This window comes from Medicago sativa, chromosome 7 (genome assembly GCF_051527215.1).
Source record: "Medicago sativa cultivar Bolivia chromosome 7, Bolivia_mono, whole genome shotgun sequence".
NCBI lineage: Eukaryota > Viridiplantae > Streptophyta > Magnoliopsida > Fabales > Fabaceae > Medicago > Medicago sativa.
This window is the reverse complement of record NC_140755.1, coordinates 86159275-86279228: the sequence shown is the minus strand read 5'-3', so window position 1 is coordinate 86279228 and position 119954 is coordinate 86159275. Positions and strand designations below refer to the sequence as shown.

At 31.7% G+C, this 119954-nt stretch overlaps 7 protein-coding genes, 3 long non-coding RNA genes and 1 pseudogene across 24 annotated transcripts; 5 read left to right on the top strand and 6 right to left on the bottom strand.

The window, feature by feature from the left end:
* Positions 1-17521: 17521 nt before the first annotated feature.
* LOC146909647 (transcription elongation factor SPT6 homolog) lies at positions 17522-23241 on the bottom strand. Of its 5 annotated transcripts, XM_085725210.1 has the most exons (8): positions 22407-23239; positions 21528-21706; positions 20518-21460; positions 20051-20441; positions 19867-19947; positions 19054-19263; positions 18436-18977; positions 17522-18189 (listed from the first exon to the last, which is right to left on the bottom strand). In XM_085725210.1, the coding sequence occupies exons 7-8, from the start codon at positions 18671-18673 to the stop codon at positions 17780-17782; spliced, it is 648 nt and encodes a 215-aa protein (XP_085581336.1). In that variant the 5' UTR covers positions 18674-18977; positions 19054-19263; positions 19867-19947; positions 20051-20441; positions 20518-21460; positions 21528-21706; positions 22407-23239; the 3' UTR covers positions 17522-17779. The 5 variants fall into 5 exon arrangements, with proteins under 5 accessions (XP_085581336.1, XP_085581335.1, XP_085581337.1 ...); XM_085725209.1 differs by having other exon boundaries at positions 19867-20441; positions 20518-20662; positions 21094-21706; XM_085725211.1 differs by lacking the exon at positions 20051-20441 and having other exon boundaries at positions 21094-21706; positions 22407-23241.
* Positions 23242-33542: 10301 nt separating this feature from the next.
* LOC146909644 (very-long-chain aldehyde decarbonylase CER1-like) lies at positions 33543-49023 on the bottom strand. 3 transcript variants are annotated; one of them, XM_085725201.1, is made up of 11 exons: positions 48921-49023; positions 47602-47770; positions 38738-38952; positions 37631-37863; positions 35964-36183; positions 35496-35871; positions 35275-35382; positions 34590-34790; positions 34378-34470; positions 34080-34253; positions 33543-33973 (listed from the first exon to the last, which is right to left on the bottom strand). In XM_085725201.1, exons 2-11 carry the CDS (start codon positions 47659-47661, stop codon positions 33800-33802), a joined length of 1854 nt encoding a protein of 617 aa, XP_085581327.1. In that variant the 5' UTR covers positions 47662-47770; positions 48921-49023; the 3' UTR covers positions 33543-33799. The 3 variants fall into 3 exon arrangements, with proteins under 3 accessions (XP_085581327.1, XP_085581325.1, XP_085581326.1); XM_085725199.1 differs by lacking the exon at positions 48921-49023 and adding an exon at positions 46636-46784 and having other exon boundaries at positions 47602-47736; XM_085725200.1 differs by lacking the exons at positions 47602-47770; positions 48921-49023 and adding an exon at positions 46636-46715.
* LOC146909646 (uncharacterized) lies at positions 39224-43083 on the top strand. Of its 7 annotated transcripts, none has more exons than XR_015018424.1 (10): positions 39224-39364; positions 39776-39807; positions 39960-39994; positions 40129-40181; positions 40634-40703; positions 41566-41627; positions 41849-41946; positions 42298-42364; positions 42679-42776; positions 42944-43083. It is a non-coding gene; the product is annotated as an uncharacterized LOC146909646 (long non-coding RNA). The 7 variants fall into 7 exon arrangements; XR_015018426.1 differs by having other exon boundaries at positions 41522-41627; XR_015018425.1 differs by having other exon boundaries at positions 40631-40703.
* LOC146909645 (uncharacterized) lies at positions 43742-44535 on the top strand. Its single transcript, XR_015018429.1, has 2 exons — positions 43742-43881; positions 44018-44535. It is a non-coding gene; the product is annotated as an uncharacterized LOC146909645 (long non-coding RNA).
* Positions 49024-51839: 2816 nt separating the features above from the next.
* On the bottom strand, positions 51840-56167 carry LOC146909643 (very-long-chain aldehyde decarbonylase CER1-like). The gene is made up of 10 exons (XM_085725203.1): positions 56092-56167; positions 55661-55875; positions 55216-55448; positions 54659-54878; positions 54193-54568; positions 53952-54059; positions 52867-53067; positions 52606-52689; positions 52287-52460; positions 51840-52180 (listed from the first exon to the last, which is right to left on the bottom strand). Exons 1-10 carry the CDS (start codon positions 56149-56151, stop codon positions 52010-52012), a joined length of 1842 nt encoding a protein of 613 aa, XP_085581329.1. The 5' UTR covers positions 56152-56167; the 3' UTR covers positions 51840-52009.
* A 4815-nt stretch (positions 56168-60982) lies between these two features.
* On the bottom strand, positions 60983-66970 carry LOC146909642 (very-long-chain aldehyde decarbonylase CER1-like). Its single transcript, XM_085725202.1, has 10 exons — positions 66843-66970; positions 66407-66621; positions 66055-66287; positions 65067-65286; positions 64468-64843; positions 64154-64261; positions 63104-63304; positions 61908-62003; positions 61502-61675; positions 60983-61394 (listed from the first exon to the last, which is right to left on the bottom strand). Exons 1-10 carry the CDS (start codon positions 66900-66902, stop codon positions 61224-61226), a joined length of 1854 nt encoding a protein of 617 aa, XP_085581328.1. The 5' UTR covers positions 66903-66970; the 3' UTR covers positions 60983-61223.
* A 4621-nt stretch (positions 66971-71591) lies between these two features.
* LOC146909641 (protein EFFECTOR OF TRANSCRIPTION 2-like) lies at positions 71592-75405 on the bottom strand. 2 transcript variants are annotated; one of them, XM_085725204.1, is made up of 4 exons: positions 75243-75405; positions 74645-74907; positions 73575-73931; positions 71592-72842 (listed from the first exon to the last, which is right to left on the bottom strand). In XM_085725204.1, exons 2-4 carry the CDS (start codon positions 74714-74716, stop codon positions 72123-72125), a joined length of 1149 nt encoding a protein of 382 aa, XP_085581330.1. In that variant the 5' UTR covers positions 74717-74907; positions 75243-75405; the 3' UTR covers positions 71592-72122. The 2 variants fall into 2 exon arrangements, with proteins under 2 accessions (XP_085581330.1, XP_085581331.1); XM_085725205.1 differs by having other exon boundaries at positions 74645-74823; positions 75243-75376.
* A 4312-nt stretch (positions 75406-79717) lies between these two features.
* On the top strand, positions 79718-81518 carry LOC146909640 (SEC14 cytosolic factor family protein / phosphoglyceride transfer family protein). The gene is made up of 3 exons (XM_085725197.1): positions 79718-79997; positions 80577-80841; positions 81065-81518. The coding sequence occupies exons 1-3, from the start codon at positions 79766-79768 to the stop codon at positions 81312-81314; spliced, it is 747 nt and encodes a 248-aa protein (XP_085581323.1). The 5' UTR covers positions 79718-79765; the 3' UTR covers positions 81315-81518.
* Positions 81519-81992: 474 nt separating this feature from the next.
* LOC146909639 (uncharacterized) lies at positions 81993-83728 on the top strand (annotated as a pseudogene).
* Positions 83729-100807: 17079 nt separating this feature from the next.
* LOC146909638 (BTB/POZ domain and ankyrin repeat-containing protein NOOT1) lies at positions 100808-104386 on the bottom strand. Of its 2 annotated transcripts, none has more exons than XR_015018420.1 (3): positions 103769-104386; positions 101168-102393; positions 100808-101052 (listed from the first exon to the last, which is right to left on the bottom strand). XR_015018420.1 is itself a non-coding variant. In XM_085725196.1 (3 exons), exons 1-2 carry the CDS (start codon positions 104225-104227, stop codon positions 101404-101406), a joined length of 1449 nt encoding a protein of 482 aa, XP_085581322.1. In that variant the 5' UTR covers positions 104228-104386; the 3' UTR covers positions 100808-101052; positions 101387-101403. The 2 variants fall into 2 exon arrangements, 1 of the variants encoding a protein (XP_085581322.1); XM_085725196.1 differs by having other exon boundaries at positions 101387-102393.
* Positions 104387-105600: 1214 nt separating this feature from the next.
* On the top strand, positions 105601-107037 carry LOC146909637 (uncharacterized). Its single transcript, XR_015018421.1, has 3 exons — positions 105601-106591; positions 106680-106795; positions 106955-107037. It is a non-coding gene; the product is annotated as an uncharacterized LOC146909637 (long non-coding RNA).
* Positions 107038-119954: the final 12917 nt, after the last annotated feature.

The following is a 119954-nucleotide window of genomic DNA, read 5'->3' as shown; positions in this document are numbered from 1 at the left end:
TTTTTGTTTATAAAATCTAATGAAAATTATATTTTTGTTGGTGGACCTAATACTATGATTTTAGTAGTCTTATTCTTGGACTGATCTTGATGTTTGATAGTGTGACATCCTAACATATTTGAGATGATCATGATAACAATGTTCGATGGACAACTTCTAGTTGAAATAGAGGTGGGGGGAGCTACAAAAGACAAGTCAATATGTGAGCAAAATAGTGCTAATGTATTGGGGTTGAAAGATCACATCTTAAAGGAATGAGAAAGCTCTCTTTTATAGGTGAGGAGTGGGAATCCTCAGATTGATGATTGGTAGATGATGATTGACGATTACAGACGATGTGTTCTATAACTGTCGATCGTTACACATTGATGTGTGAAGGTGCTGTTTCAAAGTTTTTGGAGATCCGAGGCTTCTGACTATTACAAACACTCCTCCCTAGGGCATGAGGGTGTGAATATCGTAGTTGGGGCCTAAGTTGACTAGGCCTAGTTTTTGGGTCTTGGATTGGCGAGTAAGTCCCTTTAGGCAATTCATAGTAGTTTCCCTTAAGTCATCGTTCTGATAGTGAAGAATTACGACTTCAAGCAGCTTATGTTTGTGAGGGACTAATGTTTCATAAATACATGATAATTTTCTCGGGGAAGATCCCGAGCTTGCGGGGAGAGCTTAGGTTTCCTGAGGAAGAATGTTAAGCTCACGAAGAGCGTTATAAAGTATGTGATAATAGTTTTATGTTCACATGTGTGAAGGGAAAATCTAGTTCAATGAGAACTTATGTTTTGGAGAGGAAACATTCCAACTTTGATGCGTCGAGGACACAAATGAATTTCATCATTTTTGTGATCTTCGTGAGAAAGACTCCATTAAAGCAATGTTTGGTCATATTGATTTGAGAAATGAGACTTTTCTCATCTATCACATCACACATTAAATGTGGACTTGATCCTTATCTCAAGGAAGAGATAGAAGGTACATGACTTTTGGTTTCCTTCTGCCACATGTTGGGGCTACTTCATTCACTTGATGACATAGGCATTTGGGTGCTTTCTAGTTTTAGTTTTCGAGGAGGATTTATGATTGTTAGATTGGTCACAACATTTGAGTTTTCATCAAATCTTTTGATGAACATTTGAATTGAATTGAAACCATTAAATTTTGCTTGTTTGATTGTTACACTGCTTGTGGAACGTTGGATTAAACTTGAGACTCTTCATTGCCTACCATTGGGATCATGGAATCGTTTTGTGAACGCTTGGACCAGATAAAAGACCCCCTTGGCCATCTAAACATTTGTTTATGAAGGCTATAAAAGTTTTTGGAGGGTGATTCTCCAAGCCTCTCCATTTTTTGGTTTTTTCAAGGACAAAGCTGCAAGTTTTCCAAAAATCCTCAAACAGGTTGGTTTGTTTTCCATTTCCTTTTATGTACAATGCTTTGCTTGGGTTATGCCATATTTCCCTTAGTTTAGAATTGTTAGGCCATTTATAAATGTCTAAAGGTGGCAAAATAGTTTTCACCACCGTTGGTGATAGGAATATGTTGTAAATTTTGAGTATATATTAAAAATTTCAAATATTTTGTGTCCCATATTTTTTAATTGAGAAGTATAGAAAAATAGTTTAATAAAAAATTATTATCATCTTTATCTTTATATAATACAAAAGCATACATCTTTGAGCAAAAATACACGTGGCATCTTCATACTCCCCATTTCATTTAATGTTTTTCCATTAACCAATCAAAATAGATCTTGACTCATTCATTTTCTATTGGCCAATCAAAATTGAATAATGACTCACTTATTTTTACCAACCAATCAAAATTGATCATGATATGATTTTTTTCCCTATATATAGACAATTTGATTTTTTATTATTTTCATCTACCTCTTCCTCCCATAAAAAATCACTGCTTTCAACCTCATTATCTTTTTGTTTTATTTTTTTATTTTTTATTGTTTTATTGTTTATTTAACATTTCTTATTGTTATGTTCCTTTTTATGTGATTTCTTAGATTGATGTTTCTTATTCATATTCTCTTTTCAATTTCTTTTCGTGTTTATATGTTCTTTGTTTTTGTTCGGATCTTTATGTTGGACATGGAAGCCAATCAAGAGAAAAGAAGAAATGCATCACATATAAATTAGAATATATACGAAGGATTTCTATTACCACGTTCAAATATAATCACTTTCATCCCCCTTTTGTTTTATTTTAATCCCTCAATACTCACAACTTTTTCTATCTATCTATTCTTTTTTGTTTAATTTTTCTTATGTTTCTTATGTTGTTATTTTACTTTTAATATCTTGCTCTTTTACATGTTATTTTTTTTTTTTGATTTTTTTTTTGCTACTTTATGCTTGAGATGGAAACCAGTCAATAGACAAGAAGAAATGCATCCTATTTTCAAAAAATTGATTGAATAGATAACTTTGGAGTGAAAAAGATAAGAAATACATAATAGAAAATCGATTTTATGGCACCTTTGATTTTTGTTTTTTGAGTCAAAAAGTACCTTTTTCTTTAACTAAAAGGGAGCAAGGTGCTACCCTAAAATTTTAAGTGCATTTTCAAAAAAATAGTAAACCATACAATCATTTATATTTTATTTCCTTCATCCTAATTCAATATTTAAATGAGTTTATACTATTTTTAAAATTAATATCCTAATTAAATATTATTAAATTATTATGTTTTTTAAGTGAAAAAATATTATGTTTTATTCAACATCATATTTTTGTATCCATCATTCATTCTATTATTAAAATTAATAATCACATATGCTTTAAAACTGCATTAATATTTTTATTAATTACCTAATTTATAAGTGGAAAGTTGTAAAAGTCTTATAATGACAAAACTAAATGAATTTTTGATTTCTTATTAATATCTTTCAATGGCACTTTGCCCCCTCAAAAAAAAACATGTTTCAATGACAACCATCAAATTATTACCATTGTTTGATTTCTCAACCAATCAAATGGATTCATCCACCCTTTGTCTTAATTTTTGACCAATTAGATTTAACAAAATCATGAAAGGTTTCAATCATACACGTATTTTTTAACAATAAGCTAAATATATTTTTTTTCCAACAAATATAATTCTTATAACAAGCAAATTGTATGTTTTTCCACTCAACTTTCAACCATAACATAGCATGTTGACATGACATTTTTTTCTTTTATTTTTCTACAAAAGATGCAAAACCATGCAAGAATTTAATGTTATATCAATTGTATAATTCAATGTATTTATTGGTTTGGTTTGAATGTGTTTTTCCATGATGTTATAGGTTTTTGGTACAAAACTGGATGAAGAAGAAAACAATTAATTTTGTTTCGGGAAAGAAAAAAAGTATAACAACTAATTACTAACATTTGACATTAAAAAAGCATTTGTTTTATAGGATATCTTTTTTCTTAATTAAATATATAACTTTTAAACTATGATAATCAATAAAATCTTATGTCTTTCATTTTAAATAGTATTCAAGACATTTTACTAATTCCCTAAAAAAAAAAATACATTTTGCAAATTAAAAATAGAAAATAATTGACATTTTAAGGATCTACACTAACAAGTTTTTTTAAGATAAAAATAAAATTTATGGAGAAAAAAAAAGTAGGGGACGTAAATCTAACCCGCTAAAAAATTAGGGACATAAATCGAATCCAAAAAAAGAGCCAACACGGTCTTTTCTATTCATTTCAGTGGTAGTCTTTGTCCCAATTATTGTTTTTATCATCTTGAATTTAATTCATTTGAAAATATTATGACATTTAATCAAATGAACTTTGTTCATTGATATGACCACATATGCTAAAATTAATTTGTGATAAAATATTTCTAAGTATACAACAATGCCTTAAACTTTTGTAAAAAAATGTCTTAATTTTTTTACTAAAGCCTTAAATATTATACTATATACATTAAATTTTTTCAGCTTATTATAGAAGTTTCTTATTCATAGCACCATCATCACTAATTATAATTTACAATTTTTTGTCTTGGACCATGAGAATTGCTAAAAAAAAAAAATTAAGCAAATTTGTTGTTAATTTTTAAAAAGTTACTTTGAAATTAAACCAAGATTGTATTCCCATTTTTTATTAATTTGGAATTTATATTTATATTGTTAATATATTTCATGAAGTGACCTTTAACCACATAAATATGATTAATACCGGTATTCAATTGAAATTAAATTTAAATTATAAACATTTGTGAAGTAATTAATTTTTTACCTCTCAAAATAGGAATTTTTTTCTTTGTGAAAAAAAATATTTTTGTTGTAAAGGACTCTTTGTATACCGTAGTTTGATCGAATGATTGTTTTACTGAAAAATCAAACTCGGGTTTCCTGATTAATTTGGAACTCACTAATCACTTGAGTTCAATCACATTACAATCAATGCTTTTTTAGTAAAAATATTTCAAATAATTCTAATTTCATAATTCATATTAATGCTCAAATAAATTTTACAGTCCAGTCCTATAATTGCAACTCGGTTGGAAGCTCCATTGATATTGATATGCATGTGTCAATGTTCAAACTTATACCCCTCATTGTGTGAATTTAACCGCTAGAGTACTTGAGAGAAAAAATACAAAATATCTCATGAGTATATTTTTCTAATTGCTCTAATTTATATAAATGGAAAGGATATTCTCTCAAAAAAAAAAATGGAAACGATATATTATAAAAACCATTTTTAAATATGAATGTCATGAGTGTTGTATGTTTTAGGAATTTATGAAAATAGAAAGAAAATGCTAATACCAATATTGAATAAATAAATGTTAATTTTTTTAGAGGATAAATAAATGTTGATTAGTAATTGTTGTAGAATCAAACAAAATCACCACGATGTTAAATTAAAAAATTAAATAAATAAAACAAGAAATTTTGTTCATGTGGTCAATTAGCTCCATCAACGACGAATTATTATGGGGAACATGAGTTTGATTCTAGGTGGAACAGTTAATGGTCAAACTTTACTAACCTCCCGACCTAACTTAAGATTACTAGGACCCCTTTAGCTTTAAACCCATAAGGCTAACACCATAATAAACAGTGGTGGGCCTAATAGAGAATAATGTTTATGAAACGACTCTCTTCACTTTTATACAGATCTAATTAAATAAATTATTTTAAAATAAATAAGTGTTGTTGGAATATAACAATAGTAGTTATTTGTGGAACTCATTTGTTTAAGAAACTACATTCTTATTAAGTATTATTATTAAAAGATAAATGAGTAATGTGTATAAGCGACTCATTCAAAATCTCAAATTGGCGAGAGGTTTTCATACAAATTTAATTCATGTTTCATTTAAAATTAATGTTTGAAAGAATGAATTAAGAATTATTTGAAAGAAATACATGACATCTCAAAACTTTAAAAAAAATAATAGTTCATAATTTTCTTACTACCGGGGATCATAAATTTAGTTTAATCATCACTTTAGACTAAAAGAAACCACATAAGTGATATTGACACCACATCTTCACCCTAAATCTTAAGACATTAGATATATTATGTTGCTCAATATCTACTCTTGAATTCAATGTTGAACTTTTACTCACATTTGACACAATAACAACTCTCCCACTCGCGCTCCCGCTACAAAGTCGAACCGAGTTTTGTTACGACTGTTGGAATTTATGGGGGAACTCACTGTGGTGTGGATCGATCCATTGGAGCTAGAGCAATCATCCAAGTGAGAATGATATTACATTTTCACTGAATATTTAAGGTATTAAGTATATGAGTCTTCCAACTTATATGTTGTCCAACCTCCACTCTTTTATTCAATGTTAAAATGTAACTTACACTTGATATATACAACATTTTTTCACTTAAGTATGGTTGAATTCTAGCCCGTGCTTGGCACGGGTATCCATACTAGTATAATACAAAAGCATACATCTATAAGTAATAGTACACGTGGCATCTTCTTACTCTTCATCTCATTTAATGCTTTTCTATCAACCAATCAAAATGGATATTGAATCATTTATTTTTTATTAGCCAATCAAAATGGATCATGACTCATTTATTTTTAATGAGCCAATCAAAATTGATTATGACATGATTTGTTTTCCTATATATAGAGACAATTTGTTTTTCATTGTTTTCATCTACATCTTCCTCCCATTAAAAATCATTGTTTTCAATCTCATTCCCTTTTCTTTTATTTGTTTATTTCTTATTTTTTATTGTTTGTTTAAGATTTATTATTCTTATGTTACTTTTTATTGTGATTTCTTATGTTGTTATTTTCTATTCATATTCTCTTTTAAATTTTTCTTTTGGTGTTTGTTTCTATATTCTTTGTTTTTGATCGAATCTCTATTCATGTTTCTATTTTCTTTTGTATATACCAAAAGAAAAAATTATTGTTATGGCTCCTTTGATTTATTTAAAACAGACAACAACAAAACTAATATTTATAAATTAAAAAAAAATATATTTGAGTGGACAAAGTTAATTAATTGATGTGTGCATAAATAAAAAATAAAAACAAGACCTTGCGTTAGTATATAGTGTTTTTGATTCTTTTTAGTTTTATTTCCTTCATCCTTATGAAATATTTAAATGAATTCATACTATTATTAAAAACAATATTCTAATTAAAGATTATTAAATTATTATATTTTTTTAGAGAAAATATATTACACGCCATATAAAACTTATAAATCATTCTTTTTTTTAAGGAGCATTCATTCTATTATTAAAACTTATAATCACAAATGCTTTTCACAATATTCATTCCATCCTTACTTCTACGTAAAAACAATTCTTTCGAAACACTTCTACAAACTTGAAAAATTAAAATTGATTGATTTTGATATTGTAATCATAGTAATTTAAAAAAAATATATGAAAACCAGGTATTTTAGCTCAAGTTGTTTATGAACTCCATCAAATAATTTTTTTAGGCGAACCCGAATTTTAGTTACTTCGTGGTTGAAATCTTCTCATAAGAACCATAGGGTTAACAAAAAAAAAAATATAAAGATACATAAATACCCATTATTATTATTTTAGGGAATAAATGCTCATTATCATTTTTCCTAAAAATAATCATACAATATACAATATAATTTCCACTAAACGGCCTTTATTAATTTTCAAAGAATAATAAGATTGAATATGTCATCATATTTTTACACATATTCCTTTTTAAAAAATGATATTGCATAGGTTTGTACTACATACAAATTTGATTCTATTTAATGGTGTTTTTTTTTTGTTCATGCTACTAACAAAGTTCGATTTTGTTATACGATAAAGGATCAAGTTGCACTAACTTAGACAAGTTAAGAGATCAATTTGACTTATATTAAAATTATGGGATGAAATTGAGATTTTAAAATAAGTTTATGGACCAAATTGACCAATTTTAAAGTTTTGGGACTAAATTGAACTTTATAATTAGTTACAGTGGCAAAGTGACATTTAAGCCAAACAAAAAAAATTAACAATATGAAAAAATCATATAATTACAGAAATAGTAATAACAACAACATTTAAAAGCACAATTGAATGATATTATTGGTATTAATATTTGCTATCATGTTTTATTTTTAAATATGGTAACATGTCTTTGATTTTTTTATAATTTAATACTAGATTACTAATAGTAGCATTACCAATGAAGGTAGACTCAATTGGTAATGAATTGACTTAACTGTAAGGTAATTGATTCAACTTATGGTGCATGCGTGAGGACTTTTTAGTGAATGATTTACAAATTTAAACCATGAGGTTTAATCTGACCCTCATGAGCTTCCGAAGCCTAACTCATTTAAACATTTTATCATAATTTTTTTAAATTGTAATTAAAATTGTAAAGTCTCAACTTTTTGATTCAAAATGAAAGCATAAATTATAGCATATTCTAAAAAAAAAAGGATTATTCGAAAACATTTTTTAGGAAAGATTATTCAATAAAATGGAAAAATCATATAATTATAGAAATAATAATAACTAAGTTTTGAAGAAGAATCGAATGTTCCCAAAATTAAATTTGAGCAATAACCGATGATTTTTTGAATTTCAATTTTACTAATTTTCTGCAAAGTTTGTATTGCAATTTTTTTTTAAAGTATGTCGTATCCTTTTAATTGCATAATGCATGTAAATGTCTTTTAATTACAATTTTTTAATGCATTTATGTCTAATTTTATAAATAATAATGTATATGGGATAACTCTTTAATGATCATTGCACTATAACGATTTTTAAGGTATAATATTTAACGAAGTTCATAAAATAAAAAACAAAAATCAAAATGAATTTATTTTTAATAAAAAAAATATGTCGACGAATGTTGATTTTGTGAAAGGTGTGGAATTTGATTTCATCTATCTCCAGTGATACTAGCAGTGCTCAAAATTCAGAACCTCTAAATCTAAAGTTTGTCTTTTTACTACTAGACTTAACCCTAAGAGTTGGAAATTCATAATTAACTAGACTTAATCCTGAGAGTTTAGCATAACGTCGGGACTTCCAGCGGAGCCTACATTGGATTGGATAATCATGTTAAGCCAATAGCAATCACGTAAGTTAATTTGACACTACATCTTCACATAGAACCTTAAATCCCTAGACATATGGGTCATCTCATTTATATGTTGATCAAATTATACTCTTTCTTCCAATATGTAGAACGTTAACTCACACTTCATATATTAACGTATTTTAATCAAGTGTGTGATTTTATGCGTTCATAATTATGTGACGTAGTCATAAAAAGTAAAATAGAGACACAAACATGTTAAAAAATGTGGGTTGGTGGCGATTTTATGGATGTAGGTCTACGTTCCTTTCTTTCAGGAGAAGGGATAAATGAAATTAGAAGCAAAATGAATACGAAAAAGGACATTGAATATGAGAGAAATGATAAGAGAAAAAGATATGTAATGTGTTTTCTGTCATGAGAGGAGACTTGGAAACCTCTAAATCCAAATTTTGTCTTTTTACCACCAGATTAAACCCTTAGAGTCGGAAAATCACAATGAACTAGAAAATGCATTTTTAATTCAAATTAATCATGATAAATAGCATATTCATTATACATGAATCATCTCTCATGTTGGTTTTTTACTAAAAAATTGTATTGGTTTAATTGTTCTTGATTATTGGAATGACACGATCAAACACATTTTCCAAAAGTTGTTGGTAATTTTATGAGTTTGTTTAAAGGGTTGAGAATTTCTCGATAATTAATTTACCAAAACATTAGACTCAATTAAAAACACACCACATCATTTAAAAACGTATAATAAACATGTATGTTGTCAACTTAGCATTACATAAAACTGCTTTTCCAAGGTTAAATCCTACCAAAGATCAAAAATAAAAGAATTTTAAATGATACAAGTTGAATGAAATAAATGGTATGAAAGAGAAATTTAATATTTTCCAGAAGAACATGGAAAAACATGTATGTTGTCACATCATTTTAATTTTTTTAATATGCATGTATTTTATCAACTTAGCATAATACATCTGCATTTGTCAATTGTAAAATCCCATCAAATGCCAAAAGTAAATGAATTTGAAAAAGATTAAAGTTGAATAAAAAATATAGCATTAAAGCGAATGACATCTAATAACTAGAATTTAAGATAAAAAAAAATCAAACAAATGACATTCAAAAACAAACATATCAGTTTATCATAATGTTAGGCCTTCCAATAGAACCTACATTAGGTTGGATAATCATGCTATGCAAGTAGCAACCAAACAAGTTAAATTGACACTATATCTTCACAAAAAACCTTAAGGCACTATGTAGATGGGTCATCTCATTTCTATCTTGATCAAAATATACTCTTTCATCCAATATGTAGAATGTTAACTCTATGATTACATGTGTTCTTAATTATGTGACACGGTTATGGAAAATAAAATAGAGACACAACATGTTCAAAAATTTGAGTTAATTATGATTTCATGGATGTATGTTTATGTTCCTTTATTTCACGAGAAGAGATAAAAAAAAAATTAGAAGAAACAAAATGAATACGAAAAAGAACGTTGGATATGATAGAAATGATAAGAGAAAAAAAATATGTAGTGTGTTATGTCCATAAGAGAATAGTGAATAATACGAGTTGTCATTAATTTCATAGATTTGTTGAAGAAGTTGAGGAATCTTGAGTAATTATTTTACCAACAAATTAAACTTAATTAAAAAAAACTCAATATCATTTTAAAATGTTTAATAAGCATGTATTTTGTAAACTCAGCATAACACATCTACAATTTTTCATTGTTGCATCCCACCAAATACCAAAATTAAAGAAATTTAAAATAATAGAGGTTGAATAAAAATATAGCATGAAAATGAATTTTAACATAAGAGAAATGATAAGGCAAAAAATAAGGTGTGCTCTGTCTGTGAGAGCATACGGAATATACTGAGTTGTTAGGGGACTATCGGGGATCCAAAAACTAACAAAAAAGTTCATCATAATTTTGGGACTACTGGGGAACAATACACTGGGTATGATTCCCACAGTAGACTAAAAACCACATGAGTGAGATTGATACGACATCCTTACAAAAAATCTTATAGCATCAGGTATATGGGTCTTTTTACTGATACGTTCTTCGAAATCTACTATTCCATCCAATATAGAACTTTAACTCACGTTTGACACATTAACATCTCTTATTCAAGTGTGTGACTCTCTGCTTTCATAATTATGTGACATAGTAAAAAAAGATCAAATATAAGCACATGTTAAAAGAGGTAGGTTGGTGGTGGTTTCATGGAGGGAGATTTATGTTCCTTTCTTTTTTGAGCAGGGAGACAAAAATTTAGAAGAAAAAAAAACGAATATGGATAAGGAATTTGAACATAGTAGGAGATAAAGAAAAAAGTAAATATTGTGCGTTTTGTTCGTGAGTGTATAAAAAACTATGTAAATTGTCGGTAATTTTATGAGTTTGTTGAAGAAGTTGAATATTTTCGATTAATTGTTTTACCAAAAATTTAGACTCGGTTAAAAAAACATCACATAATTTTAAATACGTAATAACCATGTATTTCGTCAACTCAACATAATACTTCTGCAACTGTTAATTGTCACATGACACTAAACACCAAAAATGAAGGAATATGAGATAATAAAGGATGAAGGAAATTTTTTAAATGAAAGAGACAAAAATAAATTTTTAGAAAAAAAACTTAAACAAATGACATCCAAAAACTAAAAAAAATAGTTCATCATAATGTTGTGGCTTTCGGGGGATGCTACGTTGAGTTTAATCATCTCATTAGACTAACAAAATCCATACAAATGGGATTGACATTACATCTTCACCCTATACCTTAAGGAATTAGGTATATGGGTATATCATTTAAATGTTCTTTAAAATTTACTCGTGCGTTCATGCGAAACTTTATCTCATACTTGACACATTAACATCTCTTCCTCAAGTATTAGAGTCTTTGCATCTGTGATCTATCACCTTGAACCACTCCCGCTTTCCCCACAAAGTTGAATCGGATAGAGAGGAACCACACAAATGAGAACGATACCACATTTTCACCCAATATTTTAAGGCACTAAGTGTATGAATTTTTTCACTTATATGTTGTTCAACCTTCAATCTTCTACTCAATGTTAGACTATACCTACACTTGATACATCACAATATTATCTCCCCTCAAATATGAAGAAATTCTTGCCCGTGCTTGACACGGGTATCCATACTAGTATTATTAATTATAATGTTTGATTTGGTTTTGTAGACATGTTTTTAATTTCAAAATTTGTTACCGTCATTCTTTTATATCTATTGAATGCGGCTATAAACAGTTGCTTAGTCAAATCCTATTTTTCTCAACTATCATTTGTGAGTCTGATTTTTTATGTGTCCAAGTCATGACACACGTTCCTTCCTTAAAAAATTTGTTGATAAAAATGGTTATTTTATTTAGCTATAAAAGGCAACTCTCTTTTGGGTGGAAGTGATCAATAACACATCAAAAATCAAATCCCCTCTTTTATGCTTCAAGTCATATATTAATCGATTTTTCATGTGTCTATACACAACTCTGAGTTCTAAACTACCTACAAATATTTCTTCTTGCGAGTTTTGCATCCTTGGTTTTAAACTAAGAAGGGTCTGTTAAATCTGGGGGTTTAATGTATAATTACGCGGAAAATCCTTAAGGACGACGCGATTAGCGCGTCTCAGACTATTTATGATTTGTTCATTTTGCAGGTGTTGATTATATTTGATTTGGCTGTCAAAGATATTGGTAGAATTTTGGTCGATGATCTAATTCAACAACAATCTCAAAAGAGATAAGCTTATTGGTCTCTATTCGCTTATATTTAATTAATTCAACAATATCTATAAATTAATATTTATAGATATAATCTTATGCCTAATTTAACAACAGAACGTCCTTTCCATCATAGTTTTTACATTTAAATGTTGTTACATTATCGTTGTGGGAGTGTAGGTGAGTGCGCCCCCACTCCCTACACACAAAAAACTTTGCCGTGTACCACCATAGCGTTGGTGGTTTTGGCAAATCCTTAGCTTATATTTTACGCCAAGTTTGTAGGATGCTCACCATTGCAGTAATGATGGTTCTAGTTAATTTGTGCTGTTTCATTTTGAGCATGGTGGTTATCTTGAGAAAGATATCACTGCTTGGTTGTTCACGGAGAACATCACCGGACTCTTCGTCGACACCGTGAATTTGATCGAATGTTGAATTCATGTTTCATCCACTTTTCAGGTGAAATGACAAAGAAGAAGTAGAATCATATTTTTAATACAATGACTAAATTAAGTGCCAGTTATGTTTAAAAATGACGAAAAATTATTGATAAATCAAATTGATTAAGTAATGTTGATATATTAAGAGCTTCAATATAAAATAAAATTACAATCATGCATTTCAGCAGTAATTATTTCAATACATTTTGAAATCTTAAATAGCATAAATGTAAATTTTAAAGATGAAAAACTATGGTGAACCATTGCCAAAAACTATGGTGAACCATTGCCTTGTGTTGATGTAGAACAAACTTTCACAACTAAAACTTGAAGGAAAACCCCATTGATTAGTCACGCTTGGCTTGTGAGAATCTTTAGAGGTTGGAAACCATGACGAATACTTGCTTCCCATACTTTATTAGTGCTAAGTATAGTGTCTCCACACTCATGGTCATTCCATCCTTCTAAAGCATGAATTATTCCAGCAATACGCCATGCACTCATAACTCTTCTTGGAAGCCAATTCTGTTACATACAAATACAACTAATCATCCATGAATTTTTATTGGGTCATGTTAACCAGTGCCCCCGGGGCACTAGTTAAGCAGCTATAAGTGGAAAGAAAAAACAAAGTCAATATTAAAGACAACACTTTTTCAAGTTTCAAAAAGTAAAATACACAATTTTCGAGAAAATATTTCCATTTATAATTCCTTAACCAGTGCCCCGGGGGCATTGGTTAACATTTCCCATTTTTATATATACCAAAATTTTTGTAAAAGGACCGAAACACATTTTTCTTTCCGCTAAAAACAAAACATGTGTCAGCAATATATTGGGTCAGACTGTCACACCAAAAAGGCGAATCGGACTGGAGAATTTCCCTCCCTTTTAAAATAAAGTTTAGATGTAGACATTAATGTGATAACAAAGAGTAATAAGATGATATAGTTGAAATCATTTTACCAAACTTATAATATGAAAAAGTGTTTGATAAATTTATGCCTCGCAAGAGTGTGAGTTCATGAATGTAGTAGGAGTGATCATTGCCGGGGTAAAATGGTAGAAGCAACATTTTTTCATTTTCTTTGGATGGGAGTGTGAAAATGGTATGAACAACGATCCTTTTGGTGCTTTCATTTGCTCATATTCATCCCATTCATCTCCAACTAACCATACCTGTTGTTACAAAATGAAGCACTTATTATTAATAGGGAATTACTTTTCCCACCCTATGGCCTTCTCCCGCGCCCTGTGTTTTTTTTTTCAAAAATGCCCTTGAGGTTTCCGAATTTTAAAATCCGGATTCATGTTTACTATTTCGAATTTTATAATCCGGACAGTTCTGATGTAAAATCAGCCATAAGACTCTCTCACATTTCAGCAGTTTTGAGTTTTGTTTTTAAAAACAACAAAAAAACTAAGTAAAAATGCTAAAAACCTGTCAAATAAAATAATAAAAATAGCACCAAAAAATTCTAAAAATCAAATAAAACTAATGCAAATATTTTCGGATTTTTCTGAGAATATGAAAAATTAAAAAAAATGAAAAATGGGTCTAAACGATGGAATTTTGGATTTTGAGGGGCGGAGTCCCGTAAGAAGTCCCTTCTAAGGGAGTCATGGTCCTTGAATTTTTTCTGATTTTCTGGGGAAGTTTCGGAGCAATCCGATCAAGTTGCCCGAAAACTTGATTTTTGACTAAGAACAGGTAACAATGACCCAAAAACAAAAGGATGAGAGTTTGAAAGATTAATATTGTCCCTAAAATGACTATCCATGTTACAAACATGTTTAGAATTCGTGCTGATACATTTCGGATTATATAATCCGAACTGTTTTACCTTGAAAAAGGGTGTTTAGGGGGTTTCGGGATTATGTAATCCGGAAACATCATGTAACGCGCCCTATTTTTTGAAGTTTCCGGATTACAAAATCCGGAAAATTCCGTTACTCATTTTTTTCACCCTTTAACAAAAGAAAACACCATTCCGGATTATAAAATCCGGAAACTCAAGGGCTTTTTTGGAAAAAAATAGGGCGCGCGAGGAAACCCATATGGTGGGAAAAGTAAATCCCTTATTAATATTGATTCATCATTTAAAGGTTTGTTTTTTTTTTTTGGTACAAAAAGGGCCTAAGGCCCAAAAGAAAGAGAAAAAAAAACTAAATTACACGCAGATTTCTAGGCATGCAAGCCCCAGAAATATCATCATAAATGAGTCTTTGAAGTTCACTAGGTGAATACTCCAAAACAACCAAATTCCAAAAATCTAAGGATAGGCTAAAATTTGCCGGCCAGTCAGCACATCTGTTGCCTTCCCGCCAAGTGTGAATAACATGATTATGCCAATCTCGCTGAAGGATCTCCTGAATACGTCGAACCAGAGAAGGGATGGTTCCATTGATCTTGCAATTGTTAGTAACCATATCAATAAGCACTTTTGAATCACTCTCAACAATCACGTGAGATAAACCCTCACTCCAAGCCATATCAAGCCCTAGATAAAGACCCCACATCTCAGCATGCAGAGCATCACAAGCTCCAATTTTGTGACTAAATCCCTTGATCCATCTTCCATTAGATTGACGTAAAATACCGCCACACCCAGCAAGCTCCCCTTTACCTTTGCACGCTCCATCACAATTGAGTTTCACCCAACCATTTGAAGGTCTCTTCCATCCAATATACACAGTTTCCCTTTGAGGAGGATTGTTTTTCAAATGATCTTGAGAGACTTCTTCAATGGACATGATGAACTTTAAAGGTTTGTTAATTAGTTATTAGATAAATTTCACAACATTATGTTTTGTATATTAAAAATAAATATTGGATCAACCTTTGGAATATTAACCGTTGAAAGAGCTAAATTTCCTTTTGTGATGACCCTTGGTTCAAGCTCTTTAAGCTCATCCTTATACAATACAACCACCTGTTTGCAATTTATCAATATGTTAGATTAACTTTTAACACATGTAATACTTTTTAACAAAATTAAATTCCTTTGTATATATATGCTTAAGCTAGACTAAAATATAGCGCACATACCTGTACATTTTTCTTGCATAAAGCATTAGCGATGACAAACGCAACCTTATTAATCTTGCCTCGAAGAAGCACTTGATTTGTCCCTTTAGGAATGTTGTTCAACACAATTGCAGCAGCTAGGCTACTTCCATCTACAACTTTTATCTTCAATCTTGGGAACCTTCGAATATAAAGTTCACAGTGTGTACTAAGTTGTTGTTTCTGCATGCATCAAAGGTTATCCGAATCAAAAACATCATTTTACTTCGAATTCGAAAATACTATGTATTATTTTGATTTTTAGCAAACTAGTATATACATGCCTAAAAAAATAAAACTTTTTTTTTTTTTTTTTATGTTGCAAAGTTTAGATGAGTTGGGTTCCAAGAGTTCATCAAGGTCAGGACATACTTCAAGATTCACCGAACGTTAATAAATGTACTTACGGTCATCAACTAATTAGAGGTTAATACACTTGCTAAAAAAAGCAAACTTGTGTATACACTCCTTTTGAAAACTATATAAATTGTTTAAGAAATAACTAAATAAAAGAATTTTTACAATTAGATAAAGTATTTTGACCTGAAATACATATATCTAAGGCACTTACATAGAGCCTGTCAACTTGATTGAAGAGACAATTATAGAGGCTGAGTTAAATGGAGCAAGGTGATAAGTCTAGGACTTTTAAATCAGGTAACTTCACAGACACCTCTTCTATTACTTTGATCATTAGAAATTAATCATTTTCTCCTATGTAAGTATTTTTTAAGGCTCTATGTAAATGTTACTACTAGCTAGTATATATAATGATGATGAAGTGCTCTATGTTTTAGGTCATACAAGTGATAGGCTCAGTGACAATTGAAGAATGGTGATGAGAATGATAACGAGAGTATAGATAATGATGATGAAGTGCTCTATGTAGCCAATAGTATAAAAACTCCACTGGTCCAGCATGCAATATTGCTGTAAGAATCACACCATCTGTTCTCCACCATGGTAAGTTAGAAGCCATAGGAAATATAAAGTATGCTATACAATACTCCTACGAGTACAGTGAACAACATTTGATCGTCCCTGCAAATATTACAAAATATCAATAATTAGGTCAAATATTTAAAATAGATGATTTTTATTTGATTTAATTTTTTTTATGCACTTTCAGATATATATGTCGCGTAATATGTTGTTCGGTTTGTTTCAATGAATATTTTTTAAAATATCAAATTTTTATGAATTACAAGGAAAAAAATAATGAGTAATAATTATAAAATGTGTAATACATATTATTCAGACAACACTACTATTTTAAAATAAAATAAGTAATTATAAAGCCTAAATTTATTTCCATTCGCTGGAAGATCAATTTAAATGAAAAAATTTATATCAACAACAATAAAAGCTTAATCAATTTGATTTGATTCAGTTTAGACAAAAACATGAGAAAAATACAAAACAATTTAATTAATTTGAATGAAAATTTTGATTCATCAAATTATTAATTTGGCTAATACATCCACCAACAAAACATTGATTGTACCTCTAAAGCAAAAAGAATCCACCTTATGGGTACAAGTTCTCAAGATAATTATCAAGGCTAAACAACGGTTGATACTTTGTACCAATATATAACGTGGTGAAGAGGAAGAAGCTTACGAAGGTATAATTGTAATTTTCAATTCACTCTAATTATAAAATGTGAGTAAAAATAACAAGTAATGACCTCTCATTAAGAAAAGTCATATCATATATGAACCATCGTTGTATAGCCACATCAGCCTCTTTTTGGGCAGAGAACCAACATTAGGGGACCGAAAGAGAGAATTCCTGATTTGCGTAAATAAAAGAAACAATGGATTAAAACCATAATTGAGAATATTGGCAAGGACCAATAGAATAACTAAACCATTTTTTTTTTTTATAATATACTCTTCTCTATTCGGTAGTCAAATCTATGTGGACGGTTCACCATCCAGAGCCACCACGGTCAGTTTCCAGACCATCCAATGTCGGCAGCTTTCTTTGATCCACTTCCCCAGCCAGAATTTCCATGTTCAGCACCAGTACTAGCTCCACCAGCCCACCCATTACCTCCACCCCAGCCACTTTTGTCACCTGTATTAGCTCCACCTCCCCAGCCACTTTTGTCACCAGTACTAGCTCCACCTCCCCAACCACTGCTTCCACCCCAACCACCAGGAAATGCTTCCTTTCCAGGGGAATTTTGAACCTTAGCCCCTGGAAAGTTGCTTAAACTATCATCTCTGTCTTTTGTAGCAGCAGATCCCCATCCGGACGCACCATCCTGCCTTTCATTGTTGTGTCCTCTATTGTTACAAGAACCACGACCACGCCCTCTTCCACCACCATACGGACGAGGCACTCCACTAGGTCGTCCTATAAAAAGAGTAAAAGTTTTGATTAAAATAAAAAAGAACCGAAAAAATGACAAGTGGAAGCAATAAGCTGGATGACAGGTGAACTGCAGACAAGGAGAATAGGTAGAAATAGAACAAACAAAATGCACGGAAGAGGAAGCATTCACTTCACGCAGCAAAGTTGCAAAAGCACATATGTTCAGTGGTTATTCACCAATAATGCACTAAAACATAAAAATAGAACTGAATTTAAAATTTCTTATACCTGTTCTAGAACCGGGAGTAGAAGATCGATCTCTATCATTCAAGTGACCCCTCCAACCACCATCACCATTTGAACCACCCCAACCACTAGCCACAGAAGCTGCTGTTGAGCCACCAGTTGCAGGACTTCGCATTGGTACCATTGCAGCTACAGATCTAATGGAAGGCGCAGAATCATTTTGAGGATCATCTATGTGTCTTTGAAAATATGACACAAGCCGGTCGATATCCTCAAACATCTTTTTCTGGAACCTGAATCCTTTAGGATAAAGACCAATGTACTCATGGTGTGGATTTGTACTTCTTATATAAGTCAGGATAAATGTACCAGGATGTTCATGAGATACCAAAGCTATAAACGATACGCATTGGATACTCAGCCTTTTCAATCTTCAGAAGTTCATCAACTTCTATTTTTGTACCCGTCCCAAACTTGCGATAATTTAACATTGTTTTTAAGTGAGTCACCAACGGATCAACATAACGGTCCATAATAATTGTTTTTAAGCGAGTCACCAACGGATCAACATAACGGTCCATAACCTACTCAATATGAATAGAAAAGAGTAAATCATAGTGTCACAATAAAGGTATCCCGAAAGGTAGGGGAGAACCTTACCTCATCTAAATCCTCAAAAGTGTCCTCTCCAATTTTTAGTGTCTTTCCAATTCGAAGTAAGCTTGTAATGTCCTTGTGTTCCTTCCCACCTTCAACTAAATCCTTGTGGGCATATACTCCATCATGAATTTTAAGAGTCAAAGTAAGGTATGAAGGACCACGGGAACTAGGACGGAAAATACTTTCACCAGGATCCTTGTCCGACAAGAACTGCATTAAGACAGAGATATAGTTAAGCATGCGCATGATCAGTCATTAAACAATAAATCCAACTTATCCATTTTCCTTTTAACTAGTACATGTTTGCTTAGAAGATAGTGTTTTAGAGATCAATCCTAGTATTTATAAACATTTTTCCTAAATTTTGTTAGTTTTATTTATCACCTACATTCATTTATATATTAATAATAGCTCTCACACCAAGAACATACACCTGCTTTAGGACTAGAACTACAAATGATGTATTCAAATCTATGACATGTATGTTCGGGTTCACAGTTTGGCAAACCACCGTGATTTTGTCATGCCCCACCGTGATTTCAAACAAGCACGGCATCTAATTACCAATATTCAAGAGAAGAAAAATCATTATTTCAGTAAATATTGCATCGTATTCTTCAATACAGACAAAAAATAAGTGAGAATAATAGAAAGAAAAGCAATGATAGCAAAAACTCTTTTCAACACACTTCATATTATTGGGTAAAATCAATGTAGGTTTCTAACCAAATATGAACCAAGTCTGACCAAATAGGGAGCAGGATCCCTTTTATTAAATGTGACGCATATGAGGGGGTAAAGAAAAAAAAATACCAGCACAATAAGATAGCATCAAATAAACCCCATGCAGAGGTAATCCTATGCCCAAGACTAGCTCCACAGTCACATCATCATCTGGAATACAAAAATTCACATAACAGCAAAAACAACATGAAATATATTAAGCACCAGAAACAGGTAAACAAAAAACAAAGGCAAAAGAATGCAAACTCTATACCAACAATCACACTGCAGAGCAATAGGGACCAAACAGTAAAACTCCACCATCATTTAAACTAGCTAACTAAAACCAAAATCGAAAATAAGCCCCATTATTTCCGCATGGAACCACCAAACCGGAACCTTCAGACTCTCAACCTCAGTTCATTTGAGTATTTCCCCCAGTTTAGACACAACTCCGAACTTTGATTACAGTGAGAGAAGCCCAAAAGTAATTGCTATTATTACATCACATCTTATACAACAGAAATGTAGCAGATAAGGATCTATAGTTTTCCAGCATAAACATAGACACAGGCTATCTATATATATAAATTCACATAATGTCGCGACCATTGCCAATGGGTTCTGGAGATATCGACCAAGAGCAACAGCCCGCCTCACTATACCTGTCCAAGCAACAAAAATAGGATTAGTTACAGGATTCATTGAAGAGGGGCAGCATACACCCAACACAATAATTACCTAGCTGCTGCGAAGGAAGTTGTTCAGAGGAAATTCGAGAATTTTCATAAAGACGAGGCAGAGCTTCATCTCCATACACAATGCTGAGCCCATCCATTTCATGGCCAACATCTCTAGGGTTTTCCTCAACCATCTTATAAATAACCTAATAGAAGAAGAGCAAACCAAACCCACAATACACAAACAGCAGAAATCCATCTCAAGTTACCCAGCAAAAGGTAAAACATGTACTGATTTCATTCATCAGATAAATTTATACCAACTCCTACTGACCCAAAAAATCATTTTAAAACTGGGTATATCTGGTCGTGTATGATGTTTCACCATTTTGGATGCAGAAAGAGAGTGGTTGGGAATATGTAGGTTAGTTAAGTGTGGTAATTAAGACTGAGTGAAACATAGATTGAAGGGAACAGAACGTAATGAATATGAAAATGGGAATACGACTGACAACTTATCAATATCATTTCCGTGTTTGGTAACGTGATTGAAATTGGAACACAAATAAACGGAAATAAGCATTCCTAACAAAAAATTCTCCAAAATATAGATGTGAACGTAAAACCAAGATCTAACCTCATATATATCTTCCTTCAAACGAGTGCAAGACAAGTTAGCTGCTCCTAAAACAATAACATGCGGTTGGTGATCTGTCATAAACTTCAGCACATGTTCCTGGTCATTCATCTTCCTTTGTTGGTCATTGGCATTCTGCGACCTCAGAGTAAGTGACCCAGTGTATAGCACATCTTGTACTTCTCCTGATGAATCTAACATAACAAAAGTTGTTTGTGGATTTTCGGGACCCAAAGAGCAGGCCATAACCCTAGGTGCAGCCTCATCATCCGAGCTAAGATCATTTTCCTTCTGTTGATGGTAAAAGAATAATTTTTCCATGATGTGGTAGTTGCTCGGTTAGAATTGATCAAGGCCCGGAAAGACACTGCTAAGAAGGCTAAATTGGTAAGAATAATTTTTATTTACAAATTGTAAAAAAAAATTATTCTTACCAATCTAGGCTTCCTAACAGTGACTTTCGGAACCTTAATCAATCTTAACCGAGCAACTACCACTTCATGCTCGAAAACTTCAATAGCTTCAATTCCTGAATCCCTTGCTACCATTACAGTATCCTGGAACATTTTTGTCTCCACGAAGCTTGACCAATTTGGGTTTTCAGATAAGCACCCTACGAAAATAATTGAAAAATATTAGAACCTGCAAGAAATTTTCCAACAACAAAACAATTAACAATCAAACAGTTTGTATCAATATCAGTTTCAAACCATAACACAAACTAACAATTCACACCCACGTCACAACAACTCCAACCCAGCCAACACGAAACAAATTACAATCAACAGATACACATACAGTCAACAACAGCAAATTAAAAAATGCAGCAAAAAAATTCTTCAGCCACTACACTTATAAGATTACAATCAATACTATACTTGGTAATCATAAGAACAAATTTAACTGTAAAAATCAGCAAAACTATTTGCTAAATAAATAACCAATTACAATTTACTACAAGAACGGTGATTCAATTCCTCTGCAGATAACAAATACATGTGTTCATTTGTTTCAAAGAATCAAGTTCTCCCAATTTTCTATTTGTAACATTTAATTGCAAATAAACAACCTTATGACATGGTCATTCAAATCCAAAAACCCTGATTTTAAAAACATGTAAATAAATAAAAAATAAATTAATATCTAAAACCCTAAAACATTTCATAGACAGATACATAAAGATATATCCCAAAAACATTAAAAACTAAACAAATTACTATGAAATCAAACTATAATCAACCAAAAACTGAACTAAAAAAAAAAATAAATAAATAAATAAAAAATTGGAGGATGAAAAAGAGAATAAGAATTACATGAATCTTTTGTTGTTCGAGATGAGCAGCAAGAAGCTCTTCTTGGTTTTGGGCAGTCATGGTGATCCTGAGAGAAGTTGATTTTTGGGAGAAAATTGCTGTTGACACATATACAAAGGCTGAGACACACATGTAAAAGACGAAAATACCCCTCGGTAGTTAACTACCGAGGAACTAAACCGGCTGCAGTTAACTACCGAGGAAAACCTCAGTAGTTAACTACCGAGAAATACATGTGTGGCTGAAACTCAAAAACCCTCGGCAAGTAGTATAATTGTATCAGACTATTCTCTTTCTTCTTCTTCCACTTCAATCCTTTTTTTGTTTTTTTTCTTTCACACCCACAAAACTCAAAAACAAATATGGTTCGTAAGTGGCATGGGAGCTATAATACCAAGCAACCACAAGTCCTACTAGTCAAACAATCATGAACTTGACAAATCAAATGATAAGTTTGTACAAAAGCAAGCTTATAAACCCAGGTTGTATTGATTAAATCTTATTTAAAGTCAGAGAATTACCAATAAATCATCTTAGCCTTTAGAAAAAAAGTTAATTAGCATCAATTTATACAAGGTGAACTGTAATAGCAAGCTTACATGGGAGCTAAGATGAGTTTAATCATGGGAGCAATATTGGTAATTAAATGGATGAGTTTAATCAAAGAGTTAGTCTCTAATTTGTATAAGATAATTTGATTTAAAAATATTGGTAATTAAAAAGAGTTTAATCAATACTTGACGAAGGCTAAGATGAGTTAGTCTCCCACAAAAGCAAGCTTATAAACCAGTTTTTGTGGTTGTGAAAGAAAAAAAACAAAAAAAGGGATTGAAGTGGAAGAAGAAGAAGAAGAAGAAAGAGAAGGGTCTCATATCCTCCACAGTTAACTACCGAGGTTTCCCTCGGTAGTTAACTGCAGCCGGTTTAGTTCATCGGTAGTTAACTACCGAGGGGTATTTTCGTCTTTTACATGTGTGTCTCAGCCTTTGTATATGTGTCAACAGCAATTTTCTTTTTGGGAGCGGTGATTAGATCCAAACACAACACACAAACAACAAACTCAAAAACCCTAGATGTTTTTATACTATGTTTTTGGGTTGCCCCAGTTTTTAACCCTCTTCTTTCTTCTCCCCCGGTCCTTTTTTCAATGCGATTCTTATGGAAAAGTTCGTTCAAAAAAAAAAAAATAATAATTTACTCAATCATGTTTTTTACACTGTCATATTTATAAAGTGTATTTCCAATAAAAGAGTGAGAGTTAAAATAACCAAACAATTTGACTTAAGTGATTAACAAGTTCCACTAAAAATAAATTGTTTGAGAGCACAAAATTTGATTCCTAGTGAAACAATCCTTCCAACGAAACTTCAAATTATCACGGCATTTTTCAATTAAGAATCGGAGTATTAACACTCAAAAAGAGCGCACAAAAAAGTGAGTGTTACGACTTACTTTTTACATGAATTTTTATATTTCCAGTGCTAAAAAATTCATATTAAATTCATGTTTTGTTAAAAAAAATCTATTTTTTTTTGAAAAATATTGTCATAATTTTCTATCATCCATTTCTGAAAAATTTCATTAAAAATATGAAGGTTATACATGAGTTGGCTAAAAAGTAGGGACTAATTTCATGGATGGGAAATTTTGGAGGGGTCAAAAGCCTAAGGAATATTTTATTGGGACTAAAATCAAATGTTTGTGTATTTAGGGGGACTATTTACTTATTTAACCCATTAAATAATGTAATTCAAGAGTGTAAAACAACATAATAAAACACACACAAAAGATCATGGATCGTCAAAACTTAATATTTATCTGGTTTATCCATGTATGCTTTGATTTATCACGTCGTCGTTCATGAACTTCGTTTGGATGAGTTGGACACTTCCATTTGAGTCGGTCGTTGGACAACGATACTAAACATTGTTCACCCTCCTTGTGTTTCTATGGTTGAGACGAGGGTAGATTTGGTCCAGCTGATTCGTCAACCCAGACAGGGTGACATCAATATGGACCTTGAAAAGATTGGATTTTCGGAGTGAAATATGGCTAAATTGGTGTTCAGATTTACTGCATAAGTGTTCACGGTTCTTTGTGGTGTCTTACAACAAATGAACCAAACACATCAATTTATAAAAGTATATGTGTGACGTGGACCCAAAAAAAAAGTCTATTTAAGAGGTTCAGATTAAACAATCTGAAATGTTCCAAACCATACAAGGTATGGGTTTTAACAGTTTTGGTCCATTTTAGATTATATAATATGAACAATTATGGAGATGTTTCAGATTATATCATGTGAACCAGTTCTGAATGTGGACGGTGACTTGGTCAGTAAGACTGATTCATTGAACATGTGTTTTTTGGGTTGGTTAGCAAGACTCAACCCCATTTTTTTTACCTTCCCTTGACTAACCGTTAAATTCTATGGCGTATTTTTCTTCTATAAATACTTATCAATTCTTTACAAATTCTCATTCTATCTCACATTATCTCCTTTTTTATAGTTGTGCAATAGTGTTCATGATGCTTGTAACGCCCGTCTTAATTATTTAATTAATTCGATGAAGTTTAGAATATATTTATAAATATATGCTTATATGATTTATGATTTAAGTAATTTATATAACTAAGATGTGTGAATTATATGATTCGTGAGGTTGAGTAGTTTATATGATTTATGAATAAATTATGTGGAGTATATGATGTTGTGAAGTTGTTATGTTGGTGTGATTTATTTTATTATTAAATAAAATAAGATATGAGAAATAAAATAAAAATATTAGAAGTTGGGCTGTGAGGTGGAAATAGTAAGTTTATAGGTGAGATGAGCAATAAGGGTAAATAAATAAGACAAACATAAGTGGGAGACGTTTTTACGTGAAACGCTTTTGGAAAAGGGAGAAAAAGTCAGAAGAGGAGATCAAGAGGGAGAGAGAGCTGCGATTCTGCTATAATCAGGTAAGGGTGAGACTAATTTTCAATATTATTAAGGTTATAATTCTGTAGAATGATTTAGCATGATTAGGTTGAGTTTTGTGAGAATTGATGAATTAGGGTTTGAGGGAGTTTGAGGATTAATTGATGAAAAGTTGTTAGATTGATGAAGAGACTGTAATTAGACCTTAGATAATCCCCATAATGATTATCAGAAGTAATTTTGAAGCTAAAACTATGTGATTAGATGAGATGTCGGTGAGTTAAGAATTAGGGTTGTGAGGTCTTGGAAAACGAGTTTTGAGTGGTTTAAACTTGAATTTTTCTGTATAATATGATAGAGCTTAGTGTCAGGAGCGCGTAGGCGAAAACGACATCGAAAACGGATTAACGGTTTGAGTTTTACGGCCGAAAACGTGAAAGGTAGAAAATCTGAAGTTGTCTGTCGAACTATGAACGTGCCACGATGGAAGCCCAACGTGCCACGATTTTTCCAGAATCGAAACCATTTTTAGGCTGTCCAAACGTGCCACGATGGTACCTCAACGTGCCACGATGCAGTGTTGACTTAAAGTATATTTGACCCATTTTTATGCCTCTAAAGGGTTCCTAAGATGTACAGTAAGACCCCAAATCAATAAGCTTAATGAGAGGGATTTAATTAAGGGTTATAGGAGTAGTTCCTTGCCATAGTGTAACCCAACTTGCGAGCAAAGTTACTCGCTACTGCGAGTTAGGCTGTTAGTTGCCCAAAATTGTCCCGATGCGATCCTTTCGCACGTATAGACTTGAGTTGACCTTAGAAGTAAGTAAGAGAGCGGTTTAGCATGCTTTCATAAGCTCCAGAAGTATGTTCAGGTGACTGAGATTAGAATTGTTGTTGCATGAATGTTATAATGATGCTTTATGATAATTATGATGATGTAATTCATTCATTAGATGATGTTAACGCATTCAAGCGTTATTAAATGATGTATCTTGCTGCTGTTCCCGGCTATTGACTGTTAGTGTCTTGAGGTTGCATGAGTCGGTCTATGTTGTTGGAATTTAAGAAGTTGTCCATGATTATGAGTCGTATGAGTTGTTCACGTTGTTGTTTAAGTTGTTGGAAGTTGAGTTCTTTGCATGCTCATTAAAGTTGGGGGCTTTAGGCCCGGCAGCCTTTGTGCTCATTAAAGTTGGGGGCTTTAGGCCCGACAGCCTTTGTGCTCATTAAAGTTGGGGGCTTTAGGCCCGGCAGCCTTTGTGCTCACACGGTGAAGAGCCTATTATGCTCATTTTGTTGTTGATTGGTACCACATGCATTTGCATATCAAGAAGTTTCATGATGGTCTAAGTTGTTAAGTTGTTGTTGAGTTGATAGAGTTGCATTGTTAAGATGAGTTGTGTTGTTAAGTCGTTGTTGAGTTGGTAAAGTTGCATTGTCAAGATGAGTTGTGTTGTCGAGCTAAGTGTTAAGTTGATTATGATTTGTGATGATATTTAGTAATGGTATTTGATGATTGTATTTGTTATGAAATGAAAAATATGTTGAGTGTTAATTGTGGATATGTTATTAATGTTTAAGTTGTTAAATGGATTTTATTGGATTTATGCTTAATGTATTGATTATGAAATCTCACCCCTTCTGCGTATATGTTGCCTCGACCGTGGGTAATGTGCAGGTAATAAAGACTAGAGGCGTTCGTGAGTGGACTCCTCACATTGTGTCTAGGTGCTCTGATACGTAACAGGATGGGGACTTGCTTTACTACTATTCCTTACGTGTCCTTATGAACTTTTTATGAATAAATGTTGAACTGAAACTATGAGATTTTGATGAGGCCTGCGTGCCAAGACTTTTAATATGTTGAACTATTTTCCACTGCAAGATTGTAGATTTTCTTTGATGTTGAATTTTGAGAGATAATTATTATTATCTATTTTTAAGATTTTTAAGTAGTATGTGACATTCCGTTATGAATTAAATACTCTGATTTAAATGAAATTTTCAAGTTGGGAAAACGGGGTGTTACAATTGGTATCAGAGCAGGTCGGTCCATCCGGCCAAGTAGTAGATTCATGTTGTGTCGTATTACAGTTTTGTACTGTATTTGAGTTGTCATGTTTGATGTTGTTTGTTGTGTAACCCTTTGTATGGACTGGTTGGAGTACAACCATGTCCATATTAATTGTTTTAGTAAGTCAGCGTATTTTTTTCTGCTGTCGAGGAAGAAAGTGGAGCAGAGTTTTTGACTACTAATTAGCTGAAGCAGTTAGAACGTGACGAAATCTTGATGTTTCATTGATGGCGTCTTTGTCCATGGAGAATCAAGCAGTAATTGATAGGTTGTAAGTGGGTGCACGTGCGTTTAGCAAGATTGACTTGAGATCGGGTTACCACCAGATTAAAGAGAAAGATGAAGATATGCAGAAGACGGCGTAGAGAACGCGATATGGACATTATGAATATAAGACGGAAGAAGAACATGCTGAGCATTTGAAGATTGTCTTGCAAGTGCTGAAAGAGAAGAAGTTGTATGCCAAATTGTCTAAGTGTGAATCCTGGTTGAATGAAGTAAGTTCTCTTGGCCATGTTATTTCTGGTAGTGGTATTGCAGTTGATCCGTATAAAGTTGATGCAGTATCACAATAGGAGACTCCTAAGTCAGTCACAGAGATTAGAAGCTTTTTGGGTTTAGCAGGTTACTACCGAAGATTTATTGAAGGATTTTCTAAGTTGGCACTTCCGTTAACGCAATTGACTTGTAAAGGTAAGACCTTTGTGTGGGATGTTCATTGTGAGAACAGTTTTAACGAATTGAAGAAGCGTTTGACGACGGCTCCAATCTTGATTTTGCCGAAGTCCGATGAACCTTTTGTGGTGTATTGTGATGCGTCCAAGTTGGGTTTAGGCGGTGTGCTTATGCAAGATGGTAAGGTGGTTGCTTATGCATCAAGACAGTTGAGATTACATGAACGAAATTATCCTACTCATGATCTGGAATTAGCTGCAGTTGTATTCGTGCTTAAGATTTGGAGACATTACTTGTATGATTTGAGATTTGAGGTGTTTAGTGATCACAAGAGTTTGAAGTACTTGTTTGATCCGAAAGAATTGAATATGCGACAACGAAGGTGGCTCGAATTGTTGAAAGATTATGATTTTAGTTTGAATTACCATTCGGGTAAAGCTAATGTGGTTGCAGATGCCCTAAGTAGGAAGAGTTTACATATGTCTGCTATGATGGTGAAGGAATTTGAATTGCTTGAACAGTTTAGAGATATGAGCTTAGTTTGTGAAATGTCGCCTCGGAGTGTTAAGTTAGGAATGCTGAAAATTGATAATGATTTCTTAAAAGATATTAAAGATGCGCAGAAAGCTGATGTTAAGTTTGTGGACTTGTTGGCTTCTAGTAATCAAACTGAAGATGGTGACTTTAAGGTCGATGGTCAGGGTGTGTTGAGGTTTCGAGGTAGGATTTGTATTCCAGACAATGATGAGATAAAGAAGATGATTCTTGAAGAGAGTCATAGGAGTAGCTTGAGTATCCATCCGGAAGCTACAAAGATGTATCATGATTTAAAGAAGTTGTTTTGGTGGTCTGGATTGAAACGTGATGTAGCACAATTTGTGTATTCTTTTTTAATTTGTCAGAAATCGAAGGTGGAGCATCAGAAGCCTGCTGGATTGATGACACCGTTAGATGTACCAGAATGGAAATGGGATAGTATATCCATGGATTTTGTGACGAGTTTGCCGAATACTCCTAAGGGAAATGATGCTATTTGGGTGATTGTGGATAGATTGACGAAGTCGGCACACTTCCTCCCGATTAATATTAGTTTTCCTTTTCCTGTGGCTCAGTTGGCAGATATATATATTCGAGACATAGTGAAATTGCATGGTGTTCCTTCAAGCATCGTGTCAGATAGAGATCCAAGATTTACTTCTAGATTTTGGAAGAGTTTGCAAGAGGCTTTAGGCTCTAAGTTGAGATTGAGTTCGGCTTATCATCCTCAAACAGATGGTCAGTCGGAAAAAACAATTCAGTCACTCGAAGACTTGTTGAGAGTTTGTGTACTTGGGCAAGGTGGAACTTGGGATAGTCATCTCCTGTTGATAGAGTTCACATATAATAACAGTCATCATTCAAGTATTGGGATGGCACCTTTCGAGGCCTTGTATGGTCGGAAGTGTAGGACTCCGTTGTGTTCGTTTGAAACAGGTGAAAGTGTGGTTTTAGGACCAGAAATTGTTCAGCAGACTACTGAGAAAGTGAAAATGATTCAAGAAAAGATGAAAGCGTCGCAGAGTCGACAAAAGAGTTACCATGATAAGCGTAGGAAAGACCTTGAGTTTCAAGAAGGAGAGCACGTGTTCTTGAGAGTTACTCCGATGACCGGTGTTGGTCGTGCATTGAAGTCCAAGAAGTTGACTCCGAAGTTTATTGGTCCTTATCAGATATCTGAGAGAATTGGCACGGTGGCTTATAGAGTTGGCTTACCACCGCATCTATCAAATTTGCATGATGTGTTTCATGTGTCGCAGTTGAGGGAGTATGTCCCAGACCCGTCCCATGTGATTCAGAATGATGATGTGCAAGTTAGAGACAACCTTACGGTGGAGACCTTACCTTTGAGAATTGGTGACCGCAAGGTGAAGACGTTGAGGGGCAAGGAGATACCTCTAGTGAGAGTTGTTTGGAGTGGAGCAACTGGTGAAAGCTTGACATGGGAGCTAGATAGTAAGATGGTAGAGTCTTATCCAAGTTGTTTGCTTGAGGTAAATTTTCGAGGACGAAAATTCTATAAGTTGGGGAGAGTTGTAACGCCCGTCTTAATTATTTAATTAATTCGATGAAGTTTAGAATATATTTATAAATATATGCTTATATGATTTATGATTTAAGTAATTTATATGACTAAGATGTGTGAATTATATGATTCGTGAGGTTGAGTAGTTTATATGATTTATGAATAAATTATGTGGAGTATATGATGTTGTGAAGTTGTTATGTTGGTGTGATTTATTTTATTATTAAATAAAATAAGATATGAGAAATAAAATAAAAATATTAGAAGTTGGGCTGTGAGGTGGAAATAGTAAGTTTATAGGTGAGATGAGCAATAAGGGTAAATAAATAAGACAAACATAAGTGGGAGACGTTTTTACGTGAAACGCTTTTGGAAAAGGGAGAAAAAGTCAGAAGAGGAGATCAAGAGGGAGAGAGAGCTGCGATTCTGCTATAATCAGGTAAGGGTGAGACTAATTTTCAATATTATTAAGGTTATAATTCTGTAGAATGATTTAGCATGATTAGGTTGAGTTTTGTGAGAATTGATGAATTAGGGTTTGAGGGAGTTTGAGGATTAATTGGTGAAAAGTTGTTAGATTGATGAAGAGACTGTAATTAGACCTTAGATAATCCCCATAATGATTATCAGAAGTAATTTTGAAGCTAAAACTATGTGATTAGATGAGATGTCGGTGAGTTAAGAATTAGGATTGTGAGGTCTTGGAAAACGAGTTTTGAGTGGTTTAAACTTGAATTTTTCTATAGAATATGATAGAGCTTAGTGTCAGGAGCGCGTAGGCGAAAACGGCATCTAAAACGGATTAACGGTTTGAGTTTTACGGCCGAAAACGTGAAAGGTAGAAAATCTGAAGTTGTCTGTCGAACTATGAATGTGCCACGATGGAAGCCCAACGTGCCACGATTTTTCCAGAATCGAAACCATTTTTAGGCTGTCCAAACGTGCCACGATGGTACCTCAACGTGCCACGATGCAGTGTTGACTTAAACTATATTTGACCCATTTTTATGCCTCTAAAGGGTTCCTAAGATGTACAGTAAGACCCCAAATCAATAAGCTTAATGAGAGGGATTTAATTAAGGGTTATAGGAGTAGTTCCTTGCCATAGTGTAACCCAACTTGCGAGCAAAGTTACTCGCCACTGCGAGTTAGGCTGTTAGTTGCCCAAAATTGTCCCGATGCGATCCTTTCGCACGTATAGACTTGAGTTGACCTTAGAAGTAAGTAAGAGAGCTGTTTAGGATGCTTTCATAAGCTCCAGAAGTCTGTTCAGGTGACTGAGATTAGAATTGTTGTTGCATGAATGTTATAATGATGCTTTATGATACTTATGATGATGTAATTCATTCATTAGATGATGTTAACGCATTCAAGCGTTATTAAATGATGTATCTTGCTGCTGTTCCCTGCTATTGACTGTTAGTGTCTTGAGGTTGCATGAGTCGGTCTATGTTGTTGGAATTGAAGAAGTTGTCCATGATTATGAGTCGTATGAGTTGTTCACGTTGTTGTCTAAGTTGTTGGAAGTTGAGTTCATTGCATGCTCATTAAAGTTGGGGGCTTTAGGCCCGGCAGCCTTTGCGCTCATTAAAGTTGGGGGCTTTAGGCCCGGCAGCCTTTGCGCTCATTAAAGTTGGGGGCTTTAGGCCCGGCAACCTTTGTGCTCACTAAAGTTGGGGGCTTTAGGCCCGGCAGCCTTTGTGCTCACACGTTGAAGAGCCTATTATGCTCATTTTGTTGTTGATTGGTACCACATGCATTTGCATATCAAGAAGTTTCATGATGGTCTAAGTTGTTAAGTTGTTGTTGAGTTGATAGAGTTGCATTGTCAAGATGAGTTGTGTTGTTAAGTCGTTGTTGAGTTGGTAAAGTTGCATTGTCAAGATGAGTTGTGTTGTCGAGCTAAGTGTTAAGTTGATTATGATTTGTGATGATATTTAGTAATGATATTTGATGATTGTATTTGTTATGAAATGAAAAATATGTTGAGTGTTAATTGTGGATATGTTATTAATGTTTAAGTTGTTAAATGCATTTTATTGGATTATATGCTTAATGTATTGATTATGAAATCTCACCCCTTCTGCGTATATGTTGCCTCGACCGTGGGTAATGTGCAGGTAATAAAGACTAGAGGCGTTCGTGAGTGGACTCCTCACATTGTGTCTAGGTGCTCTGATACGTAACGGGATGGGGACTTGCTTTACTACTATTCCTTACGTGTCCTTATGAACTTTTTATGAATAAATGTTGAACTGAAACTATGAGATTTTGATGAGGCCTGCGTGCCAAGACTTTTAATATGTTGAACTATTTTCCGCTGCAAGATTGTAGATTTTTTTTGATGTTGAATTTTGAGAGATAATTATTATTATCTGTTTTTAAGATTTTTAAGTAGTATGTGACATTCCGTTATGAATTAAATACTCTGATTTAAATGAAATTTTCAAGTTGGGAAAACGGGGTGTTACAATGCTAATGTTCCAGCGTTGGGCTTTCATACAAAAGGTTCCTCTCCCATTTGAAGGATGTGCGGGAGGGTTGGCAAGTTTTTCCCTCATTTCCCCTCCATCCTCTTGTACCACAGATTTTGTTTTACCCCTCCTCTCCCTTACGAGAATGTGTCTGATAATTTAGTGTGATAACCATTATTATAATTTAAAGGGTCTTGCTAACGAGTGCCCCCGGGCACTCTTTAAGCATTCCAAAAGAAGAAATTATTTCATTATAAAAGTCAAAAATTTCAATTTCCAATGAATTGATTACATTAAATTTCAAAAAAGGTTACATTTTAAAGGTTTTAAAAGTGCCCGGGGGCACTCGTTAACATTTCCCTAATATATATATATGTATTATGAAGCTATTGATCAATTAATAAAAGTGTTAAATTACTGAAAATTTACAAGTGAATAAGTGGGATGTACGAGATTCAAACATTGACCCCTGCCTACACTGAGTTAAGCTCCTTCGAAAATCTTTTTTATTTTCAAATTATGTCATCTTAATATTTTTCATTTTGTAAATGTATTATGACTTTATGATTTTTTTTATGTGTCCAAGTCATGACACACGTTCCTTCCTTAAAAACTTTGTTGATAAAAATGGTAATTTTATTTAATTAGCTATAAAAGGCAACTCTCTTTTGGGTGGAAGAGATCAATAGCACTTCAAAAATCAAATTCCCTCTTTTATGCTTCAAGTCATATAGTAATGGTGATCAATAGCACCACCATTGTAGTAATGGTGGTTCTAGTTAATATGTGTTGTTTCATTTTGAGCATGGTGGCTATCTTGAGAAAGGTATCACTGCTTGGTTGTTCACAGAGAACGTTCATCGAACTCTTTGTCACTGTGAATTTGATCGAATGTTCAATTTATGTTTCATCCACTTTTCAGGTGAAATGACAAAGAATTATTGATAAATCAAATTGATCAGTAATGTTGATAAATTAAGAGCTTCAATATAAAATTAAATTACAATCGTGCATTTCAGCAATTATTTCAATACATTTTGAAATCTTAAATAACATAAATGTAAATTTTAGAGATAAAAAACAATGGTGAACCATTGCCAGAAACTATGGTGAATCATTGCCTTGTGTTGATGTAGAACAAACTTTCACAACTAAAACTTGAAGGAAAACCCCATTGATTAGTCACGCTTGGCTTGTGAGAATCTTTAGAGGTTGGAAACCATGACGAATACTTGCTTCCCATACTTTATTAGTGCTAAGTATAGTGTCTCCACACTCATGGTCATTCCATCCTTCTAAAGCATGAATTATTCCAGCAATACGCCATGCACTCATAACTCTTCTTGGAAGCCAATTCTGTTACATATATAAATACATTAATTAGTTACATAAATTTACATTTTTAAATTTATGTTATAATAGTATATATACTGAAGGATATAAAAATATGCTATTTACACACCTCACAAGAGTGTGAATTCATGAATGTAGTAGGAGTGATCATTGCCGGTGTAAAGTGGTAGAAGCAACATTTTCTCATTTTCTTTGGAGGGGAGTGTGAAAATGGTATGAACAACGATCCTTCTGATGCTTTCATTTGCTCATATTCATCCCATTCATCTCCAACTAACCATATCTGTTATTACAAAATGAAGCACTTATTATTAATATTGATTCATCATTTAAAGGTTTGTTAATTAGTTATTAGATAAATTTCACTGCATTATGTTTTGTATATTAAAAATAAATATTGGATCAACCTTTGGAATATTAACCGGTGAAAGAGCTAAGTTTCCTTTTGTGATGACCCTTTGTTCAAGCTCTTTAAGCTCATCCTTATACAATACAACCACCTGCTAGCAATTTATCAATATGTTAGATTAACTTTTTTTAACACATATAATACTTTTTAACAAAATTAAATTCCTTTGCATATATATGCTTAAGCTAGACTAAAATATAGCACACATACCTGTACATTTTTCTTGCATAAAGCATTAGCAATGGCAAACGCAACCTTATTGAACTTGCCTCGAAGAAGCACTTGATTTGTTCCTTTAGGAATGTTGTTCAAGACAATTGCAGCAGCTAGGCTACTTCCATCTACAACTTTTATCTTCAATCTTGGGAACCTTCGAATATAAAGTTCACAGTGTGTACTAAGTTGTTGTTTCTGCATGCATCAAAGGTTATCCGAATCAAAAACATTATTTTACTTCGAATTCAAAAAAACTATATATTATTTTGATTTTTAGCAAACTAGTATATACATGCCTAAAAAAAATAAAACTTTTTTTTATGTTGCAAAGTTTAGGTGAGTTGGGTTCCAAGAGTTCATCAAGGTCAGGACATACCTCAAGATTCACTGAACGTTAATAAATGTACTTACAGTCATCAACTAATCAGAGATTCATACACTGGCTAAAAAAAGCAAACTTGTGTATACACTCCTTTTGAAAACTATATAAATTGTTTAAGAAAAAACTAAATAAATGAATTTTTATAATTAGATAAAGTATTTTGACCTGAAATACATATCTCTAAGGCAATATATACTAGCTAGTAACATTTACATAGAGCCTCTAAAAATCATTTACATAGGAGAAAATGATTAATTCTAATGATCAAAGTAATAGAGGAGGTGTATGTGAAGTTACCTGATTTAAAAGTCCTAGACTTATAACCTTTGCTCCATTTAACTCAGCCTCTATAATTGTCTCTTCAATCAAGTTGTTCAATGTTAGGTTCTTCCCTTTTGAAAAATACTACAAAATAGGAAATCAAGCGTGTATTACGATGGTAATCACTAAATCATTCTCCACGGAGAATACAAAATTTGAAATGATGATAAATGAAATAAAGAAGAAAAAAAACATACTTGTGTTTTGAATCTTGGTAAAAGCCAACACTGTAACTTGAGATCATTGAAGGTTTTGCTTTCTAAGACAAAAGCACGTCTACTAATCCATGTCATAAGCATATAGCACATTGTAAATGGCCACATTAAATATAGGTACCATTTAGATGTTTGAGGATTGGAGGCTAATGAAGCAAAGCCTAAACGTAATTGATAGATGGAACTAAGTGTAGTTAAATTTGTTAAGTGCACCACATCAGGTGACTCCTTTGGTCTCATCAATGAGGTTTCATATGTAACATCTGTGGATTTATCTACGGTGCCATAAATGTAGTCATAGATAGGCATGAAGAGTGAGTAATTAGACCTAAATTTGGTGTGATGCAATGAGTGGAACCTGTGGAAATATATCAAGGAGAAAATAATTAGCATATGGACTTTGATTAGAAATTATGAAGTTCATTAGCAATAGTAACATTGTAAACTTACGATGGTGTGTATGAGAGATACTTCAAAAGTGGAAAGATGGACAAGAGTTTCTTAGGAAAGAACTCAAAGTTGCAATGACCCATGTTGTTCATGAAATCAATGTAAAAGATATAGCCATATAATGCAGCCACAGAAGATTTTTTGATGAACAATGTTGTCAACATTGGTATAGCAAAAAGTGTAAAATATGACAAATGCTCAGCAAATGGGTGTGCGACAGCTGTCAAATAAAAGAGAAATTTTGTGTCATTTTGACAAAGTGAGACCAAATTCCGAAGCAACTTTGATGATAAATAATGCATTTTAAATAAGGATCTTGTTAACTAGTGTCTGGGGCACTTGTTAAGGAATCGAATGCCCTGGGGGCACTGGTTAACATTCTCCTTTAAATAAATGGTTAACTAATGAATATAATAAAGTGTCACATCTCATTAATCATAATTTTGAATGTTATTTGCATGTACTTTCATGTACCTCATATATTTGAACACAAATTACTCCCTCCGTCTCCCTCCGTCCCTATATGTAAAGATCCTTTGCATCTAATAAAAGTGTGCTTAGATTAGGCATGACAACAAAACCCGTGTCCATGGATACCCATCCAAACCAACCCCAATTTGATGAGTTTTACCTGATTTGACTAGGTTTGGGTATGAGTTTGGGTTTTCCCCAATTTCATAATACGGGTACGGGACAGGTAACGGGGATATATGTATCCACTCCGAACCCATACCCAAACCCTACCCGAATGTAGGAAGGTCATGTTTTTGTTTTTGTTGAGGGGGTTGATAATAACATGTCATGTTATTTGGTTTGATAACTATCATGATATAAGAACTTTCATTGATGGCTAGAGGAACAACCAAGTTATTCGGTAAAGAAATGTTAAAATGAGCGCTTGGATAATGCATTATAATATTACCATTGAAGCTTAAAAAAAACACTTTTTTTATTAAAAAAAGTTGATTCATTGCGGGGACGGGATGAGGCGGGAATACCCGAACCCATTGGGGACGGGGATGGGATTCAATTTCTCATCCCCATTGGGTATGAGTAGGGTAACATGTAAGTATATGGGAGTAGGGGAATATGGGAATAGGGAAGACAAAACCCGTCCCCACCCCGCCCCATTGCCATGCCTAACTTAGATATAGGGACGGAGGAAGCATAATAATAACCGGAGTACTTTCACCGGTTATTATTATAATTAAAAATGTATATTTTAAATTCTTTCAATTAATGATTTATATTATCTTTAGGGTTAATTAAGTTTTTAGTCCCTATAAATATTCACAGTTTTGTTTTTAGTCCCTATAAAATAAAATCACATTTTTTAGTCCCTGTGACATTTTCCTTAAGCATTTTAGGGACCAAAAATGTTGATGGAAATTTTTTATAGGGACAAAAAATGCTAATGGAAAAATTTTATAGGGACTAAAAATGCTGATGGAAAATTTTATAAGGACTAAAAAGTGTGATTTTATTTTATAGGGACCAAAAACAAAATTTTGAATATTTACAGGGACCATTTACTTAATTAACCCTTATCTTTATTATAGATCATATACATAATTTAATGAATGAATTTAAATGTTGATTTTTATTTATAATTTTGACCATAATGTGTATTTAATAAATATAGTGTATAATTTAAAAAAAGCTCATACACGTGACAGGCTCAGTGACAATTGAAGAATGATGATGAGAATGATAACGAGAGTATAGATAATGGTGATGAAGTGCTCTATGTAGCCAATAGTATAAAAACTCCACTGGTCCAGCATGCAATATTGCTGTAAGAATCACACCATCTGTTCTCCACCATGGTAAGTTAGAAGCCATAGGAAATATAAAGTATGCTATACAATATACGAGTGCAGTGAACAACATTTGATCGTCCCTGCAAATATTACAAAATATCAATAATCAGGTCAAATATTTAAAATAGATATTTTTTATTTGATTTATTTTTTTTATATATTTAAGATAGTTTTTTTTAAACCCACTTGGGTTGGCCTGGTGGTATTTGCTTGGGACTTAGTAATGTGCTCCTCCTCGAGGTCTCAGGCTCAATTTTCTCTGATGCCAATTTAGATAGGCTCAATTTTAGAAAAAAAAAAAACCATAGTAAAAAATGTTTTTCTTACTAGGAGCTAGTTTGTTACAACTTATTGGTAAAAGAATATATTTTTTAAAATAGCCATTTTTAAAAAAGTTTTCATATGTTGTTTACAATTTTTTTTTTAAAACAATAATTTGAAAAATAATCTGAATTTTAGTATCCCAAGTAAAAATATCTAAAATAGGAAAATAATTTTTATTAACCAACCACCCAACTCCGTGTCATTTTCCATAGTTTATTAGAGTAATATTTATAGTCATAAAATGCATAGTAGTAAATTTCATTTTATTTTTTGTACTAAAAACTTAAAAATTAAGTTTATTTTGATTGTGTTGTCTATTTGTTCACAAAAAGTTGTCCCATACTTAAAAAGATTTTTGTCTACAAATATATATAGACAAAAACACCTGAAAGGTGGCACCAAATATAAGCTTAGGAGGCCAACCCACAAAGCACCAAACAACACCAAAGCACCCACAAAGTACCGTACTTTATCTTGTGTTTAGTACTTATGCAATGTTTGTGTTGACGTTCAAATGAGAAATATTGTTGTAACAAAAGATGCTTACTCTTTTGAAAATGAAACAAATATATATATATAATCTTTAATTAAGGAAGACAAATATTTAAAAGCAGTTTAAAATTTAGTAACCAATGAGTTTCTCTGTCGACTTGTTCGAATTCGAGGCCTTTGTCAACAATTCTGTTTTTGCCTTTAGCAGTTTGGTAGCGTGAGACAGAAGTCCAAATCTGATTGTGTAGCATTCTGACCAATACAAAAGGGAATATGACATGGTACACTGGATCCCTTTCACCCCATATGAAAGAGTATATGCTATGAGCAATCCATGGGCTTAGAATCATGAACTTTAATTAGTGTCCATAACCAAGTCACATAGAAGAAAAAGACAAAGAATAACATATGTTAGTCAACATAACAATATCAAAACATTACACTAAATATGAAGGACATTTTTAAATATGTAAAGATGCATGCAATCTACTAAACTAGATAGAAAAATAATTGTATGTGCGTTTTACCATTTTACCCTTGAGGGGGCATTTTGGTAAATTAGAAATTGAAGCTCCCCTGCCCTATATATATGTGAAAAGCAAAAAAAAAAAAAAAAAGAGAAAGAAACGGGAGAAGAAGGACGAACGGGAACGGGAGGAAAGGGAGGAGAATTCTCCTCCGTCACAACTGCTGCGAAAAACGGCGGCGCCGATTGCTTTCTCTCCGGTATTTCTCGTCTTTCTCTCCGGTTGCTCTATTTCTCAGGTTCGGTTCCTGTTCTGTTCATCATCATCATCATCGCTTTTTTTTTCTTTTTCTGCTTGCATGTCTGTTCTTTGTGTTGTTTTTGTTGTTGTTTTGCCTCTTTTATTTATGTAGCTTGGTTGATTCAGTGTTTGTTTGGTCTGTATGTTGTGTTTGTTTTGATGGATTGAGAGATTTTGGTTTAATTTTCTGGGTTGTTAATTGGTTCAATTATTTTTTTGTACAATCATTATTCTCTCTCTTTTGTTCATCTAAGATCATGCATGTCTCTAAAAATGCTTTATTGAATCAGTTTTTGTTAATTTAGGTTGGAATTTATGTTTTTTCTTTCAATCTGATGTTAAGGGTTTGTGAATGGCATTTTTTTCTTATTTTCTGGGTGAATTTCGGCTTTAATTTTGCTTTATACAGGAGCTGTAAGAGAAGTGAAGGAAGAAACTGGGGTAAGATTGATTTAACTTAAAGATATTCCTAAGTTTTGATGTAAATTAAATTAAAAAAGCCTTATGTTGAACTTATTCATAAGGTTGCATGATAGGTTTCAATTGCTTAAAATGAAGACTTCCTTTTGATGCTAGCTGCTTTGATGTTGCAGATTGATACAGAGTTTGTTGAAGTCATAGCATTCAGGTAACACTATCATGTCATCAAGAAATTTAAATAATTTTTAATGAAATAAATTTGAAATAGTTACCATTGATTCTTTGAATATACATTTATATAATGTAGTTATGAATTCTGATGAACTTCATGATAAATTCTAGGCATGTACACAATGTGGCATTTGAGAAATCAGATTTGTTCTTCATCTGCATTGGTAATTCATATGTATTGGTAATTCATTGGCAGTATTTAGACACTATGTAGTTTGAAGAAACTTTATTTCTGTTAGGCACTAGGTAGTTAGGGAGTTAAAATGTCAGTATATGGTCAAATGTAAATATGGCACTTCTGAAAAAACTAAGTTAATTATTGGTTGAGATTCCTCCCTACTGCAGGTTGCTGGATAATTTTATTTAGGAGGACTATTGAACAAGAAAAAATTGAATAACCTTTTGAATGAATATTAATCATTGAATTTTTTTATGATTGGTTGCTACTATTTGTTATGCTTTGGTAGAAATTTTTTAGATTTTTTGTGTGGAGGGTGGGATTAATGTTTAGCTTTAGCTGCAGTTGTTCTTAGATAATCCCCTCTTCTGTTTTTTCTGTTTTATTTGGTTCCACTAAGCTCGCAAATTTATTGACATTGTTATGTTCTAGAAGCAGTGACAAGCTCGTCTGTATAGCAAGGGTGTGAATTTCTATTTATGATGTTGGAGAGGCAATCAAATTGAAGGTATAATCCTGGTTTTTAATCATGGCTTGAATTTCTATGATGTATGATTTTCTATTTTCATTTTCATGCAGTAAAAGGTGGATAGAAATTAGATTTGTGGAAGTTTGTACAAATGAGTGTTGTGTTTGTAGTTTTGGATTGATTTTGCTTCAGTTTTTTTTTAGATATTTTAAATATTTGGATTCAGTTTTGTATGAAAGCAAGTGTTGTTAAATTCTGATTCATAGGTTGCTATACTACAACTGGCAGGACTGAAAATATAGCATGTTATAACAATTAACCAGAATTTGTTTAGCAGACATGCAACTGCTCCATGAAGCTTATGATTGATATGACTATAAGAGTTATCCATCTAAATTTTTATTACTAATGAAAACTAATCTATCACTCTAATCCCTTTGATATTTCATGGCCTTTTTCTCTATTAAAACCCACAATAGTGGCATAGCCACTTTCAATAGTGGAAGAGGTTCGGGAATGTAATTTTTTTGTACAACTTTGTATTTTAGTTGGAAAGTGACATTTTTTTTTTTGTTGAGTTTGTTGGATTGGATCCAATTTTTGTGGTGGGTTTGGGGTTTGATTCAATCTGTTATGGATAGTGTTTGGTAGATTGGATTTTGAGATTGTGAAAGTGAGATTTTAAATATAAATTTTTTACAAAAAGTTGTGATGAATTTTGCTTCTTTATCAGGTTCTCTTGAATTGGGTCTCTTCAATTTTGCAAAAAAAAATTGATTGATTTTTCAGTTTGTTTTCTGAATTAGGGTATTTCAAACAACATTTGGAAAAATTGCCATTAATATATGTTATTGTAGGCACCATTGTTTAAATTGGTTAGCTTTTGGCTTAAATGGTGCAGAAATTGTTTTCAACCTTGCTGCCACCGTTGGTGAACTCAGCAAACCTATGTGGCCAATAGAGGTCAGTTGTTTTGTATTAATGGAAGACATGTTAGACTCCTTTCTACTAATTATTGTTTCTGATGCTTAGATTGGTTTCTGAGTATTTCTTAATGTTCATGACATATTATTCTATGCTTATACCTACAGGTTGACATTCAGCTGGAAATTAGTTCATAAATGACTAAAAATAATAAGAAAATTGGCATGATTTTATGGCTCATAGGTGTTATTGTTTTTCAGGCACGAAATGCTGCAATAGCAAATAGTTACTTTGTTGCTGCAATCAACCGTGTTGGGACTGAAACATCTTGCTCAATATGTGAAACCAGAATTTGAGGGTATTTAACCAGAATTTGATAATTGTTATACCATGTTAACAATTAGATACTATGTTTAATTGAGGGTTTGATTTTTTGGTTTTGGGTTTTTCCAGAATTTGTTTTTTATTCGATGGTGATTTTCTTTGTTGCTTTGATAATGTACATTTTGAATTGTACTTGAGTGAGGTGGTGAAGAGCATCAATAATGCTTAATTCAATATTTTAAAACTTGGTGCAATTTATTCACAGTGAAGACATAGTCTTAAAATAGAAGATGAAATCCAACAATGTAACTGGCATGATCTTATATCTGTTGTTTTTTATTCATTTATATTACCATTTTCTAACTGTATAATGGTATGAATGTAGGTTTCTTCACTAAATTTACAGTTATGATGGGCTCTCACGCTATCGCACTGACTTTCATGAGATTGAGGTACCATGTTTCAAAAGGAATTTTATTTGTTGAGAACTGTTTTGAATTGGTATTACCGTCATCATATTTAACTTTATGGTTTTGTATAATTCTTACTTCTCTTATCAGCAAATTGGTTGAGGGAACTTTAGCTGTGTTTTTAAAGTATTAAAATGAATAGATGGCTGCTTGTATGTTGTGAGTTATAGCTGGATATTGAAGGCTGGCGAACGAAAATGTTGCTCAATCCGAATAGTTTTGTAGGTAGTGATGATTAAACTGGTTTGGGCTGTTTGGGGACTGTTTTTGGATGAATTTTGACATGTTTCATGCAGGAAAATTGGGTTAAATCTGCAGAATTGTAATTTTCCATGGAAGCTGGCTCGAAATATTTGATCTTAGGTGCATTTTCCTCTGGAATCTAACTGTTTGGGTACGACCAGACAACTACCGATATCTAAAAATATCCTTTCTTAGATGTTTGAATCCTTTAGGCATTTTATTTTGCTGTTAGGTAAGTTGTAACGACCCTTTTAGCTATCTGTCATGAGTAATTGATATTTTTATACTTCTGATTGTTATACTGCCTTCGATTTGCAGCATGGCCAAGGAAAGGTAACAAGGTTCTGCCTCATTTTTTATGTTCTGACTTCTGATGCTTTTATCCATGGCCTTCAATCTAGATGTAGCACAACCAAAAGCTGGATATTTAATATGAAAATAATGTGTAGTCTTGGCTAAAAAAAGGTATATTCTAGATTTGATTTCTGATTAGGGATTGAAGATGCATTCATGGTTTCAAGACAGCATTGATATTATTATTATTGTAGATGAAGTATTTTGGTCTGAATGAGGTTATTATTTTGCAGAAACCCATTGACAGTTATGACATAGGCTTTGAGGTGCTTAGATTTGATTGAAGTTATTATTTTTCAGCTGTAAACTGTGAGTTTTCATATCTCTTCATGACTTTAGTTGCATAATTTTCCTTATGTTGCTTCTTTGTTTTTTATGCAAAACTTATGTGTATAGTATCCCTTTTAATTTTGTTGCCCTTGGGGACATCAATGCAATCAAATAATCTGGTTAGTCCCTGTAAAAGGTTATTCATGAAAAAAATTCTGCTACAAAATCATACGAATAGGGAATTGAAAGCGTGACATACTAACTTCAATTTGTACAACTAAATGGAATGCAAGACAAACTTTCATTTAGTTTGAGCAGCGTGGGGTTTGAGGTTAGTAGCTAAGTTGTCAAACCTGTTTGATGATTTCTTTTTAGAATAATTCCAATCTCAAATAAGAGCTTCACCAAAAGAAACAAAAAATGCCCTGTTTGATTCAATGTTAGATTGGTTTCAAAAACATAAGATTATGTTTGAATGAATGTTTTGTATGTGAAGTATCAATGTAAGTAAAAATTGTTGACGGGTTGTTTTTGCTGTCATATTCTACTTATTAGCCACTGGTATAGTCCCTGTTATCTTTCTGTTGACATGGTTTGGACTTTGGATGCGGGGTTTTCTTCATATTGGGCTGGTGAGGTTCTTTGCGTTGATTTTAATCATTGTTCCCACTTATTGATGGCAATATCTGCTTGTGTTTTTGCAACTTTGTATGCATAAGATCTTTGAAGTAGTTGTATGGTATCCTGGCTGTGTGAATTTGTAAACAGGGTCCTTTTAATAGTTATGGATTGCGATTGCGGTGTTTGGAAGATTGAGTTGGATTTCAGGACACTCACATCAGATGATCTCTAATTTTCATTAGACCTTTTTTTTTTTTTATGAATAATGTTGCTTAATTGATTGAATTTCCAATTTTTATGTTATCATAGCAGGTAAACAAAATGACACATTTGGGTGAAAGGTGAACATGTTCTAGAGTGGTGTTGGACTTGCTTACTGCTCTGCGATTTTTGCAGTGTGTTCGCTATGTTCTGGTCCAGTTATGGTGCTACGAGAGGTTATTTTTTTTGCATTCTCTTTAGGTTACAATTGGATACACGGGTATAGCTTTTAAGGGTATTATGTGCAGCTATTCTCCGTGGTTGTTTTGTGGTAGTTTTTCGATGGTTTTTGTTCTGTTTTTATCAAACCAAACACATATTGTACTAATAATTGATGACAAATTATAATAAAACCCAGAACCAAATATATATGTATATCCTTTCTTAGCTTAGAAGGTTTTATATATTTGTTTTAAATATTGAATCAAAATTGCAAATGTGTGCTTTATACTATTTAAACTTATAATATATTGATTTAGTTCTTTCATATATACATGTGTTTCAATCTTTGTCATCTAACTTTCTCTTTTTGGCTATTCATGATTGTACATTCAACCTAAGATATGAGTTCAAATACTCAAAATGTACTTAAAGGTCTTCTTTGTTGGACGGATTGTGAATTGTGGCCTTCTTTACTCTCTTATTCTGGGTTTGGCAATGTAGATTGTATGTAACATGACTATATTGCTCGAGAGTAGTTTTGCACAGCTGCTACTATGTTGTGAATAGATACCCTTCTTATCTCTACCCTTCTCTTCTATTGGATTTATTAATAACAGTTTGAACCTTAAATGAACTCACCAGAAATTGTAATGTACTCCATAATTTTCATGTGCTTTAGCATTGAATCATAATTGGATTTAAACGCTTTCCACCTCATAAAGGTCGTTTTGTATCTTAGATGGATGTAACATGCGGTTTTTAGCTTAGTTTGTACCTCCCCTGATTTCAGACCAGGAGGTTTTCTTGTGGTGATGTTCTGTTGTCACAAAATGGATCTCTCTACTGTTGTACCTAATATAAGTGGTAGGGGAATATAAGGAAGTTTTTAGATCATTCTAAAACTGAATTTGAAAAATTTTCCTTGTGTCTTTCATATATCATGAATGCCAAAATTTGAGTAAAAATTCTCACTATAAGTTTGCACTCTAATCCTTCAACAAAAAAAAAAGAAGTTTGCACTTTAAGTCATCTAGAGGGTTTTTGCTTTAGTATTTTCCTTCTGGGCAAAGACGATTCAATTTCTCCTATTCCCACACAGTGGTTGGATTTTGAGTTATTCTGTAGTGTGTGGAATAAGTTGCATTCGTTATAAGTATGCCAATGTACATGGTTGCAAGGCTCTCCAAGACAAAATATTGACAGGAGGTGGGTCTTGAAATGTTATCTTTGTCTTATGTCTGGGCTGGACAAACAATTTAAATATATCCATATGGCATAACTTCTATCATATAAGTGTGTATGTATAAAGATATTTCTATAATTATATATAAAATAAAGTCAAACTGTTTTCATATAAGCTTAAATTGTTTTCATAAACTATCTTTTAGAGCTTTTGGAAATGAGATGATAGCAATTTATAGACATGTCATACGCAAACAGTCTCATAAGTGCTTATGCCACTATTTATGCTTATATAAATCAATCCGAACAGACCCAAGATTTTCTTTGTTATTATTTTTATTGTTGTTGTTGTTTAAATTTAGATGTGATTAAAAGTATTTTATATTTCCTATGGATTATGTATGATTTATGAAATTTTGAACGGATTATGTATGAATGTTTAAAAGTTGAGGTTTTTTTGTAATTAAAAAAAGTTTTTATTTGTACCAAAAATAAATAAATTCAAAACTCCATAATGGGTACCCATGGATACCTGAATACCCACGAGTACCCGTATAGTGGGTACCCACGAGGTTAGATTGACTCTGCATAGTGCAGGGGTGGTGGATTAGATCAAGTACATAGTTCACAATTATTCTACTAAATTAACTTTACAATTATTGAGTTGTTGAAAGCCACTACTTTTCCAATGCACGTTTAGCCTTCTCAATTGTTGTCTTCGCTGCAACTTGCTTTGTATCTCTCTCTACAAAAAAAGTCCTTGACGTTTTCATTTGTTACTCGTGATAAGCCGTTTTGAACATTTCATTTTCTAACCCGTGATGCAGGAGTACTCTAAATATTGTGTTATGGTTTATAATTATCTGTCATTTCGCAATCTATCTGTCCGATATAATATTTTGTCAAAAAAGTAGCTAACCCCGTGCGAAGCACGGGTTTGTAACTAGTTATTATATAGAAAAAATAACTGGTAAAAATAAACGACTTGGACAATTAATGTTGGTTTCATTATGGAGAGATATCATTAAGATATAGAAAATTAAGGTGAGGTAACATTGGAGGGTAGAATGAATAAGAAAATACATTATATCATATATTTAGAGAGTGAGAAAGAGAAGGAGAGGTATTTGTTTTTGTGAATAAGGGTAAATTAGAAGAACCTTGAAGCTCCCAAGAGGTTCCCAAGGCCAGTTTGTAAGGATGCCTGGTTTGGAAGCCATATTGTGAATTTGCGAATGATGATGATATCGTAGCATATGGAAAGCTCTTTATATATGCTTGAATTTGAATTTGCAAATGAATTGTTTACCTAAGGTGATATATTGAGAGCGTTATTCATAAATATGGACAGCTAGCTATTATACTTGCATGTTATATTGCATTTGCATGAATATGACCTACCAATAGATTTTTGTTTGTTGTTTTTGGCTGTCTGAAATAGTGTTTACCTTATTTGATAGTTACTGGGTTCAGTATCTTTTTATTTTTATTTAATAGATAAATTAATTTCATTTTTACTTTTAGTCTGAAAAAAGATATTTTTTTATATAACTTTAGGTCTATTTGTTCAGGTGGAGGTAGTTGAATTGCCTATGAAAAATAATCATGTTAAAAGGGATACTTTATTTTTATATTTAAATCTGTGTGGGTTGCTCTAGGGAGGAAACTTCTCAAATATTTATTCTTTAAGTGTCCAATTTTTCTTGCGAGTTTGAATGATTGTTTTGGATTTTTTTAAGAAGCTAAATTAATTTACCAAAATTGATAACGGAGACAATCGAAACTGAGACGTCTCGACGTTGAGAGGGGCACATTCAATGTTTTGGACTGATTCTGTATTATAGCAGTGCTTTTGGGAATGATGTGTTGGCTTATGTCCAATTTTTTTGTGGTTTTATCCCGAATGGTAGGGTGCTCCATTATATGTTTAATTCTATTTGTGTGTTATTGTTCAATTCCTTAGTTGCTTTGAGTTTACGTTGTTTTTGTTTGTAGGAATGTTTTTATTCTTTTTGCAATTTACTATTTTGTATTTAATTTTTATTCTTGAGACATCTTGTTATGATTTGAATAGTTTAAACGATCAAACTTTACCAATTTTACTAAGATAAAAAAATATTACTTACTTCATTGCCGTTGTAATAGTGGTTGACTGAATAAGACGTGCAACTCCAAACCAATTTCATCAACTAAATTTAGTCTGGTTCAAGGTCGAAAAGTTTGGTGCTATTGAGTATTTAAGTTATTATTGTTGAGAAGCCAATAGAATAAATTTTCACACAAGAGGAAATACACCTGCACAAGAAGGAGAAAAAGACATCTAACAACAAAATGTTTTACTATTTAAATAGCTATTAATTTTTATAAAGGTAAAATGGCAAACTTTCTCATGCAATGTTTGCACGGTAAAATTGCAAACTCTCAAAGACACAGAAACGCAACTATTCAAGCCCTTAATACACCTAAAAGATCAGATTTGTTATGGTGAAAAAAAAAAACTCAAACTCTCTTTTTAAAAAAGTAAAGGGGCCTGAAAAATAGGCTGCTATTCTAGGCTCGCTCCCCCCCTTATTGGAAAACTAAAGCGCTAATGCGACTCATTCTTTTGGAAACGTAGGTGAAAGCATCAGGAGAAAGATAACCTGACTTACGTTTAGTCCTATTGAGTAAGGGAAGGGGTCGGTAGGCTCTCTATCTCAATCTGAGGGATTGAACTAAAGCTCAGGAGGAAGCCTTAATTATTTTCCGACGCTCATTCAATATTTTGCCCCTGGTTAATGATATTAGGTTCTATTCAAATAATGAGTTGAAGTTAGCAACATGTCGATTACACACCGGAGGCTCCCGCTTCCTCGCATATGCGCTCGTCAAGCCAACTTTGCTTTTTGGGAGGTTAAACTGCTGTTTGATCCTCTTATTTTGATTTATCAAACCGAGATATCTATGAATAAGGATCCAAATGCATATAAATACAAATGGTCATTTCTCACTTTTTTTCTTTCCTTGCACTACTTGATATAGAACTTAGAAGAGCAGAAAAGTTTGACGCAAAATATTCTCCCTTAATCTAAAATTTCACATTTCTCAATTCATTTTGTTATCAACTTCATCTAACATTATATTTACAAAATGAGCACTCTTCCAAATTTTCTCTATGCTGCGCAAATCCTCCATGCATATTTTGGAAATTTAACTTGTATGTGACTACTCACATAATGACATTTAACAATCATATATCATGATTGAAATCTTCTATCATACACCCTCCGGTCACTATTATAAGCAAAAATCAATATTTTGGATTCATTCATTTAATGATGTATGTGGTCTATAATAAAGACCACATACATCATTAAATGAATGAACCTACAATATTGTTTTTTACTTATAATAGTGACCGGAGGGTGTATTGATCATGATCACCATACTTCTTTACCTTGCTCACCTTTAGTTACTGACATTTGATTGTCTTTGATGAAAGATTTGTCAACCCCATCATTGGTTGACTCCCCTTCAACGAATTATGCTTAACACCTTTTTTTGTTGTACTGTACCCCTTTCTGAATATTTTATCCCACTTGGTTTTTCTTTTCCTAAAGCATAATCAAGCCTTGTTAGCCCAAATTATCTTGGATTATTCATTGCCATAATGAAAAGGAGTGTTACTTTTCCCACCCTACTGCCTTCTCGCACGCCCTGCAAAAATTCCAAAAATACCCCTGGTCCGGATTATGCTTTCCGGACTAGATTGTTAGTAACTTCCGGAATATAAAATCCGGACCAATTGTTGTGCGCTTTTTGTGTCTTTCTTTGATGTCAAGGGTCTCTGTTGACCGTTATATGAACCCCACACAAGCTGAAATGCTATTGCAGGGTTCATAGGAACGGTCAACAATGACCATGCCACCACCGACACCCCTAAAAAACTAAAAACATTTGAAGAAAATTGCAGAAAAGAGGTGAAGAGAGTTCCGAAAAATATAATCCGAACAAAGACGATATGAATATTTTGTGTCTTTCTTTGATGTCAAAGGTCTCTGTTGACCGTTATATGAACCCCACACAAGCTGAAATGCTATTGCAGGGTTCATAGGAACGGTCAACAATGACCATGACATCACCGACACTCCTACAATACTTAAAAAATTTGAAGAAAATGGAAGGAAAGAGGTGAAGTGAAGAATGAATGTATTTGTTGAAGATGGAAGCCTATTTATAGCCTTAAACAAGTCCTAGGTCATTAATACAGTCAATGAAAACGTGTTAGTAGTTGTAACCGTCCAACCACTAATTGATGGCACTCTTTCAAAAGAAGCCAAGCTCTCTTTCAAAAGAATCCAATGCTGAAGCATTCCGGATTATACATTCCGGAATGTCCTTAGCCCTACAAAGAAGTGCAAACGTTCCCCTCGTTCACCATAAGAGCACCATAATCGCACTAATTTGGAAAATATATTCCGGAACTAAAAGGTGCATTCCGGATTGTATATTCCGGAACGCTTCAGTGTCATGGCCGGTGGTCTGCACCACACACATTTGTCGGTGGTCAAGTCAAAAAAACGTGTTTTACCACGTTTTTTGACTGCATTAATGGTTTCCCAACCATTTTTCACCCACCCCTCCCTATAAATACCCTTCCAAACCCCCACCATTTCTCACACCATCCCTCTCCTCCTCTTCTTCCTTCTACAACCATGGTTTTCCATCGTTGGCCTTTCATAGATAAGGGCCTCGTTGAAAACTTTCAGGGTTTGTATGAACGGTCAATGAGGATGGAACCGCGCTGCAACGAAGGGCGATTCATCTGAGGGTCATGTGGGTCAGTGTGGTTATTAGCTTCACCTGTCGGGGCGTAAGTCTGAGCACCCCCCACCTCCCTCAGGGGCATTTGTTTCTTCTTCCCGCCCTCCTCTTCCCTCCTTCTCCTGTTTTCCTCCAATAGCCAAGCTACTGCTATGTCCTATCACATAGCAGTGGTTAGGCTCTTAGGATATTAGAATTAGGCTCTTAGGAGATTAGAAATAGATTTAGGATGTTATGTAATAAGCTTAAAAAGCTTGAAAATTATTGTAATGTATTGTTCATATATTAATAAAATGAGTTGTTTTTATGTTTGTGTCTTTTTATTTATGTTTTTTATTTTATTCGCATTTTATTTTACGAATTGTAGAGCTTAAAATTGCAAAAGTTCTGCTAAAATACTAATCAGGATTTTAAAATCCGGAGACATCTGAAAATTACTAACAATACATTCCGGATTACGAAATCCGGACTAGGGGTAAATTTGGAAAAAAAATAGGGCGCGCGAGGAAAGCCATAGGGTGGGAAAAGTAACACTCAATGAAAAGTTCATTCTCTCATACAAAGAAACATCTAACTTTTAAATGTAGCCACAACACTGTCTTAAAAAAGAACACACAAATACAATGATAACTAGTATTTATTTAAATGAATGGTGCAAGCGCACATCACTGCTTATATTCCTCCATTGATTAAATTTTTTGCTCTAATGTCAATTGTTGGGAAACGAATATGAGAAAATCTCCAAATATGTGGAAGCAAATCAACCATTAAAAAAAAAAGGACACTTTGCTATGTCAATCAGTGTCCTAAGAATCAACAATTATAATAAACGAAACTATAAGATAAACTTCAATCTAAGGAAGGATTTTCGAATATGAGATGAACAAAACTTATCAATCTGTCACAATTGACCATGGTCAATTTCCTACTATATTAGAATTGCTCCCTTGTGTTTAGGAGCAATAATGTTGATCAAAGTTTGAAAGAAATGTGAGAAATTTGGAAGTTTGAGGGAGAGGTTTCTCTTCGAAGTTCAAGTGAAAAAGTTTAAGAATAGGTTAAAATATGTTAAAAACACTAAAATATTGGGGCAAACCAAACGCTCACATGACGGTGTGTCCTACTTCCACAATGTATTTTCTTCACATTGCTCCTTGCATGGTGACCTACATGTGCCGTATGTCGAGGTGAAATCTATGGTTTTGGTTCAAAAATTCCTTTGGCTGGCTCGCATGGCTAGCCTGTTCCATCGCACGACGACATGAAACAAAATGAAATTGTTGGAATCACTAAGCTAACATGCATGGAAAGCAAGAATCTTCACTCGACGAACTTACACACAACAAAATTCACAAACAACAAATTGACACTACAAAATTTCAAACTAAAAATTTCAGGGACATTTTTTATTTTGAACACAAACTAAAAATGCTAGTTGCCATATATAAAAATTTCGAAAAGTTATTGACAAAAATTAATTGATCAAGTAATATTGATAAACCGAGGCCTTAATATATAAAATGAAAGTAACCATTCACTTTTAGTAGTTAATTTCAACACATTTTAAAAATTTAAATAGCATACCTGGACATATATTTTTAGAACATACATGGAAATCTTAGAGTTCAAAAACTCCGATGACCTTTCACGTTTTGATAACCTATAACAAACTTTGATAACTCAAACAAGAAGAACGTATATAGATAATGTGAATCCATTAGTCACACTTGGTTAATTTGTGCGAATATTCTTTAAAGGTTTGAAACCATAACGAATACTTGCTTCCCATACTTTCTCAGTGCTAAGCATAGTGTCACCACATTCATGAACATTCCATCCTTCTAAGGCATGAATTATTCCAGCAATACGCCATGCACTCATAACTCTTCTTGGAAGCCAATTCTGTTACATATATAAATACATTAATTAGTGTAGTAACATTTTAAAATTTTAATTTAGGTTATAATAGTACTATACCGAAGGATATAAAAATATGCTAATTACACACCTCACAAGAGTGTGAATTCATGAATGTAGTAGGAGTAATCATTGCTGGTGTATAGTGGTAGAAGCAATCTTTTCGCATTTTCTTTGGAGGGAAATGAGAAAATGGTATGAATAATGATCCTTTTGGTGCTTTCATTTGCTCAACTTCATCCCATTCATCTCCAACTAACCATATCTGTTAGGCTCATAATTAGTATTATAAAATGAAGTACTCCTTGTTTAATCATTAGTTGTTAAATAAATTTCGAATTATGTGGTGCATAATTACTGTTTAAAATTGTTTGGCGATTTTTAAAATATAATAAAAATGTTGGATCAACCTTTGGTGTATTGAATGGTGAAAGAGCCAAGTTTCCTTTTGACATGTCAAGCTCTTTAAGCTCATCCTTATATAACACAACTACCTGCTTGCAATTCATCCATAAATCATTAGAATAACTTAAACTTCAATTCCAGGTTCCACCGCTCATATATAAAGAGAGAAAAAAATGAAGGGATGTTATAATCATAGAATAAATCCGGTTTGCATATTTAAGCTTAAGCTTAAAATGCAGATATAAACAATACACACTTGCACGTACCTGTACATTTTTCTTGCATAAAGCATTAGCAATGGCAAACGCAATCTTATTAAACTTGCCTCGAAGAAGCACTTGAATTGTTCCTTTGGGAATGTTGTTCAACACAATTGCAGCAGTTAGGCTACTTCCATCTACAACTTTTATCTTCAATTGTGGGAACCTTTGAATATAATGTTCACAGTGTGCATTCAGCTGATGTTTCTGCACCCATCAAAGGTATTTCAAATCAAAAAACATTATCTTACATCGAATTTGCTAGAGCTATATATATATATATATATATATATATATATATATATATATATATATATATATAAGTTATTTTTGATTTTTAGCAAACATTAATATACACTCACCTCTTGAAAACTTTATAAATGAACTTTTATATTTAATATTGAAATATATAGCTAGTTTGAGAGAGCCCTTAATGCCACTCATGAAATTTTATTTTAAATAATCTTCAACTTTTTCAATTTTATACCACGATGCTAAAATAAAATAAAAACTAATAAAAAAAAATCAACATGCTTCCAATAGAGCTACCAACTCTAACATTTTTGCTATAGATTTTCGGTGGTCTTGGCGTACATGTGTGATAAACAAGTGATTTTTTTCTTTCTTTTAAACCGATTTTTTTTCTTCATACCAAGAGTTAGGTATTAAACCTCTTATTCGAGTTGCTTAAGCGGCTCAAATCCCTTACAACTTGAATCAATCAAATGTTGGTGAGATGATGGAGTTATGAAGGAACATTTACATAGCATGTATTTGATTATTAAAGAAACCATGTCAATGTCCCACATTTACTAGACTCTACAAACAATACCACGTCAATTTTGGTGTGATACAGGAGAATACTTGTCCCGCCGCATATTCAATTCAAACAAGCCAATAGAAGAAAAAAAAATGATTAATATTGTCCATATTAAGTGTAGTAAGACTAAGACTTTGTGGTCTCAAAGAAGAATTTCAAATCTTATCATAAAATAATTTTTAGTATCACAAATAATAATTTTTTTTCTTTCCATTTTTTTTAGAAAAATAAGTAATGCTAATAAATTAAAAGTAGGTGTGTGAGTAATTACCTGATTAAAAAGTCCTAGACTTATCACCTTTGCTCCATTTAACTCAGCCTCCACAATTGCCTCTTCAATCAAGTTGTTAAATGTTTTGCTTTGCCTTTTGGAGAAATACTACGTACAAATGAAATCAGAAGTGTATTACATTATAATTAAACAAAAAATTACATTGAACTAAATAATTTTTCCTGTTAGATTACAATGCAAAATCTAAAGTCACAAATAGAAAGAAAAAAAGAAATCATACTTGTGTTTTAAATCTTGGTATAAGCCAACATTGCAACTTGAGATTCTTAAAGGAGTTGCTTTCTAAAACAAAGGCACGCCCACAAATCCAAGTCATAAGCATAGGGAATATTGTAAAGGGCCACATTAAATGTAGATACCATTTAAATGTTTGAGGGTTGGAGGCTAATGAAGCAAAGCCTAAACGTAATTGATAGATGGAATTAAATGTAGTTAAATGTGTTAAGTGCACCACATCTGGTGACTCCTTTGGTCTCATCAATGAGGCTTCATATGTAGCATCTGTGGATTTATCTACCGTACCATAAATGTAGTCATACATTGGCATAAAAAGTGAGTAATTTGTCCTGAATTTAGTGTGATGTAATGAGTGAAACCTATGGAAACCAAGGAGAAAATAAATTAGTATATGGACTGTGATTGTAGAAGTTATGAATTTCATTACAATAGTAACATTGTATACTTACGATGGTGTGTATGAGAGATACTTCAATTGGGGAAAGTATGAGAAGAGCTTCTTAGGAAAGAACTCAAAGTTGCAATGACCCATATTATTCATGAAATCAATGAAAAAGACATAGCCATATAGTGCAACCACAGATGATTTTTTGATGAACAATGTTGTCAACATTGGTATAGCAAAAAGTCCAAAATATGCCAAGTGCTCAGCAAATGGGTGTGCCACAGCTGTAAAAGAAATGTTAACTTTCAAAAAATTTATGTAGCTAAATCCATGAAATTTTGTTATGCTATGGACAAAAATTTACTTCCTGTGAATATTTTTTCTTTTTTTTCATTTCAACTAATAATAACAATATATTTTTTGTTTTATTATACCAAGATCTAGATCTAGCATTTTTTATACCTATTTTTCTTTTCACCTCTCTATATCACAAATATTGACTATGAATATTTCATTTCCTTGTCAACAAAAAGAAACATAAACTTTTAAAAATGAAATGCATTTTTTGTATGTAGAGAGTAAACAGGTGCATGCAGAAATGAAAAGAAAAAGAGTTCATACAAGTGATAGGCTCAGTGACAATTGAAGAATGATGGTGAGAATGATAACGAGAGTATAGATAATGATGATGAAGTGCTCTATGTAGCCAATAGTATAAGAACTCCACTGGTCCAGCATGCAATATTGCTGTAAGAATCACACCATCTGTTCTCCACCATGGTAAATTAGAAGCCATAGGAAATATCATGTATCCTATATAATATAGTAACGCAGTGAACAAAATTTGGTCATCCCTGAAATGTCACACATAGTCAAAACCCTAATAGTTAGATAAAAAAAATTATAATTAATTTTGATCTTTTAAGATAAAATATCATTATATTATCAATAGAGATATATAATATTTTTTTGAATAAATTATCAATGGATCATATTTATATATCCTCTATTTAATTAATTAAGAAAGGCAAATATTTAAAGGCAATATTTAAAATTTGGAATTAACCAATTGGTTTCTCTATCGACTTGTTCAAATTCGAGGCCTTTGTCAACAATTCTACTTTTGCCTTTAGCAGTTTGATAGCGTGAGATAGAAATCCAAATCTGACTGTGTAGCATTCTGACCAATATAAAGGGACATATGAGATATTGTATTGGGGCCCTTTCAACCCATATGAAAGAGTATATGCTATGGCCAATCCATGGGATTAGAATCACGAACTTAGTTAGTGTCCATAACCAAGGGTACATACAACACAAAGATAAATAATAATGTCAGTCAGAAATCAAAACTTGAAACAAAAATATACCGTAAAACTATGACCTATAAACTTTTTTTTTGTATAATAACGATAAAGAAGAAAAGAAAATACAATATATCAATTTTTCAGAGAGTGGAGAGATATATAGTTGTGAATGAGAGTAAATTAAAAGAACCTTGAAACTCCCAAGAGGTTTCCAAGGCCAGTTTGTAAGGATGCCTGGTTTGGAAGCCATATTATGAATTTGGGATGAAGATAATGTAGTATATGGAACTCTTTATATACGGCATGCATGAATTGGCAAATTAAACAGAAAAAAATTACCAACTTTACTAGGGTAAAAACATGATTAACCGTGGTTGTTTTCAAGAGTGATTGAAATGGTGGTTGAGTCTAGTGAATAGTAAGATGTACGGTTTCATCAACTAAATGCAATCTGGTCCAGAGGTGAAACCAGATTTCTGCTATTCTGCTGTATATATCATTCAATGCTATTGAATATTGATGATCTGCGCAGGAAACAACGTTGTATGTATGATCCTCTCAAAAAACGTTGTATATACTAGTAGTATATAGGCTAAATTACCTTTTTGGTCCTCTAACTATTTAATTGGTATCGGTTTGGTCCTCTAACTAAAAATTGATTTATTTCGGTCCTCTAACTTTGTCACGTTCCTGCTTTTCGTCCTTTCCGTCAGATTTATTCAAAAAACGTAAGGGTGTGGTACACGTGTCATTTTAGCATTGGCTCTAGAAATTTTATTGTCTTTTTTCTCATCTTCTTCATCAAATAAGCAAAATTGAACAACAACAATCACCTTCATCTCCTTTATCACATAAATCCAAAAATTAAAAATTAAAATCCTAAATCTAAAAATCACATTCCTTTCCAATTCCAAAGTCAGCCCCTTCAAATCCGACAAACCCAGTAACTGGAACACTAGTTTCTCCATTCTTCTCCTCAAGAAGAGCCTTAATCATCCTCGTCTTTGAACCAATCGGAGTAGTGGTGGTGGTGAAGGTTAACACAAAGCAACAAAACCCTTAGACCTGAGAAGATCTGACCTCTTCTTTGTCATGCTTATGTTGTTTAATTGATGTTTACTTGTTTGATTAAAAGGGAAAAATGGGTTTAAACATTTGGTTCCTCCTGCATTTTTGCTTCTGTTCCTGTTGTGTTTTTGTTGTTGGAAAGTTATATTCCATCTTGGAGTAATTGCTATGAGTTTAATTGGGTCAATTAAATATTTTTCCAACTTAACATGTTCAAGTTCAATTCTGCTCCTTGAGTTTCAATTTATTTATTTTTGAATGGCTCTCCTTGATGCTAAATCTCATGTTGTTCCTATTCATTGTTGTTAGGATCTGATCTTGCTATCTCAGAACCTTATTCTTTTTGTTTATGAATCTGGGTTTGTGTATGAATTTTATGAGTTTCTGGGTTTTTTTCTTGTTGATGTTGATGGTGTTGTTGCTGAGTTATAAACCCTAACGTTTTTTTAATTAAATTTAACGGAAAGGACCAAAATGTGTAACAGAGAGAAAGTTAAGGGACCAAAATAATTCAAAAGAGAAAGTTAAGGGACCAAAATAATTCAAAATTTAGTTAGAGGACCAAACCGATACCAATTAAACAGTTAGATGACCAAAAAGGTAATTTAGCCTAGTATATATGGTGGCATTGTAGTAACTTTTTCATAATGATTTAGATGAGTTTACTGTTTACCCTTGAGTTTATAAAAATGATAATCGAGGGTGTCATTGTTATGAAGCAAAACAAATTATAACATAAGCAAATTGACTCAAGTATACTCAAGTAGTTAATGAATTCCACCAAGGACGAATTATGATAGAAAATCTAGGTCCGATTTTTAGGTGGAACAATTCTTAACCAAAATTTACTTACCTTTTGTCGAACTCCGTATTATTAGAGTCATTTTCCCTAAGAACCTGAGGGTTAAGACACAAAAAATTGTGAATGTCTCTTAAACCTAACACAGTAGATAATGTCGAAATTGTTAGGTAGAACATTTTTCATGATTATCCGAATTTGAGTTTATGAAAATGATAATTAAGGGTGTCATTGTTATGAGTAAAAAGATAATAAACCCAAATAATTAGAATAAAGTGGTTAATGAAAATTGTGAGAACTTTTGTCAAAAAAAAAATGAAAATTGTGAGAACCTGAGTACGATTCTCAATTAGGTAGAATAATTCTCGAGCAGACTTCATTTATCTTTCGGTCAAACTCCAGATTATCAATGTTATTTTTCCTAATAATCAGATGATTAACGCAATTTTTTGTTGTTGTAAATCTCTGTTAAACCCATCACAACTGATAATATCGAAATTGTCAGGTAGAATATTTTTCCTGATTGTCCCAATTTGAATTCCATATCTACTTAATTTATGTGTGGATTTTTAAGTGTTAGTTATCATTCATTTATGGATAAAAAAAAATTATGTGAACAAATCTTTCCAACTCTTTTGGTTAGAACATTAGTACTATAGTAGTATCAATAGTAGGCTCAATTGGTTTTCATAACTATATTCTATCATATGGCTATGCACTTTTTTCTCATGTGATTGAATATGCTCTTTTTCGTTTGTTTTTTGGGTTAAATATGTTTTTGGTCCCTATAAATATACCAACTTTTCTTTTTAATCCCTCTAAAAAATTTCTTCAACTTTTAGTCCCTATCAAATTTTCAATCACTACTTTTGGTCCCTATTTTTAAGTTTATTTTAGTATTTTTTTTAATGAAATTGTGCAGATATGTGTAGAATAATGTAAAAATATTTTCCAAAAAAAATTAGAATTTTTTAACAAAACATATATTTAATATGAATTTTTAACCATAAAATATATGAATATTACAAAAATCAAATTCAATATGAATTGATTTGACGAACACTAAAGCAAAACACCAAAGGCCATAACAAAAAATTATATTTGTAAAAACTAAAACTAATTTATTTTTTTACAAAGACTAAATCCAATGCCCTTCATATTTTTTTTTGTCAAGTAGTCTAGTGGGTAGAATTCACCTTTTTCAAGGTGAATAAATAAGGTGTCCGGGATTCGAACTCTGGCCCTGCATATTATAATACATATCCCTGTCAACTGAGCTATGCTCACGGGGACCCAATGTCTTTCATATTTGCATGGATCATTTACGTACTTAAGCTTTTACTCCTCAATAAAGATGCCAACTACTATTTTCAGCTTTGGTCCCCGTTACATTTATTTTTTATTTTGAGCTTTGATTGTGGTTGACACTGACGACGACCTCTCCTCTCCACCTAATGTCGTTTTTTTAATAAATTTTATGGGGATTTGAATTGGTGAAGTCTTGGTCATGGTCACAACCAGGGGCGGACCTGGCCTCACAAAACTAGTGTGGCACAATTTTTTTTTGCATGTTGTCTTATATATTGTTTCTCACAACAATATTCATAAAACAATTGTATAGATTAATGGTATATATGAATCGATTTTACTTTGGGTGTTGCGGTTCAACACTTGCTTTTTGCATTTTTTATAGTATTAATAGTTAAAATAAAAGTTAAAAAGCTAAAATTAAAATGTGCATTGCAGGAATCGAACCTAGGTTCCCTTGATGAAAGGGGCGCACGTTTGCCACTAGACACCACCATACAGTTGTGATTAACTTACAAAATTTAACTTATATAACATAATATTTAGCTAAAAATTAAAAAAAAAATATATATATAATTGGGCCTGGACTGGTGTGGCACTTGCCACAGTGTGCCCAGTCCAGGTCCGCCCCTGGTCACAACTCCAGTTAAAAAAAGGGTCATGTTAACTTGTGCCCTAAGGGCACAAGTTAAGGATCTAAAAAAAGAAATAAAACATAAGTTTGTATTGAAAAGATAAGTTTTTAAACTTTCAAAGCATTGAATGCACAATTTCCAAAAATTAGTTTCTTCAATTGGCTTCTAAGGGCACAAGTTAACATTTCCCTTAAAAAAAAGTTTTGGTCTCAACAATTTTGTCATATATTTTCTTTTTGAAGGGAACAATTTTGTCATATTATTTACAGGGGTGTAGCTATCCACCTATGGCTTTGTATTGGATAACTTTCGCAATCCTATTTTTTTATGTGAACAAGTATATTTTATTTTAGCTACCCTAAATAACTTTATTTATCCTTAAAAGAAAAGTTTATTTGTCAAAACTTTAGAGAATTATGATACTCAAATAATTGCGTAAAAAAATACTTAAATAATTGTCACTTGTTTGATATATATTTATTTCGTCTTATTTTGACATTCTGATTTCTTATAGCAACTATAAAGAAGGAGATACGTTAACAATAAAAATTGTAAAGGTAAAACTCCAATGAAATGAACAACGACTTTCTTGCAAAGATTCTTAGTTGTGAATTTTCTATTTTATATAAATAAACTACATCTTAAATTTATATTTTATGTAAGTATGTGTTTTTCTTTCTAAATTAAGAGCATGATGACATCAAAGAGAATAGAAGACATCCGAACTAGATTGACGAACCTTTCGGACTTTAATCCCTTGCCAACTTTCACATGAGATTTCAAGACATATTTGCATTTGTGTCCAATGATGTATCCATGACCCTGACCTAGGGATTCAAACTTTTGAGTTCTTAAGCTTCTTGTACTAGCGGTGTAGAAAAAAATTAGGGGGTTCAAAATGCAAAATACATAAGAGTGTTTTACATTTTTTAAGGTTCAGAGGGGGGTCAATTGAAGTTGTAATGATGTTGGCTTGAGATCTTATAGTGTACTCCTCTCAAGATCTTTGGTTCAATTATCTTCAATGTCAATTTCGGTAGACCTGTTTAACCTATTCAAAAAAAATATTGAACCCTCTCAAAACTCAAAAGGCTAGCTTCTCCCTTGATCGTGTCAACAAGACCACATGAATCTTTATTTGCCTCATCATTTTTATTTTTAAATGGTGTGTGTGATAAGTTTGGAGACTAAAAATGAAAGAACGTGAAATTTCAGGCATATAACCTTTCACATGAACTAAAAATGCTTGTTACTTTAAAAAATTGATAAAATTATTGATAAATTAAATTCATCAATTACTGTCGATAAATTGCGTTTGAGACCTTCTTACAAAATAAAATTAACAATGCATTTTCAGTAGTAATTTCAACACATTTTGGAAATTGAAACATGGATACATGGAAATTTTTAGATTAGAAACTAGGGTGAAAATTTGCCGTGTATTAATGCATAACAAACTTTGTCAAAGTAGAGGAAGTATATCGATAATGGGAACCCATTTGTCACACTTGGTTAATTTGTGAGAATATTCTTTAGAGGTTGGAAACCATGAAGAATACTTGCTTCCCATACTTTCTCAGTGCTAAGCATAGTGTCACCACATTCATGAACATTCCATCCTTCTAAGGCATGAATTATTCCAGCAATACGCCATGCACTCATTACTCTTCTTGGAAGCCAATTCTGTTACATATATAAATACATTAATTAGTGTAGTAACATTTTAAAATTTTAATTTATGTTATAATAGGTACTATACTGAAGGATATAAAAATATGCTATTTACACACCTCACAAGAGTGTGAATTCATGAATGTAGTAGGAGTAATCATTGCTGGTGTATAGTGGTGGAAGCAATCTTTTCGCATTTTCTTTGGAGGGAAATGAGAAAATGGTATGAACAATGATCCTTTCGGTGCTTCCATTTGCTCATATTCATCCCATTCATCTCCAACTAACCATATCTTTTAGATGAGATAAAAAAACAAACCTGTTATGTTAGACTCATAATATGACAAAATTAATGAAGTAGACATTAATTCATCATTTAAGGATTCCATAAAATTATCAAGAGGTGGATGGTGTGTTTAATGGTAGGGACTAAAAATGAAGAAAAAGCAAGTGAAAATTAAAACGAAGATGATCCAAATCCATAAAACTTTGACCGTTTTTAAAAATAAAAGAAAATGGATCAACCTTTGGAGTATTGATTGGTGAAACAACCAAGCTTTCTTTCGACATGATGACCCTTTGTCTAAGATCTATAAGCTCATCCTTATATAATACAGCCACCTGCTTGCAATTTATCAAAAAAAAAAAATTATTAAGCAACAATATATTTTTAACAACACTAAAATTTGCTCTCTGAAAAAATTGGTATTGCCTCCAAAAAAATCTCGTGTAATATATTTTGAGTCGATATTTGAATATTGAAAATGCCGACCCCACTTAGTGGGATAAGGCGTTGTTGTTGTTGTATTTGAATATTGAAAATGAAAATAAAATATAATATTACTTTCTATTCCAATCACTCATAATTAATGTGTTTGTCGTTCCTTACAAAAAAAATTTCTATATGTTTCTTCTACTTGAGTTAATCATATTGAAGCATGTCAGACATTAAATATGAATACTTATGGGATACAAGGTTGATTTGACGGCTAGAATGGAGAGTTAAAAAGTTAGTAATAAGAAGGTTGGTTGTTCGATACAACTATACGAGCTGAGATTCAAACTTTGGTTCAATATGTTGACATAGTTTATACTCTTCCATAAAACCCAACCCCAAATGGTTAATTAATTTTGTGTTGTGTTTTAGTCTATACTCCCTCCGTTACTAATTATAACCAAATTTGACTTTTTAGGTTCATTCAATTAATGGTGTATGTGGTCCATATTATGAATCACATACACCCTCCGTTTTAAAATATAAGCAAAACTCACTTTTTAAGTTCATTCATTTAATGATGTATGTGGTCCATATTATGAACCACATACATTATTAAATTAATGAACCTAAAAAATGAATTTTGCTTATATTTTGACACGGAGGGAGTACAACATTAATTAAATGAATCTAAAAAGTAAAATGTGCTTATAATTAAAAACGGATGGAGTACAAGAGTAATAATCACTTTGTCTCATAACAAATGTGGCATTTGCTTATTTCACACAAAAAAATGTCTATATAAGAAACAATTTGAATACTAATTATATTAAAATTACCGTAGTAATAATCTTTATTTAGCATTATCATAAATATAAATATAAAGTGAAATATATAGTGAAGTATTAGTTGTTTTTATGTGTATATAACTTTTTATTTTGTTGACGCAATGCATAGGTTAATTTTAATGCAGCCATAGACACACATACATCATGCTTGCACTTACCTGTACATTTTTTCTGCATAAAGCATTAGCAATGGCAAACGCAACCTTATTGAACTTGCCTCGAAGAAGCACTTGATTTGTCCCTTTTGGAATGTTGTTCAACACAGTTGCAGCAGCTAGGCTACTTCCATCTACAACTTTTATCTTCAATTGTGGGAACCTTTGAATATAATGCTCATAGTGTGCATTCAGCTGATGTTTCTGCACCCATCAATGTTATTCAAATCAAAACCATTATTTTACTTCGAATTCCATAAAGATATATATAAAATTTATTCTGATTTATCCTATTTATCAGAACGTATTTTCCAATGACCCAAATCTATCGAAACATATTTTCCGATTGCCTTTTTTGTGCTAAAATCTATCGGATTCCATCATTCAAATGGCTTTTTTTTCGGGTTGAACAATTTGAGCCCCCTAAGCAAATAAGATCATTACTTTTTCTACCCTATGAATTTCTCGCGTGCCCTATTCTGATTCTAGGATCTGAAATGTTTTAATGTGTGTTGGAGGTTTTTATGAGGTGTTTATGCCGTTCAGATTATATAATCCGAACTGCATAGAGCGCGCGAGAAATCAATATAGGATGGGAAAAAAAAGTAGTCAACAAATAATCATTCAAGTATTAAAAAAAAAAAAACTAATAGGGCCCCAAGGTCCAGCCTAGCCCATAAGATTTTGATGATTGCTCAATAGACACCTTAAAATTGCTCACTTGGTTGGAAATAAAATCATTTGGAAGTTATAATTGATTGGATTTTACACACAAAAACAGTCGATTAGAAGTTACAACCTGATCAGATACAATGTTGACTTGGTGGTTTAGATGGATGAGTTAAGAGTGAAGTTATAAGAAGATAAAAAAAATTGATTTTATCGTCAGAATATATAATTCTAATAATTACCAACAATACTAATATTTTCCCTTTAAAAAAACAATAGAAAAAAAATGATCCAGCCTAGTATGAACTAACACTCATAGAAGAAAATATGAATTCTAATGATCTAAATATTTACTAAATTAATAGAAGGGGGGTGTGAAAATACCTGATTCAGAAGTCCTAAACTTATCACCTTTGCTCCATTTAACTCAGCCTCCATAATTGTTTCTTCAATCATGTTGTTCAATGTTATGCTCTGCCTTTTTGAGAAATACTACAAAATAGGAAACCAAACGAGTATTACATTGGTAATCACTAATCACTAAATCATTTCCACAGAGAATGCAAGTTTTTTATTTATTTTTAACTGAATCAAGAGAAGGACATGCATCCAGGGAAAACATAGACATGCCAACTAGGTCGTCACTTTTGCGAAAGCAAAATCTAAAATCACAAATGAGAAGGAAAAAAAAAAAATACCTGTGTTTTAAATCTTGGTATAATCCAACTTTGTAGCTTAAGATCATTGAAGGTGTTGCTTTCTAAAACAAAGGCACGCCCACAAATCCAAGTCATAAGCATAGAGAACATTGTAAAGGGCCACATTAAATGTAGATACCATTTAGATGTTTGAGGGTTGGAAGCTAATGAAGCAAAGCCTAAACGTAATTGATAAATGGAATCAAGTGTTGTTAAATGTGTTAAGTGCACCACATCTGGTGACTCCTTTGGTCTAATCAATGAGGCTTCATATGTAGCATCTGTGGATTTATGCACTGTACCATAAATGTAGTCATACATTGGCATGAAAAGTGAGTAATTAGCCCTGAATTTGGTGTGATGCAGTGAGTGAAACCTGTGGATGCCAAGGAGCAAATAAATTAGCATATGGACTTTGATTGTAGAAATTATATTTGCAAGAACTAAAAATAAAGATTCTTTTTACAAGAAATAAAAACAAAAAGTGATATAATTGAAGTGTTTAAAAACACATTTGAACTTGTAAATCAAATTATGAATTTCATTACCAATAGTAACATTGTAAACTTAAAAAAAAAAAAAAAAAATTGTAAACTTACGATGGTGTGTATGAGAGATACTTCAAAATGGGAAAGTAAGAGAGGAGTTTCTTAGGAAAGAACTCAAAGTTGCAATGACCCATGTTGTTCATGAAATCAATGTAAAATATATAGCCATATAGTGCAGCCACTGAAGATTTTTTGATGAACAATGTTGTCAACATTGGTATAGCAAAAAGTGTAAAATATGACAAGTGCTCGGCAAATGGATGTGTCACAGCTGTCAAAAAACATGTCAAAAAACATAACAAAGTTATTTTGACACCAAATTAATTGAGACCAAATTTGGACAAGAGTATATGATTAGTATAGTTGAAATACATGCTTAATTATGTTCATGAAATAACTAATGAATATAATAAGATATCATAGTAACTCATTAACCATGCAAATAACACAATTAATCTCAATTTTAAGTGTAATGTATAATGACTTTTATGTATATTTGAACATAAATTGTGGTTAATAACTTAACATATATCTTGTATAATTGAAAATCTTGTATACTTAAACATAATTTGGATGGTTAAAATTGATATCATGTATTTTTTAATGTCTAAAGGTAAATCACATTCAAAATTGTGGTTAGCTATGTTAAGTGAATGATTAATGAATGGAGCAATGCTATATCTCTAGAAAAATAACATCAAGAATTCTTCAAGAATAAAGAGTAGCCAATCACAATGCACTATTTGCCACAATTCAAGGTGGTGTGGCTGGAAAATAGGAAGTGGACAAATAAATCATCCAATTAAAATTTGCCAACTGTGTCTTGAAAAATTCTTGAAGCTATTTTTCTTGAGAAGTAGCATTTTCCTAATGAATTGTGATACCTTATTTAATTTACTAAACCTAGTTAACCACATTTATAAACAACATTTTTTGTTTTGTTTTGAGAAACAACATACTTTTTTCTTCCATTATAGTCTGTCTATATTATATATACACAAATCAAGCATGCAAAAATGAAGAGAAAAAGAGTTCATACAAGTGATAGGCTCAGTGACAATTGATGAATGGTGATGAGAATGATAACGAGAGTATAAATAATGGTGATGAAGTGCTCTATGTAGCCAATAGTATAAAAACTCCACTGGTCCAGCATGCAATATTGCTGTAAGAACCACACCATCTGTTCTCCACCATGTTAAATTAGAAGCCATAGGAAATATCATGTACCCTATATAATATACTAGTGCAGTGAATAATATTTGATCATCCCTGCAAATGTCACACAATCAAAATCTTAATAATTAACTAGCGCAAATATTTAAAATAGATTAATATTTAATTAAGATAAAGAGAAATATTTAAAGGGAAATAAAATATTTGGAACTAACCAATTGGTTTCTCTATCGACTTGTTCGAATTCAAGGCCTTTATCAACAATCTTGCTTTTTCCTTTAGCAGTTTGGTAACGTGAAATAGAAATCCAAATCTGGTTGTGTAGCATTCTGATCAACATAAAAGGAAATATAGCTTGGTACACTAGATCCCTTTCACCCCATATGAAAGAGTATATGCTATGAGCAATCCACGGGCTTAGAATCACGAACTTTAATTAGTGACCATAACCAAGTCACATCAAAGACAAAGACAGAAAATAATATGTTAGTCAATATCAAAACATTAGTAAATGTTTCAAAATTTATGCTAAAACTATGAACTATAAGCGACAAGCATAAACTTCATCAAAAATTTAAAGTAATTAATTTGTTTATCATAAATATTTTTGTAATGACAAATGCAGTATCATTTTTGAGTAAGTAAAAGAACCTTGAAGCTCCCCAGAGGTTTCCAAGGCCAGTCTGTAAGGATGCCTGGTTTGGAAGCCATATTATGAATTTGGGATGAAAATAATGTAGTATATGGAACTCTTTATATAGTGCTTGGATTTGCAAAAGGGTTCACCTAAAAGTGAATGTATTGATAGCGGCATTCATAAATATGGACAGAAAGCTAGTATTTTTTTATATTGTTCTTGAATGATTGAATATGAACAACCATGTTTACATCATTGGATTTTTTTGTTGACTAAAAAATAGTGTTTCGCTGGCTCATTGAGGATGGTTTGGTTCAGTATCAAAATTATTTTTAAATAAGAATTAAATATCAATAAAATTTATAGTGGACATATCAAGATCAAAATTTACCAATTTTATTTTTTACAAAATCACGGTTGAACGTAATTCTAACAAAGCTAATATGATATCAAACATGCATTTAATTGGAGTCTTTATTTTAAAATTAGTTTTGAATGCAAATTTATCGTTCAACTAATTTTACTTAAATGTACATACAAATAAAAATTTATCACTTTTAGTCTTAATCATTTTTTTTAAGGAAGTCTTAATCAATTTTTATTAGCACACAACTAAACATATACTTGATACATCAACTAAATTCAATGTGGTCAGAGGTGGGAAACAATTTGGTGCTATTCAAGTACTCCTTTGTTTCTTTTCAATTTGTTTCTTTTCAATTGAAAGAATAGAGGGAGTACTATGTAAGGGAATATGAGTTGGGATACGGGGCCCCTGCATGAGTCGACGAGTCCTCATTCCTAGTGTTGGGGTACAAATTTACAATACTCCCTTTTAAGAAAATTTATAATTCCTCAACACGCCTGAAAGAAATCCATACACCTAAGATGAGAGGGAGGGAGGCGGGAGGGAGGCATATTGAATGAACGTTACTTTGCCCTAAAACAAGTGTTGCATATGATAATATCATTATAAGGGAATAAAACTAATATTAACATACGGGGATGGACTGCCAATAATTATAAAAAAATAAAAGGTTTTTGAGCCTTCGACCACCACCAAAAAAAAAGTTTGACATGTCCATTCCCGTAAGTTAGTATTAGTTTTACTCCCTTAAGTAAATGCTCTTGAGACATCTGATAGTCCGAAAATTACGCTCCTTCCAAATATACACACCAACTGGATCACTTGAAAGCAGTGACTAATGTCCTTTCGAAATAAATGTGAACTACCAAATTGCAAAGTATGCATACATACATCAGAAAGCAACATACTACAAGTTTTCAACCATTGCAAAACACGAAGCCAAATGCTAACAAAAAAATCACATTTCAATAAAAGATGAATAATAGATTTCTCCCTCCCACACCCTCTTGAACACGCCATTGAGCCTATGAGAGCAATTCCACTACGAATCATGTTGTCTTTGGTTGGAATCTTCTTATTCAACAATCTTCGGTTACTCTGATTGAGTCAATAAGCGATAAACTTATTTTACCGAGTGATAAACTCCTTTTACCAAATAATCATCCTCTAACTCATATTTCCATATTCATTTGTCCGCAACATTATCATGTAAAACAAAGTTATCTAACAAGGCAATACAACAACGATTACGAGTTTTTTTTTTTACTAAAATAACAACGGGTTAAACTTTCATTAAGTAAAAATAGAGTTAAACGGTGGAAAGCCTGAAACAATGCATAAATAATGATATGATTATGTTATGGGTTATCTTGTATCTCAAGTCAATGAATCTAATATTGTAAAAAATAATTCAATGAATTCAATTAATATGGCAGCAATATCTCTCAACTAATTATTCTACGCCTTCACGTGCAAAATGTTTCTAGAAAAATACAGCATATGGGCTGATGCCCCTACAAACATATACCCACGTCTCCCCGCCCCTGATTACTCTGTTTTTATTTCCAACTATGAATTGATCATGTGAAAAAAAAATTAATTGTGGGATTTCACAGCTCACGATTAATTTTGTTAGGAATTGGTCAAACTCATTTTGTGATTTGAAAGTGATCGATGGTTTAACCTTGGTCCAAGATTTTGAAATTGTCTCGTTGTAATTTGCATGCGTATTGGAGAGGTTCACGTCATTTCCTAAATTGGAATTTCTTATGTCAATGTGTTTGCTATTTGTGTTTTTCTTCCTTTGGAATTATCGTAAGGCATGGATACTATTTAGAATATGTTTTCTTTTAAAAAACATAATTTGAATTGTTCTGTGAGTTTAACTCAGTTGGTAAAAAAATGCATAATATATTAAATGTTCAGAGTTCAAACCTAGACACCACAACAAAAAAAAAAAACTATAATTTGAATTTGACTTTATTTTTTTTTTTGAATTTAAATTTGACTTTATTATTAGCAAGTAATTTGAATTATTTAGGGTCCGTTAAATCAAATGAGACTAGGGCTCTATACATCGTAATGAATTATTCATAAAATGGAGGTTGAATATTAGAGTAAAAAGAGAGACTTTATTCTCTTTTGTTTTTGCAAACCGTCTTAGAATTTATAGATTTTTTATAGTGTTCACTTCAACTTATCAACCGAAGCATCTATATTGGTTGTGACGACTTCACGGCTTAACAATAGAATATATATCTCGATTGTGACACATTCATCCCCTACACCATCCCGACTCTCAATTTGGTACTTGCGAGGGCTGTATGAGTTATCTATTTAGGGAAGTTTTTACTCTTATCCTTGTATCCACGGATCACCATAATTCTCACGAGAACATAAAAAAAACATATTATTTTCCATCAAAACGGAAGTTTTTAATTAGATTTAAGCAAAAAAAAACAAATATAAATAAATTCATGAGTGGCATAATTCAAATGCCACGATTGCTACATGACTTGATTGCCAAAACACAAGTCATCAATTAATGATCAATGAATTAAATAAGGAAGTCAAGCAAATCTTCACCAAATCAAAGCTACCGTAATAAAGGCCAAGCCAAATCAATTCCAATTTCCAAACTCTTCCAAAATAAACTCCCAATAAAATACTAGTAGTAAAATGAATTCTCACAATAACGTGATATGTTGGCACCGTTTGTTAATCAATCGGACATCTTTGTCAAATAGAATAAGGATTTTAAGGAAAGAAATTAATAGACTAGAATGAATAAAGTATTGTCCATTCTTTACCGCTTTTCTTCAGCATAATTTATGAACTCGTGCTCACATTAGACGGTGATACAACCCAACTGTATTCAATTCTTCTATTTCTTCTATTATTATGATTGTTGTTGTTTTGCATTTTTTGAATTAGTTTTTTTTTTCCAAATATCTCTCTTGGTCCTTTTAAGTTTAACAAATAACAGGTTAGTCCATTAAGTTTTTTAAGTTTTAAATAGGTCATTTAAGTTATTAACTTAATGCACCATTACTCTTTTAAGGACCTATTTGAAATTTAAGAACTTCAAAAATTTCAGATAGGTACATTATATTAACAACTTAAAGGACCTATTTGAAACTTAAAAAATAACCTGATATTTTTGTCAAACTTAAAGGACCAAAAGATGTATAAGGGGGCTGTTGAGAGTCCCCTTATATAGTGGAGATCGTAACCGTTGAGACGAGTTTTAAAGGCATGTTTAAGGAGCCGTTACAAGGGCATTTGAACCAGTCCTCCGGGTACTACGAGCACCTCGCTCATGGAGAGGGGTGTGTTGCGAGTAATGGCCCAAATGTGAGATTCGACTCTTTTTGGATTGGGCCTATGGAAATTTACCTTTACATGTCTTCGCTCGGTCCATAACATACAGGGAAAGGAATGAGTGTGTGTATGATATAGTTAAGTTAGAGTTTTACTTGAATGAGTTTTTGTTTTGAAATTCAATCCATATGCAAGCTAGTCATATCTTTAACAAAGTTTTATTTTCTTTTGAGAGGGTTCAAAAGTTGATATGATCATATGTATATACGTGTGCGCGTGCGAGCAGGCGTGCGTGTGTGTGGAATTACATGTACTACTGATAGTTTGTTTTTTTTATTATTTTTTTTGTTTGGTTTTTTTAATCATGCTATGTGTTTAAATTTCAATATTTATTTGAATATGTATGCATGTATAAACTTTTTATTTGTGTTTGTCCTTTAAACAATATAGTTCAGATGTTTTGAAAAAAAAGAATCGCACAAACTGATTTTGTTAGTGGGTGTGTTTTAAAGGACCGTCAAGATACCTTCGAACTTCTACCTGTGTATTATTATGAGTATTATCATAATTAATAGGTATCACCCTATACACATGAAACAAAAATATATTGTACTAAAATAATCCACATATTAGGATCACTCTAATAGGTCTCTTATTTTTAAATAAAGTTTCTATTTGGTTTCATACATTTTAAAAGTTTAAATTTGGTCCTTACGTTATTAAGGTTAGGATTAGTTGGTTGGTCCCTTCAATTTAGAACCAAATAGGCTTCAAAATCAAGTGCAACATATCCTACAATAACAAGCATGTTAAGATTTCTTGATAGTCCATACTCAGAATACAAAGGAGCATATAATCCTAGCACATTGAACATCTGGCCTAGAGCTTTCTATGAATCTTAATCAGTCACCAACTAAATCCATGAAGCTAGATACTCTTGAACGGGTTATATAATATTGTTCCAACTTTGTATAATGAATTGGACTAACAATATCTATATAATCAGCACCTATGATGAGGGCAAACAATAATTATAACCTGTACAATACATTTAAATAAAACAACTGCAACAAGATTTAATGGGCTCAACTCAACATACAATTCATGGTGCACTGGAAATAAAAAACAATAGATACACTGTTTTCTGTTTTCTGTTTTTTGTGCCTATATAGAATCGGAAGAGGTTTACCAACCTAACTCCTGCTTCAACAAGTATTCTTGTATACAAACAGATACAATACAACCTTCAAGGAATTAATACAAATACAGTATTTTTGTAATGTCTATGTACTGACAATTGCCAACATTTTTATCTTACTACCTATTAGCTACAACTATTTGACTTTTGCCTAGAGAGCTGTTTGTTATTTCTTCCACAATGTCAATTTATACTTGCATATATCCAGATGCTGGAATTAAGACCTTCAACCGCCTTCTTCTACCCTTTACGTCTTCGCACATTGTTGCCTTGTACAACAAAAACCATCTAAATTCATATATGGTTTGCTTTTAACTAAATTCTGTGTAAGCTATAATAAGTACATTTTGTGGTTTATGCATAGCACTTTAAATCTGTTATGCGAAAATTGTGTACTCCTAAATTCAATTATTTTTTCAAATTTGCACGAATTCTCCTCCCTTTATGTTCCTGGCACCTTTTTCTTCCTTTAACCGGTTGTCTTCTACAAGTGGATCCATCATCCAAGATGATTCCACATATAATGGTTTTGGCGATACTCTCATCAACATGACTCTTAACCATTCTTTGTGGAGGGTCTTCTACATCATGGCTGGCATTTTGGTACCTATAAGCATTACCTACAATGCTTTCTAATTCTGACTTGGGTGATCTGATTGCTTTGGCGGCGGACGCATTTATTCTCATTCCTTTGTGTTCAGGACACCTCACTCTTTTTTCAACCGGTGGCCTTTTACAAATAGAACCATCGGCCAACATCACTCCGCAAATTTTAGCATTCTCATGAGTGGCACTACCACCAGTGGTATCCTGAACTATCCTAGGACGTGACCTGTTTAATTTGAACACACGGGATAGGACGTTGTAGCTGCCACTGTCAGCTTCATCCAGTTTGTCATCTGTCAGAGGCAGCTTGCTTGATTTAATTGGTATCCCCACTTTCCTCTGGGTGAAAGGTAGAAGCAATTTGGCCACATCTGAAAATGTTCTAGTGCCTGAAGCTAATTTGTTGAGCATTTGAAGAATATCATCAGGCCGCCGTGTACCATTGCTGATTGTGTTCCATGCATAATCAAATGTACTAAGCAGCTGAGATTCTGTTCTCAGGGCATCTCCCTCGTTTTGCATCTGTTCAATAAACAACATTGCACAGATAAACCATTATAGTTCCAAAAAATTGCACTTTTATATATCTTTTGTGTAAGATGCAAATGTATTTTGTGCCAAATTTCGTAAAATGCGACACCACATATCAACAGTAGATTTTGAATTCCATCAGAGACATTAGGTATAGACGTAAATATGAATTATCATAATAGACTAGTGGCAAGCAAGAGACGGGTTATAGCTATCCCTAACCTTGTCCTAAATTTTGATTGTGTCGCTTTTGGATCCTAACATATCTCTAGAACTGAACAAACCCAATACACAGCACTAAAGGCCAAAGCAAAACTGGACCCATTTAAAATGGAATTGGGTTAGCTCTAAGAACAATCTAGATACAATAATGAAATGATCATTCAATTATGACTAAGAATTAAATGAAATATGTTTAGTATTTCACTATATACTCAAATTCAAACATAACTCTTAAAATTACAACCTAAATTACATAGATTTCAGGCCTTTAAATGAGCACTGCTAATTCATAGCTTAAGAATGGAGGTCAAATTTTATCTGATTTATCCAAAACCTTTGAGTTATACCCTGTACTATCATATGATAACGTGCATTTCCAATCAATGACTTTTTTGAAATGAACCTAAGATGCTGAAGCTAATAGTCATCTAATACATGTTCAGTTGCAATCATCTTGATATTAAATCTGAAATGCAAATGAAATATCAGATATGTACTTACAGGAGCCCATCTATAAACAATTGGGAAGCCTTGTGAAAATATCTCCTGAAACAATGACCTTCCCGTTCGTAGAGAAGAGTCATCTGACATACAAGTGTTATTCAAATGAGCTCCATTCCTGCCATAACGCTGGAGTCTTGCTCTCACATTGTCAGCTTTTCCAAGGTAAACCACAACTATGCGACGAGGGTCAGTGGCAAGCTTGTAAATTTCACGGCCCAGATTACTACGCGACACAGCTACTCCAAGCTCGTACACCCCCGGACCCAATTTCTGAGGAAGGTTGTGAATCCTGTATCTGGTAGATCCTTCCTTTTCTTTGGAATAGTCTTCCCAATCAGAAGGACCAATAAGAATCTGAAAACAGTTTATAACACGAGCAACCAAATCAAGGTAAGAAGGTAACCAGATTTGTACAGTTGAAAGAACTAGTTTTCGTCATTCTATTATGGCTTTAGTTATTTAGTAATAACAACTTAGCTTAGTTGTTAACTATAATATGGAGTATATAAACTCAGTTTCATGTAAAACTTATTCATTCAATTATTTTTTGTCATCAATTCAATGACTTAGAGATGAATTCTTTTCATCCTTGCTATTACAGTCTAGTGGTTTGGCTTTGAGGACATTTAACCTGGAATCCCAGGTTTGATCCCAGGTCACCACACTTCCCCCTCCCCGTGTATGTGTGTTTATTTGAGCATGTGTTGGCCACCGGGCCAATAACCAAATAAAAAAATATCTTGTTCTTGAGATTTTTTAGTCTGACTGACACACATCACACATCCTCTTTAAGCACTACGCCATCATACAATCAATAGCTTTTTCTTCAAAGTATAAATTGAAAGCTTTAAAAAGTGGCAGCCCAGAAAATTATCTAAATGGAAGGAGAATTAACACTAACAATAATCACTAAAAGAATGAAGTATTAGGCTTTACTTTAGGCATCACTGGCACATATTTTCTAAATACAAGACTCTATTTACCACAGAATCGTAGAAACATTAACATAAGAAACACAACACATTATTATTAACAATAGAAAAGATATATAGAAAATTGATATGAACCTTCCAGTGGGAGAAGCTAGAATCATGTTTTGTTCGGTCACATTGCTCCCGCTTCAATCTGTTGACGACCATTATTCACTTGCGTCGTCTTAGGGAAGTTAGAGATGTGATAACAGTTGTTCACTAGGAGAAGTGCCAAACAAAGTTCCTTAACTTGAATTAGATTCTTCATTCAAAACCTGAAGCAAGTTGTGAAATGCCATCATATTGCATTCCAATGAGAATTTCTTCAAGTTTATGCTTATGTGCTAATACTGTGCAATCTGTGAAAAGAAATCGGATGGTTTAAGAATTTATATATATATGTTGCTGGTTCAGTTTCCTTGACCATGTGAGATGCATTTTCATTTTCATGTGTTTTTGTAGATCCCAGATCCAGTTGAATTGTATTGTATATCATATTACAGAAAGCAGAGTATAATTGTTTGTTCAAATTCCGCTATGCTATAACACTATTCCACAACACGTAATTCTAAATTGTGTATGGCTGAACAACAATAACGGTTTGTTCAATTACTAAGTAAGAACAATATATCAAAATGAAAGTACTATAATCGAATTCCAAAATTTGAAAATAGGAGAATGTGAAGAAACTTACTTCTGAATCTGATGTATAGCGGTTTGAGAAGTCAGAGGGTGCAATTGAAGGAGTGAAGAGTAGCACAAGAATTCATACATGGGGAACAACAGTTTCGATACGGGAAAATAACCGTTAGATAAGATTAGATCTTTGTTTATCTTTTTATATTGGGTCATGTTAACTTGTGCCCTTAGGGTGCAAGTTAAGGAGCTTAAAATGGAAATTAAAAATAAATTTTATATTGAAAGTATAACTTTTGCAACTTTTAAGACATTGAATGCACAAGTTTCAAGAAAAACCTTCTACATTTGTCTTCTTAACTTATGCCTCAAGGGCACAAGTTAACATTTCCCTTTTATATTTTACTCAAGTTATCTTTTGTTAATGTTTCTTGATTGATTAATTAATAAAGCTCACAAACTTCATTCATACTTCCACGTATTCAAAGAGACTTGCACACAAAAAAAAAAAAACATAATCAAAGAAACTACACCCTCCGGTCATTAATATAAACAAAAGTTAACATTTTAAATTCATTCATTAAATGATATATGTGGTCTATAATAAATATTATATGCATCATTAATTGTATGAATGCAAAATGTAAATTTTTGTTTGTATTAGTGACCGGATGGTGTATATTATGATGATGATGACTAATTAATATATAAAATTATTTTCAATAAAAAATGGGGTGTCCTTACATTATAAGCTAGATTTATCGTCAATAAAAAATGGAAGAAATTACTACATTTTATAAGAAAAAAAAAGGAACTGATCTTTATATATATAAATGTTAGACAGTCTGCAAGTAGTCCTGATTAACCCTAATCCCGCCTTTTTTTATTAGCTTAAAAAATCTTAATGAAAAAAACCTCTTCTGAGAATCGAACCCAAGACCAATAGCTTCTCCTCAACATTTTGACCACTAAGCCACTAACAATTTTTTTGATTTAATTTTGTTCCCATTAATTGATATCCAATATCCCACTATCACATTATCCGTAACTGACTAACCACTTATTAATATCTACCCACACGGTTATTATTATCAACATCATAACTTACCACTAAACCCCGTCCACTAACCTTAATGCATGATTGAACTTTTTGACAAATTGTCTACGTTATTAATCATTATTTTAATATAGCCAGTTATAACATTTCTATAAACAATATATATGTCTCATTTCAAATTAGGGAATATATATATATATATATATATATATATATATATATATATATATGTATGTCTGATTTCATTTTTTTTTTTTGAAGGAATGTTTGATTTCATTTTTATTCTTTATTTTTTTTTATGGAGTATATACATCATACAGTCAATTAATGAATCGCTTTAGTTTTTTTAAAACACTATTGTATTCCATTAAATGTTTCTAATAATATAGTCAATTTGATAACTATACATGAAACTCTAAAATACCATTCAAAAAAATATATACCCGTGCATCGCACGGGTTATAGTCTAGTTTACTCCAAAGCCATCAGTAAATTTAAGCCTACGCTTGTGTTTAGTTGTGGAGTGGAAAAATTAATTTTGATAGAATTGATTTTGGTTAATATTAATTATGATTAAAAGTGATTTGTGTTTGAACTTTAACCTTCGATTTTCAAGGAGTTCATTAATTATTTAAGCCTAATTTTTTTTTGAATAATTTTGTTTGACCTTAATTATTTGATAATTATTTTGATATAAATAATGCTTAGTTTACTTAATTAATTATTACTTCCTTCGTCTCATTTAAATACTTCCTCCGGTCATAAGAAGAAACATAAATACAAATATCAAAATCAAGACAATCATTGATTGTTGTAACTTTTTGAATGTTTTTACAAATATATTTCAAAAAAAATTGTGAAGTATTAAATATATCCACTGTAACGCCCACTTTTTATTATCTATTAATTAATTGATTTATTGCATTTTAGTAGAATATTATATGATTTATTATATATGTATTTGATGGGATATATGTTAATAAAATGATATTATAAGTATTAATATCATTATTATGTGGGGGAGGAGTATTATTATTAGAAATAAATATTTACTAGGGAAGAGAGTAGTTTTAGGGAGAAGAGCAATTAGAGAAAGGGTTTAAAGTCAGTTAGAAAGAAAGAAAAATTAGAACGCGTACAATTGGAGAAAAGAGGTGAAAGAGGAGAACTCAGAGAGAACCCTAAGAACGAAGAACGCGGTTGTTGGATTTCAGAAAAACAAATTAAGGTAAGGGTGAGACTAACTCTCATTATTAGCAAGTTTTGATTCATAGAAAGTGGTCAATTGTTGTAGGTTTAAGGATTTGGAATTAGGTATAGAATCATTAAAAATGGAAGATTTTAAGTGAACTTTGTGTAATTGATGTAGAAGGATGTTAATTAGTCATAGAAAACGTTTAGATGTTGATTCCTGATGACTTAGGGGCTTGGGTAGTGAAATTGGATGACTGAGATGTGAGAGCAGAGGCCTGCGACAGGCTGTTCTGTCATCGCTCGCCTCGCGAGCGTCTTAACTCGCCATTGCGAGCAAACTTCCCGCTCGCCACTGCGAGTAACCCTTTAGCCCGCCACTGCGAGCAATATTGTGCGCCTCGCGAGTTTCCCTGATGAGCTCGCCATTGCGAGTAGTGTAGCTCGCCTCGCGAGCTAGTGCAGTACAGACCTGCTGTTTTCGCGAATTCTTGTCCTTTCGCTTGATTCCATGATGGGTTGGGTTCTGATGTAAATATGAAAAATGTTACTGATTAAATTGTTGTTCCAGTAGTGTTGTTTTGACATTATGATATCTTATGATTAATATATTGTGAAATTAACATTAAAGATGAAGTTGTTTCATTAGAGTTGTGTCGTTGCATAGTCAGAGATGGGGGCTTAATGCCCGACAGGTCCTTTATGACCTTAGGGATGAGGGCTTAATGTCCGACAGGTCCAAATATGACCTTAGAGATGGGGGCTTAATACCCTGGTGGTACCACCTGCATATTGCAGATGTCTAAGAAGTTGTCGTTTAAGCTGAGAAGTTGTTGTTGCATTGTAGAGTCGTCATAACATAATATAAAAGATGATTGCTGAGATGTTGTTGCTGTTTGATGATGTTGTTGCTATTCTGAAATTAAAAGATGATGTAATTGATGTTATATAAGATGAATATATATCGGTTGATGATGTTTATTATGTTGTTGGTTGCTCTAACCTTATTAAATGATGTTAAGTGATGATACTAATGTTAATTATATGCTGTTGATTATTCTTTATGAATTATTTACTTGTTATTAATGAATGTGAAATCTCACCCCTTCTGCTTGAAAATGTTGCTCTTTGTATGAGTAACTTGCAGGTAACGGAGAATAGTGCAGTTGTGAGTGATCTCCGTCGTGTCGTCTAGGATGCTCTGATATGTAACATGATGGGGATTGTCTGATGCTTTGTTTTTCCTTGTTACGTGTTTCTTTTTAATAATGTCGAAGTATTGTATGAAGACTATTTAAGATGTTAAGTTGTGGCCTTTTAGTGCCAAGAATTTTATGAGATGATGTAAACTAAATTCCGCTGCATTTGATTATTGAATTTTATAAAGACAGGTTGCTTTAATAAATGGTATTTTCTATTACGATGATTGTCGAAAATGTGGTATTGTTGAATGTGATGCTCCGTTTATGATGATAAACTTTGATAATTTTTATGAAATTTTGAAGTTGGGAAAACGGGTGTTACATCCACTAATATTAAAAGGACAAACATTAAATGAGGGTTAAAAAAGTCTTTTGTGCAATAAACACACCTAAAAATTGTGACTTTTTCTTGTAAATAAAATCAATTTTTTTTTAAAAAGTTTCTTATACAAAGGACCGGCGGGATTCGTCGTTAAACAATTGTGTACTATTTTTTAAAAAATGGTTAAGTGTGTTGATTTCAATCGTATAGTTAGTATCATTTACTAAAATATTAATGGAATAGTTAAGTAGATGAAATTTAATAAATAAGGACATAATAATAAAGAAAAAAATAACTTGTCAAAAAAATATATATAACATTAATATTTTAAAGTGATCATTATTTTAAAACGGACACAAAAATGTTAAAAAACGATTAAAATGAACTGAATTGATCCACGTGAACATAGCTCAGTTGGTAAGGATATTACATATTATATGTAGGGGCCAGGGTTCGAACCCCGGACACCCCACTTCTCCACATTATAATAATGTGTGAGCTCTAACCACTAGGCTACTTGACAAAAAAAAAAGGCTTAATAATGTGAGCTCTAACCACTAGGCTACTTGACAAAAAAAAAAGGCTTAATAAAATTTTTTTCCCCTAACTTTTACGAAGTTGTGATTTTGGCCCTTAAAAAAACTTCAAAACCGCCCCCTAAGTTTTGTACGGGTAGCAGTTTTGGCCCGAAGGCAAAAAAAAAAAAAATGAACAGTAACAACAATCATTCACAAAACACATTGACCCCTATCCACACGGCCACACCCACCCTGCACAGTAAATAACACAGAGAGATAGCAAAGGCGGCGATGAGTTCATCGGAGGAATTCTCAGTGGTGGTCCTAGCATCGGATCTCGCCGTCGATGCCCGACCTTTCCTTCTCCATGAACAGCAAGAAGAAGAGGATTGGCACGATTGTTCTCAGTACCTCTCTCCCGACGAAGACTTCTCCGATCTCGAATTCTTACAATTCTTCACTCTCCAAGGAACTGATAAAAACGGCACTCGCATTCTCCGCATCGTTGGAAAACACTATCCCGGTACTTTCCTCCACTGCAACGTATGCTAGCTAGTGCTATATGATAGATCTCATTCAGAATTTCATATTATAGCGGTTGTTACGATAATTATGGTTAGGTACTGCTTAATTACTTATTTATTTGCATAAACTGTTTTGCATAAGCTCAAAAAATAAGTCAATCCAAACGTCCCCATAATTTATACATAAGCACTTATCATGATAAGTGCTTATGCTATAAGCTGTAAATCAAGTTGTTTATCCAAACAGGGCTTTTAGTTTTATGTCTAATATGTTGTTAGAGTAAAAACATAAAAGCACAAATTAAATTCACTTCAAACTAAAGTTTAACCGAATTTGTTGTACAAAAATCAAGTTCATTTAAGATCATGTTAAACATAATTTAGGCCTCTTGGCTGGCGTTATGTACTTAATACTTATGTTTATAAAGAGCAAACCTTTGTTCAAATAAGAAAATTGACCAGAGAGAAAATTTAAACTTAAACCCCTGGCAATATGATCAACATTATTTTTTTCCTAGAAACTGTTCTTTATTAATTCTATCTCTTATGTTGGATACCTTCTTTAAAATCATATGCAGCAACAGTTGTGAGTGCAGAGCGGCTGAAGAGGTATGTATTTCACAAATTATTCAGTGAGTTACCAGATGGGCCATTTTGCATCGTTTACGTGCACAGCACTGTTACGAATGAGGATAATTCTCCTGGGATGACAATCTTGAGGTGGATTTATGAAGATCTTCCAGATGAATTTAAGGACAGGCTTCAAACTTTGTACTTCATCCACCCTGGGCTTCGTTCCAGGCTTGTCATGGCTACTCTTGGCAGGTTTTTCTTGAGTGGAGGGTAAGTTAGTCATTGTTTTCTTAGCAGAAATGTTTAGAGGTGTGTTTTATTTTACAAACCTATGTTAAGCATCGAATGAAATTATATGGCTACAAAATACAGTTGCGAACAGTAATGGCCTTTTTGCATCTATATTTTCATCAATGTAAGTGCCACCCAATGTATAATTTTTTATGTTTATTATATTTAATAGTTCTGTTTATTTGTTTTGATCTTTGTTTAGATTATATTGGAAGATCAAGTATGTAAGCCGCCTTCAGTACCTTTGGGATGATATAAAGAAAGGAGAGATTGAGATACCAGAATTTGTACAAAAGCATGATGATATTTTGGAGAATAGGCCACTCACTGATTATGGAATTGAACCCGACCCCTTTCACTTGACTGGGATGCCTTCAGTTGCATACTCGTTTGGAAAGTATGAAGAGAGATGGGCAGGAAGGGATCATATCTCTGAGTATAAATATCACTGAAATATATTTTGAGTGCCACTTGTGTACAGCGTACCTAAAATATCATGTGTTTGTATTGCATTCGCTTATCTGCAAGATTCTCTATCTGTTGAACTAAAAACTTCCCTGTACGTGACTACATGTTATGAGAAATTTTTATAAGAATATTAATCTATGAAGTTCAGAATGTAAGTTTTCATTTCAGAATACATCTTTGAATATTCATTGGTCGTGTGCATATACTTGCCCCTTTGGGTATAAAGCTGTGTGCCGTGCATGCTATCTATTGTTGGTGCATATGATTAAGACACTTTAAATGCTTTTTCTGAACGCTTCTATATGTCACCTGGTATATAGTTTGAGGTATTAACTTTCGATTGAATCACAGCCTTATTATTCTTATGTCTGAAAACAGTCTGTTAATATGTTGCCATGCCTAAAATTCAAAGGAAAGGCAAGGAAGGGCCAGTACATGATGAATAGTTCGTGAAGGGTTACTATTATCCTAATTTCGAAGCAATTTTATAGCACAGACCATCTTTTTGGTGATGGCTATTGTCCCAAAATTCAAATGAAAAATAGTTGGTGTCAATTGGAGAATTGGCAAATTGTTGTTAAGGAAGAAATCCTTGGTGAAGGGAAAATCTTTAGCAGGAGAGCTTTTGGAAAGGCATTGAATTGGAATTTCTACAAAAGTTAATGACAATCACCAACTTTCTGATTGCAACCTTGGAGAACAAGGTTGAATATTGGTGTTGGAGGCGGTATTGTGGATAAAGGACAAGGGAAAAATATTTATGGTCAAGTAACAGTTGGTTAATTAGAGAGGATTGGTTTCACATCATGTGGGGTTATGGAAGGTCATTTTTTCATTATATTTGGTTGTGAAAGAAGAAATTATATGCTTAGAGAAAAGCCTTTGAAGAGAAGTTCTTCATTTTCTGTTAAGTTTCCAACAATACACTCGGTCTCTTGATTCTTTCTATCTTTTCATTTCAATATCTGAGTTTTTAAGAGCTAGATTGAACTATTAAAAAGATTTGGTTCATGGTTAACCATGCAGAACATAAAAATATATGTATGGGTTAGGAAATGAGCTATGCAGAATATTTTACTATGCGCTTAATTCACGATTTTTGTGATGTCTGTATCGTCTTAATCACTATGATTTCATTTTTTTCCCCGCTTAATCAAAGGTCCGCAAAAAGCAGCTTGGAAAAACCAAGGAGTCACGGTTTATGACAAATATACCATAGTCGGTAAATAGATGAATTTAGCATTACAAAAACGAAATTACAGGCTAAGATAGTAAGTAATAGTGTAATACATTCGCTCCTGCTCAAAGCCACTAAAATCAAACCATAATAACATAGAAAGAAGCAGTAACAGTAATTGCTTATATGCTAATATGAATTCCTCTCCAGCATGCCAGAGTTATAGTTCAGCAGCATTCTTCACAAAGCCAGCAGCAGCACAGAGCAAAGAGGCTGCATCATCAATAAAAAAAGATTAGTGGTTTGGCAAATAAATTTATTTGAAGGGTTTTCTGGTGTAAATAAAAGCTTAACAGTTTATGATTTATTGAATTTGTGATTAGTTCATGTTTTAGCTAAACACTTAGGGTGCGTTTGATGGTCAGGATAGGGAGACAGGATATGATACATTAATCATATCCTGCTTAAATCTCATGTTTGATGCACCAAAGGGATAGGATAAAATAAACCATTTTCCTATCCTATCCTGACTTTCCTTTGTAATTTCTATCCTGAGTATAGGCTGGGTTAAAAATTATCTTGATGGGATTAGAAGATCTTTCCTTATTTATTATCTTGATATTCTGCCGTTTTTAAAATATTGTTATTTTTAAAATAATGATAACATGTATTTTCTATTATAATTAATAACATGTCATTTTTATAATATTTAATTAATTATGAGAGCAATTTTTTCATTTAATTATAATGATATCCTGTTTGTTATCATGTATGCATCAAACACATGATATGATTAATGTTTATCATGTCCTTATCATATCCTATCTCTATACAGCTTTATATCATATCCTATCTATATCCTATCCTGACCATCAAACGGACACTTATTGTAAATATGATTATATTAATCTCTGTGCCTTTCCCTTCAGATACTTACCATCCCTCAATGAAGCCCCTATCTCCTTTCTTCTTTGAACTAACGAACAGCTTTCTTTTTGTGGGGGGATCCTGGTCAGTTGGGTATCCTGAAATCATGAAACAATGAAAGGTGAGTTCCTTATTATCTCCAAATTTACTAGGTTGTGTTTACCACTATGTGCATGCATGTTTGTTTGAATTTCAAACTTTGAAATAGAGAGAGATGCATATATGTATATATATAAGGGAACCTGGTGGAGGCTGGTTTCTCTGAGTCTCTGGCTTCTGCATTTTGGAGAATGAAAAAGTGAGTTGTGTAAAGGTGGCTGGTTGCACTTGGATCAAGGTATGTGTATGTGCTGAATTATATTGTCATATTAATCTTCTAGCTGTTGGTATATATACATCATCATGGACTGACCCCACATATATAAAATATAATATGGATTTAATAAAAAAAAGTTATATATAACATGGGGTAGAGAGGGTTTTGCATAGTCATAAAATACACTGTTTCACATTTTCTCTTATTTGTGAGTATGCTTTTCCTGAAACTACCTTAATCTTTTAGATGACAGCATAAAGAGTCAGTTTTTTACTAAAAATGAAAAAGAAAACTTTATCTTCTGGAATTCGGTTGGCTATTCCATTCACAAGGCCTTTTGTGAACTTAACTTAGCTGAGTGATTATTCTTTTTATAAGTGTTTTAAAATGCTACTTTCTACTTAAACTCCTTCTGTGGAAGCTTTTCTTGAAGCATCTGAATTTTCTCGTGTTTTGTTTCATACTTGGATTCGTTCATGAAAACAAAAAAGTAGAGAAGCATGTTGATTGTTGATATTAAATTGAAAGGTGACTAGGTTTTTTTATCTAATAGATTAGGAAGCACAATAAAACATCACATTTTATTCTTCTCTTTTTATTGTGAATTTGGATCCTTTGCTTTGCTTAACACAAGGGACAATAAAAAGCAGTCACAAAAGAATAAAGGCATCAACAAGTGTTTAATAGAGATGAAATATTGGTTGGATATTTCAAACCTTTCACACTTATTATTAGAGTATCAAACCCACTTAGATGGGCAATCAACTCTGCTGAAGAATATATTCCTCGCATCTATTGGGTGGGAATAATTTTTACTTTTATAAACAGAATTTTCTTTGGATAGAATAAGATACTCCCTCCGTCCCAGAATATTTGGCCTAATTTGATTTTTCATACAGATTAAGAAAAATGTATAAATAAAGGGGAAAGTGGAATATATTGTATTGGGAATGATGAAAGTAGTACTCCCTCCGTTCCTTTTTAAGTGTCACTTTTGAAGAATTTTTTTTCCTATTTAAGTGTCACTTTACATAGTTCAATGCAACAATAAATGTTATTTTACTAATACTAGTATGTAGACCCGTGCCAAGCACGGGCTAGAATTTTGCCATACTCAAGGTAGAGAATATTGTGATTTATCAAGTGCCACATAAAGCTCAACAATGGATAAAAGAGTGGAAGTCGAACCAAAATCAAGCGAAAAAAACTCATACCTAAGCCTTAAAATTTTGGATAAGACGGTACATCATTCTCACTTGTGTGTTTTCTCTTTCTTCAACGTGTTGATCCACAACAGTGTTGACTCCTCAAGAAGGCCCAACAGTTGTATCATATCCCAGTTCAACATTGTGGGGGAGCAGGAGTGGTTCTTGGTGGTGGACCACACACACGGAGAGTTCAACACTTAGCGGAGAGATGTTAATGTGTCGAGTTAAAATTTTAAATTGGATGCAAGATTAGATGTTGAGCAATATATAAGTGAGATGACCCATATATTTTTTAAGGCTTTGAAAATAGATGATCCATATACCTAATGTTTTAAGACTGTGAATAATGATGTAATGGCTACCTCACTTATGTGGTTACTCTTAACCGAATATGATGATGCAATTCAATGTACGCTCCCACATAAATCTCAATATTATGATGATTTATATGGTTAGTTTTTAGGTATCATTAGTTTAATTTTCTATCTTAAATTTTAGTTTTTGGATATCATTCATTTTAATTCAACTTCTATTATTTTGAATTCTTTTACCGTCGATCTTTGGTAGGATCAGACAATGAAAAAATATATATGTGTTTTGCTAAGTTGACAAAATATATGATTATTATCCTTAAAAAATACATAGTTATTAGACATTTTAAATTGATCTAGCATTTTCTAAATGAGTATGATATTTTGGTAACATAATTACCCAATAATCTCCAATGATCCTTCAACAAATTCATAAAATTAACAGAAACTCATTATTCCATATACTATCATAGGTAAAATACACACCCCTTAAATTCTTCCCTTATCATTGATATCATGTTCAAATTACTTTTTCATTTTTTTTCTTTTTTAATTTATTTTCTATCTTTGCAAGAACAAATGGAACAAAAATATCCCTATATGATGAAACCGTCACCAACCCATAATTTTTATCATGTTGTTTCTTTGATCTTATTTGGCTATCTCATCTGATCACAGACACAAAGAGTCACACAATTAAGATAAAGATGTTAATGTGTCATGTGTGAGTTAAACATCTACATTTGATGCAGTAGTAGAAATTGTGCAACATATAAGTGAGATTTCCAATACACTTAACGTCTTAATGTTTTGGGTGAATATATGATGTTAATTTCACTTGTGGGGTTTCTATTATTTAAGTGTGATGATCCATTTACTTAATATATGGATGTCATTTGCTAAAAAAATAATATTAAATATAAGTTTTTGGATGTTGTTCGCTTTCATGCAATTTTTTTATCCAACCTCCATGTTTTAAATATCTTCACTTTTGATCTTTGGTGGGGTCTAACAATGAAAAAATGTAGATATGTTATGCTGAATTGATAAAGTACATGCTAATTAGACATTTTTAAAATCATTTATGCTATATAGTACGGGGCTTTGCATACGAAAAAAGACGAAACTCATAGGTGTTTCACGCTGGGAGAATTATAATTCCGTATTGGATGGAATAAAGGCAGTATGGGGGTAAAAAATTGGCTGCCACGTAATGCATTTTCTTCCCTTAGCTTTTCGTTCCGTACTAAGAAGCATTTCTCTTTTAAAATAACGTGGCATTTTTTAATTAAGTCTATTTTTTAATAAAATAATTAATCATAAATTTCCAACTCCTTCAACTAACTTACAAAATTACCAGTAACTCATTCTATTTTTGATACTTCCTTTTGCTCTTTTCATGAAGGATAGGAACATAAACCTACCTCTATCAAACCATCATTAACCCACATTTTTTTACCATATTAGGCCTCCGCTTGACCTTATTTGACTATGTCATCAAATCACAAACGTAGATAGTCTCACACTAAGAAAGATATGTTAAAAAATATTACCAATGAAAAAGAAAAAAACAAATTATATAGATTGATTAATTTGTTGATGCAAATTTTTGCAAAAGTAAAATTTTGCTGTAACTTGATAATTTTCCACATTTATAACTTTTTGTTGATCATCGCTCACTCGTTCCTGAAATCAACATCTTATTTGTTGTCTTTTGAGGCGAATTCCTAATTTCAAAAGACCTTTTATTTGTGAAAAAGAATCTAGAAGAAGTCAAATATACATGAAGGGATTATCATATAGGATTGTAAAATTGACACACAACTTAACATTATCCGATAAATACAGCTTCTTTTAGACCAACTTACTCCGAATAAAAAGGAAATCCCAAAAAAAAAAAGGTGGATTCAAAATCAAATCCATTAAGCTACTAATTTAAACTAAAAATATACACTATTAAACAAATTAAAAACAAAATATCTCAAAATCATCATACACATGGAAGTTAATAGTGAACTGAGAAAAAAATTCAACCAATCCTATAATGAAGAACAAAACAGTTGGTTGGAAGTGTCATTTCCTATTAAAAATATATGTTGCTCCTTAACATGTAAAAGAGAACAATTGTTCAAGAAAACAGGAACACTTAGTAATATTCTCCTTCTCATAAGGTGTGATTTTTATTAAATTGATTGTGTAAAAAAAGGTATAGATAACGAAGAATAATCGAAAGAGATAAAAACATATGAGAATGGATCTCTTTTATTTTTTGGTAGAAGAATGAATCTCTTTTTTTTTATATAAAAGAAAGAATAAATCAACATAAAAAAGGTAAATATGACAACAAAATATATTTTAGAAAGAAAAAAAGGTATAGAAAGTAAATATGAATTTTTTTTTTTGAATTTTGACTTGAATACATGTTAATGCTTTTTAATGACATCTATGAGAGAATTATTGTGTGAACATAAAGAATTAGGCACTTCATTTGATATCACATACATAAAAAGAACAAAAATAATAGAAAAATAATAATTAAAGAATCATTAGTTTTTAAATGATTATATCATAAGCATTGTTTGTGTGCGACCAAACGAAGTGTCTAAATCCTTGTGACCATCCAAGAACTTTTTCATCAATGATACATTATAATGCTTTGAAAAAAAAGGAAGTAAAAGAAGTAGAAGAACAAATGCTAGAAAAAACAAATATTTATTCATATCCTTTAACCCATACCTGAGGTAGAAATTTCTAATCGAAATTCATTCCATATTTGTGAATGTAAGACCATCCACAACAGAGCACCCAACGTTGGGTGCTTAAGTGGGTCCCCTATGTCCATATCACCAATTTTACGGTAATACTTAATAAGCACCAATTTTCTCCAACCTAGCACCTCAAAAGGAATTATTAAATAGGCCCTTACAAATAACTCTATATCATTACATTTTTAACAAAATTTATTCATTTTACTAAGATTTATTAAATGGGACCCCCATGAAAAATGAAGAGAGAGAGGGTGCTTCCATAACCACCCTCCTCCATAAGCACCCATATGTTTTTTTTTTTTTAGAAATTAAGCACCCATATGTTATACTCCACAATGAGGGTGCCTATTTAATGTGGTGCTAAATAGGTGAAGCACCCACCATTGTGGATGGTCTAAGAGCCTTCTACATGGATATGCATATTATCAAAAGATAGTAGAATAACCTTAAAAGAATTTATTGATGAAATGAATAATAAATTTACATGAATTTTGTATAGTTGAAAAACAGTGTTAATTTCATCATTACTCGTATCAATCGTTTGTAGTCATTCTTCTTATGAAACAATTGAACATAGGGGAAAAACCAAAATAAATTGATTCAATACACACAAAAAGTTGAACGAAAAAAATAAGACACACACACACACACGGGCTTAAGAATCAAGCACAACATGAATCAAAACAAACATAAGGAGCTAATATGTGGTTGAATCAGTTGCAGAGTGAACGCCGATAAGTGGCTGAATCTATCGTGTAGTGAATGATTCAACACTAAGAGAATTAGAAAAGTTATCAAAACATTTTCCAAGATTAAAAAAATATACTTAATAATGTGCAAGAAAAATAATTATGCATATTTTATTTAATTCTGCATATGTCATGAATATAAAAATTGTTTTTATAAGTGTACTCCTTGTTTTGTACCTATAAAAAAATTGTAAATTAAAAATAAAAATTCGTTGGATGTGTGTGAAGAGAGACTAAGTAAAGAAAAAGTACAGAAATAATTCGAGTAACGTGAGTATATATAGTGAAGACATGACTATAAATTTGAATACAAAATAGGTACCCAAAATCAATGCAAAATTATTGTCAGACGTTTTTATTTGCATTCAATACGTTTAATGTGAAAAGGGAAGACATTAAAAAAAATTGCATTGACTTCGACAACTTCTATAAAATATTAGTACCAAAGATATCATTACCAAAAAAGAAATAGACCACTAAAGCAATAAAGACATGAACAAATGGTAGCAATTAGAAAAAAATAATTGAAAGCAACTAATGATAGAAAGCAAGATTATGTGCAACCTGTACTTTGAAACTCTTGTAAGTTAGATGTATATTATAAAATAGACGGCGTATACATTTAAGATCCACTTAGGTACATAAAATGGGATTTCTATTGTGGATGTAAAATGTTTTCACTCGCCTAAAAAATTGTGTACACCATGAAAGAGACCAAGATCGAATATCAATCATAACATCCGATGAAACAATTTTGACATTTTTATTATTTGAGTTAGAAATTTTTAGGACTAATTTTCTCAAACTATAAAATTGTTTTAAATATATATTATATATGTAAACTTATATATATCTATTCACACTGGTTTTGTTTAAGAAGCAAAAACAGAAATTGAGACAACAACATGTACTTGGGAAACCGCCGTATAGAACCCGCTCAAGGGGTGCTTCATCTCCAAGTGTCCAATGATTGTCCTATATTGGAGTGCTTAAGGTATTGGCAACTCGGACACAGGAGTTGCTTTCCGTCTCATAAACCATTGTTAATTATTATTGCGGAATCTTTGATTTTCGCGGTGTCGAACAGGTTCCGAATGTTTATTGATGATTTTGGTGGATTTGATGAAAATCAAAGCTATGTTGCTGGTGATGTTGACTTTTTGCAATTCCAGAGACTCGTGCTAAAAGTTTAACAGAAATTGTTGCCCTTTTATTTTTCATTCTCTTTTATTTTCAGCTTTTGAGGGTTTTGGCTTAGTCCCCCTCTTGTGTATATATTTTCCCCTTTTTTTAATAATTTTTTGAGTTTGGCGGCATAGGATACGGGATGCGAACCTAGTTGAGATGTCGTTGTTTCCTCTTGATATTTGTCCTTTCTCCCGGCTTACAAAAAAAAAATTGAAAAATGTAAAGTTACTACAATAGGCAATAAACCACCCAACTGGTAGGCACTATTGTTGGATGACAACTTTTTAATGTTCCAAACATACAACAATGTTTATAGTAACTACCATTCATGGAAATTAATCAAGCAAGTATTGACTATTTTTTTTTACCGTGTATCCTTTAAGCATAAATGGAGTTGAGTAAGACCACAATGAATGGGAAAGGTTTCTCTTAGGAGATTTAACATTGATGTATATTTTAGGCTATATTTGAACATATGATTTTTGATGAAGCTTACGAAAATCTCTTACCATCCCATCCAAATACCCTTGAATAACAGGTATAAATTTTTTATAATTGGAAATGAGTCAATCACAAATAAATTGTATAAAATTTTGAAAACTGTAAGGATGATTATAGATGGGTAACCAAACATGTCATTAAAAAATGAGTAAATTGTATAAAATTTTGGAACCTACACATTTACCTATAGTAAAAAATGTCACGATCTATAAGTAATTTTTTTTTGACAAACGATCTATAAGTAATTGTATTTTGTTTTGGCACAATAAGCAAATGTATTTATTAGGGAAAAATATAAGCAAACATTATACTGTTGTCTTTTTTAAATCATACAAAAAAAAGTTATGTTTATACCATATGAATTTACAAATTTAACATCAAATTTTTTTTTTGGAAATAAATATAAGTGAATTGGATTCCTAGAACGCTTACAAAAGTAATTTTCAACCATCTGGATGAGTCAATTACTTACCAATTGAGTCAACTTTCATGGCTAAGAGATTATTTAACTTAGTAATTTCGATTTTTTTGGATTGATGAAAAAGAAATTACCTTAATTTTCCCCTTAATGATTAGGTCCGTATACGTGCATTTTGAATAATTTTGATACACGTTCTGAATTGGTTTTAATTTTGAATGCTTATGATTCATGTTTTATTTTTACTGGAGCTTATGATTCATGTTTCAATTAGCGCATTAATAATTTGCGCTGAACAATTTGATTCAGTTTTGAGTAGAAAAAGTGTATAATATTTCATAAATGTTAAGATTGTCTTTTTTATGCAACATAAAGATTAAGAATTGATGGACATTTAAAATATATAATCTCATTGACAAATTTGAATGTGTGATGAAGAATATGTTTTACTAAAGATAAAAAGAATAGGGGATAAAAAAAAATAAAAAGAATACCATTTGTGTTTAATGTGCGTATTAATGGTCATATTAATTTGTGAATATTTTTTTTTTTACGTAAGCAGTTAATTAGGGAGAAACAATACACATGTACTTTTGCATATTTAGTTTCATTAAATTAAAAAAAAAACATATTAAAAAATAAATGTGAAATTATGAAAAGGTAGCTTATGACCTTATGTTTACAAACATATTAATAAATAAATTTAAAAACATATTTGAACAAAAAAAAATTAAAAACTTATTAATAAATAAATGAGAAACTTCCTTAAAAAAAATAAATGAGAAACTTATGACCTTATGTTTACAAACATTTATTACAGATTTTATTTTGAACAAATACATTAATGATTTTTTATTATGATATTTCTAAATATAAATCAATATAAAAGTGTTAACTTCAATCAAAAACACATATGTGACCAAAAAAAGGCAATATACATAAATTTTTTTGTGTGTAAAAATATAATAAAATTTAGATAATATATATTTTTCAAATTGTTTTGTAATTATATAAGTTCCTCTTTTAAACAATATCATCATTAAATTTGTAAAATAATAATTCGAGTAATATGATAAAACAATATTGAAATCAAATAAACAAATAAACTAAATTGACCACAAAAGTTTATAAGGTAAATATTTTATTTTAAGGTAAGCATTTTTTAAAATAAACAAATATATTGAATTGATTAAATAATAAATAATAATACAAAACATTATGTACAAAAGAGTTTTGATGTTTATAAAGATGACACTCATTTCCCTAACATGATATGAAAAAACAAAGTGTATCTAACACATATTAAAAAAGAACAAAATATAGCTACAAACTACAACATGTAAAGCAAACAAATGAATTGGATCCTTCAAAAAAATGAATTGGTTGAATATGAAAATAGATGACAACTAAAATACAAATGTATAATCTTCCATTACAGTGTCGTTAATCTTCTCATCCTAACTTTGTATCTTATCATACTATGAGAGTTCTCTAACAGTGACATGGATTTTCTCAAAAAAATAAATAAAACACAATAGTTAGAAAAATAGTTATAATCATTAAGACACAAAAAAACACAACAATACGGAAACTACTATAATAACGATTATTACTAAAGATCATATTTTTTCAAAAATAAATAAATTGCATAAACAATCAAATATTGTTTGGCAAACAAAATATTTCTCATTCACACAAAAAAAATTAGCAACCAACGATTGACAAAAAAAAAAGAAGCAAAGAAACTAATAAGAAAAAGAGAATACATGGAAGAAGCAATGTAATTTGCAATGGTCTTTCGAATATCATTTATATAGACAATTTGCAAGGGTATTTTAGTATTTTTGTTTCATACCAAGCACATTCAAAAAGGAGTCTTTATAACGATATCATTAGAAATCTTTTTCTTTTAATTTTGTAACCTCTCTTTGTGCTAATTCCATCAAGCATTTATATTGATTGATATTGTTCATCATCCTTTTTAATAAACTTCTAAAGCAAACTATTTTTTTATTCTCTATTTTGGGTTTTTTTTAAATTACAAAAAAAATATAAGAAAGTAATTTTTTTTTTTTAAAAATGTAAAGATTCATATTTTTTTTATAAGTTTTATACATTAAAACAAATTCAATAATTGTTGTGCATATAGACACTTGATATCTAAATAATGTTATAACGATAAATCATTATTATTATTAATATTATTTCTATTCAAAATTACAAAAATAATATCAAAGTCATACCTTAAAACAATTTAAATGAAATTAATTTTTTTAATGGTCAGATTGTCATTACCTATTTCGCTAAGCCTTGAAATTTGAATTTCAAATGGAATATCAAGTTGAAATTTGAAGTTTTAGGTGTATTAGAGCATTAATGATGATTAACAATTTAGAGTGCCACGTGTACTTTTACAATTTTTCAAGGCAAATATATATAATAGAGATTACCCTTATTTATTATTGTGGAGAGAGAAATATATGTAATGAGACATTAAATAAATAAGGTTATTATAGTAAAAATAGAAATTATTGTATCAAAAGTAACAACATTTATTGATCGTCTTGGTTTGTGTAAAATGTCAAAATGTGACAATTAAAAAGGAACGGAGGTAGTATTAATTAGAGTTATATTGTATTGGAAATGATGAAAGTTGTATTGAAAATTGAAATGGATAAGTTATTTTGGGACACTTTTTTTTAGTAAATAGGTCAGATATTCCGGAACGTTGGGAGTAATAATCAAGCTAAGGTGTTTAGATTAAATTGGTGGAGGGGCCAACTCAGATGGAACGGATTTGAGATTAGCACAATGTAACATCATCTGCAGTTAAGATTTAGTGCACACGTCCACAAATCTAATTCCTACAAATTTCATGCTATGTTTGACTATATACTGCACTTAGTCTAATCATATATAACATCAAATGACATAATTGTGATAACAACAAAAGTGGGAGATATTTTTCACTTTGCAACTAGTCTTATGGGATTTCCACGTCAAATTCTAATATAATTGTAGATATTAATCTTTCGAGGCGAGTTTCTTCTTAATACTAATTTGATTGATTTGTAAGTATTAGCCTTCAATTTGGTCCATAATGGTGCCTGATTTAGAGGTGGGCAACATTCATGCAGTGGCCAAAGTTAGAATAGTGATAAGAAGTTTACATTTCTTCAAATTAATTTATGTCAAACCATCTGATATTTTGCACAGATAATTCAAGAAGTATATATTTTGAACAAATGAATATTAGATATACTGTAGTTTAAATGTCGGGTTAATTAATTAAATGTTCTCTATAAATATCAAGAATTTAGTTTTTAGCCCTTGCAAAAAATGATCATATTTTTTAGTCTCTGTAACATTTTTAGGGATAAAAAATGTTGACGAACATATTTACATGGATTAAAAATTGTGATGGACAATTTTACAGTGACTAAAAATGCTAACAGAAAATTTTACAATAACTGAAAAGTGTAATTTTTTTGTACGGACTAAATATGAAATTCTGAATATTTATAAGAACAATTACTTCCCTCAAAAAAAAAAAAGAACATTTACTTAATAAACCTTAAAAAGTTTGTAATGTGCTAAAATCAGTTCAACAATCTTGAAAATATTAGGGACCAATGGCCCGGATCCTATTATCAAGGGATCAGAGTGAATAAGATGGTTACTGTTTGCACACCTGATTTTTGTAATGCATCTTCTCCCTTCTTTTTTTATATCTCATACAATACCCTTTACGAAAATTTACATTTATCTTTGTGAAAGTCAACTTTCAATGAGAAATTGTATTTTGACACAAAAACTGTGGTTAATAACAATTAAATTTTAAAGTCAAAGGTAATATGAGAAATTGTATTTTGACACAGAAATTATGGTTAATAACATTGAAATTTTAAAGTAAAGTTAATTGTATTGAATTGATGGTTTTTTTATGGTTAATGGGTTACAACACCTTCATGAGTGAGTGAGTGAGTATCATAACGTCACAATATGTGTATTTGAACTGCGTCAAAATAGCACAACTCCATTCAAAACCCCTCATTATCCTTCCATGACACCACTTTCAAAACCTGGTTTAATCTATTGTTTTTTCGTGGAGCAAGTTGTAATTTTAAACTCGCCGCTACTAGCTAGTCTGCCTCGTGTTACCGAGAGATTGTGAAAAGGTGGAACGTGTCCATTCGTTGGTTATCATATGGAGAACTGAGGCATCTCCAACCATGTCTTAGGAGGTGTGAGTGATCATTTGATATGTGAGTAATACCATTTTGTGTAACTATTGAATGAGAGTGCTGTAAGGTGATACATATATTGTTGAGTTGCAAATTTTTGTAATCTTTTCTAAGATGATAAATGAACTATATTGAGTTGTTTTCTGGAATGGTAGGCAACGAGTGTTGAACCATGTTAAACATTTTTTCTTTCTAGTGAGTTCTAGTATGTTCTTTCTAAGATTATTGGACGTGTGGATTAATCTATGGGTGTGTGTTCTTGCCAACAAAGGATAAATACTCAGTCATTAAATAACTACGTTGCTGATTACTTTTATATTGGCTTACATATATATGATTGTCCTAATATTATATATCTTCCTTTTTTAGCTGTCTAGTTGAGCATGTGGAACGATCTTCTAATGTTTCTGCTCCTCATCTAGTTAAATTTGTTTTATCTTCTATAGACACAATTTGAATTAAGGATTGCCCTCTTTGTATTGCTTCTCATGTTGCAACCGATATGGTTGCTTAATGAAATATCTTTCACGTCAAAAAAAAAAAAAAAAGGATATATATTTGCTGATGAGATCAAAAACTGAAAAGAGGTGTATTGGCCTAATTGGAAAAAGTGGGGATGCCATTAGCAGTCTGGCACTGCCCATCAAAGATCAAACCATCCATAGACCATTAAGCCCTTGATTCTTGTTGTGTATATCCGAAATTTGTCTTTCCAGCAGCTCTCGTAGAAAATTGCTGTTTACACTCTGCAGAAGGCTAAGAAACACCATGAAATAGTAAATTTAGCCCCAATTTTCATCGGCAGTTAACTACCGTCGGTTAAAATCCATCGAGGTTATTTTTGTATTTTCGTGGTGTTTCGTAGAATCCTTTGATGTGGGAACAACATTATTCGCTCTTGTATGCTAACCGAAGCATGAAGGGTCGTTTTATTTAAGCTTTGTTTTGGGAGTTTTGGGGGGGGGGGGGGGGGGGGGGGGGTTGGAAAATATAGGGAATTTGAGAAAATTTTCACATTTTTAAAAAAAAAGAATTTTTTAGAGAATGATAAATTAATGCTTATGATTAATATTTTAAAAATTTTAAGAATATGATAACAATATAGACTGAATTTAAAGAATTCATATAAACCCTCATCCAAAACAAATTTTGAATTCCCACAAATTAAAAAGATTTGGTACCATAAAGAAAAATGAACTCCCCAAAATAAACTAGTTATCACTTAGTCAAAGGGTTTAAGGCTCTTTAACACGGCCTTGTTATCAAAAGGGTTAAATATGTTTTTGGTCCCTATAAATATAGCGAATTTTCGTTTTGGTCCCCCTAAAATTTTCCTTTGAATTTTGGTCCCCCTAAAATTTTCCATCCACAATTTTGGTCCCTGCTGTCAAATGGGGATAACGGCGCTGACGTGGCAGATGACGTGGCGATGACAAGTTGTCACTTTTTAATGACTGTACAGTGCCACGTAGGATAATTAACAATTTTAATTAATAAATATTAAAAAATTAATAAAAAATATTAAAAAATTATGGAAAAATGAAAAATTAATAAAAAAAATTTAAAAATTCTGGAAAATTGAAAAATTAAAAAAAATTAAAAAAATCTGGAAAATTGAAAAATTAATAAAAATGAAAAAAATATTAAAAAAATTCTGGAAAATTGAAAAATTAATAAAAATGAAAAAAAATATTAAAAAATTCTGGAAAATATTTAAAAATTCTGGAAAAATTAATAAAAATAAAAAAATCTGAAAAAATACGGATTTTTTAAAAAGAATATTAAAAAAATTTCCGTATTTTTTTTATTTTTATTAATTTTTCTAGAATTTTTTAATTTTTTCCATATTTTTAAAAAAATTTCATTTTTATTAATTTTTCAATTTTCCAGAATTTTTTAATTTTTTGTTTCAATTTATTTTCATTTTTCAATTTTCCAGAATTTTTTAACATTTTTTTAAATTTTTTTTTTTTCATTTGCAAAACCATAGTGCAACATTTTTCATTTGCAAGTTTGCTTATTGCATAGATGGATTGAGTTGTGTAATTGCTTCTCTCATTCCGTTTGGTTTCATTGATTATGGGTATGGCTATACAAAAAAATTGAAAAAAATGTTAAAAATTTCTAGAAAATTGAAAAATTAATAAAAATGAAAAAAAATATTAAAAAATTCTTTAAAATTGAAAAATTAATAAAAATGAAAAATTCTGAAAAAATACGGAATTTTTAAAAAGAAGATTAAAAAAAAATTTCCGTATTTTTTCAGATTTTTTTTTTTATTAATTTTTTCAGATTTTTTAAATATTTTCCATATTTTTTTCATTTTTCCAGAATTTTTTAATATTTTTTTCATTTTTATTAATTTTTCAATTTTCCAGAATTTTTTAATATTTTTTTCATTTTTATTAATTTTTCAATTTTCCAGAATTTTTTAATATTTTTTTTTCATTTTTATTAATTTTTCAATTTTCCAGAATTGTTTAACATTTTTTTCAATTTTTTTGTCATTTTTCATTTTTCCATAATTTTTTAATATTTTTTATTAATTTTTTAATATTTATTAATTAAAATATTTAATTATCCTACGTGGCACTGTACAGTCATTAAAAAGTGACAACTTGTCATCGCCACGTCATCTGCCACGTCAGCGCCGTTATCCAAATTTGACAGCAGGGACCAAAATTGTGGATGGAAAATTTTAGGGGGACCAAAATTCAAAGGAAAATTTTAGGGGGACCAAAACGAAAATTCGCCATATTTATAGGGACCAAAAACATATTGAGGTGAAGGCTCTAAGTGCTTGGGGAGTCTCATTGGAGAAAGGTGATAATGGCAAAGTATGGTTGTGGAGTAGTCAGTAGTCACTAATTAATTTATAGTGAGTTATAATAGGCAAAATGTTGCTTCAATGTGGTGAACGGATATTTGTGAAATCGGAGGCATCCCGAGTAAAGGCGGGGATGGGAGATTGGCTCTCGGAGGTGATAAGAAAGAAAATAGTGAAAGGGAGTGTGACTCTTTTTGGCAAGACCATTGGTGTAGAGACAACGCTCTCAAATTTATTTATCCATGACTATTTACAATATCGGAACAACGATATTGACTAGATTGAAAAATGGTTGGAAGATTAAATGGAGGAGAATGTTCTATTTTGGGAGGGTGAATTGTACAACATGTTCACGAATTTGTTCTTCTTGATTCAATTATCAATTTGTAAAGATGGGTGGAGTCGCATTGTAAACTCTCATGGTCATTTTTTGGTTAGTGCAATCTACCTCCATTTTAGTTGTACAAGTTTTTTTTTAAGAAACAAACCCATCAAAATTAACATATCTTGAGAGTATACTTCAAGGTCTCAAGCTAAAAAGTTTATATTTAAGCTTTATTATTTTCAATTAATTAATTAACCATGTGATATATGTATTAATATGATGAAAGTATATAACTCAACAATATTATTTTCCTTAAAAAAAAAAAAAACTCAACAATATTATTTGTTCATCAAAAGGCTTATAATGGATATCCCAACATACCAAAGCCCATTTTTTTGGTGTAAGTAGTTTCAAACATGGTTCTTAGTAGTATATCTACCAACCTTAAATCTTTAACTCAAATTATCAAAAAAAAAAAAAAAAAAAAAAAAAATTAAGAAGCAGGTATATCAATTATATTAGAAAAGGAGAGTAAAATTACTAATCGTACTAAACCCACATTGAAATGAAGTATAAGTTGTACTCTAATCACAAAAAAACAAAACAAAACAAAAACAAAAACAAAAAAACACTAAAACTCTACTACTTACCTATGCAGTTTAAAGGATTGAAGCAAAATATAAAGGTTTTCTCGTAACACTAACACAACATCAAAGCCACTTGGATATTTCACTCCAAATACTCCATGCAAAGTTGCATTTTGCAAATAAATGCTCCTCAGACTCCCTAACTTTCGGACACCACACACAAGAAGGCTCATGATGTCTCACAAATATGCCTCTTTTGTATAAATTTACTCTAGTACGAAAGCGTCCTAAAAGCATTTGTCTAGAAAAAATGATCACCTTTGACAGTGCCAAACTATCCCATAATTTTGCCAAAAGGTCGCCCTTACCAGCTGCTAGAGAATGTTGAGTAGAAGAGGTGGCGATTTAGATGTCGAAGAAAGGTATCCCCAACCCACATATGGTTCCAAACACTTGTGCTTCCCCTTTCCCTAATCATGCCTTAACTATGTCATAAAACCAATCCCTGGATGAGCCACATCCCTTCCCCACGAGCCACGGAACTCAAGTCCCTCCGTCATAAGGAGTGATTTTTGGACAAAACCCGAGTAACCGAAATCGGGTTAGTTAATGAAAGAGGTTAGGCTACCACAAAGGCGAATCGATGTTCAATCCGATTGAAAGAAGTATACAAATTTGATATATCACACACCTCAAATTGAATAAAATTACCACTTGTTGAGGGAACCTATAAAAAAATGTATTACACATCTTTTTTCTATCCATTATATTTGAAATCCATAATTTCCTGAAGAGTTTGCTTGGGAGGGAATTTCTTGAGGGTTTTGGGGTGGAGGACTTTGGAGGATATATTTTAAAGTATATTAGATATTTAATTTTTTTCAATAAATAACATGATAAATGATCATATAATTAGTTAATCGATTTAAAAAAAAAACATTTTATAATGTATGTAATTCAAACAAACATTAAAAGAGTCAAACTCGTTTATATTTTGTAGTACAAAATTTCCATATCGTAAATGCTTAGCCTTTATTTTTCTAATTTAAGAGGTTTGTGCTAGGTCAATAATTTTAAAGAAACATGCACCTTATTTTATACTAAAAACATACATGCAGCTATGGCTCCGTATCATGTATAATAACATACCTTGAAGCAGAAAATTAATATTATAGAGTATCCCCTAGAATCTTCCCTAACCAACATCCGCTGAACTTAGACAAGATCCATATTAATAATTAAATAAATGATTAATAATATAATAAGTTTTTAGGTGCAAGTTAATATTTTTGTTTTTGTCTAAAGAGGGCTAAAAAAGGCAAGGGGGACAAGTAGAGGATTATATGGAAGGTGATAGTGCCAATTTTTTAACTTGACATGTGTGGTCACACTCATTGTTGCATTCATGCAAGACAACCATTCAAATTGTCCACAGCCACATGATTTTTATTTGAATAATATATGATAAAAGTTTAGAACTAATTGCCAATGAATTGCTCCAAAGGCCTACATAATGTTATGAAGAAAAAAACATAATAATATATTAGGTGGAAAAACAAAAGAAAATGGACAGCTAATCATCTTTGAATAATATTTACATAAACAACCTAGAAAAAAACACTAAAATTGATGATACGTTTTCTTTTTTATTTTTTACAAAACTGATTAAATAATTAGATGCGGTTTAGCTATATTCACTAAAATCATGAAAGTCTTGTGGTTTAAAAAAATCACCAATTGCATTTAAAAAAAAAATCATGAAATCGACATAGAGATTTGAACATACACGGACCCTTATAAAATGAGTCAAATCCTTACTAATAACACCTTTTTTCGTTGGGTGAAATCAACCTTTCCTAATCATATAAAAGATGGTAGTACACAAAATAAATTGAAAATAATTGAGAAAGTGGGGGGTGGGACAAGATGAATTGAAATAATAAAAGGAAGACAATAAATAGGCCGTGGTATTAGCTTCACATCAGTAAATACAAACTAAAGAGTTGACAGATGAATGAAGCTGAAAATAAATTTAATTTTGACCTAAAGTCTCCTCCATGCATCCTTTCATTCCAAAAAATAAAAATAAAATTGAACTGATAATTAGATTCTCCTTGTCTCTTATCCCATTCTCCTATGAAACCGCACTTCAAATGGTGACTAGTATTTGATAGGCCTAAAACCAAAAAAAAAAAAATAAAAAAAAAAAATAAACCCAACTAAACATCAGAGAGCCAAAACAGGAAAAAAAAAAAAAAAAAATCAGTTCAGCAATGACTAACAGTGATTACCACTATATATCATCTCACAAAACAAAGTTATATTTTTTTTTTTTGGTTGTTGTAATCCACCATGATGAAGCACCTTTCATGGACAAAACCTTCCCCTCGTTAAATTTTCCATCATGGTCCATTAATTGTAATTGAAATAACTTTGAAATTAAATATTATATAATATTAGTGATGTGATCTATTTAAAATTATTAATTTTAATTAGGTAACTACTCTTACATGCAAAGGTAGATTAATTAGTAGTCATGACCATGAGAGTGATGATGATACATGGAGTTGTTGATAGCTTCCCTGTGAGTATTATCATCATCACCAGAATCCATTCTTGAAGTACTCATTTGAGTATTAGCACCAAGGTTAAGATACACCAACCTTGAATCCATGTTATTGTTGTTGTGGCTATGGTGGTGATCTTCATTCATATTATGATGAGGATACATATTTGTTGCTGAAGAAGCTGTAGCATTATTATTATTATTACTATTGTTGTTATTTCCTTCTTCCCTTGACATAACAAGAGCTGCAGATTGAACAAGTTCCAAGCACAACCTTAGTTTGTTTGGTTCAATGTGAGTTAATCCAGGGACAGCACCTTTGAATAGAAAATCTGAAGTTAGGGTTCTTAGAATGTCCAAGGGTGTAACACCATCAACTGTTCTCACATTCGGGTCAGCGTGATGGTCGAGCAATACAGCCACCATATCCGGTGAGACCATCTCCGCTGCAATATGTAGCGGAGTTTTACCCGTTGGACCAGCCGGGAAGTTAACATCGGCTGCACCGAGTTCCAACAAGGCTTTCACAACTTCTCTACTGCAATTCTCAACGGCATAAGGTAATGCTAATGCTTCATCAAGGTTTAGGCCTTCTCCCATTACCATGAGTTTCACAAGCTCGACGTCTGAGGAGTCGAGGGCTCGTCTCATCCGACGGATTTTCTGGTCTTCAAGGTCGGCTGCAGCGGTGAGATGGTCGTGATGGTGAGGATGATGGTGGTGAGGCATTAAGGAGCGGCGTGATAAGGAGGTTTTGATGCGAAGCTCTTCGATTTTGGCTATGATATCAATAGGGAGATGTTTTGCAAGTACTTCTGGGGGAAGACCTGATTTTGCTACAAGGTGGGAACATGTGGTCCATAGTTGGTGCATGTCTTGTTTTCTTGATGCTAGGAGCACTTTCATTACATCTTCAATCGAGGCTTTTTCCACCATGCTCGCTAGTTGTTTCTGTTGCAAAAAAACAAAACAATGAGTACTAATCAAAGTTTCTGTGTTCAAACTCTACAAACTTACATAATCTACAAATTTATTGACATACTTCCTATAAAAAAATTCCTATAAAAAATGCATCAATGTTTGATCATCACGATTTCATTCCAAGCAATTAGGTTTTAAATAGCAATCATGCATATATAATAGCATTGATGCGGTCTTAATCATGATTGTGTTTTGGCCACATAAACACATTGAAAATTAGTGGACGCAAGCCTCAATCGCAGTTGTATTAATGTACACACAAATTTAAAATTATTTTACCTATAGTTTAGATTGTTATAGCAGTTTTTTTATAAATAAAAAAAAAAAACTACATTTCATGCAAGGGAAAAAAGTTTGGGATTTGGTTTAATTAAAAAATTAAGAAAACATAAATAAAAGCAAAGAGAAGAAAGTGAGTGGTTTTGTTATCCTCATTTGGTAAATGAAAGAGAGTTAGACATAAATGGACCCTTTTCTTCTTTAAGACCAAATGAGGAAAGTGAATGTATTTGGGAAAGAAAGATTTCGTGCACTAGCTGACTGTGTTGGAAGACAAGACTAGATTGATTTATGATCTAAATTTAGAAACTCATTCTAGTGGGTGAAAGAACACCAAATCGAGAAAACTGTCATGTCTCTTTTCCTCTAATTTCCAGTACATACATAACATGAAATATTTCAAAAGTACATCACAAATTAACAAAAATATGGAAAAAATAAAATCAAAGGAATCAATTAATGTGACGGTGAGATTAATATATGTTTTTTATCTGTCTTTACGGTGAGAATTCAAGCAACAAACTGTGAAGAGGAAGATGAGATTTAGACAGTAGAATTAATTAATGAGGAACAAAATAAAAAATAAAAAAAAAAATAGCATACAGTTATTCAGTACTTATCTGACAAGAGAAGACACAAGATCAAATAATGGAATCAAACCAACCAAGTTATCTATCTATTGTTGATCGATGGGATAGATTAAAAAAATAAAAAATTAATACAAATTTTCTTAGATCAAAATCTCATTCTCATTTCTTACCTATTTCATTAAAAAATTGATGCAAAAATTCTTAGACCAAAATCTCATTCTCATTCCTCACCCATTAATTAACAAAAAATAATAAAAATAAAAATATACCTTCCCAGTTCCCAAAAACCAGTAACTGTGGAAATTCCCAAGACCCAAAAAACATACGACTGGTCACACAAATCACAAAGTCACAGAAGAACTAAAAAAGAGAAGAAAGTGTGATTGATGATGATGCTGATGCTGATAGTTTACTCTTCTCTACTACACTTATTAATGGCAAAAACAATAATAAAGAGAAAAGGAAGGAAAAAAAACCTGAGTGAGCAATGCAAGCTGTTCAACTCCGAAGTATCTAGCGGCTGCAAGAGTATCAAGAGCAAGATCAACGGCTGAGGTACAATGTGTATGCCAACAACCACGGTCACCACAATTAGGCCTAGGTTCATGTTTCTGAGGAACAATAGAAACTTGTCCACTGTACAGAAACTGAAGCATCAACAAGAAAACCTCGTAACCAACTGAGTTAACTGGTATAACACCAGACCTAGCTGAACCGGATGGGTTGACTCGGTTTCCTGATGGGTCTAATCCAGAAGGTGGGTCTGGCCCACAGAAGAATTTTCTGAAGAAGAGACTTCTTGCTGCTAAGATGCATCTGTGTGCGTGGACTAAACGTCCTTCGACGCTGAAAACAACGTCGCTGAACGCTTGTCCGTTGATGAGAAGGTTTAAGTAATCTAAAGAAAGAGATCTTAGTGAGTCTTCAAGGGACATGATTGTTTAGGGTTATGGTTTTTATGGATTGAAAGAGAGAGAGGTTTGGTTCATATGGTTATGATGATGATGATGTTACTGTTGTTGTTTGTTTTTGTTATTGTTGATGTCTTGATGATGATGATGGTGGAAAGAAAGAAAGAAAGGAAAGGTTACTGTGATTGTTGTTTTTTGAGGGATTCTTATATATGGAGGGGTATACCTGTTGGGATGGGAAATGTGATAGGAGATATTTTGGAGAGAGAAAGAGAGAGTTGGAAGCAATTTGGGTGGCTGTTCTGGGCGGCTAGGGGGTTTAAAATACCCTTAAAATAATTGCAATTAAATATTGTTTTTATGTTTTGTTGTCTCTATATGTGTAAAAATACAGGTATTGAGTTAAATTCATGCTTGTAGGCACTACTACAAAATTGGGAAAATATAGCGCCTCATAAATAACGCTTTTAACACTAAAGCGCTATAAATTAAAACACGGAGGTCTTAGCTAGCGCTTTTTTGAAAAAGCGCTATCTATCATTTTAAGTATATATAGCGCTTTGTATTGAAAGCGTCAGTATAGGTTAAATAAAAATAATAGTTATTTAAATAAAAAACATGATTAATCGTATATGGCACTGTTTATGAAAAGCGCTATATATAAATCAACCTTAAATTGCGCTTATAGGTTAAAAAAAGCGCTATTGTATGCTTGAGAAAGATAGCGCTTATAGGTTAAAAAAAGCGTCATTTTATTAACTGATTTAATGTACATTAACTAACAGGTCCCCTGTTCGATCCCCTGCATAGCATATTTCAAATATTTTTTGAATTTTTATGAATAATGGATTGCATCTTTCAAAAAAAAAAATGAAAAATGGATTGCAGTAACAAAGCACACCTTTTTTTTAAAAAAAAATTTGGTACAAACCTTTTTTAATTCTTTTATCATATATATAACAAACCTTTGTTATGTATATTATATATAACAAACTAAATCTAAACTTTTTAAAAAAAAAAAAACAAATCTAAACTTTTTCCCAAAAAACAAATCCAAACTAAAAAAACAAATCAAATGTCCTGGTCCCACTAAATCCTACTTTTCCATAAATCCTTCTTTGCACGTTGCGTTTTTTGTTTTTTTTTATTTATATTTGAAAAAAAAAACGCTTTATACACTAACAACAAAGCGTAACTTCTTTTTGTTATATACTTAAAAGTAACAAAGAATCCCAATTTTAATGGAAATCCCTATTTTAATGCATCTTAAAGATAAAATAAAAACTATAACATAATTTTCATGAAGTTTGCGTTTTTTGTTTTTTATTTATATTTGAAAAAAAAATGCTTTTTTTTTGTTACACAAAAAAAAACGCTTTATACACTAACAACAAAGCGTAACTTCTTTTTGTTATATACTCAAAAGTAACAAAGAATCCCAATTTTAATGGAATTCCCTATTTTAATGCATCCTAAAGATAAAATAAAAACTATAACATAATTTTCATTAAACGTATTTTTTAAAGCAATTAATAACATAACCCAAAACTACTTTACTCAAAACTTTCATTAGATCGTGTGCAGGAAATTCAATTCAGAACCACCACCTCTATTGATTCATTCATCACCAACCACCTATATCTATCAATTCATTCATCACCATCACTCGCTTCCTTCGATCTATTCCAAAACCATAACCGTCTCTTTCGATTCATTCCAGAACAACCACCTCTATCTCACTCTTAATTGCGGTGCATCATATCGTCGCTGCCGTCGACCGGTTACAACTTTTTCAATACTCAATTCTTCATCTCAGGTACCATCTTCATTCTTTCCTTACCTCAATTTAACTCAAATATTCTTTAATTTTTTCATATTTTCATCTGGATATTTTAGGTTTTCAAGGTTCAAACTAAATTTAAGACTTCACTGTTAGTGATTAGGATGAATTTGACAATCGAAAATTCAAAATTTTTGTTTGATGAATAATTGCTGAAATTTGACAATTGTTTATTAAAGATTTTGGGTTTAATTAAACTCTACACAACTAGTAAGATGAATAATTTTTCTTTTGGTTCAATTTTTTTTTATATATATAAACAATAACACTTTTTGTGTGTGACTAGAATTATTTTCTAATAAACTAATTGAATGATGTGATAATATGATATACACTATGCATATGCCTTTTGTATAACCTACTAATCAATTCCATAATCATCCATCGTGACTTCTACATGGCATACCAAATAAACTAACTTATACAATTACTTATTATTTTATTTTTTGTAGTGTCCTTGCCAAGAAAATGGTATAGATTGCGGGTACTTTGTGATGAGGTTTATGAAAGATATTCTCATTTCAAAACTAAATGAGATTCCAAAGTTGGTATGTTTTTTTATATTAAAGTATAATATCTATGTATGATTAAGTTTATTAAGTAACATGGTTATTTTTAATGTTATAATATATACAGTACATTGATGGTTTCAAGTGTGTGACATACTCAAAAGATAAACTAATAGAAAACTAAGAAGAATGGTGTCGGTTCATGATCAGCCTAAAAGTTATATGATTTTTTTTTATAATAAGGTGAGTTTAATGTTTCTAAATATATTTGCTAGAAGTGGTACGTAGTTGTTTTAATTTATAATCTTGCTTTAATTTCTACTCATGATCAGTAGTACTTTGAATTTATCTCTAATATAATATAGCGTTATTGCTTAATGGCGTTTTCTGGTATATATTCAGGTGGAGGAGAGTGAACGAAATTTGGAAATGAATGATGATTTGCGTGCTTGTTTTGGATAAAAATGTTGAGAAGACCAAGAAGATAGATGACGACTACATGATACCATAGAAGATTTTGATCTTTATGTCAACTAATCAGTTGTAACTCTTAGAGATATCCATGTTACCATATTAGAGGCTATACATTTCTGACTTTTATGCTATATATACATACATTTTTTATGATATGGTTATGTTTTATTCGATAAATAATAGTCTCAATTATAATGTGCCTAAATTATATACATTTCCCTTTAAATTTCAGACTATATATATATATATATATATATATATATATATATATATATATATATATATATTATTTTAAATTAATAAAAAAAACGCTATCTGGAAAAGAATTTTTTTTGACAAAAATAAAATAAAATAAATGCTTTTCCTAGCGCTTTTTTTCCTTTATAAAGCGTTATCTAAACCTATTGTTACATAGCGCTTTTAAAACAAAAACGCTGTTTTTAAACTTGTCTTAGATGGCGTTTATTTTTGAAAGCGCTATCTAAGGATAACCTTTGCTAGCACTTTTTGACATAAAGCGCTATATAAACCCTGCTATAGCTAGCGCTTTATACAGGAAAAAAGCGCTATATTACCTTTACCAGCGCCATTTACAATAGCGCTTCAAAAGCGCTACCTAAAGCCAAAAAAAAGCGCTATATAAGCCCATTTTTGTAGTAGTGAGGATTGTATTATGTTGATAAAGAATGATGATTTATACTACTTGTATGCATATTACAAATTTAAGTCTTTCTTGTGTACACACATTAATTTGTAATTTTGCATGATATGATAACAAGACTTTGGGACCTCTTGTGTTGACTCCTACACTTGTGCAGTACGTGGTCTAGGCATTTTGGATGATCACACTTTTGCTTCCTTGTTTACATTTTATTTGTGGAAAATGCTAACAAATGCATATAAAATTATGTATTGTTTAAGGATATAAAACTAATAACTTTTACATTAAAAAAATTATGTATTTATGACTTTTAAATATGTTTGATTTGTATTTTTAAGATAAAAAATTTTAATGTAGATTTCGTAAACAATACCGTTAGATCACTTGTTAGCAAAACTATTTATTTATTTATTATTTTCGATAATAATCGGTAAAACAAATGCTCCATTATTATTGTTTTGCTAGGTAGTATTTCCCCTTATCCCCATTGTTAGTACAAGCTTAATGGGAAATGTGATTTGTGTGTCCACAAATCATTACTTCATTTAAAAAAAGGTGTACTACTTGAGTCAAGATCATTTCTATTTATTACTCTCTATTTTTTTTATTTGGAGAGATAAAACATAAAGAAGTTTGAAAATAATTAATAGTAGTGGAACTCATTTAGTGGTAGGATTCATTACATTCTTTTTTGTATCTATCTCTCAGCAAATGGTATTATCCATTTATTTTTAACAAATTGAGAGGATCTTAACTCGTACTACTTTGTGAAATAAAAAGGTCAAGAAATTTAAACATATTTAAATATTTAATAGATTTAAATAATATGAACTAGAAGTGTAAAATTATTTTACACAACGAGTCAATCACATATGTTGAAACAATGTAAACATTTTCTTCTTGATTATATTTTTCTTCTAAGTCATACAAACTGTGATTTATGATGATTGTTGAGGGTGTAAATCTTACTTACTAAAGCTTAACCCATAAACATAACCCTAACCCTAATATTTTCCCCCCCATTTTTCCCTCCACTTTTCTAAGCCATTGGATCTTGCACATTTAGGCGCCATTCAATATTAGTCATTGATCATATTTCATATTTATCTCTTCTATTTTCCGAAACAACTATTTCATATTTATCTCTTCTATTTTCCGAAACAACTATTTCATATTTATCTCTTCTATTTTTCAAAACAACTATTTCATATTTATCTATTCTATTTTCCGAAACATCTTACTTACTAAAGCTTAACCCCTAAACATAACCCTAACCCTAATATTTTCCCCCCATTTTTCCCTCCACTTTTCTAAGCCATTGGATCATCTTGCACATTTAGGCGCCATTCAATATTAGCCATTGATCATATTTCATATTTATCTCTTCTATTTTCCGAAACAACTATTTCATATTTATCTCTTCGATTTTCCGAAACAACTATTTCATATTTATCTCTTCTATTTTTCAAAACAACTATTTCATATTTATCTATTCTATTTTCCGAAACATCTTACTTACTAAAGCTTAACCCCTAAACATAACCCTAACCCTAATATTTTCCCCCCATTTTTCCCTCCACTTTTCTAAGCCATTGGATCATCTTGCACATTTAGGCGCCATTCAATATTAGCCATTGATCATATTTCATATTTATCTCTTCTATTTTCCGAAACAACTATTTCATATTTATCTCTTCTATTTTCCGAAACAACTATTTCATATTTATCTCTTCTATTTTTCAAAACAACTATTTCATATTTATCTATTCTATTTTCCGAAACATCTTACTTACTAAAGCTTAACCCCTAAACATAACCCTAACCCTAATATTTTCCCCCCATTTTTCCCTCCACTTTTCTAAGCCATTGGATCATCTTGCACATTTAGGCGCCATTCAATATTAGCCATTGATCATATTTCATATTTATCTCTTCTATTTTCCGAAACAACTATTTCATATTTATCTCTTCTATTTTCCGAAACAACTATTTCATATTTATCTCTTCTATTTTTCAAAACAACTATTTCATATTTATCTATTCTATTTTCCGAAACATCTTACTTACTAAAGCTTAACCCATAAACATAACCCTAACCCTAATATTTTCCCCCCATTTTTCCCTCCACTTTTCTAAGCCATTGGATCTTGCACATTTAGGCGCCATTCAATATTAGTCATTGATCATATTTCATATTTATCTCTTCTATTTTCCGAAACAACTATTTCATATTTATCTCTTCTATTTTCCGAAACAACTATTTCATATTTATCTCTACTTCCGAAACAAATTGGCCCTACAACTATTTCATATTTTTCTATAGCTCTATTTTTTCGAAACAACTATTTCATATTTATCTCTTCTTTTTTCCGAAACAACTATTTCATATTTATCTATAGCCCTATTTTTCCGAAACAACTAAATCTAACCCTAACCCTAATATTTTTCCCCCATTTTTCCCTCCATTTTTCTAAGTCATTGGATCTTGCACATTTAGGCGCCATTCAATATTAGTCATTGATCATATTTCATATTTATCTCTTCTATTTTCCGAAACAACTATTTCATATTTATCTCTTCTATTTTCCGAAACATCTTACTTACTAAAGCTTAACACCTAAAGCTAACCCCGTGAGACCCGTGCGATGCACGGGTCGGCGTTCTAGTATATTTTACTATTACACTCAAAATATAAAAATTAATCGCATACTCCGTATTTAATTGTTTGAGTGTAAGTAGTCCATCTCATGGATTAACACGCCTTAAGTATGAAGAATTGGGAAATGTAAGATTCAAACATCAACATTTGCATATCAACGTCCTTGTATCTATAATTTAAAATTTACCTATATAATTTTAAATTTAAGCTTCAATTTCAAATTATTAATAAATTAATAATGTTTAAAGATCAAATAATTAAATTATTAAAGTAATGATATTTTAAGGTCTTATGAATTATATATCACAAAATTAAAATTGAAAGTTGATACATTTAAAAGAACTAAAAACATATTTAACCATAATTTATATCATGCGATGGAAAGATATTTGGACCTCCTCCCCAATGATCTAAGACGTTAAATGTTCGATATTGATGATATATATCACACACACAGAAACTCCATATGGTATGTGTGAGACGTGGTACTCTCTCTTGATATTTAGCTTCTAATTTTTTTTTAAAACAATTCTTATGCTAATCTAAATTTTTAATGTCTAACATAATATAATCACAGCAAGAAATCTTCTAATTTGTCAAGGGTGTTATCCCTGACAAATGCGGTAAAAGCCCTAACAAAGAGATGTTTGACAAAGGTTTCGTGAGGGGCGGGTCTAACCCCCCCCCCCCCCCCCCCCAAAAAAAAAAAAAAATTTACGAGTAGAGCATCCATGTGTCAGTCCCTAGGAAAACCGCTAACACTACCTCTGACATAGCCCCTGTCACCAAACTGTCGTATTGTCGCACTTCTGTCACATGTCCCAATCATAGTCTGCCATTGTGCCATACTCCACATTTGACGCAAATTTTGTGAGGGGCTAAACGAGGGACTTGCCCCAGTGAAATCTAAATTTATTTTTTTCAAAAAATGTTTTTATTTAGAAAATCAATTTTTTTTATAATTTATATAAAAAAAAACTGTAACAATTGTGTGCGCACATATATATATATAGGAAATAAATTTAGAAATAAATGTATTAAAAGTTGTGCATTCAACTTTATTTAACTTTTTAAAGTTAAAATTTTGTTATTTTCTATGAAAAACTGCTAATTTTGGATTCCTTATCTTGTGCCCTAGAGGCACAAGATAACAAGACCCATATATATATATATATATATATATATATATATATATATATATATATATATATATGGGTTATGATAGAAGACACTTTTTATGAAGGTGTCTTTTATCAAGTTACTCTATGAGCATTTGCGAAAAGACATCAACTTACTTTTATGAAGGTGTCTTTTAGCAAAGTTATAACTAAAAAGTGAAAATCACACCTTAAGGTGTGACTTGTTAAAAGACATCACCAAAGGGTGGCTTGTAACAAAACCATGTGTATATATATATATATATATAAGGAGAATGCTAAACAGTGCCCTCATGGCATTGGTTAAGCAAGTAAAGCAAGTAATTTTTTATTAAATATTCTGTAATTATTACTTAATAAAAAGTCAAATCTTATATTGTCAAGACAAATTTTTTATTTATAGTCTCCTCAACCATTGTCCTGAAGACATTGATTAGCAAGACGTAGTAACTATTTTATGTAACGTGGGAAAGGTCAAACCAATATTTATACGGTTAATGTACCATTTCGTTTTTACAAGAAGAAAAAAAACATGTACCATTTGGTTTTTAAATTACTTTTTTTATCCCTCTCTATCTCTCCAAATTTCATCAACGACTATAGGTGATGTAGTTTTACACAAAGTTAAATAAAGTTGTCGATATTTAGTTGTTCAAATAACATGGTCATTTGTTAATTTTCGTGTGAGTTTAGTTCGATTTAAAAGGATATTGTATATTACTATATAAGAGTCGGGTTTGAACTTAGACAACTCATTTTTTTACATTTAAAATGTATGAGTTCTAACCACTAGATTAGTTAAAAAAAAAATATTGACATAAAAAAACACAAAAATAGAAAGAAAGAAAAACATAATGTAAATATGAAAGATAAAGTTATCACAGAAGTCGGTGCAAATTGATACTCACTCAGTTTTAAAATGAGTGTCGTTTTAGGTGTTTACACACATATTAAGGAATGAAATGATTAAGAGAAAGAAAATGATTATTTTACCAAATTATTCTTGTTAACTATTGGTTAGTTTTAAAAGTAATACTTTGGAAGTAGTGTGCAGAGTATTAATTGAAAGGTATAATTGAAAAGAAAATGTTATTATTGCATTGGAAACTGAAAGCAACACTCATTTTAAAACAATTTTTTTTTGTTAAAGCGACACTCATTTTGAAACGGATAGAGTAATATAATTTCCCTTAAACTAAGGTAGGCAAGAAGCAGGAACGTGACAAGACGAGTGCTGTTAAAACTTGAAAGTACACTATACATTAGATCCAAGATATCCACCAAACTTAAACTCAACACTGCTGCTCGTAAAGATCGATCATCATTGATTACAAAATGTTTATCACTCGTTCGCTGTTTAGTTTGAATAATCTTTTGCTGTTTTTTTTTTTTCTCACTTAAATAAATATTATGTATAATATTATATCAGGGCCGGACCTTGGGGAGAGCAAGAAGCGCTACTGCACCGAGCCTCTAAAAATGATGGGCCTCAAAAAAAATTATAACACCCACCCCATTGAAAGAATCACAACAATTATTTCTTTTTCGCATAAACCATTCGTTTTCCCCTTTCCTACGACGTAGAAGTGACATTCCAAACAACACTGTTAGGTAAATTTCACCTCTCTTTCACTTGATTTTATTTTGTTTTGTTTCGTGTTTAAAAGTTCTTATGATTCTGATTTTTTAATAAAGCTTAGCTACACAAAAAAATTGCGTTTTGATTTTACTGGAGCATATTTTAAAAATAGAACCGAGCCTCCTATTTCATAGGAACGGCCCTGATTATATTGAGCATTATACACATATGCTTTTTAAAGAAATTGGATGCTGTTGTTTTACCCCCTATGATTATGGAGTCTGGTGCTGGAATTTTTGTTTTTATTGAAAATGTTGAAATTAAAATGCTAATTAATTAATTAAAAAGCAGTGAAAATGAAATGATGATAAAATTGATTTAATTAAGTAATTAAAAAAAGCAAGTTATAAGTGGTATGGAGATGAGAAAATCCGATGGATTGACAGCACAACCCAACTCACTGACGGTCTTATGATTTCAAAGACTACAGATTTGACATTTGAATTGTCTTTTCATAATCTCTCTCACACACTCTCTGCAGACTGAATACACGGTTGGAACTGCATTTCAATTTTTAGCAGCTTTTACTTTTGCATACGTACTACTACTACTTCATTACTACTTGATTCATCAAGTATTGTATTTTTACCACGCACACACATACTACTCATAAAGATTTTTGGACTTTTCTATGCTTATACGAATTTTGTACTACTACTCTATAGTATACGTTTAATTCAATCCAGTTTCATTTCATCCACACAAAAAAAAAGTCTAATGGAATCCATTATATCCACGTTGATTGTGTTATTTATAGACCATGAATATTGTAAAGAGTGTAGTTTTAATTTCACTTCATTCTCTTATCAAATTAAAGCATTTCACTTAATCTACAAATTATATTTAACATAAAAGTAGTCGTTGTTTTTTAATTCGTAAATACATCATCAAATTGTAAATGTCATACAAAATGGTTTAAATTTTATTATGAATCCCTATGACTTGGCATACCAACTAAATATATTATAAATATCTTGTTCTTGTTCAGAACTATGTGATATACCTTGTTGATGATGCGCTACGATTAAGGTACGAGGGTTTAGGGTTTAGGGATAAAAAGAGAATGAATTAGGGCTTTGTCCGTAGTCCATATATAAGAGGCAGGGGTACCAACCACTTCCTCCTCTTAGGCATGGTCATGACCATTTAACTTGAAAGGTAGTTCGCTCCGTCCTCTTTTCTATCAAATTTTGTTTTCTTTATCTAAGTATGACAATTGTGTTCACGTCGCTTGTCTGATTTGGTCTATTTAGGCCATTCTTCATGTATGGGTTGCACAGGTATCTTAACGATATGTCAGACCATATTGTATGTTGATCTCTCATCAATAACTACTTTAGATATTAATTTATCTATAATTTTTTTGTCATCTAAGCGAAAAGTTTATCAATAATTGCAATCATACACAAAGTAATTATCTAAATTAACCATTAACCATTAAAAGACCTAAATTTAATAAATAAATTAGTCCTTTGTGTATAATTATCAAAGTAAATTACACCATTTTGGACATGATAGTACTATTCTAACCGATGGTTAAAATTTTGAATTCTATTTGGTCTATCAATTCCCGTGTGATTAAACAAAAACATATATATGTCATTTTCAAATTTTCTTGTTAAAATCTACCTCGTATGCAATATCTATAGTTATTTTTGGTGAGGACCAGCCCATTGTTGAATTCTTCTGACAGGTTTCATGCTCGAGGGTTTTTTGTTGTTTATTAGAGTTATTTAAATCATGCATGGTCCTTAATTTTCTACTTGATCATTAACAATTGACAAAGACAGGTACATACAACTTACTCCCTCCGTCCCGTTTTATCTGAGTCAGTTTGGTTTTTCACACAGATTAAGAAAAATGTATAAATAAAGGGGAAAGTGGAATAGATTGTATTGGGAATGATGAAAGTAGTATTAATTAGAGTTATATTGTATTGGGAATTATGAAAGTTGTATTGAAAATTGAAATGGCTCAGTTATTTTGGGACACTTTTTTTTAGAAAATGGGTCAGATATTCCGGGACGGAGGGAGTAACAAACAAACAGCAGATAATGGAGGTTAAGTTGGTGGTCAAGCATTGGAAAATTTTGCACAGTGCAACCCTTGAACAATGATAAATGAAAAAAAATGCAAAGGTTCTAATTTTAAGGTTGAGTGTACCACATTAGACGCATCTTGTGTCTGCTTTACCAAAACCAACTTCAGTTCAAGCACATGGCCTAATTTTCTTTTGGTAAGTTAAAGTACCAGCATATCTTTACGATTTTGATTATGAGCTCAAGTACATAGTTAAGATTCAATTCGAAGATTACCAAAATTTACCTTCACTTAACAAACAAGCAGTAATATTTTATAGGAAATATGAACGAATGTCCCGGACACTCTTTAAAGATCATAAGTAATAAGTATTTATGAAAATATATGTAATCAATGCCTTAAAAATCAAAATATTTGACTTTCTAAAATAATAGTAGTGGTTATTTATATAATGTTTAAAGAGTGTCTCGGAGACACCTGTTAACAAAACTCGTTTTTGGGGAGTAGTTATTTATATGTTAATGCAAGGATCAAGAGTAAATTTCATCAAAATATATCTAAAGAATCCAAATATCTATTTAACAGCCCCTCACTAAATTGGTGCATGTCTATATTCATTTTTGGGGAGTCACGTGGTTTTGAAATCTTGAGATAAATTTTTGTATTTGGAGAGTTTTTTGTTAGAATTGATTTCATCTCTAAAATTTATTCTAACTTTCTGCCTTTAAACATAATTTACACTTACACCAATTGTTTAAATCACTTAAAAACCAACATATCCAAGCATGAATTGTTTCAATTTAAAGTCTTTGAAACTAAAAAAACAATTTTTTAAAATAAATTCAATCAAAATCATTTTTCTTCATTTTATAGAATAAAACACACATGGTATACACAGTGTAACATTAATTCACATGCTATAGATCAATGAATTAATTTCAAAACATTATAAATATAGGCTATATTAGCTATATATAGCTAGGTGTATGAGAAGAGATAAGTTGGGAAAAATGATCACAGGCATTGCATAAAGGGAGATGGCCCTTCAACCTTTTTGTCTATTGAGTAGTCCTTTCAAAGTACTTTACCATTTTCTTTACCTGAAATACTGTTGTTTGTATCAATTGAAACTTGTTTTCACAAATGATGTAACACATCATTTAACTGTAATTGTAAGAAACTACAATAGAGATAGAGAGTGGTCTTTCAATAAATTAATCAAGTACAGAATCCTTGATCGACCAATCGATAAAATGTGACTTACAGTAATAACTTGCAATTGAAGTTCCAAAGTGTACGACACTGAATTTCAATTATGATGATTTGAATTGCACCTTTACGTGACGGTAGATGTTTAAATTCATGTAAATTAATTTTATGATTTTATGATATGATGATATCATTGGGTAGCATAGGTAACTAATTAATATTGTAGCTAGGTATAGCAATTTCTGTTGTTACACTGTAGAGGTCAAGGTAGCATGAATACAGTGAGCTATCATTGTCTTTTGAATGATGAATTGAGGATTTGATTTTTCCCATGAATATGATGGAAGTTTGTGGCACTCACTTGTCTTGTTGCGCCGTTTGCTGTCCAATTTAATTTTTCCATTTTCTATAAGCTGGCTAAGTTGCCTAATCTAGTAGACTGAAATTCAATATCACTATTTTTGTGTGACCAACTTCATGCAATTGAGGTATATTAGTCATATCGCTAAATAATGGATTGAAATATTTTCTGGTACTTTCTCCTCTAAGTTAAGGGACAAAGGGAATTGGTATTACAGGTAGATGGTCTGACTATATGTGTGTTTTGATGGTTAATATTGACAGGATCTAGTTGACCTTTGACTATGACTCACATGTGTTATCCATTATAATTTGCTTCTTTATCTTAATTTGTCGTCTTCATCAAAAGAGTAATATGCTACTACTATTGATAATAGTTAAGATATAGAATAACAATTGTTATATACAAATTATTTTGAGCATACAATGGTTATATTTTGTGTGTGAATTTAATATCATTCGCGTACAATTGTGTAGACTAATATTTAGAGTTAAATACGATAATATTGGACATTAAAACTTTTTGTATGATTCAAATATATTTGGGATCATCAAATCATAGAATTGCTACAATCATTGTATCTCATTAGTTGAATGAACATCGAGGTAGCTAAGATCACTCATTTGAGATATATGTCAAGAGTCTCATATTATATAGGAGATAGTTTGACAATGTGTTTATAAGTGGGAAAAATCTCACCTTACAAGCCGGTTTTGTGGGATTGTGTTGGACCCAACCACCATGATTTCTAAGATGACATCAGATCCTCTTCAAGATCCATCAGATCACCTGCTCTTAGGTTTCCGCTATCGGGTCACCCACCATCTATGTCCACGAACCAAACCCAATAATGATGGTCGTGAGGGAATGTGTTAAGAGTCTCACATCAGATAGGTTTTCGCTATCGGGTCACCCACCGTTTATGTCCACGAACCAAGCCCAATAGTGTTGGTCGTGAGTGAGCGTGTTAAGAGTCTCACATCATATAGGAGATGTCATGACAATGTGTTTATAAGTGGGGGGCAATCCTCACTTCACAAACCGATTTTGTGGGGTTAAATTGATTTTGGTCTTTTTCTCTATAATTGATTTTATCTAGAAGATATGATTTAATGTTTTGACCTATCCAATCGTTATATTGTTCAATTTATTTTTAAGTGAATGTAATTTATTATAAATCGTTTTATTATAAACTAAATTTTAACTAAAATACACTCGGTAAGGAGTCGGGGTTGGAACCCCAAACACCCCACTTTATTCATCTTTAAAGGTGAATTTCTCTTGCCGATAAGGCTACTTGACCAAAAAACTAAAATAAACTCAATCAAAATTAGGAGTAATTGTTATCTATCAAACACAAGCTATACAACAAGTTAGAATGGAATCCTCCAATTCTTGGTTGTTATATTCCGGTAAGATAGCGAAATTAGATATCATTTTTCTTTTTTCGATAAGAAGATTAGATATCATGTTATTGGGAAAGGATGGGAATTCCATAAAAAGAAGTGGCTTGAACACATAACGAGTGTGTTCGTGTGGAGGGTATGTAAAGTCAAAAATTCCACAATGAAAATTTCCACATATATGCTATATGCTGGTGGAATACTAATGGAGTCAATTCAAATTAAGCATTTCCCATCCATTTGCAAATTCCATCCCTTTTCTCATAAAAGCATCCATTTACCGACCATCTCTTTCACAACAAAGTACTTTGTTTTGGGTCTTGTGGAAGACAATTCTTATAAATTTTCAATAGAGAATTGGTGAGTTTCTGACTTGAGTTAATTTATGATAGACGACTTAATATTAAAGATCACGAACGTACATAATGCTGTTAAATCATTGGTCTACACAAATATTATTGTCCTTTGTCGTATCTAACAAAATTTGGTTCATACATGCTTGATCAATTCCTTTCCTTACAAGTAACTAACGATCAAGTTGATTAATTAATGAGCATGTTGAAATATTCTTGATACAATAACATATCAATCATTGGAAAAGATGTGGCTAAAAGTTAAATCTTGAACTTATATTAGATAATAATAGCTGAATTAAAAATGCTTCATATCGGCTACAACTTCAATCATGAAAAGGATTTTTAAAATATTCCAAATACATACTTTGTAGTTTTTTTTTTCTTTCTGTACATAACAAGCTTTGTATTTTTATAATTTTAACAAGGTTATATTATAGTACAACTACGTGCATGCATAAGACGAACGTTTTTGAACAAGAGGACAAAAATCTTGTTATAAAATGTCAGTTTTTACAAATAAATATATAGAAATATTTATGACGGTGAAGAACATCTTTTTTTCTTTTTTTGAGGCCACATCCATTATAATTGAAAATATTGGGTTTAAAGATATATCTATTATTAAAATTAGGTTCTATATAATCCATTTATCACATCACATGGTTATTAATATCAGGAAGCCACTTTGAGACTTTTTTTTATGAGACGAAGGAGACCCTAATTGAATAGCTACATCAACGTAAGTACTATGTAGTTTGCTTATAAAAATTAGATAAACCCTAACCGTGGTCACTTTTATTCTTCTTGGTATATTGAAGAGGAATGATTTAGGTTAATTTTGATATGAAATCACTTTCTAAATTGTTTTTCTTTCTCTTTCAATTAAAATAAGAGATTTACACATATTTTTAGTTTTTGTTCATTTGTTTATGTGATTTTGTTGTCTTAGCACGACATTTTTGTTTTGATTTCTCATGTTTGTGTGATGTGTTTTTCATTTTCCGTCTTATTTAATTCAGGTTGAAAGATTAGCTTTGGTGAAGTGCAAATTTAATCAATGACTTTTGCGTCGTCAGCGTTGCACATATGAAGACATGAATATTCTGGATACTTGAATACAATCATATTTCTATGCATATGTATTATGTTGTTTTATGCTATTAGATGTTGCAAATTTGTTTGCAAATTCATAATTTTTTGTTTTTAGCGACTTTAAATTTGTATAGTGTTGATATACTCTATTAATTTGAATGAATGAATATCATGTATTTTTTATCAAAAAATTGATAAAGATTGTTTTTTTTAAAGAAACAAAAAACAAACCCACCGAAATTGACACGAGAATCAAATCTGATACTTTAAGAGAAACATAATCCAAAGTTTTAAGGCAACACTGCCAGACCAACCTAAGTGAGTTTAGATAAAGATTGCTACCGTTATGAA

What these genes read in the sequence shown, in the direction of transcription:
- LOC146909642 (XM_085725202.1), bottom strand. Translation starts at nt 66,902, where the DNA reads ATGGCTTCCAAACCAGGCATCCTTACAGACTGGCCTTGGAAACCTCTG. An exon ending in TACCAAGATTTAAAACACAG is followed by an intron (nt 64,262 to 64,467) that starts GTATTTTTTTTT and finishes CCTATTTTGTAG; the next exon opens with TATTTCTCAAAAAGGCAGAG. An exon ending in GTTTAGGACTTCTGAATCAG is followed by an intron (nt 63,305 to 64,153) that starts GTATTTTCACAC and finishes TGATGGGTGCAG; the next exon opens with AAACATCAGCTGAATGCACA.
- LOC146909644 (XM_085725199.1), bottom strand. Translation starts at nt 46,731, where the DNA reads ATGCTACGATATCATCATCATTCGCAAATTCACAATATGGCTTCCAAA. An exon ending in GTCGACAGAGAAACTCATTG is followed by an intron (nt 37,864 to 38,737) that starts GTTACTAAATTT and finishes TAATATTTGCAG; the next exon opens with GGACGATCAAATGTTGTTCA. An exon ending in TACCAAGATTCAAAACACAA is followed by an intron (nt 35,383 to 35,495) that starts GTATGTTTTTTT and finishes CCTATTTTGTAG; the next exon opens with TATTTTTCAAAAGGGAAGAA.
- LOC146909643 (XM_085725203.1), bottom strand. Translation starts at nt 56,151, where the DNA reads ATGGCTTCCAAACCAGGCATCCTTACAAACTGGCCTTGGAAACCTCTT. An exon ending in TACCAAGATTTAAAACACAA is followed by an intron (nt 54,060 to 54,192) that starts GTATGATTTCTT and finishes ATTTGTACGTAG; the next exon opens with TATTTCTCCAAAAGGCAAAG. An exon ending in GTCTAGGACTTTTTAATCAG is followed by an intron (nt 53,068 to 53,951) that starts GTAATTACTCAC and finishes TGATGGGTGCAG; the next exon opens with AAACATCAGCTGAATGCACA.
- LOC146909641 (XM_085725204.1), bottom strand. Translation starts at nt 74,716, where the DNA reads ATGGTCGTCAACAGATTGAAGCGGGAGCAATGTGACCGAACAAAACAT. An exon ending in CTAGCTTCTCCCACTGGAAG is followed by an intron (nt 73,932 to 74,644) that starts GTTCATATCAAT and finishes AACTGTTTTCAG; the next exon opens with ATTCTTATTGGTCCTTCTGA. An exon ending in TTGTTTATAGATGGGCTCCT is followed by an intron (nt 72,843 to 73,574) that starts GTAAGTACATAT and finishes TTTATTGAACAG; the next exon opens with ATGCAAAACGAGGGAGATGC.
- LOC146909640 (XM_085725197.1), top strand. Translation starts at nt 79,766, where the DNA reads ATGAGTTCATCGGAGGAATTCTCAGTGGTGGTCCTAGCATCGGATCTC. An exon ending in CGTTGGAAAACACTATCCCG is followed by an intron (nt 79,998 to 80,576) that starts GTACTTTCCTCC and finishes AATCATATGCAG; the next exon opens with CAACAGTTGTGAGTGCAGAG. An exon ending in AGGTTTTTCTTGAGTGGAGG is followed by an intron (nt 80,842 to 81,064) that starts GTAAGTTAGTCA and finishes ATCTTTGTTTAG; the next exon opens with ATTATATTGGAAGATCAAGT.
- LOC146909647 (XM_085725206.1), bottom strand. Translation starts at nt 21,414, where the DNA reads ATGGAAAAATTATTCTTTTACCATCAACAGAAGGAAAATGATCTTAGC. An exon ending in TGAAGGAAGATATATATGAG is followed by an intron (nt 20,663 to 21,093) that starts GTTAGATCTTGG and finishes TTCTTCTATTAG; the next exon opens with GTTATTTATAAGATGGTTGA. An exon ending in ACTTCCTTCGCAGCAGCTAG is followed by an intron (nt 20,442 to 20,517) that starts GTAATTATTGTG and finishes TTGCTTGGACAG; the next exon opens with GTATAGTGAGGCGGGCTGTT.
- LOC146909638 (XM_085725196.1), bottom strand. Translation starts at nt 104,227, where the DNA reads ATGTCCCTTGAAGACTCACTAAGATCTCTTTCTTTAGATTACTTAAAC. An exon ending in AGCTTGCATTGCTCACTCAG is followed by an intron (nt 102,394 to 103,768) that starts GTTTTTTTTCCT and finishes TTTTTGCAACAG; the next exon opens with AAACAACTAGCGAGCATGGT.